Below are 134,874 nucleotides of genomic sequence, written 5' to 3' on the forward strand. Positions count from 1 at the left end.
TTCTAGAATGCTTTCTCATTAATTTCTAGGATTAGGTTGAGGCTCATCCAACACGTTTGCTTTGTACGTCTTTAATGATATTAAAATAAGGATCGTTTTTGCCTTTTATCCCTTCCATCTGAATCTGTCCTTCTTTCTCTTTTCTTTCTATCTCTCTGTTATTCTTGCTCCTTCCCCCTTCTCTATCAATAACAGTTACTTAATGATTAATTTTAACGTCCCTTTTTTGTGAACTGACAATGTATGATTGGAGGGATAATATTAATCTATTTAATAGTGGAAGGGCTATATATATATATATATATATATATCATCAATGGTTATTATATGCAATCAAAAACCAAGCAAAGTGAGAGACGCTAGCTAGCTATAGATGTAGTTATGTCGGGAAAGCAAGCAAAGTGAGTAGATTTTGTGAGACGATCATTGTAACATTTTGTCAAAACCTAGGCGAGAATATTCACGATATAGAGGCTACACCATTATTGAGCACAGGGGTATTATATTAAATAATAATGCCAACTTTTAAATAGTAAAATGGGCCCCATTACCTCATATTTGCATCATCATTACTCTTATCATTTTTGTAGAAGTCAATTGCTTGCATTTTTTTTGACCAAAAATTTCTTGCATTGATAATAACTGACAATTGATTGCTTTATTTGTTTTGTTTGTATTAGATTTTTAAAATTATTTATTTTATTAATAATTATGATTTGATTTGCCACATTAATATTTCTCATGCTTATTAAACTATATAAGTCAACTATTTAAAATACCATACAAGCAACACAACAGTTAACATTTTAGTTTTATTGAATTTTAAAATTGAACTATATACATTTTACATACACATTATGACTTGCTAAAAATGTTATATTTTACATATATATATATATAAATTTTTCTTACTATGTGACAACACTATTTTTTGCAGCTGATTGATTAGCTTTTTTCCATGACGAAAAAGGATAACAGCCTGAAAAAATGTAATTAATGTAAAAAAGATTAATTTTATAACAGAATACTTGCATATCCTATATCAAACTGGCAACTCAAAAAGTTTGAAGAAAATATATTGAGGTTTGTAGAGGAAAGTTGAAGAAAAAATTTCAAAAAAAAAAAAACTTGGAAGAGGGGGAAAAATGCATGATGTCTACTGTAGGAAGTTGCACTGATGGCAGTTTGTCAACAATACAAGTCCCTACATATTTATAAAATTTACTACCTCCGGTCCTAATTATAAAAACTAGTTAACTAATTTGAAAAGATTAAGAAAAGAAATTAAGTTAATCATTTGTAATAAATATATTTTGTCTTTTCTAAAATATTCTTATTAATCAAGTATATTGACTAAAACTATTGTTGTTAGAAATATTACTTTGGAAAAAATTATATAAATATAAGAGACAAAGTGAATTGTAGTTTTATATTTAAGATCAAAATAAAAGTCAAACAAGATCTTATATTAACAACCGGAGGTAGTATTAAAGATGATGATTTGTGCGTTGAACAAGAATATTATAATGGGATAAAACCTCCGTTTCAATGTAACCCTATGTATATATTTCAAAAACTGGTTCCGAAAGTTAAACACAAATTTCTTCAAAGTAGAGATTACATCTCCATGATATCACTAATATAATAATGCCGAGGGTTGAACTTACAATTTTATTAATAATTATATACATCCAATCCCCTCATCTTCACGCTTAAATCAATTCTGTATATATAATACTTCTTCCAGTCCTAATTATAAAAGCCAGTTGACTAATTTAAGGAGATTAAAGAAAAAAGTTAGTTAGTTATTTGTAACAAATAGGCGGTATTTTTTCTAAAATATCCTTACTAATCAAACGTATCAGTTAGAACCACCATTGTTAGAAGGACCATCTTGAAAAAAAATACATAAATATAAGAGACAAAGTGGATTGAGATCTTATGTTTAGAATCAAAATAAAAATCAAACAATATCTTATATTAAGAATCGGATCTAGTAACATTTAAAAGAAACTCAATTCATCGTTTATAAACTATAAATTAACGGTACAATTTACTTTTGACTTGACATAGTTAAATCAGGTCACATATTACGATTTGATTGGGAAAAAAAAGTCATACAATTTGGTGCTGCAAAAAACTTCAACTCTCATGATAACAACCTCAGAATCTCTGATCCACCAGGCACACATAATTGTATGACTTTCTTCGGCAATATCATTGTGTCCCTAATGGGTAAGCCATTAGAATTTTATATTATTTTGGAGAGGATGCTGGAGAAATTAAAATAATAATGATAATATTACTGTATTAAAAAGAGAAATTTCTGTTCATCATATTAATTAATGAATAAGTATGCTGATATATCCTCTGCGTGATTAAAACTCGCTTTGATAAACTCAGTTTCTCTAATTTTAATTCAATAAGTTTATTTCACCTCTAATTGTTTGGAAAATCAGAAAGTAATTGATGAGAGACAAGTATTTTGAGTTTGAGAGACGTAAACGTAACTTATAATATTCAAGCAACTTAATTTCGTTATTCTTTTTTTTTAAAAAAAAATATTCCAAGCAAGTTTCTTGATTGAAGACGTTGGATATTTGACGATCTGCTAACCCAAAACGAGAAGCTGGCGATTGCATAAGAAAAATAAGCCAAACAAGTCGTAGATCTGGAGACACAGGTAACTTATCTTTTCTACTATATTCCTCCTATACTTAATATAAGACCTAATTAACTAATTTGAATAGATTAAAAATGTTAGTTAAATTAGCTATATGATATATTGTTAATTTGAAAAAAAAAACTGATAAACATATAAAATATGTCTTATATAGAGGACTAATATTAACTTCTTAATTAACTTTTATATTGAGGATCGGAAGAGTATTATTTTTTTTAAAAAAAAGATAAAATAAAAGTAATTAATTCCGGACGTTCACGGTGGGGAAAAAAAATCCCGATAAGGTTTGATATTTGAAGATCTGCCTATCCAAAAGGAGAAGCTAGCTAGCCGCATCCTGTGTGGTGCAAATAAGCCGACCAACCATTAGTAAACTTGGAAGTGTGTGTACACTCGCGTGTATACATATACATATACATATACATATATTTATACCGAAACACGCACACACACACACCAAAAAATATACATATATATAAGTGAAAAATAATAATAATAATCTCTGAAGAATATAGAACAAAATGAAAATAATAATCTCTTCGGTTTTTCACTATAAGCACCTAATAACATAAATTAACGATATTAGTTATCAAAATTATTCTGAATAAAATCATTAGTTCGAGGAGTTTGGTTAATTAGATAGAAAATTTTATAATTAGTTAGGAATATTAAGTGAAAAATATTAATACTTTGAATAACATTATGAAATACGCTTTAAAGTTCCAATCTAATATATATATATTTTCAGAAAAATGTTTTGTCATGTTTCATGAGTCTCACCCACAAACCTGGACGGCCGAAGGAAAAAAGGGAAGACGTTCAAGATTTGCCAGGAAACACTGAATCTTAAAATGTGAATATGAGGTTTGGCATTTTTAATACATGTCCACATTGCTTGAATTCCAAGTCTAAGGCGACTAAGCACGTGGGGTGGCGAGTGGAATGATTCAAAAATCAAAATTGAGTCTCATGTGCTTATCACATTACGGTTGACTCAAATTTATATCCGAGAACAGAATGTCTGATCCTAACACAACCTCATGTTTTAATCCTAAATGGTTTGGTTTTTGACTAAAAATTACAAAGCATCCTTTTGATGATTTTATTACGATTCTGAGCATACACGTCTCGTCGTCTTGCATGCGGTTCACGATAAGTTTACGAATTATTAAGCTTCAAATTATCTAGTCAGTGCGTCGTACATTTGACGACCATTTTTCAATAGTAATTTGGTTTAAATACTAAATGATCTGAACTATTTCTGAAAAATGTAGTTAAATGAACAAAGTTTAGGAATATAACTAAAACGCCATTAGATCACTTCTCTTTAAATCAAACTTCAGCTTCACTCATTTATATCTCTCAAGTCTGAAGGCCATCTGCCCATGAACCAGAAAAACTAAGAAATATTGGAAAGCACGAAGCATGTTCTTCACAGTGATCTCATACTTGTAACGGAAGTTGAGAATTGTAGAGACAACACAGACACTTGAAATTTCATGAAACACGAGCAGCAAGACTAGTGTATGGGCGAGGGGAAGAGGAAGATGATGACCAAACTGAACTCTTATTGTCAAAACAGCCAAATATGAATACAATAGGAAACCATTCAACTCAATGCCGACCTGTAGGAGCTCAGGCGCTCTGCCTTTTCACATCCTCCGACCACAGTTTACGGCAGTAAGAGTGAATCGCCACGTTTCGGTTTCTTTCATCTTTTAATTAATCTCAGGTAACATGCAATTCCCCTACCGAAGAATTGGTGGGGCAGCCCCAAATACCTGACCCCATTTTATTGTCGGTCGAGGTGGGTGTCCTACTAGCTACTAGCTTATTGATGTGAAAGGTCCCCTTCTGACGTGACAAATTATTTTCACAAGATGAAAAAACCACCGAGTAAAAGGACAGGCCTCCTAACATTAGATACTTGGGAAGTGGGGGGGGGGCCTAAAAAAGGGGCAAGCTTGGGGGAAAACGAACATGCATCCACTGTCTCTCGTATGTAGCCAAGTGGGTCCATCCGATCTCATCAAGCAAAGAGAGCTTTAGATCATAGAGTTTCTTCTTGGGTGGCTCCGAATCATCTTGAATCATGTCCATCAATGCCTGTATCGAAGGGAGAGAAGGTTGAAATAAACTTGTTTAAGAACTTGACCTACCTAAGCAAAGTACCTTTTCCCCCAATCTCAAATCATCAAAAAAATTAAAAACAGTTCCAGAAGCAAGTAGGCAATAATAAAGACCTGCTTAATTGCTTTGCCAGAACAGATTACCTAAATATGATCTATCTTGCTGAAAGTTCTATTCAATGCAGAAATCAGAAATGATAATGCAAGGAGTTACAAAGGCATATGAATGCTGTGGCCTGTGGACACCACATATACTTGGGGTTTGAGACGCACTTCATTATATAAGTACAAGGGAATTAAATGGCAGGTTGCTGGTTTGATCTTATTCATCATCTCAAGCTGGTGGCTTGTCCTCGTAATTCAAAAAGAGAGAGAGAGAGAGAGAGAGAGAGATAACACACAAGGACTTCTCTTCCCTTTTGTTATAATTACAAAGACCTCCCTCCTATTTTTAGATCCTACGCTACAGTCAAATTTTGTTAGGCCGTTAGGAACATTCCGTTAGATATTCTAAAATACTTCAAATTTGTAAATATTCTGTTAAAGAATAATTTGCCCTTGTAATTCAAAAAAAGAAGTACAAGGGAACTTAATGGGCTAGTGCGGACAGAAAATCCAGAATATGAAGAGGGAGAAGAAATCGAAGGATACTGTTAGCAATTATAAAAATAAAAAATTGAGTGGTCATCCACAGCACGAACTTATGCAAGATCCAAGAGACTTGGTGAATCAATTCCAACTTTGCAACAAAAGGTACCTTTAATGCTGTCCCAAGCCTTTGACAACGCCTCTCACGAATAACTAGGAGGATTCCATATTTAGAGGACTTCACTTGAACCCACTTCTTCAGTTCATGAAAGTTCTCTTCAAACAAGTCTGCATGAGTTCCCTCTTCTGGTGCAGACTGCTCCTCAGTCTTATGGTCCGCAGATTTTTTTGCTCCTTCCATTCCAGATGAAGCCAAGGGCTTATCCACCTCCTTTGACAATATACACCAAGTCAACTCTGCCAACTTTTTATTTGATAAAAAAATGAATAAAATTTTACCCCTATCAGACAGGAAGGCATGATTTATTCAAAGGTTACTAACTCCTTAGCCATCTTCCACAAAGGAGTAATGCAAACTGGAGACTGGAGAATGCACGTAAAGCCGTTGATTCAAACCAGTTATGTTGTTATATAGTAGTATGAGCAAATGCAGGCAACAGTAAGCTATGGATAATGACAGCTATGAGTTCTGCCTTCAAACCCTATTATAACGCTCATCTCATCGATCAGAAATAAGGAGCAAATTTGCCGCACTATAGTCATGGTTCAGTTTATGAGAAAATATTCAGCGACTTTTCCCATTTTCAGAGTAGCACTCGCTATTCTGCTAATTTTACAAGATCAAACACAGCTTTAAACGGCTACTAGGATTGCAAAATCATCAGCACGATTTCTTGCCACAATTTGCAGCCAATCAAAAAGAGACAAAATCACTAACCTTCAAAGATTCAATCTCTGCCAGTGCAAGCCCCTTTTGGTACAGTGCCTCTGCCAATTGGTCTCGGGTTGACTCCATCTTTTTCTTCATTTTCTACAAAAATGATTAAACCATCAGTAATTGCCAACTATTCACAATATAGAATGAACTTCCAGAACACATTTAACTACAAGCAATTGCTTTTAAAAATACAAGTAAATTGCCCAGTTGTTGTTTTGGGGCTTGGCACTTCAATCATTTTACACTTTTTGACAGAACCATCGCCACGCAGTTTAGCTTCTTCCTTTCAAGGTGTGATTAATTATTAGCAATATGCATTTTCAGTTGTCTCTTAATTTTGTCCCCTTAAAAAATTTCTCTTATTGTTCCAGTTTGCCTTTTCTCTTCTATCATTTATCTACTGTTCCTCTGTACATTATTACTTTTCTTTTTTAAAATTCTGCACATGGACTGAAGCTGTCTGGGGATCGTGCCATTGTTACAATTATTTGGTAATTATCTTACTAGGTTGTAGGTGCATATACAGGAAGAAATTTTTCTACGACAGAAATTTTGTACTATACTAAATTCATATTTTATTGAACTCATTACGCAACTAATTTTTCATAAAATACTATTGCCCTCCTACAGGTGCAAAATGGACCCTGTAGAATTCTCAATGTGTGTTCAGTATAAAGAATTCCCCATATAATAACAGCTAGAATATGACTTCCCACTAAAAGCAATGAAAACCTGGCAAGTGAAGGTAAAAAGAACCTGACTTTACAGACCACTGAAGGGCCAAAAAATCAAAATTATAAGTGTCAGTTATCACTGAGTCAATATGTAAGTACTAGCTTTCTGTATAAGTAAAACTTCATGAACTCTGATTTAGAAGTGGTTGAAGGAGATAGCTAGACTGCTAGAAGCATGGGATACAACAATACCTCTGCTTCCTCATCTTCTGTGTCATTTTTCAATGCAAAAAACTTTGCTAATTCTTCCCTGTCAATACTATCAATCACCTCATTTGCTGCATCAATTATCTGCAAAGTAAAAAGTAATACGGAATTAGCCCTTTTTTATCATGGAGATAACTTACACGAAATACTTAAGTCATACATTTACCCACATAATTAGCGTTCTAGATGCATGTATCCTATTACTTAAATAAGGACACAAAAACATTGCTATGTTAAGATTGCACAACCTCTGAAAGTGAAATCCCAACAGTATAAATATTCTAAAGCTCCAGAGCCTAGTTCAGATACATTATAATTTTTAACAAGTAAAATCATCAAAATATCATTATGGAGAGAAAAATTACTAGCTACCAACAAAGTTCACCTCGTCATCATGGCAGATCTTGTCTTTGATATTGCTCCTAGAAACCAAACCATCCAAAATCTTTGCAAGTAAAGGAGTATACTTGGGATATTCAGACTGCAAGGAAACATAACAAACTTCTATATCATCTTAACGTAACAGCCTAAAGAAACAGCTGAATATAAGTTCAATTTTTTTCCTTATATGTATCAATGTATCTTATAAAAAGATAAAATATGAGTTTAGAAGAATAAATAGTAAATTGAAGGAAAGAAGTTTTAAACTGCTGACTTTAAGTGAGGCAGATAGCTTCTTCCATTCCAAGCACTCTTCTTCACTTTCTTGCTTTAAGCCTCCCAGCACTTTTATTTTTGCATCCCTCACCTGGCAAAGGGAAAAAAAAAATCACTAGAATCAACGTTGTGATGATTGAGAATGACAAGGCACAAGAGATTGTAGATCTACTTATACGCGCGCTACTCATTACAACCAATACTTGTCCCTTGTCGATCATATTATTAATCACTTTATAACACTACAATTTCTGATTTGAGTTTTAAATAGATGATGATGTGCAGAAGGTTCCACAAACACAGGTTTCCATTTTCAGAAAGTAAAAACATAATCAACGTACACAGGTACTGATACAATGTCATTGAGTTTAAACCACGATTAACTTTACTGGTAACTGAAGCAGTTATAAATTAATACAAGGCCCACAAGCGATTTTTCATCTCAACGCCATCTTCTTGCCACAATTTTTAATCACTAGTCTTTGCAGCAATTATTATTAACGTTACCATTTCACTTTTACCTTTTCTCAAGGACATATTTAGGATTACAAAAAGGACATACTTACGCAGGCAAAAATATACAAGTAAATGCAAAAAATAATAAATAAATAAATAATACGTAAGGATTCAGGCAAATCAAAATGAGATAACAAACAAATCAAATCAAACCAAAAGAAATCAGAAGGAAGCTCATTTGCTGAAGTACGATTTACATACCTCCTCTTCTAAACGCTCAGAAACCGTCTTATTTCCAGATAAGGAAGAACCTTTTCCCTTGTCCTCCTCAACCTTTCAATAGAAACCAACGTAATCAGAGAGTGTTTCGGACCTTATCACACAAACCATATGACAGCTGATACTTTGATGCAACAAAAATTGCAGCTTGGTCCTTATTCACACCTCAATGTGCATGTGCAACAAAAAAGCATGGAACAAGACCTCAAGTTAATAAGGAAGAATGGAACCTTGTTAGGGGGGACAACATAAGAAACCCGATATGATACAGGGTGCTTTTCTGGTTTTTTATTCTCTCCAGCAGATAGTTTCCCATATGATATTGCTCCTACTAGTACAGATCCTGGTGGAGAATTCTGTAAAAGATATAACAAATGTTATCACAATCTACCACTGCCAGGATCCAAACAAACAAACTAGGAGAAAAAACATACCTTGGGAAGCTTATCTTTAGGTGGTGAACCCAGATAAATTGCCTCCTTTATACTACCAGTAAACAAAAGTCAGCACCAAACAGAAGATGAAAATAAAGTTCAGGAACTAGTCACCCAGACACATACCCTGGAACTAACGCTGAGGACTTAAAGGTGCTATTTCCAATAAAAGGACCATCAGGTTGAGAGAAAAAGCACAAACGAATGGCATCCTGGAAAGAAATTCTTAAATAATTAAAGGGAAGATTAAAAAGTGAAACATCTGACAGATCTTTCAGATTAAATAGTAATAGTTAACAAAAGTATTCATGATAATGCTAAAAATTATAAAAGTGATTTACCCATGTTTGACCCAACTTTACAATAGTACAGAAGATTTAACTCTCTGTAGGTGCACTGTTCAGGACAGCAGAAGCACTGTACTAAATACGACTGTGTGAAAATGAAAACTTGTATTTTCACCCCAGAAATATAGACGCACAAAGCAACTCATACAGAAACATTTTTCTATGATTTTTACAAGCCATGAAAGTTATGATTACTTCAAATTTTTCAAAACATGTAAAATACAAATAGAGAGCAATAAGAACTACAAGTTTCAGTGAGAAGTGAAGAAAATTAGAGTAGTAACCGCAAATTAGGTTACACACGTCTCTTCTTTTTTTTCTTTTTTTTTTCACTTTTTGGGGTGGGTGGAGTTTATAAAAGATTTAGGAGCGAGGTGGGGTGCTTCAGCTCCAAGTAAGGGGGCACTGCAATTGGTGGATATCTATGAACAAACTAAAGCCAAAAACCCTGTGCATCAAAGCCACTGAATCATACCAACTGAGCTGATCCTCATTGACAAGGAGTCATTTACATACATATGCAGAATGTTCACACAATGAGTCTAAAGAATAAATAACCCTGATATGACTGATTGTTGAGTGGCGGTCTGGCAGAGAGAAGTTTTGGAGATTGAACATTAGGGACCCAAAGCTGAGGGAAGTAGTATAAGCATTCTGGTGATGAAAATCAGAGGGTGATTCTGCCCTCTGAATTAATATAATTTTTTCATTAAGATTAATAAATCTCTTGGGGACCCCAGCTTATCCACAATCAAATATGCCGCCAATTCAGAGAAATCTTCAAAAAAAATACCTTGTCTTCCAAATTTCTCTCAATGAATAACACCAACTGCTTCATCTTTTCCAAAATCTGGACATTGTCATGCCTGAAATAATATATCATCAGGAGGTTGAATTCAGTAACTTAAAAATTCTAGAAATATTCACTCGCAATCTGAGCGGCGACTTTCTTATAACAGGTATAAGTAACCAAAACAAGCTGTGTTCCTCAAATAGCAATAGGTCAACAGACTAAATACAAGCTTACAATCGTTAATTATGAATTTATAATTCTAATTAGCTTTGAAGGACAAAGGAGGAGGACTGTATTAGGCCCTTGACAACTAGCGCAAGACTCTATCTCTCACATGGATATAGACAATTAGCTTTGAAGGTTACAATGGCACAATTTCTCTAGCCCAGCAAACAGCAAGCTGCACAAGAAACAAAGTCTTTGCATTCATCAAGGATATATGCACAGAAAGTGTCCTGTACCTCAAATATAACTGTAAATTGTATTCTCCCTTGGGAAGTTTTGTTGAATGTGGGTAGGCATCACCACTTGAATATAAACGCTACAGTCAGAAAATAGGAAAAGCAAAATAAGAAGATAAAAATATGTGAAGCAAATAAGGAGCAACAAAGAATGTCAAAATCCCTAGGATAGCCGGGGACACTGAACCAGGAGGAAAAAAACCCTGGTACTGCATCTTCTACCAGTAACCAAAGGAGACCCAAGAAACACAAGATATTTCAGTTTGATGTATCGTCATTTGGAAACTTTTGAATTCCTATATTTACAATGAAATTTTAAGATATGGGATTTTAAATTTGCATATATCCCATACTCAAATGTCGTATAGATAGGTTCTAAGATACTTTGAATTTGAAATTTCAACCTTTGAAGTTTGAAATGCATCCATAGTCAAAAGGTACTTGGTAGAGTATAACTGGAAAGGTAAAAGCATAATTTGAAAATATGAGTACTAGTTCCTCTAAGCATATTTGATTTGAGAAACAGAAATCCCAATCCCCCAATCGTTAAGAAACAAATATATAGACATTAAGTACCTTGTTTGAGTCAGAAATCATGTAAAATTGAGACTCAAATTTAGTGTCATATATCCGATTATTTAGTGATTCTATTTGAGGTTTTACTTCAGCTCCATCCTCCAATTTGATCTTGTAGCTACAAAATAAAATGTTGAGAATAAGCCATATAAAAAAGCACAAACAAATGAAGTATAAAATGGAATTTATAGCAACTAACGTTAAGATCAGAGCAAGTATCTGTTTTCCAGAGGGAAGTCTATCACGATCTGTTGAAAGTGCAGTGATTTTTGCCTCTGTTGGTCGATAAGGAACCCTTATCTGCATGTTTAAACTTATATAACGTCAATAGGCATTACAGTAAGTATAACAGAAAAATACAAAAAGGGAAAGGGAGAAAACTTGTAAAAAAGAATACACATGAACCAGGCAATTAAAAAACACAACAAGCTTCACCTTGTTTAGAATTGCTACAGGTGCAAGTTTCTCAGAAGCCAGCAGCGCTTCAGCTTCAATTCTTACTGGTGCTTCACTTCCATCAAGTAATATTTCCTCTTGATTAACTTTTACACCATGAAACATGACCTAAAATTGCACACAATTCAACAAGAAGCGTCTTTAACAAAGAGCAAGAGAACATATAAATATATAATATCCGTTTTCATAATTTTTTATCAATGTTGGGCATTTGTGAATGAATTAGAATCACATAAGTTGCAAAGACAGTGTTGCAGACCATAAAAGAAATATAATAAGCTTTTCCCATCATACAGTGCAGCTTTAGCTGCAATTAGGATTCTCGTCCACAGTTCATCCAGAGACAAGACAAGACACACTTAAGATATAATCATTCAGCTCTAGCCATATCTTCCAAATTCATAAATAGACCACACATTGCCACTAAGTTACTACATCCTTCATACAGTTTTTAACATCATTTGGTTAGTAGGATATACAAGTTTTGTAAGTTGTTTATTGAAATGTTCAAAATCCCCTCTACACTAATTGTCATGCAGATGTAATAAGAACTTAACCATCAAACAAGAAAGTTAAGGTCATAAAGGAACTGAGTTCCACCTCAATATAACCCACTGAAGAGCAAGGAACAATGAGCAGATACCTTTGTAATTCAAAAACTAGGATATAGTCTATGTCACAAACAAAAATTATCCAAAATTCTGAGAGGAGACACTATTACCTCAAAATCCACACTGGTAGTCTCAGGACTACCTATGCCACTTGACCAGAACTGAGAAATGACTAGTTCCAATGTTTGACCGCCTACTACTTTAAAGGCAAAGCTTTTGGAAGCAGGAGAAGAAAATGTTGCCAAACTCTCCCATTTCAGAGGTCTTTGCAATGGACATATCTAGAGACAGAAAGCATGTTGATCACTGTCCACAAAATCGAACACAGTTTCAAGCTACATGCTATACCTGAACAGTGTCCACAAAAAATCTTCGAGCTGTATCAAAACCCGATGCTTTCATAGTTGCTTCAACCCAAGATGCGCCATGTGGGACTTCCATATATCTCCTTTCTATGTGGCCTAACAAAGCAAAAAATTTATTAAAATTAAAATATGATGGTTAGTTAGCCTTGCTTCCACAATTGAAGAAGGAAACTAGAACCAAGAAAGCAAATGCAACATAATTAAGATGCTAAAATTGTTGAGAAAATATTTAGAGATAAGAAAATGTAAATAAGCAACAGCTCAAACGTTATGCTCAGGATGCATTCAAATCCAAAACCATGGTAGGCCACAAGTAGAAACAATATAGAACAGAAAAACTTATGTCAAGTTCCTTATACCCATTATTTCGAGTTTTCCAATTACATATGGCCATTTGTCTTTTTTTATTTCATGTGGATTTATAATTAACTACTACTAAATGCTAATATTTCAAAAAAAGGACATGATCATGTGTGATGGAAGAACTGGACATAATGGATATGAGAAACATGATGTAAGTATTGTCCACATAGAAACTATTTTAAACACATGCACACCTGGCTTGAATAACATTTTGGAAAATACAACTAGCGGAGGCTGGTTTGTCACAGCCTTGGGCTTGGTTATGGTCACGGGAATTCTGAAAAGTGGACCACGCCATGGTGCTTTGCAGTCAATGCCATAGACCTCATAGTAGTGCAGACCGGCACTGAGACTAGTAGGATCAACAAATATGCTGAAAGTTGGAAGAAAGTCATGTGTAAATCACTCAAAACAAAAACGGTCAAAACAACTAGGATTATAATCATGTGTATTGATGAATATACATTCATGCATCAAAACAAGTTTCTCAGTATATATTGAGCGTATTATTCAAAAATCACTAATGTAGAATTTGTTTCATGTTGCATAACGATGGGAAATTTAGAAGTAAATCCATATGAAGAAAAATAGAATAACATCTACGGGAATAGACAGCCCATAAATGCTAAGGACAAAAGAAAGACATGAAAGAAAGCTGACTAACTTGAAGGTGCGGCCATTATGGGTGAGCAGGAGATATTCAGGAGCCTTCACAACTGTATTATCAGTAGAATGTAACTCAATGCACTCCTCAAACGGAACTAAATCCTCGAAATTGTTGGCATCTTCGTGAAATTTTGGACTGACTTGCACTATCCACTGTGAATAGAGTATTACCATAGGTTATACAGAAAACCACCAAATGAAAGCGCAAAAAAGTTGTAAAATCAAAAACCATATTTAAATGAAAGAGTTATTACAAAATTAATACATTTTTTTTTGGAAGCAGAGACAACCAAAGAAGGATCCCAGATTAGAGGTTATAACATATCCCAACATGAATAACAAATTTATTGGATGATTTTTGCATGCTAAACTTACAAATTAATAAAGATGGCAATCAATGGCTGACTTGTTCAGATTGTGATGAATCGGTGTTTGAGATTACAAAATTAAACAAAGGGGTGATAAAGAATAATGGGAGACCAAAATTACGAGAGGATTGCAAGGTAAAATTAATATGGATTAGCATGTGTAGTATCTCCATATTTGTGCATGCATGTAAGTTTCACTGTAGATATATGCATGTGCTATGGCAAGTCACTGTTTGGATTCGGTTATAACAAGTGGCAAGTGTATATCATTTGTGTGATAACAAAACCTATGATCCCGATGATTCCCCTTATTTCTAGTTGTCCAATTGCATTCTCTTGCCTTCAGCTTTATTTGTAGGAGCCGATGGGAATTAAAGATAAAAAGAAAATCTTGAGAATATAAAATAAAGTGTCATTAATTACAGTTGTTAACAAAGAAGAATCAGCCTGAAAAGGGTCCATCAAGATTCATAATATACCTCGTTACTTAACTTCTCTACCAAACAAAATTATTGGTGTAGGGATTTGCTGCACTTGTCTAACATGAAAAGACCAAATGCAAAAATATTGTCACCCTGGCAAGAAAGGTTAACTAGTCTTGTTTATCAATATTCAACTTCTTGTCATTCTAACCAACTGACTACATTGAGATAAAGTCTGGATCTTACCATCTTTCAGTTTCATCCTTTCCCACTTTTTGAATTAAGATCATTTACAAATCACATTCTTTAAAGCGAATACCTCATTTAAAAGCATACTGTTATCATCAATGCACATCAAAGTATAAAAGACCTCACCTCAGAAGGTTGCTGGCAAGCACTAGCCTCCCTAAGGTAGATGCCTCGTGATAACGGATCTGCCATCAGCAAACAAATAACGATTTAATTTTCCCATATTCAAATAAACAATCTTTGCTTCATGTATAAGTTTTTGAAAAGCGTAAGTTACAGGCATATGTAAACATTCTTATTTTAGTTTCATTATTTTTTTTCTATCCTTTATGATGCATTTACTCAGCAACAGCATCACATTATCAATAACACAGGCAATAATGAGCTCATGCACACTGTAGAATACAGAGGTGAAGTGGGCCTTTGTTAGCTTTATTCGAAAGATAAAAATTGAGCACAAAAGGTCTTAATACAAGCAGCCACCTAACACTAATCCTAGGACCTTAGATATCAAATCTTTTACTAATTCCTAATATATTAGATTTATCTTCTAAGATATAATACCATATTAACAAAAGATAATATCTAAAACTAACCTAAGATATACATAATTGATAAAATAACAAATCATAAGCATATTAAATATTTTCTTTTCCCTTAATTGGTGCCTCTCAAGTGTCAACACACACAATAGAGGATGTGGCATCCAGAAGTCAACATTATGCAATGAAAAACATTTCCAGACATGTTTAAAGAGATTATGTAGGGTTGTTTGGACATTTTACCTCAACATTTGAATTTTGTTTCTAAATCCTTCTAGTTGTCATGAGGGTTTACACTCAAATTGTAATACTAGTTCAACATTATTATCAACGGTGAACCAAATCAGAAGCTAATTTTCCAAATACAGAACTTATAATGAGTGAAGTTTGCTCAACAAACACACAAATTCACAGCTTGATGATTATTCAAATTGAGCTGATTTTGCAAATAGTGATGAAAGGTTTTCAATGCTCAAACCTTGAAGGTAGCCAATAACTATCACGATTACTCTTCTAACTATTTAACGTCCAGTTTGGATCTTATAAAAAAATTACTCCCTCTGATCTTTATTATAAGTTTTAAATAACTAATACACGGATAACGAATTGTTCGTTAAAATTAGTTAAAAATAATAAATATGTTAGAAATATAATTTTGTTTCCAAATATGTCCTCATAACAAATGAGAAAAAAGATAAAAGAGAATATGTAGGGAAATGTGATAAGAGTATGTTAGATGAGAGAGAATAAATAATTAGGGCCGAATTGGAAAAATGCATTAAATGTTAAGACAAATCCCAAATTGAAGTTTATAAAATGGATCACACCCCTTTCTAGATTTAAAGCTCATAAATAGGACCGGAGAGAGTAATTGTTTTGACAAATTAAAAAAAACTAATAATAATGTGCCATTTATTAACTTACTGTAGATAATCCAGATTGCTTGATGTTTACTTGCAATGAAAGAATATAAACTTACTTTCTTTTCCAGATTGCTTGATGTTTACTGGATAACATACACGCGGAACATTATGAGACTTCTGTAGATACTCATAAGCCCTGTCATTTAGTCAATGATTTAATACCAAATTCTTATAATGCTACCATTTACTACATATTCCCTAGAGATAAAGACTGGGAAGAATATCTAACTTGTGAACTTGCATAAGCCCCTGTCCAGTGGATAATTTTTCCTCAGCTGAATCACCTATAGGAATTGCTGTATTCTCAAGAGCCTTCCTCACAATATATGGACTTACAGGAATTCCCTCAGCCTGCAAAGTTGGTACATCCCCAAACATAAACACACTGACATTCAAATCATTCAAACTCTTTGCATGCATCTGTCCATTATTGATACTAATAGAGTGCTATTAAGGTTTCCTGTGTGACTAACAAACTAAACAATCAGCTACTTCCAATCTGACCCCATACTAACAATATAAATCTCAGATTATAGATATGGATGCGTAATAGCGTCAACTAAATCAGACAAGCTAAAACAAAATCACATCCTAGAACCTTCATTGCACTTATGAGTAATGCAATTCCCCCACAGGCTGATGGAGATGCCATTGACGTCCCATTCATTAGCATGCGCTGTTGAAGAGTCCATGTAGGAACAGGAGCAACAGCACCACCCGGAGCACTTATGCAGACACCAAGGTCTCCATCAGCTGTTGGTCCTCGGCTAGACCTGCAAAATGTTCCCATCAATTGTAAATGATACTAAGGTGAATCCAGACAAACAAAATCATAGTATAGGAACAAAGTCACCCAACGAGAAAGCATTCACGGAAAAAGAAAGCATACCAAGTGTATTCAAGTCCATCAGCTGGAGGTTCTACTACGCAATGTGCACCAGCTGCCATGGCAGGAGAGACATACGCACCAACACCTATTATGCTTGAAGATGTCCCACCAGGAGCACCAACAGTGTTCAATGCTGGGCCACTATTTCCAGCACTGCTTACAAATATCAGTCGATGCTTGTTTACAGCCTGAATATAAAATATCACAACATCCATGGCATTTTAGAAAAAGGAAACAAAGAAAACGAATGAATAGCCGGGATGGTAAACCAGGGTCTAGAACATACTTCATTCACAAGGTCAACAAAGCGTCCATAGTCAGGAAGTAAGGTTGGTTCACCATAACTCATGTTGATTAGATCACATTTATGCTGCAATAGTAAATTTAGAAAATGCTTTGAGCCCAAGATGAAATTGTTGAGATATCCAGGACAACAATGCACTCATGTAAATAGTAGAGCATATTGAAACACCTCCACAGCAGCTATTATTGCCCGTGTCAAACCAGTTCCTGTTTCCATTGAACCTAAGCGAGAGTCCCCAATTTTACAAGATATTAATTGTGCTCCAGGTGCAACTCCATTCAACAAGGGCTCCTGACAGCAGTATCATTTATCAAAAGGTATGTTGTTCATTGAAGAATAGCACTTATGAATGAGATTATATTTCAGTACCTTCGGGTGGAATGCAGTGGCTATACCAGAAACATGGGTACCATGGGGGGAGGAGTCTGTTACAATACTTAAGATGTTCCCATCATTGTAGACATTAACAACAAATGAACAAGCATCTAATTTGCTGAAGACACCATACTTCCTCTCCGTCCTGAATGAATAGGTTGGCATTTAAATGATCATGATTAAAATAATAATTACCAAATAACAATTCAAATTGTGAATCAAAGGCTATTTTTTAACCGTGAATTGTACAAAGTGTCAGATCATACAATTCAGAGTCACAATGGAAACTGGGGGAGAAAAATTAAATATGACGAAAATTATGACCATAAAAGATACTCAACAAAAAATATAAACCATGAATTCACCCCAAAAAAAAAAAAAAAAACCTGACCATAAGTCTCACGGAACAAAATCAGAAGTCGTGAACCAGTAACTGTCTAACTAACAGTTCATCTATCAGATAAAAACTTAAAAACCATAACAGCAAACAAGTCCAAACTAATTATCATCCTATTTTTCAAAACTAATGTCACCATTCATTCAGAGGAAAATTTAGAGAGAGAGAGTTCCTTGCATTGTCCATCCCGTGAAGATCCACTCATAATTTATACGGCTTAAGTGGATCATTTGATCCTACAGTGAAGTATGAAACTAAGAGAAAAAGGACGGACATTTTGATTTCCTTAACCTTGTAAACAAGGCGCATGCCTTTTTGCATACACAATTGCACTACAGTATCCAACTAGATAATTTCAAAAACGATTACTTGCAGGGAAACCAAAAATTATTTATAAAAAATATACATCTTTTACATCCCTGTGCATGGAAATAAGATAAAAAATAAAGTGTTCTATCTAGTGACTAAAAGAGTGGAGTTTAACAATGTCTTGCGTGAACAGCACATAGATACTTGAAAAGCAGGAAATTATTATCAAATTCAAGTACATCTGCTGATTCCATGAGTGACCGTGCAAAGAAGATATCAATTGAGACAAGCATTTAGAATCCATATTAGTACTGCAACCATGTACCTATAATTAGTTAATGGAATAAAGTCAGCAAGCTTCCCACAGTCTGGATCATCATCAAGACTCTGAGTATCAAGAGCCGCCCTCCACACCTCTCCATCATGCCAAACAACAGCATCTATGACAGGCCCTTTGTCATCGTAGCTCTAAAAACAACAATAGCATTGCAGCATTACAATTAGAGATTAGCCAATCGCAGTAAAAACATATAATTATCGCATAGTTTGAAAAGGTGAACACGAATTCGTGCCTCAATAATAAGAACATCAATAAAGTGCTTTTTGGTTTTAATTTTTTCATCTAATTGAAACGACATTGTTTCAGTTCCTTTAATGGAATTTTTTACTTTTCATCTCTGTCTCTTCTTGGCCAACGCTTTCATCTAATTTATTATCCACAAATATTAGATATGGATTTAATGCCATCTAACATTTTTCAAGATCGGAGATCTTATTTAAATGACTGTTATTGATCATTGATCACTATATTTTGCAAAATTGTGTACCTCTTCCATTTACATGGAATTACTCATTGAGGTCATAAAAACTTAAGTGTATACTTAATTATTTATATCTTAATTATATAATTAATCATTTTTCGGCATTATATGTTTAATAGATTGCTAAACACATATATTTATCGCCATTTCAACCACTGGCCAGTTAAGCAAGAACTTCTCACTCTACTATTTCAATGACTGCTGTAGATTTCGCGCAGCACCCATAACAATTTTGGCCAATTATGGTTTCAGGATTTAGGTATATCCAAATAGTGAAGATATGCACCTTTAGTTAATTCTGGTTACAAATTTCAGGCATTTTCTGACAAGTACAATATGCAATGCAACACCCCCCCCCAAAAAAAACATGCACACACGAACACACGCCCATGCACCTACACATCCCCCAGGGCAGCCGCACACCCACCCCTACCGGAGCACATGCATGCACCCGCACAGAGAGCTTGGTTTACAGTTAATGTAGTCAGTTTCAATATCAGGTCTTTAGTTTTTGTTATCTAGGAATAAATTATTTGGCCAACAGCAATTGGCTCTATTGGTGACGCAGCTGCTTTGTAGTTAGGCATCCGCCAAGTGTTGTGCGCCCTCGGAGGTGAAACAACCTATTGACCTCCTAAGTTTGCCTTGCCAACAGGACATGAATATGTAGATAGATAAGTTATTCAGTTTAAGTTAAATTTAGGATACGTCATATTGGTTTCAGTTTTACCCAAAATCGTGTTATGAAACAGGATTTATATGGGTAGAGAGTTGGCTTGGGTTAATGATCTTGATAGTGATTTCTATCAAATTTCTATCTTGTTGGTTTCTCGGTAATTTTGTCTGCAGAGGATTATTACCCTCCCTTGTATTCTTTCAATTTCTTCTAATAGAATTTTTATCTCATCCAAAGAAAAGACTCCCCATCATGCGGGCATTGGGCGATTCTCGCCACAAAATAAAGAACAAGTTATTCCTTTGGTGAAGCCTAGAGTACATGTATACCAAAAGAAATCACAAGAGAAACATTGTACAGAACTAACCACCATAATTCTGCCATTGTAACCCATTGATACACCTCAAACATCAAAATCATGTGGAATATGTGGTAGAGCAAACGCATCCAGAATATCATATGTATTAACTAACTGAATTATTTCCATTACCGAAGAGTAGGAAAAGCAGCTAAACTACTAAAGAGCAATAAAAGTAACGTCACCTCAGACTGCCTTCTAAGAATGTCAAGTCGATTCTGGATATCTTCACGGGCCTTTTTTAGTTTTGCATCCTCTACTTTGACGTGTTTCTAGAAAACGCATCATAATTTGTCATATACATGATTACATTGTATAGCAAATAAAAATGCAATGCAAAGAGGCACATGAAATCACAAATTTCAAAGGAGCATAATAGCTAAACGCTAACAGGATCTGTTAAAAAACCAAAAATAATAAGAAGCCAGCAAATTAAAAACTTCAAATTTTTTTCCTATTTCCTTGCTCTTTTCTTAACTTTGCTGTTTAAAGTGGGCAAGAAACAATCGTTCACTCGAGTATTTACACGAAGATTATACTACAAAGTCTTATGCCCAAATATCAGAAGCACCATTTCTATTGTCGCTCAAGAAGGGGAGAATTTTTCCTTTCCTATCTTGCCATGCAAGCAAATAGAAAGGAAGCGGCAAGGAAGAAAAAACCGAAATATAATAAAATTATGCATAAATAACAAGGTGGTTGGGTCCTGTGTATTTCAGGTGATATGAGAAATATGCCGCAGTGTTCACGAACCATAAATAGAATGGTTTGTTAGAATTTTTTACATTCCATATAAATTTACATGCATGATACATATAATTTGCCTTCACATTTATTTATCTATTCCACACAAATTGTTAGAGTTGTGAGAACATTGTATATAATTTGAAGCACTATCATATTTAAGCAGGATCAAGCAAATTTTCCAAACCTTATCAAAATCATCAAGTTCTTTCACAACCTTAGCAATTTCCTCCTGGTTTTTCTCGTCCCACTTTCTCTTTCTTTCTTTCTGCGAATGAAAATTTGAAGAATAAGGAAATGCATACCTTAACCATAGGTATAATGTCCAAAGAGTAATCGACCTATTAAAGTTAAAGTATTGCCATAAAAGTAAGACATTACCTTCAACCTAGAAGTCAACGTTTCTGTGAAGAGCTCATAAACCAATTTATGACCCACATGCCATTCACCAGAAGGATTTTTCCATGAAGTATTGATAACCAAAGATGACCCTGCACATCATATTTATGGGATTAAAGCACAAACAAGAGCTCATTAGCTCAATAATCCGATTATTCATATTAACATACGAAGGGAGAACACAGGCTGAAACATAAAGAAGAAGTGGAACAGGGGAAAACATGATTTCATGACAAAATTACGAGTATATCAGAAATAAATTAGGATTATAGGACAAAATACACTTAATACATAAGACTATCAGAGTATTAGGAAACTACAAATAGTCACTTCACTAATCCATTCAAGTATTAGTTTGAGAATAAGCAGCTAGCAGTCACCGCAAGATGAGCATGAGGAGATTTGGTTAATTCTCCATACGCAATCATTGCAATTTACTGTAGAAAGCCTGAACCATGAAATTATGAAATATCCTCCTAGCAAATTGTTTTCCTTGTAGTTACTCAAAAGTTAATTAATATTCTCTGGCACTGCCACCGTCCAAGAATTTGCAATTGCCACAAACTACTTAAGGACGTCTGAAAACTCAGAGCGTCTTCCTGGCATATTAACATGCATTGTAAATTACGGACACCTGAACATTCACAGGCACTAACCTGATGTCCCGCAGATAAGACCATCAGCATCAGCCTTCACCACCTTTGAGGTATCAATATCTCCACTCCCAGTGCTGAAGGGAAAAGCATCGGATACTTGTTGGTAAACCAGAAAAGAAACTCCCTGTTAATAATAAGTACAACAAGTAGTTTTCCACTTACCAATCTATGACGTCAAGAATTTTTGGTTTCCCATCAGGGGTAACCTGCAATCCAGCAGCTGCCGGGTCTACTCCGGAATCTGAAAACATGCAAGTATTTCGAATGAACAAGTTCCTCAAATGACACAGCATCAAACTACCAATTACAGCATAGCTTCCATAGACCAAAGACATGAGAATACAAGCAGTTTTGATATAAAATCCAAACTTTCTCAGTAGCAGCACATTGCATGGGCACAACGCCAACAGAAGTGCGACTGAATCCGCTTGTATGCAATGTTAGTTAGTAATCAGTGCAGAAGAAGCGAGAAAACCCTCAATAGAAGAACTAAAGAGAGAGAGAAGAAAGAAAAACACAAAATAAACAAAATCGCCAGTGAAAGTCAACGCAGTGAGTGACTGATAAGCTAAATGGGGTGGAGAGATACCGAAGATAGCGATGACAACACCGCGGCCATCGTACTCCGGGTGATCATCGAGGAAGCGATCAGCACCGATCTCTTTCTTGGGCATGAGAGAAGCTAAGAAGGTGGACTCGTTCAGCTTGAAACTACGAAGAGAGCCATTGTTATTGTTGCTGTTACTATTATCACTATCCTCACAGCTAGATTTAACTAGAGAAGAAGAGGCAGGCATTGGCTTGAGAGTAACCCAATTGCATCCACTCCACCTGGAAGCTCTCTGAGAGTGTTTCTTCCTCCTGGTGCTCCTGCTTGCCAGTACAGAAAACGAGGAAGAGATGTGTGAAGAAGAAGCAGGGGAGGGGGAAGAAATAGGCAGCGCAGGGAATCTGGAAGAAACGGCTGCGTTTTGATGCTGCATAGTGGGAAGGGGGTTCTAGTAATTTCAAAAGGAGGGGTGCTGGTGGTTCTGAGCTTAGGTGCCGGTGGCGCAAGAGGTTGAGGGACAGATGGTGCGGGCTCAGAGGATGAGTCTTGGGCGGATGGAAGGATGTGGTCTGAGTGGCCTGATTTCTTTATTGGGAAATTACATAATTGGTCCTTTTAAGAAACGCCGTTACTAGAGATGCTGCAGCCTCTTCTCCATTTCTTACAGCGACACGACATCTCTTTAACGTATGATCATCTGATTATCTCATTTCCAATTACATAATTGGGTCGAGCAGGCTAGAGTAGCCCTCATTTCTAATTATCTCATTCATCATATCACAGAATTAACTTTTAACCCTCAGGTATAATTATCTCATAAACAATTGATCCATGCTTCTGCATTTCCACTCTCCTCATTTCTCCCTAGGCTTCCGCTCGTTCATAGCTCTCCATCGCCAGTGTCTGTTCCATTTACCTTGATATACCCTCCCAAGTAATTTTTCTGAAATTTTTATTCTCTAATTCTTTTTCACGGCACCCTTTTTCCATTTTTTTCTCCCTCTCTATCTCCCCTTCTTGACCTTGCCTACTTCCCACTAACACACAAACGGAGATGTATATAGTGGGAATTAAAAACTGCAAAATTGAACTTCACAAAACCTCGTTTCCAACATCAGTTTTGATTGTATAGCTGCTCGCTCATGTTCTCTGTTTTAATTTTAACTTTCCTTAGTTTTTTTTTTTTCACTGGAATATTAATGCATTGTTCCACTTGTAAATTTTTCAAATTCAATGGTGTCTAATTTTGATCCAGAGATAAGAGCAGAAAACCTTAAGTAGCTCTTTTCTGGCTGGATTTTTTTAATTTTTGTTGTGATTAAGTTATTAGTCTACTCCCCTTATTCATATATCTTAAAAGATACTATCCAAAAGTCTCTGAAAAGGTTATTGGCCCCACATATTAGTTGCTTCCAACTGCTAGAAAAGTGATTACTTTGTATTGCCCTCCGTGGAGTACTCGTAGGTTGTTGGAATACAAAATCACATGTTTGAGATGGCCTAGGTAAGTGATCACAAGAACCTTCATCACTCTCACCACCTCCACCATCACCGTCATTGAGATCGGCCATATTGTTATGATGTCCCAGAAAATAGGAGTTTGCTATCTGCGGGTTTTAATTATTCATAGTCAAATGCAATTTATTACCTAGTCTTCAGGAATTTGTTTCTGAATGTTGTGTTATTTTTATGTTATTGTACTTGGACTCTATATATAGCCATTGCTATTGAGGCTTGTTCTTGCAGCATTTGGAGGATGCATTGCCATGGCTTTAAGTGTCAACGAAGAAGGGTCCTATACAAAGCAGGAGGGGTCAAAATATACATGCTACCCCCACATCCAGAAGGTGGAGAGGATAAAATGAGGTGGAAATGGTCATAAACTAATGGGCACTGTGAGGATGGGTCCTAAAACTTAAGTGATTCAACAAGAATGAGTATCTCAAGGGGAAAAAAAAAGAATGAATGAAAATTAAAAGAAAAATACTCTGCATTTCTCTCTCTTATCATAGAGTATAGTGGATCTAAATTTTGACAAGACCAGGCGATTGGTGAAGGCGACACTTCATAAACTTGCTACATGCAGGGTTTTGTATGACGATATATTTCACTCATACTACTTGGATGTATTAAAGGAGCTCAGTCTGATCGCTTAGACAAAAGCTCTAGTTCAAGAAAATTAACAGTGTAATTGGAGAAACAATAGGCAAACGATAATTTATTGAGATCGACAAAATAATAAGCAAAGAATATAATGCGTCTGATTGAATAAGAATCACTACAGCTATACTTTCCTCTCTTGCTTTTCTATCTTCTATTCCTGGTTCTGTCAAAGAATTTGCTATCTGTATCACTTTATGCTTGCATAGCTCTCTACCTAAATTCCTTCAAGATTCCCCACTTCATAGAGCATCTCTATGAGAAATAGAGAAGCGTGAAGCCAACTCTTCACTACTCCTGCAACATTTCAACTTGAATCAGATCTTCTCTGAGGTGTACAGAGAAGCATGAAGCTAAATGTTCACTCCAATATTTTCATCAACCTGCAACATTTTAATTTGAATCAGATAAGATAAATGGACATCAAGGCTCTCCAAGAAATCGCCGGAGATGAATGAGAAGAAAGAAGACTGAATTAACAGTGTGGCCTCCGGAATATGTCCATAAAGCTATTTATTGTTATTGATGATTTGACCTTTTGTCGAATAAGGTATAGATGCCGAATGGACTAAGAAACAACTTTATTCTTAGGGAGATTAAAGTTTATCTGGCTCATCAATTTAGAATCAAATTAATATTAAAATTTTAATAAAAAAATATAATTTGAAATCAAACGCTTTACCTGAGCCTGTGGTATAAGATTATGACAAGTTTTATCGCACGGATATGCACAGTCTATTTCCTTGGTTCTGTCTCTGCCAAAATACCAATCTCCAACTGCTTCCGCAATAGTCTGTAAACGAGCAGTTCAACACGTTATTAAAGAAGAAAAACTCTGCTTTCACCCAAAAATGAAGAATAGAACAGGCTTAACTAGCGATCAGAAGCCAGTTTACTTGTTATGCAATAACAGCAAATTAAAAAGCAAGTAACCTTAGAAAACCACATGCATTATCATCGTGCCTCTCTGTCGAGGATCAAGATTGGTACCTTGTCGTTTATTTTTGGGGAATCATCTCCAAACCATGTATCTTGGGATTCACTTTGGCAATGAGCAAAGCATGAATTAATGAACATTCCCCCTCTTCTTGAAGATACATAGAATGGTCTCAAAACTGCAAGCATGTGGCGCCTAAAGCCTGAACAAGGTACAATGAGTTGAGAGTCAGTAAAAATCAATTTTCTTAATCATTGGGGAGAGAAGCAGGAACTTTGAACACGTATAGAACAGACAACATACTCCTCCAATCCTAAATATAAAACTCATTTTGTAATATAATCTACACTATAAAATTGAGTCTTATTTTTAAGATCAGAGGAGTCGTTCTTTTTCTTTTTTTGGCCGGGGGGACCACCTTGCAGTACTTCAATTTGGTCTGGGGTGCATGCCGCCGGGTTTATCTTGCAGTGATTCCAGTGTCCACGCAAATCAGAAGAAGGTGGGACCAATATGTGGTGAAACTGTTGGCATTTCAAGTCATATTCTCGTAATTCGTAGGTTATAGTGATAAGATCACGTAACTACACAAGGTAAGTGTCAGAAGCACTTACTTGGAATACATCATAAGCAGAGTTCAAGATGAAATATGGTGTAGTTATGTATTTTAAGACATACTGAGGAAAGAAGCACTGCATAAGAACAGGAAACAAGTCAAAATCATGTCCTGAGAAAACTCTGAATTTTCCAAGGTAATGGTCCGAGTTCATAAAGAAAATTTACCAAGTCTGGAAAGAACAGGGACCTCGTACAATTTCTGTTTAGATTCCGCTCTATCCCCTGTCGAACAAATAGTGCCAAGTAAGATTGCAATTTGAGTTCGCAAAAAGAACAAAATGAGTGGTCCCATTTCTTCTTCATGGAATTTTGAATGTTAAGAGGAAATTACATTCACCTTTTTGAAGTTTTCCAAAACTTTCTTGCCCATCCCTTTAGGTTCAAATTACCCTAAAACGTCTACTGTATGACCTAAATTGTGCCTCCAGATCATCTACTGACCTTAAAGACGAGCATGTGGTGCTCATTGTTTAGGTGTTTTTTAATTTAATTAATATAAGTCAATATAAAATATAAAAATTTTAATAAGCCGCACTATTCACATCCCAAAATAATGTGGTTTACTCCTCAAATTTCATGCAATCCGTGGCCTCACGAATAGTCTATCAGGCACGAGATAGTTTTTATGCTTTTCAACTCCTCGCAAAACAAAAATATATATATTAAAAATATAAAAAATAAAATAAAACAAGATCTAAATCATTTAGATCTAATTTTAATGACCTAAATCAAGCACCATGACGATATAAGGTTCTAACATTGTATAAAATTATGGATGAAGTGCAATACTCTCGTGACCCTAGCTACATGCATTTTTTCATCAGAAAATTGTCAATAGCCTATTTTGAAAACTTTAAGAACTTAACCAGTTAACGTACATTTTTAAAATTATAAATAAAAGACATGCTTCTGTTTTTTATTACTTCATTAATTTCACTTAATCTTCAAAAATATCGAAGAAAAAAGGGAACAAGACCTGGCATGTCACTTGTCACACTAAATAAAATAAGATAAGATAAGATTAATGGAAAAATCAAATAATAAAAACCTTATAAATATAAAAAAAAATTTGTACTCGTATCTTTGATGAATTAAAAGTAATGATCATGAAAACATCATAAATATCATATATCTCATTTTGCATACCATGAGAAGTAAAAACCGACTCTCTCTTTTCCCCCCCCCCTTTTTTTGGTTAGCTTAACTTGATAGAAGAAATATAAATATTATTTTAAAATGATCAACTAATTAGCACACAGCAAATGAGATCCTCAAAGTGTATTATATGGTCAGTGTGAGTGATGTATCAGAAGCTTACCTGCAATAAAACAAGGCTTTTGAAGAAGTACCTCATAGTGTGGTTCAAAGCGATATCTCTCCTGCACAGACGGAAGGGAAGAAAATTGAAAATGTTAAAAACAGAATGTTGAAGTAATAATTTAATTTAATATTGGAATAATGCTTCCATGTAGAGAGAACTTACCCGTCAAGAAAGAAGCCAGCATCACTCAAGCATTTAACACTAGCATTCCTTGGCAAATAACTGGCGAATCTGTCACAGTGATGAAATGTCGCTAAACCTCCTGCCGAACAACCTGAAAGCAAAGCCTACACAAGCAGACATATTTGGTAAGTCACGAGCATAAACAAAATAGTACTCATTCGATTCTTGATATAAGATCTAATTATTTAATTTGAGTAGATTAAGAATATTAGTTTAATTAATATTATATATTTTTTGAAAACACTCTGATCATTTTCCTTAATTCCTTTTTTCTTTTTCATGCTTGCTTACCAATGGAGTTGATTTGAAAAAAAAAGCCGACAAATATATGAAACAAGTCTTACATATAGAACTAACATCTACTTTCAAATTAGGTTTTATATTAAGTATCAGAGAAATAATTTATTCTTCATATATCTTACTAATTCAGAAAAACTTGTGCAGTAGTATATTTTAAAATATATGTTGGAAAACCAAATCTAAAACTTTGCGATCCTCCCCACCAAAAGAAAACGCTTTTTTCCAATACCATCCATGATGACAACATTTTGGAGTCCAATTAAAGGATAGCTTTTTTGGGCCAAAAAAAAATTAAAGGAAAGCTTTTGAGCATTAAAATATGGTTAGATCTTGCGTTGAAGAAATGTGCGGAAAGTGAAGAGTAGACACAGTATATATACCTTGCGTGCCTTGCCCAAACCTTTAGGCAGGAGGTCGCGAATGATTGCTTCCCAAATCTTTTGTCCTTTGAAATAAAGCAGTGTTGTCTGGGGTTCATTTCACATGCATGCACCAAAAGTCATTACATCTTGTCTTAGAGCTTTCATAATTTGACGCAGAAACTAATTAAATAGTCCATCACTTTCAATTTATAAAACATTTTTTTAGAAAATTTATAAAAACCAATGAACCTCGTTAAATATAGTTAGGGGTCTTAATTTAAAACAAAATATGTAGAAAATTCTAAAAAATGCCTTTCATTTAACGCTAACCACTAATCAACTCATAATTAATGAAGGATATGTTGAAAATAAGGTGATTAATAAATCATTATTTTGCCCAAAATATTTTATGTTGTGAAACATAAAACCATTCGAAAAAAAAAATCTCGTAATAAATTTGAAAGGGAAAGAATATATGGCAAGGAAGGAAGGGGAAAGAGACAATTACCCCGTTGTTGAACAAGGCATCTCCCGTGAAAGAGCCTCCATCACAATATCGAATCTTAACACGGTTCCAATTGTAGAAATCTGTGCACACCCAAATTCAAGACAGAAAAACTTCCTAAATGCCTTAGAAAAGTTATGTGATAATGATACCATAAGATCAAATTTAAGTATCATCAGGCTTAAATAATGACATTTCGAACATGACCCTTTTGCCTCACAAACTTAACCCCCCATCTCACTTTGGTGATCTAATTCTTTCCACTTGATGTAAGTATAGTTGTTTTATATACACGTTCTTTATAACATAGTTGATTTAATTAAGAAATTAAGAAATTATACATATAAAGACCACACACTTATTTGTACTGTTATAAAAGAAACTCGGCATATACAAGATGTTTTAATTGAAATTTTATATATTTTGCATTTAATAGCCCAGAAGAACCAACAAAGAGAGGAGCAGTAGGGACAGGACAAGAGAAACAAACAAGGGCGGAGAGCTTTTTGCAGGAGGAAACACACAGCTACGTGGATCTCCTAGAGGAGCCCGTGAAAGGACACGTGGATGGGGGCAGTTGCCGGGGAACTTCAACACGGAAAACAAAATTTTTAACCCCGTCAATGTGAACGCAGAATCAGGGATATCACTTTTTGTTTATCTATCATGGATCCGTGATCGTTCTTTCTTGTGTTTTGTAGTTATTGAAAAAGAACATCAAGAAAGTTGTGCTTGTTTTGATTAATTACATTCGTGTTATCAAATTAAATTCTTCAATTGATATACTACATCCGGTTTTTAATATAAGACTCTGTTTGATTTTTATTTTGGTTCTGAATATAAGAACTCAATCCACTTTGTCTCTCATATTTATACATTTTTTTTCCAAAGTAACCTTTCTAGCAATAATAATTCTAGTCAATACACTTGATTAGTAAAGATATTTTAAGAAAGACAATACCTATTTAGGACAAATAACTAACTCAACTTACTTTCTTAATCTCCTCAAATTAATTAACTGACTCTCATAATTAAGATCGGAAGTAGTATAATATAGACGCATTTTAGTTCAATTCGTGCTTCGTTCTTTTTTCTAACTTTTATTGTCTCTTAAAGCAGCCTTATGCCTCTCTCAAAAGCCCTTTTAAGGTCAATTCTCTCGGAAAGCTTTTTAAGTGGTGACGGATCTCTGTTATCCCTACAACACGAGAGTCGTCGCATGAATTTCGAGGTAAGAAATTACATCTTATTTCTTTTACACTAATAATCTCAATTATTTGAATAAACTGTTAAATTAAAAATGAATTCACATTTTTAGTAAGAAAATAAACTAGAAGTGTGCGTACCCGGGTTCAGGGAGGCATTGTTGCTTAAGATGCCAGAGAAGACCTCCAACTTGGTCATGTAGCGAGTTGAACCCCGGCGAGTCTTTGCTCTCTCTGCGCATGATTCCACGTCATTGCACCACCCACCTCCCTGGCATGCACCATAAATTGACCATCGTCACTGTCAAAGATTATTCAATGCACAACTTTTTGTCCTACCTTTCAATTTTTTCCCCTTACGGCTAAACAGAAATACATACTCATATATAGAGGAGTATATTAAAAAGAGAATAATGCAATAAATGTAGATTCTCACAACTAAATTTACCCAAATTTATCCTGTATATCACTTTTTTTTTTTGTATAAATGTGTTGCAAATGCAAGGCCTCTATTAATGTGCAAAATAAAAAGAAATAATAAAGGCAAAATAATTATAATATTATAATACATTTTAATTAAAGAGGGTAAAATAATTTTTCTTTATATTATTAATAGGAAACGTGCCTAAATATTCTGGACTGGTCCTATCCACATTTGTTTTCTTCAAGTAGAATCAATGACCCACAAGACCAAACTAAATGTATCTGAATATATATGATATAATGTCCCTTCTGTCACCACATTTCATCATTTGGTGTCTTCAATTTGCTTCTATTTAAAGCTTGGCATGAATAGACCTCATTCTCCATCGCCACACTTCATTGGTCCATCTATCCTTGTTCTATCTTCAAGCGCACGTTACGTTAAAGTGGTACGCAATGAAAAATGACAAGACGAAAGTTCCGAATGATCATAATAAACTAAATTAAGAGATTTTTTTAGCTAAATTTTTTATGCAGAAGTGCAATTTTAGATTAAAAACATATTTGAAATATCCGTTTATTATTTTAAAAACGAAAAGGCATGTGATTATCAATATAAATATAATCTAGAAGAAGCTATACTCCTGCTTGTAATTAGCAGTTAGAGTTAATTTGTCGTCGGGAATCTTGGTTAGTTAAAGAGAGGACACGGTGGCGTCACATGTTGCCAGTTTGTACTTTTAGTTTTATGCAAGATGACTGATCGACTGAATAATAAACTCTATAAAGTGCACCCGTGCCTTAAAAAAACTTAAATTCGAAAAATTTTATTACACCACATTCAGTTTTTTAATATAAAATCTTATTTAATTTTTATTTTAATTCTAAATATAAGACCCTAATTCATTTTTTTTTATATTTATGTATTTTTTCTCACAATAATCCTTTTAATAATAATAGTTCTAACCAATACACTTGATTAATAAAAATATTTTAAGAAAGACAACATATATTTATTACAAATAACTAACTTAACTTCTTTTTTTAAATTAGTAAACTAGCTCTTATAAATAGGATCGGATGTAATATTATTTTCTACATAAATGTTAACAAATAACACATCCGTGGCAGCATTAGAAAGAATCCGGTCATTACCACCATACAAGAAATTATCACGAGTTGAGAATGGACCAAAATTGTGCTTTTTTTAAAATAAAAAAAAATTAACATTATGCGGAATATAAAATATATGAAAATTGCGCTTATGTTTTTAGACGTCGATTAAAACAGAGACACCATATCTAATTTAATATGCCGAGGAGCTTAGGTTATCAAACATCCTTTGGTGATTTGACGTGGGGATCAATTGTAGGCATATGGAACAAGCATTCCAACATTAAATATGTTTACTATTTTTTTTAAACCAAAATAAATGAAGAAAATTACGACTCAACGGCCAAACCAATTAAAAGTCGCTACGTCATCAGGATTTGGGTCGGCCGCGCGGAAATGAAACACCAAATTCCATTAATGAAAATAGTGCGCGCGCTAACCTCCAGATAGACGACATAAAAGTATTGTCGTATGGAATTTCGAAACCAACCAATCATCATTCTTCGCCCCAAAAATTAAAGACACCGCCGTTACTTTTTCGCGCAAGAGGGAACGCTAAGGCGCCAATAATTCCTTCCCCACTCCTCCCTCCGACGCCAAACTGTTACTCCTATTAATTTCGCCGCAATTTAGCTTATAGGATAGTATGAATATCTGTGGGGCTAGTATGTTCAATTTTTATAAAAAATTCTAACTTAATTCATTTAAATATTCTAATCTTACAAATTTGTAAATTCAATATTATTTCCAAAGATGCGATCAACTAGTGTGATTTGTTTGTTTTTCTTGTTAACTTAAACTGTGTGACCTGTTAAAAATTTGTTACAACATCTCCTACATTTTCTCCTAAGTTGGCGCTAATAATCTATTTATTAATGTAATCTAAATTCTATAAAAAAGGAAGGAAAAAAGGGGAATTTTTTTTGGCCTGAGACCAACAAAAAAAGAGAGAGAGAGAGAGAAAACTTCGGCGTACCTCGAATTGTAAAAGCCAGTTGTTGGCTCCGGCGCCGAAGCCTCTGTGAAAATGATACGCCGGTAAACTCCCATCCAAACAAACTACAAATTTCATTTTAAAACAAATAATCGGTGTATGTCGATTCATATCATAAAATAAAATTTCAGGAGTTAAATAAATTTAAAACAAACGGGTTCAGAGCTTACGAGCACCAAGAGCTCTGGCGCTTCGAACCATAGTCATATTCACCAGAAGCCTCTCTTCCGAGAGTACGCGCCACGGCGCAAATGCAAGAAAAGCAAACAATGCCAAAACGACGACGGATTCCATTTCGGAAATCAGTATTCCCTGGAATCGCGAGTCTTTCGGGAATGAGAGAAAGTGAAGGAAAAGTGAGAGCTCCGTTTTTTCAGAATTGGTATACAAAGATGGAAAAGAAGAGATCCACTTGAACTAAACTTGAACAAATGTTTAGCCGGCTTATTGGTTGCGAAACGGATAGAATTCAATTCCGATAAGGAATCAGTGATGTCGCCATCGGATAACAGCGAAGGGAGAGTCTATGGTTATCTGAAGGAGCGAGACGAAAGATTCCGCGAAGTTCCGAGGAAACTTTGAGGGAAACGGAATCAGAGTAGGATCCGGGTTATTCCACCGTCGCGTGAAGAAGAAAAAGAGAAAGGTGATGGGGGAGGGAATGAGGGAACGTGAAGAAAATTAAGGAGCTCGTTGTCGTATTGAGAAGAAGGGGCCGGAGAGAGAAGAGAAATTTAAATAGGAGAAAACAGATCAGAAAGAGATAGACGGAAGCTTTGGGTTAGTTCATCAAAATTTTTGGTGGACTTGTTCCTCACTGATGACCCGAAAAATCCTTTGTGGTAGATTTTCAAAGGATAGTTTTTGAAAATTCACGCGTCGTTTCCGCCTCTCTACAGTATTCAGTGTTAAACAGAAAAATCCATGACAGCCACTCCTACCCTTTTAACACTGATTCTAGTCAATAATTTCGAGATTCTCTGTATATTTAAAGAAAACAAAGATAGAGGGAAAAAAGATGAATGACCAAAAGTAATACTACTATACGATAGTGTTATTTGTAATTCATTTGCTTTAAAGTATAAACGCAATCACATATCTGAAATTCCAGGCTAAAAATCACGCTTTTATAATTACATTTTGCAAGTGTCACAGAAAAAAAATTAAAAAATGGTGGAATATTGCAGTTAGAGATTGCATTATAACTAAAATTGGAAGCTAGCTAACACAAAGACATGTCCTGTTGCTTCCTGACCAGACCAAGCCTAGCTAGCGGGAAGGTTATATTTGGTGAGGTGCTGAATAATTAAGGTTTTTTCGTTTGACTTTATTTTCTAGTTAGAGATTAGAGATTCCCAGCTAATAATTGTCGATTCCGTTAAAATGTAGATGAGGTTTTTTTTAAAAAAAATTATGCGAGTCTTAATAATGTTTTTGAAGTTAGGTGGATACTGAACTTCCAAGGCAACTTAAAGGTGCATTCATGATTGCATTAAAAAAAAAAAAAAAGATGAATTGATGAATTGATAAGTTACAAACATACTATTTCTGAGCTAGCTTAGGAAAAAAAACACCTAATAACGGTGAGAACTGAATTCCCAATCTTTGATATCAAATATAACATCTTAATTATTTGTTTCCCATTTTTTTAACCTAAATTAACTGAATACATAATCCAATGTTGTGCAAAAATATATTAACAAGATTATGTCACATTTATTATAAATAACTAATTTTTTGGCTTCTTTAATCTATTGAAATTAACAAAGTAGTTGGCGAAAAAACAAAATAAAGGAGAGACTCGGAAGGAAGGAAGGAAGGAAGGTGTGTGTTTGGTCTGTGAGTGGAGCCTATGCGTGGATAGGGCACTTGACGAGTGGTAAGGGATTAGGCTTGATTTAGGCGGTTAACCACTGAGTCACTGACTGATGATGCAGACGAAGACTTTGAAAAGAGAACGAAGTGCAAGGTGGTGTTGGCCTGTCAGGCTCAGATAAGCATGGGCGAGGGAGAGAGAGAATTTGGGGGTTGTGGAAGAAACGTAGCCATGGGGATAGTAGGTCCATTTGGTTGCCCGACTTACTCGTGACTGCTGGCTTCTTCCAACTCTCCATGTTCTTTTCACATCCAGTATTATCACATTACATTTATATTTATCCGTTCTAAATATAAAACATATTTTGTAATATAAACCGGATGAATAGGAATATAATAAATATAAAACATATTTTATAGTGTAAACCGGACGAATATAAATATAAGACCTATTAAATAGGTTTTATGTTTAAAACTGAATGAGTATATTGTTTGTTTAATTATAAGCATCTCTCTTGAAATCTTTTTTTTTTTCTCATACAGCTTATTTTAAAAGAATTAAGTGCCATTTTTTGCTCGACTTATTAGTTACTCTTTTCCAGTAAGCTTATTTAATTATATATCATTCCACCAATCCTTTTTTTATAAATGGACAAAATTATAAAAATCTCATAAAAAATTACAAAGACTTAATTAAAAATTAGTTGGATTATTTTTCTTGCCCAAGCTGGTTATGATTGGGAACTATCAAATATGTCATGCTTACCTCCAAAAGCGATGTACATGTCGTGAGGGTTGATGGGAAGTGGGAACTGCGCCGTGGTGCAAGAGACGCAATCTAGACCCCACGTGAGAATACACTTAAACAGATGCTTGGATGAAAACTAAACTATAATTTAAAAATGATTTTACAATATACAAAATAAATATATAAAAGAGTTTGTTTTGATTTTAAAAAAATATTTTTAAAAAGTATTTTACACACGTCCAAACACCTACTAAAACATATGTGGAGGGAGAGGTCGAAAAACCACGGGAACGGAAAAAAGATCAATGGGCGACGAGAGTCCATGTTAAGGCTATCAGCTTTTACAAATCACTTTCCTCCAAATTATTCTTCAATGAACATGATCCTGTTTCAGATCCAATCAATAATACTCGGCGGAATGGATTTTGGTGGAAAATGTTACTCAAGAGCTATTTATAACACCAGGAAACTGGTTCATTCTATTGATGGTTGAATTTATAAGACCTTCTAAAAGAGAAAAATGTCGAGTGTGAATGAATATGGGGACGTAAATTCAGTCCTTATCGGAGAGTTTAAGGAAGAAAATAAAACATAAGACCACGATGGCCATGTTTGGCGACAGCTTGATGGAGATGGTATTATATGGGGGGAACAGGGGAGAGGAGCGACATTAATGAGATGAAGGGAAGAAAATGAGAAGAATTACAATCAAGTCCTAAAAAAAAATTAATTATTAAAAAGTCTTAATAATAATTTATAAGGCTTATTTTGTAATTATATTTTTTTAGGACTTTATTTTAATTTTTCTAAGAAAATAATGTGGGGACAAAAACAGGGCCCTGAATGGCAATGACAAGCCTGCCTTACCAAATTATCAAGTCGGCAATCTGAATGGTCCCGTCGGCCATGAACATCCCCAGTTCATCATGTGGGCTAATTTTCCTGCTTATAACTCCATACCCAATTGGGCCTCCTGAAAAAAGACAAAACGTTTGTCATTGTCCATTTTTGTGTGATAAATTCCCTTTGTTTTTTTAACTTCACAGTAACAGGGCCATAGAACCAGATAAAGGTTGGGCCCAAATTAGATTCACTGGCGTTAATTTTGAAACCCCTGGTTGGAAATGGTCCCAACTCCCTGGTGACTCTAAGAGGTATTGATTCTGGGTTTTGGACGCTGCCTCTTGCTTTGGACACATTCTTGGCCCAAAACCCACTGATTCTCCGAAACCAAATCACATCATCATCAAAAAGACTAAAAAAAAAAAAAACCACCGTTTATATCGTACCTTTTTTTAAAAAAAATTTTATTTACAAGTCAGATGGCACGTGTATTTTTTGTCCTGTTTACTTACAAGTTACTCTTCCAGTCTTTAATATAGGACCCAATTTTTGAGTTGGTTTTGGTCATAAATATAAGACCCATTTATCATATTTATTAATTTTCTCTAAATTACCCCTATGGATACTCTCTCAACCATAATCAAATAGAAGAGGGAGATGTGGTATTAAGAAAGATGATTATGGTGTTTTAGGAAAAATGTGTCACTTTTCTTATAATTAACCAACTTACATAACTTCCTTAATCTAATCAAATTAGTTAAATGGGTCTTATATTAAGGACTGGAGGAGTATCTTATAAAAACTGTCATATAAACGTACAACTTTATTAAAAAACTGCATTAAATATTACTGTTAACAGTGCCTTGAAAAGAAGTTAAATATTAGAAGTTTAAGAATGGCCACATGGCTTAAGGTCAAAATGAGATAATCTATTAAGCATTAGGCGATATTGAGTACATCACATTAGTAAGTGTTCAAATAAGTGGTTTTGTATTGGGAAAAAAGGGTTGACCAAAAAAAAAAAAGTATTGGGAAAAAAGGGATTTTTATTTCTAGAAAAATTGATCTACACATATTTTTTGTCTTAATTTTTAATTTGACACTTTTACTGTTTTTTTAATTAAATATTTTAATTTTATTTTGTTAATACTGTTAATTCTTGTATAAGGACTAACAAATAAAGATTACAGATGTTAACAGTGCTACTAAAGTAAAGTTGAAGTATTTAATTGAAAAAAATGCAAACTTCAAGTTTAAAATTAAAATAATATAAATAAATGCATTATTGTTTTTCTTTTACTTTTTACTAGCTTTTGTGTGTGTATATATGTTTCGAATTTTGATGATTAAAACGTGTTAAAAAAATAATTGTTCTATTTAAAATAATATTAACATTACAATAATTCTGATGCTTTGTTGAGGACAATTAAATTTAAATTAGATAATGAACCGAGGCATTATTTTTATGTCAGTAAATTCTATTTCTCACAGACCTTGAGTGCGGGATACTTCTTAAAAAAATATTAAGAAATCAAAATTAAAACAACTCGAGATCGAAAATGAAAATATCACCAATTGGAAAGCAAGTTGGGGGCCGGACGGGAAAATCCGACGAGTTACTTTGCTTCTCCATATGTTATGCTGTTCGAGAAAAGGTCATCGTTGAGCACATAGAAAGTGAAATAGGTCTCTGAAGCTCTGCAGAAGTCCAAGGTCTGTCATTCCGAAAACTCGTCATCCATGATTGTGGATAACCTTAATTTTCTTAAATTTTGGTTCTTTTTCCGTCCGGATCATAGCTTGATTAATGGGGCATGGTGGGTTTTGACCGAATTTTGGAGGCTTCCTCTCTGATTTGAAAATTTCAACTTTTAGGTTGTTCTGGGTTCTTTTGCTAGTCTTGGTTGTTCCAGTTAACAGATGCTGTCATTAGCAAGAGAAGATAATTGTCATTTTGAGTATCATGCTCTTTGGTTGCTTTATAGTCTCACGAGAGAACAAAGATCGCCGAACATCGATTAAATTACGTAGATGGAAAATAAAACTTTTTCATAAGCTTGTTCTTGGGTTTGTTCAAGCGTCATATGCTTGTTGATTTTGGCTAGGTTGGGTCCTGAAATGAATGCTTTTACTCCTGTTCCTTTTTTTCCCTTTTAATTTGAGAATTTGTGCTTGACAACCCATGGAAGCTTAAAACTTGCAGGCTTGATGTTATTGTGGGATCGATTGCTTTCGTTTTATAATTTCTTGTCTGCGACTGCTTGCCTGGAAAAAGTTACTCTGAGAAGTTTACTTAAATTTCGACCATGTCTTTTTCAATTGGTCATATGTGCATGTTTTCTCGGAAAATTTATAGAACTGGTCACGGGCATGTCTAACTTGCATATTGGCAATCTACTAGTATTTCTAGAGTGAAGAACATGGGTAACAACTCTTTTCATCGATGATAGTATTCCTTTAAGGCTTTTCGGGAAAACAGTAACAACCCTATTTATGGGACTATCGATTGGTTTTGTTTTTCTGCGTTTCAGCATCTGCATTTTCATGTAAAGTAATACAGTAATGGACGCATGAGAAGCTTTCTATCACAACGCCTTGACAATCCCTCTTTTTAACTCCGCTGACATGCCTTTAGCCTCCACTTTTTTCTGGAAAAATATGAGAAGTCTCTGTTCCAGTTTGGTTATCTAGGCCACCTTCTACTTTTAAGTGACCAGTTTTCCTGTTAAAATGTTTACATGCGCTTACAATCTTCTTTTGATGTCTGCAGGTTGCATGGTTTTCTCTGTTCTGAAGTTTGGCAAAACTATGCAACTTTGGCTGCTAATTAATAAGAATTAGAATTGTTCTTCTATGCATGAGAGCGGATTTTAATATATTTTGTCCCTGGTAAGATGGAATCCCTTTGGAAACTTCTATACTTGCTGGAGCCTGCTCCTGTCACTCTTATCATTACAGCTGTAGCAGTGACATTTGGCTCCGCATTCCGAGCTTTAAACTATGGTAAAGAAATGGAGCGTAACCGTGACATGTCAGAAGCATCCATTACACTGGATAGGTCTCAAGCGTTAATGATCCCAGTGATGAGCTCTTTCAGCCTGCTTTTGATGTTCTACTTGTTCTCATCCGTCTCCCAGCTTCTCACAGCATTCACAGCCATTGCTTCTGCGTCATCACTTTTCTTCTGTCTGTCTCCATGTGTTGTCCACTTGAAGGCGCAGTATGGATTGGCTGACCCATTTGTTTCACGCTGTTGCTCAAAATCATTTACTCGACTCCAAGGACTTCTGTTGTTGTCATGCATTGGAACAGTGGTGGCTTGGCTTGTTTCAGGTCATTGGATATTGAACAATATACTAGGCATATCTATATGTATTGCATTTGTAAGCCATGTGCGTCTTCCAAACATCAAAATATGTGCAATGCTCCTTCTTTGTCTATTTGTATATGACATTTTCTGGGTTTTCTTCTCTGAAAGATTTTTTGGGGCAAATGTCATGGTGTCAGTGGCAACACAACAAGCATCGAATCCTGTTCACACTGTTGCTAATAGTTTAAGTCTTCCTGGTTTGCAACTGATAACAAAGAAATTGGAGCTGCCTGTGAAGATTGTTTTCCCAAGAAATTTATTGGGTGGAGTACTCCCAGGGGAGAATGCAACTGACTTCATGATGCTTGGTTTGGGAGACATGGTATGGCATCATTATTCTGTTGAGTGGTATCATTGCTAGTTCTTAACTGTTTCCATCCATGGAAGATCCGTGCTATCATAAATAAATAGTACTCCTCTGGCTCTTGATGTTGGAACTATTTAACTAATTTGATTAGATTAAGGAAGTTAGGTAAGTTAATTAATTGTAAAAAATATAACATGTTTTTCCTAAAATATCATAATCATCTTCTTTAATATTTTCCCTTCTTCTCTTACTTGATCATGGTTGACAGAGTATCAATAGGGATAATTTAGGAAAAATTGATAAATATAAGAAATAGGTCTTACTCAACTCAACAATTAGGTTTTATATCAAGGACTAGAGGAGTATATACCATATTTCATTGGGTTTATAGCATGCAGAGTCATTGAGAACCATGTTAGGGTACTGCAATGGTGACCCTCTGTTCCTTTGTTCCTTTGATTGCTAACTAATGCTTGTAGGAGCAGGGTGAGATCGAACCTGCAATCAGTCACTTCTAGGGGTGAAGTCGATGCCTCTAAGCCAACAAGGCTATGGTGCCCTTACCTTTGATTGTTCATTTTTTATGACTTACCAGTTGTGTTAGAACTGATAACCTGGTCCGTTGGTTTTCTGTGGGATCATACCCTCACATTTTTTATGCGGGTTGCACTTGCAATTACTTATTGCTCTGTATCCTTTTAAGGGTAAACCTTGGCCATTTCATGTTGGGATCTGAATTTTTTTTTTTTTTTTAAGTTGTGCCTCAGGTGGTTTTCTTAGGAAAGGTCAACTGGTCTATGTACTCAGATTTAAATCAAGTGCACACCAAGCCCTGAGGCATAGCAATATAATTACATAGTGCTTTTATGCTAAGCTTGGGGTGCATGCAATCAGGAAATGAGGTAGGAACCTCACTTGAAGACTTAGGGTGTGTTTAGATTAGCGGTAGAGAAGTAACTTTTTTTTCAATCTGACTTTTACAGAAGTTAGATTGGATAAAAGCAACTTCTTTGAGCTTACTGTATAAGTCCGTTTCAGTGACAGAAGTCAAATTGCAAAAATATGATTCCAAACACATCCCAAATCAAAAAAGCTTCTTTTGCCGGTAGAGAAGTCAGTTTGCAGGTTTAGATGTGATTCCAAACACACCCTTAGGCTCATAAGGCTCATGTCTTGAGGATTGCTTCAAGTTTCACTGAAAATTTTCTGTAAAGGACAATTTCCCCCCTCTTACTGGGAAAGAGCGGATTGAATGAGCTGAACTTTTTTTAATTAACATGCATAAATATGCTTGGAACGCATAACTTTTGGCTATGGTGTGTACATGCTATTCTATGGTTTTACCATAGAATCCATGGTGCTTTATTTTGAATACTTTGATAGGATCAATCAAAATCATGCTTTGGGGGGGTTTTTTTAGGAAAGCAAACTTGAAAATCTCGGAATTCGATTTGGGTCACATATCACTGAGAATTCTCCTTGTAGTTTTGACCGACGTTATAAAATTTTTTATGATATGATGCCCATTTTTGCCTAATCATCATTTCAGACTTCTGATTTAGTTAAACACCCTGGTTAAAATAACTTCATAATATTCATGATCATATGATTCGTGTTATTGCAGGCTATCCCATCAATGCTTCTGGCATTGGTGCTCTGCTTTGATCATCGAAAAAGCAACAACACAGTAAATCTTTTTGAGTTATATTCTTCAAAGGGACAAAAATACATATGGTATGCGCTACCTGGTTATGCAATTGGTCTGGTAACAGCTTTGGCTGCCGGTGTCTTAACTCACTCTCCTCAACCTGCTCTGCTCTATCTGGTACTTCTGTTTTTGCTATTTTTTTCCTGTCATCTTACTACTCAGTCTTGCGTCCATCTCTTCATTAATGAATTTAAAAGTTATCCAGTATCCCCTGGGGGGGGGGGGACCCCAGCACGAATTGGTTTTATGAACTCAAGTGATGTATTCTAATAATGGTAAAAACGTGATATTCATATGCACGGGTATCATCAAGACTGGTTTGCCAGCACTATTTTATCTGATATGTTAAGCAATTTCTTGTTGCTGTCTGGCTGTCTTGCATTTTCTATTTTTCTTATGAAATCAATTTGATTGACCCCCTTAATCTAAGCTATCCCTTCTGGTTTCCCTTATTATTCATTTGTCAGCCTCGATGGTTATCATTCTCCCCATGTGCCACCGTTCATAGGGCAAAAGAGGGGAGAGCAAACGTGACTGGGATGAAAACTGATTATGATTCTAGACATGATGCATATATGTATACGTGTTTCTTTTCTGGATTAATCATATATTTCTACTTTTCATTTATTCTTCTCCTGCCCTCCTTAAAAAAAAAAAATCTAAAGGCTATTATGTTGGTATATTTAGCGCCGATAGCCTGAGCCATGACCGGTATTTTGGCATTGGCATGATATATAAATTAGATAGACTAAAGGTTATCACCCGCCATTGAGGCTGTATTAGACTGTTTCACCTTCTTTTGACTTGGTTGGTTGTTCAATATGGCAAATGCAGGTGCCTTCTACTTTGGGGCCTGTGATTTTCGTCTCCTGGTTAAGGAAGGAATTGATGGAATTGTGGGAAGGAAGCGTGCCAATTATTGGCGATAAAGCTCGCCAAATAGAAGTTTAATAATTTACCTTGGAGGCCAAAGGCAAACGCCTAATGACTGGTGCTTGCTTGCTTTTTATTTATAATCAATTTCGAAAAGCTGTATATTCACTGAGATTATTCTATCATTATGGAGACTCATCAAAGCTTATTACATTATCTTTTTGGTTTAAGTGGAAAAAAACTTTCATATGAGATGTTTCTTCCTTATCCATATCTTCCTTAAAAGCTAAAGAATTTTACATGAAGCTTGTGTGCACGGGTGAGCATAGGGCCTTTTGCGGGATCAACTTGGTCCGGCCCAACTTGCGTTGGGCTCAATTAGGGTTTCTAGTTATTGATCTTGGGCCTGAAATTTATCAACTAATAATCTCTGTATCTATGTGATGTTTGCTGTCTTTTTCTTCTTGTTTTTGTCCCAAATTGCTCGAGCAAAGGAAGAAGGGAGGGGCATGATTAAGATATCCTACTGCATGATGGCAGAAGATGCGAGATTCTGAATTTCGGACCCATTCAAGTGGTTTCTTTGAAGGAAATCCGATGTTGGGAATGTTTGGTTGATTAAAGCGACATTAAAGACAAACGGCTTTATTTTTTTTTTTTTAGTACCATATCGATTGCAAATGCCATGTGGCTAAAACATAAGAGTGTTAGCAAAAAAATAATTAAAATTGGATTTTAATGGATAAATTATACTATTCATAATTTGTAAATAATACCATTCATTGGACTTTTTATATTTTATAAGGACAATATTAATATATTGATTTAAATATAACTTGTATTACAAAAGCTGATTGATTGATTTGTTATAGTTTCTGTTGAAAACTAGTTTTCAATTTTAAATGTAAAACTGATTTTGTAGTGTAAATTATATTGTAAAATGCTCGGCTACCAGTGTTGAATGTCAATTAGTTTATATATTACTAATTACTAATTGAAGTTGCCAAAAAGTTTGTTCATAACTCATAAGATTGTGAATTCAAATCTGGATGTTGATATGATAACGTTATTGTTGGCTGATCTATAAATACTTTTGTAAGTGCTTTTTAAGTCTAGAGGCATGTTCTGACCTTGGTGAATTATTAAGATCCAACTCATTTCACCTCTTTTGAGACCACAGAAGAAGAGGGAAAAAATTGAAGTTTATTACAACTGTTCAGATTTTATTTGATGATAACAGCGACAATAATCAGCTGATTAATCTTATGATCCTAACCAATCAATCAACCTCACGTGCGCCTTTTTCATATTAAAACAATCTCAATGGGGTAGGAAATGTGGGTAATTAATTAAGCCACATAATTGAAAGCAGAAATAGATAATGAGTCATTAATTATGGATAAAGAAATCATTATGTGTCCTAATCAAACAAACAACTAAGTGTGCGTTATATGTTTTAATAGACGCACTCTCTTTTCATTGTGTTTCTTTTGAGTCTGTGTGTGTGTTTTTGTTTTTTTAACTTTTAACCTTTGAAAAAACAAGGCCACGTTAATGCTGTTTCTTTGGTAAGCATCACCTTAGTATCGTCATCAAAACATTAACATTTAAGATAATTAATTGGTGCCACGAAAGGGATGTTTTGGATGTTTTTGTGATCACTACCACATTGACTTTAATTTAATATGTCTATAGAATTTTATTATTATTTCTTCTGCGTCGGAGTTCACTCCACAACTAGCTAACAATATTTCGGAGGCTAAATGAAATTGACAAAAAAGGTAATTATGGCATTAATATTTTTTTTTGCCACGATACTGTAGCATTAATTGTATGCTTTTTGCTGCAAGCTGTGATATATATTCTGACTTCCAAGCTTTGATATTAACAATGTCATTATACTATAAAAATATCAATGGGTTGCATAGACAGGACAAGCAATACTTTTTAATCAGAGCCATTTCAACTCTTATAGATTAAAAAAATTATATTGAGAGAATTATATCAATTTAGGTATAAAAATTCCGATAAGATTCATAATGAGTACATATGAGAAAGAATTGGAGTGGCATGTACCTCTGGGAAAAAAAAATTATAGCAAATCATTTGAGGTGGTTCAAGTATAAAGAAGATTGTTAGAGGCACTGGTAATGAGGGTTATGAAGTCCTCTAAAAAAGAGTAGAAAATCGAAAAGAATATTTAGTAAAATTATCGAGTATGACCTTTTGCCTAACAATTTATCAGAAGATTTAGTTTTTTTTTTTGCGTAATAGAGAAAGACTAAGTTCAAAAATTGATAGAGTATAATAATATCATACTCCTCCGATCCTAAATATAAGACTTATATACACACTAGTATAAGGATCTTATATTTAGAACTAGAAGAGTATAATTTATGTAGCTAACTCAACCTTATATGCCTTATTATTGTTATTATTTATTGTTGTAATACTTGAATTTGATAGGTATTACAAATTAATTATGCCCAAATAAAACAATGACGTTATATATACTGTATGGATTGAATAATAACAAATTTAAAAAAGAGCAATTATCTCTTTCATTTATGCGTGAGCTGTGGAAAATAACAATTTCTTTTGCTAATGTCGTTATAATGTTGATAATATCATGAAAGGATGATATCGTTTATTACTTTAAAAAGCATATATTTGATGATCATGATAATATAATGTTGATGAGAATAATTCTAAATTCAGTGGCATATCAACAAAATGAATCTGGCTCAACATATCGATAAGTAATGTGCAGATCATGTCTGAGGCATATCTGATATATAGGATATAAAGTAACAAATTAAAGTACATAGTGGTGAATCTAAATAACCAAGATCAGGCAAATAAGTGAGCGAGAATCATCTATCCTTTCTGCTAATAGATTTTTTATTGTAGGAAATCCTGAATGTTAATATAAAAATTAAAAAAAAAGGAGCTAGCAAAAACTTTCAACTTAATCATTGATTTAATCTATTAGGGATGAGGTTTTAAGAAGAATTAGTGATTTAATGGGGTGATGTGGCAAACACTGGCATGTTAAAAGTGGCAGACACATGCCCAATTCACAGGGCAGTTTAAACTGAAGAAGCTGCATAAACAATTGTTTCAAGGAAGCAGAGGGCTGGGGTTTTGTTTTATAATACTACCTCCTGTTTTTAATATATCATCTCATTTGATTTTTATTTTAATTCTAAATATAACATTCTAATCTATTTTGTTTTTTATATTTATTCATTTTTTCTTAAGATAGTCTCTATAATAATAATAATTTTAGCTAATAAACTTGATTAATAAGGATATTTTGAAAAAGATGATACCTATTTGTTACAACTAACTAACTTAACTTATTTTCTTAATTTACTCAAATTAGTCAGCTAGCTCTTATATTTAGGATCGGAGGTAATACATATGTTTGTTTCCCTCAATTGCCAATTCAACTCTGATTTTTTTTATCAAATAAAAAGAATATTCTTTTAGTTATATTTTCAAATTAGATTATTATTTTTGTACATTAATATATAATTATATTTTTTTGTTAAAAAATTGCACCCTTCATTATTATATATAGAAATAAACATTAAATTATAAAGTAAATATTAAATAACAAAGAAGATAAATTAGAAAAATTATTAAATTTTAAGATAGAGTTAATAAAAATTAATATTTTTCTTAGTTGGAAGCGCCTACTAAATATGATAAAAAGAAGTAATTTCATAACTATTAGAGGCAAAGTTATCCACATTTTAATTAAAATCAATGTAAAATCGAATATACTCTTAATTAATTTGTTTTGATTGATATTTAGGGGAATATAATCAATCATGGTTGCCTTCAATTCAGCAATACATACAAGAGAACTGCTCTATTAATGGCAGTTGCCATGTGATGCAGAAAATTAAAAACAGAGAAGCCATGTTAGTCACTGAGCCTATTATCCCCACCAATTATTTAATAAACATATGATTTCGAATTCCTTAATTATTTTGAGCATCTCTTCCTTTAAAAAACAGTGGGTTAAGGTGAAATACATATACATATATGTATATCTTCCAATTTCTTTAATTGTGAATTTTATTATTCACAGAAAGTCGAAGATGCAGTTGGAAATATTCAAAGATTCTGGGTCGTCGTCATCATCATACAGCTCCCTGGCTAAGGTGATGGATGATGAAGGATTTTTAATGGATCGTTGACTCCTTACAATCTCTGTATATTTTTAATGCGCCATGCTATTACTATCCTGATGACGACTCCATTTAATTTGTTTCTGCATGCTTGGTTTTGTCCCTTTTTTTGCCATCAAAGCATGTTTGGTTTCGTATTTATTTAGGGATCTAATATCTCCTTTGAAACAAGAAAATGAGATTTTTTTTTAAAGAAAAAGATATTATTTGGTTTTGCGTTTATGATTGTTTACAGCCAAATTTCATTCTTAAAATCCCGTTTGAATAGAAGATTTTTTTGTTTTTTGGGTAGATGAATGGAAGAAATTTTGCTTTGCTTATCATTCCTCTCTTATTTTTGTTAATAGATCCTCTAAATACCAGCAGTTTGCCTTTTTATGGAAAACAAAAGAGATTATACTTTATGAAAAATAAATAAATGCATGAAAATATCAAAACAGAAAATTTCATAGAAATTCAAGCATAAAAACTTCGAGAAGTTTTTCTTCCCTTACATTAATATTTTCATTAAACATTACATCCAATTGTTAATACTCCTCATGTCCTAAATATAAGACCTATTTTATAGTGTAACTTATACTATAAAATGGGTCTTATATTTAGAATTGGAGGAAGTATATGAGTTGCTCAATTAAGTACAGCAAATTAAGGAAGTCAAATACATCTGTTGATTATAACAAATATGATATGATTTTTTTAAAATATTCTTATACTTCCTCTAATAAAAGTTAGATCATATTATGATATAAAAGTAGTACTCATCTGGTCTTAAATATAAGACTCATTTTGTAGTCTACACTACAAAATGGGTTTTATATTTAACACCGGAAAAATATAATATTAGATCATATATCAATTTATAAGTTACAAAAATTAGTTTAAAAAATAAATTAAAGTGTCTTATATTTGTAACCAAATCCAACATCTAATTGTGAGGAAGAACTAATTCTCCTTCTTGATCGCAAGGAAAAAATGCAACTCTTTTTAATTTTTATTGATTTTTTCCGTCATTTTTCACCTAACAAAAAAAATCACGCACCAACCTTAAATTTTAGTATCGTGGGGTCCAGCAACAACCCTTCGTACTGATGTTTATCCGCTACAGCTCCTCGATCTCTCGTGTGTTGCCCTAAATGGGTCTCCCAAATTTTTTTATTTCAATTACTTCAATTTTCTTTCATTTTTTTCCTCTTTTGGGTTAGTGGGGTCTCCACCGTTAGTTATCACCTCCCTCACTTGTCTTCATCTCAGTTCGTACCCTAGAAATTAATAAATTTTGCCATTTTATTTTTATTTCTGATTTTATGCTATTTGTGGTAAAATTCAGTTCAGCATTTCATTTCTTTTCATGGACATTATGCACAAACCAGAAAACGCAAAATAATAGTAGCAGTGATTAATAAGATACAAATTCAGTCAATTTTGCTGGTCAAAAAAAAAAATTCAATCAATTTTAATTTTTTTTCCAATGACAACTGAGTCAGTTTTAAATAAGGATTAATAATAAGCAACTGGAAAACCCCCCACTAACCCCCTTTAATTTTTTTTAACATTTTCGGATTAATAATAAGCAACTGGAAAACCCCCACTAACCCCCTTTAATTTTTTTCTAATTTTTATTTTGTTTTAACTTATTTGTCGTATCCCTTACTTAAAAAAATATGTAATTATAATAAGATTTTAGAGACTTTGCATAAATTTTAAACATAAAATAATCTCTTACTATAAAATTAACCCAGTTGGAAAGCCCACTGATTGCTTAGCTTTTTAAGTTTTATTTTTCAATATTGTATTACTGAGTTGGCTGTATCCGGTAAAAAGCGGCGGAAACAAGTGGAGTTAAGATTCAGATTCAACCCACCTCTTAATTTTGGTGACAACGAATTAAGAGGTGTTTGGATAAAACTATCTTGATTTGAAAAATAATATTATGATTTGAAAAATAGTTTCTGAAGAATAAATTTTTAAGAGAATAGATTTTATAAAGAATATATTTTGTGAAAAAGTGATTCTGATAAAGTGAGAATGTTTAGATAGATGTTATTAGAAACGTTTTTTATATGTGCAAATTACTAAAAAAGCATAGGTTAATATGATCATTATATAAAAGATAGATTTTATAATATATTTTAATTTGAAGAAATAAAATTGTTAATAATATATTTTTTACTAACATAATTAATAATATATAAGATAATGTAATTAATAAATAATTAATATATGTACATATATTTATAAAATACAAGATTAAATATGTTTATAAAAAAAATAATTGAGGAGTGTTAAAATCATATTATCATTGAGATCTACTTTGACAGAAACAATTATACTTTCCAATTTGAACCAAAAGGAGAATGGATTTATTTTTTCTGAAACCATGGTTTTGAATCCAAAACCATGATTTATTAATTTTTCTTTATATTTGGTAAATTTGGGACCCAAACCATGATTTCCTTGTGTTACCCAAACATGCCCTTAATTTATTTATAAATTCTAATTGCATTTTCTTTTTTTAGAACAAATAATCATTGGTGGCAGTGGCACTATGAGAGGCTGCCAGATAAAGCAACTAAGAAAAGGCATTGATTGAGAAGTTTTTCCTATTTTTGTTTTGAGAAAAATGAAATGTTTCTTATTTTTTTAAATAAGAAGTTATCTGAAATTTTCTACGTGTATGATCTTGGGGAGACCGGAGCCCCGCAAGCCATCAGAACACTGTTAACTTTTAAGGAACCAAAATGATAATACTACTTATTTTTTAGATTTTTTAAAATTGAATAATTTATTTAGAAAAAGTTCAGGTGGTTTTTTAATTGCAAACCGGGAGAACATTTGTATGATTTTTATATAATTCCAAATCATCTACAATAATTTGAAAATGAATGAGAGATTTCTACAATTAGAGTAAGATCCACTAACAATTGATATAATTTTTTTAATCTCCAAGACACAAAAATGTGTCATAATTAATATATATTCTCCAACAAAAAAATATTTATAATATTTAAATCTAAATATCATCATAAAGACGCAACTTGATCTTAAGATTAAGTCAATTCTATTTTAGTTGGTGAAATTAATAATCCTCTGTTGCGATCATATGAAATAAAAAATTGATGGAGATTTAATTAAAAAGCGATTTGTCCTATTCTATACTTTTCTAACTAAGTTATTAAAAAAAAAAAAAGATCCAGAGAGATGTTATACATTGACGTAATTGATTGTTAATTGTTATGTAAGAAAACATTGCTAAATAAAATTCCTCATCAAAGAGTATTATTTGTAAACAATAAATTAAACAATTTTGAAGAATATACTGTATTATTATTTACAATTTATAAATAATATGATTCGTTAGAGTTTTTAAATTTTATGTTTAATTATTGACATTGATCACAAGTTAATGGAGAAGCGAGTTGCTTGGGTTGTTAAACTTTTTTAGGGAAGGATTATGCAGGAATTTTGATTGATACCTGATAACATTGTGTTCTTGGTCCTTGATGTTGTATTTATTTTGTTGTATTTTTATTTTATTTCTTTTCAGTTGTCTTTGGACCTTGTTCTAAAGTGTAGAGCGATATAGAATTTATGAATCTTTTTTTGGTACAAACTTATTTTAAATTTGAGACTAATTTCTATGGTATCGGAAATGTTAAATATGAAAGTCTTTTTACTATGTGCTTTTCCTAAATGTCGGACTTATATTCTTTTTACCAACTCAAATCAATAATACAAACTTTTGATGGCACAACTGCTCCCACATTATGATTTTTTTACCCTTTATTTGGATAAAAAAAATTAAAAAAAATAATACTAGCAGAAAAATCTCTCCAAATAGTTTTATTTTTTTACTATTTTCAAAAGTTTTATTTTTCAGTATTCCTCCTATTTTTCTCTCACTTTTTCCTCCATCAAATTTATTATTGAATATTTAGGAAAATGAAATTTAAATTTATACCAATGTATGGTTATGAAATTTTAAGTAGGATGCCTCATGACTTAGTTGGGACCAAAAATTTGCTTAAGACATTGTTTTGAGAATAATAAACTTTTTACCTAAAAAGTTACTTAAAGTTGAACTAATTTTTTTTGACTTTGAACTTCTAGGATTTTCTTGACATTTAAACATTTTGAATTTGGCTTTTTAATATATTATACCATTTTGATCTATAAGTCACTTGTAGAAAAAAATATTTGATCTTACATATAAGTTACTTATAAAATTATTAATATGAATTTTTTTAATTTTATTTATATTTAATTTTTATTGGGAAGAGAGAAAGATGAGAGAGAAGTGAAATTGATTTATATATATAGAAAGAAAAAATTAATAGAGACAAAATTATAAAATGTACTAATTTAATGTGTTTCTTAATATTAAAAAATAAATTACAAATAAATTGTAATAGAGATAAGAGAATACACACAAGTTTCTAATAAACTGATTTTTTTTATAAAAACCAAAACCAATATTGCTCATATTATATTAGTTGATTTTTTTAATATATTAATTTACTTTTACTTCAATTTCAATTTGCAAGTTGAAATAAAAGTCATTTTTTTAATCGAAAGAAGCTGCGATAGAAAATGTCATTATCTTCTTTTTTTTTTCAGGTTCTTTTCTGTTTTCTTTTCAATCAAACAATTTCTCAGGCCAAAAAAAAAGAGTAACAATAACGATAGAAATCAAATATTTTCTTCTCCGGAGTCTGGATAAGCCACCGGCGTCCTTCGATTGTGCTTGGGATTCACCAGCTTTACTAGTGGCTTGAAAATGTTGCGATCAAAAAGACAAATCATTGATGGCCCCGCATTTTCAATATTTTAATCTTCCTTGTCACAACTTGCAAGTGGCACTGGAGCTGTTGTAATTTTTAACAATGGAATCATCCTCTTTCTCTCTGCAATTTAGCGATTTTACCCATCCAGTCTCTACCACTCCCAGCTTTCTCTTCTTCACAGCACCCAATTTTTCCCCGGAACATCGAGGCTCCAGAAAATGTCAGATTCCGAGGACGAAAAATCCGAACATACTCCCCAATCAAAGCCCACCGCGGAGGAACCTGGGTCTGTAATGGATTTCGACCTCGACCTCGAGAGTTCTTGGCCTTTAGATCAGATAGCTTTCGCCTCTAACCCTATGTCCCCGTTTCTGATTTCCGCCACATCGGAGCAACCTTGTTCTCCTCTCTGGCTTTTCTCAGACGTGGACGACGATAGGCAAGCTAAAGTTGCCGCGTCATCCCTCTCCGATGTCCATCGATTGCTCTCCTGTACGGTTCTTGTTCGTTTTGGATTCGTTGTTGAATGGATTTTGCAGTTTTCATCCATCTTTTGGAGATTTTTTTAATTTTTAGTATTCATCTTTTCAAGTTGGTTGCAAATTGAAAAGCTACCAATGAACGGGCTTTAGTTGACCTTAAAATATTAGAGGGTCAATGATTCTATTTTTGCAACGTGTTTTGTTGATAAGGGATTTTCTTTGTCTCTATATTTATGGAAGTTTCGTATTTTCTTTCGATCCCTGCTGCCTTGAAGCTTGAATTATTTTTTGAAACTAAGAGCCTTGACTAAAAGTCAGAAATGAGACAACAATTAGCACTTCTCAATTCAATGAAGTTTGTTGCTTGCCTTTGCAATCAAAGCGGGATTTTCGTTTACTAAACCACATATCTGACTTTACTTGATAGATTCATATTTTTATTCTCCTGTCTTATAATTCCTTTCTTCAGCGTTCGAGCAAGCTGTTATTTACTGAACAGACTATTGTTTATACTTTTTTGTTCGTTGGGCTTTAAATTTTGCCCATATTTTTTAGATGTTACTACGACGATTGCAGTATATATGCATATAGAAATTTAGAATTTATACTGTGTCTGTAAACTGTGATATTGAGTTCGTTCGATGCGGTACCAAAACTTTAAACTTTTCCGGAAAGCTGCATTTCTTCTGACTGAAGTTACTGTTTTCAGGCAATTCGAATTCAGTGGCTGAAAAACCAGCGGAGAATGAGGAGACTGAAAAAACCCGTTCGCGCTTTGTTGCCCTGCCACCAATGCCATTAGAAACCCCAGATGGGTATTGTTTGATTAAAGAAAGGATGACACAAGCATTAAGGTACTTCAAAGAGTTGGCTGACCAGAATGTGCTGGCTCAGGTTTGGGCACCTGTAAGGATGGGGAACCAGTATGTCCTTACAACTTCAGGGCAACCTTTTGTTCTTGATCCACATAGTAATGGACTCTATCAGTATAGAACAGTCTCTCTGATGTACATGTTTTCAGTAAATGGGGAGAATAATGGAATCCTGGGGCTTCCTGGTCGTGTTTTTCATCAGAAGTTGCCAGAATGGTCTCCCAATGTTCAATATTACTCTAACAAAGAGTATCCCCGCCGAAATCATGCTCAAAATTACAACGTTCGAGGAACCTTGGCTTTGCCTGTGTTTGAACCTTCAGGGCAGTCATGTATTGGTGTGCTGGAGTTGATAATGACTTCTCAGAAGATTAACTATGCCCCTGAGGTTGATAAAGTCTGCAAAGCTCTTGAGGTTGGGTTGCTTCCACCCTTGTTGTCCATATTAAGTTTTGTGCTTTGGTCATGTAGTCATGTCAGTTTCATGTAAACTGTGTATGATGGTCATACGTTTTCACGGTTGATTTCCAAAACATCCATGACTTTTTATAGTCATGATGCTAGCATGTCGGAAAATATTCTGTGATTATAAACATCTATGAGATTCATTAGTCACCTGCTGTCAGTTTTCCTGCAGGCAGTAAATTTGAAGAGTTCAGAAATTTTGGAACATCCATTCACCCAGGTGATTTTTTAACTATTAATATTCACATCTGATGTATACTCAAACATGTATGTATATTTTATGGTGTTGTATATCTTACCCCTCTATTCTCACAGATATAACTTGGCAATGCTTTTGAACCAGATTTGTAATGAAAGCCGTCAGAATGCATTAGCAGAGATCTTGGAGATATTGACGGTGGTCTGTGAAGCTCATAAATTACCTCTGGCCCAAACATGGGTTCCTTGTAGGCATCGGAGTGTTCTGGCTAATGGTGGTGGCCTGAAGAAGAGCTGCTGCAGTTTTGATGGTAGTTGCATGGGGCAAGTTTGCATGTCTACTACTGATGTTGCATTCTATGTCATTGATGCTCATATGTGGGGCTTCCATGAAGCCTGTGCTGAGCATCACTTACAACAAGGTCAAGGAGTTGCTGGGAAGGCATTTTTGTCTGGCAATATGTGCTTCTGTGGAAACATTACCCAGTTCTGCAAAACTGAGTACCCTTTGGTACATTATGCTCTCATGTTTGGCTTAACCAGCTGTTTCGCTGTCTGTTTGCAAAGCTCTCATACCGGACATGATGATTATATATTGGAATTTTTTCTGCCTCCTAAGGTCACAGACTTCAACGAACAAATGACCATGTTGGGATCTATAGTAGCAACAATGAAACAGCATTTCCATAGTCTTAAGATAGCTGCTGGTCTTGAGCTCGAGGAGGAATGTTCAGTTGAAATCATTGAAGCAACGAGTGAAAGAGTTTATTCAAGACTCGAATGTATTATGATTGCCCAACCTACTAAATTGCCACATGGGCCTGATGCCTTGCCAAATATGAGGGAGATTTTACCGCTGGATACATCAGAGCAGCAAATGGTATTCTTAGATGATCAAAATGGTGGAGGGAGTCTTGGTGATAGAGCTGGTGGAATCTCTGATCAGATACCCCCCTTGGAGACTAAAAACATAAAGAAACCCTCAGAGAGAAAACGGGGAAAAACTGAGAAATCAATCAGTCTTGAAGTTTTGCAAAACTATTTCGCTGGGAGCCTTAAAGATGCTGCAAAGAGTCTTGGTGGTATGTTCATGATCTAAATCATTGTTGTTAGCAATTTTTTGTTATATCTCTTCATTTCTATGAATCTGCTGCCAATGGAGATATATATTTATTAAAGAATATGCATCCACAGCATATAAACACTTGCTGTTTTTCATTATCAATAGGTGTTCATATTTTCATATATAATAGACCTTTCTTTTGGGCTGAGAATATGTTGACACGACTTTTTTGTGGCCACCGTGTGGGTTTCAGCAAATGGTCTTTTCAGTGGGGTTTCCCTTGTAGATTTTACTAATGTATTTGAAACGAGTCTGTGAACTCACTTTTTGTTTTTCGGATAGGAAAGCTCTTCTCTTTGGAAAATCCTCTTTTATAAATTTCTGTCTTCTTATATACATTCTTGCTGTGCAGTTTGCCCCACGACAATGAAGCGCATATGTAGGCAGCATGGGATATCCCGTTGGCCATCTCGGAAGATTAACAAGGTTAATCGTTCCCTGTCCAAGCTTAAGCGGGTCATTGAATCTGTCCAAGGTGCTGAAGGAGCATTTGGTTTAAATTCCCTCAGCACCAGTCCACTTCCTACGGCTGTTGGTTCCTTTCCTGAGCCTTCAAACAAGTTCGGCCAACAAGCCTCGCTAAGCGTTCAACTGGGAGAACCACAGATGAAAGAGAGCGAGTTGGATGCCTCCAAAGTATCAGAAACGAACACACAAACTGAGGTAGAACATCAGTTGGTAGGAGGAAGGGTGCGAAGTCCTGAAACTCACGAGAAAAGTGGGTCCAGTCAGGAGTTTGGTAAAGGCCCTGGAGGACCTAGAACGGGGAGTGCCTCAAGTGAAGATAGGGCAAACCCAACTTCTCATGGCTCGTGCCAGGGTAGTCCCCCAATCGAAAGTTCACCTCCAAAAGATATATTCATTACAACCAATACTGATCAGTGTGTTGTGGCTGGGGGATTGCCGGATTTGCAGCCAACAAGTAAACTGAATGGCCCGCCTGGGTATGCCATGCCCAACCTTGTGCCCACAGAACTTCAGGAGTCATTTGGAGGAATGCTGATAGAGGATGCAGGTAGTTCCAAGGACTTGAGAAATTTGTGTCCTGCAGAAGCAGATGCCAATGTGGAGGATCAGTTGCCAGAAGCTTGTGCTGCTAATCCTCCAGGCTCTGACTTGGGTCCTAAGCAATGCACCAATACACTTGGTGACACGATGACGCTTTTCGCAGCTCGGAGAGAAATGAAGACTGTGACTATAAAAGCAACATACAGAGAAGATATCATCCGGTTTCGTATCTCCTCAACATCAGGCATTGTGGAACTGAAAGAAGAAGTTGCCAAAAGACTGAAACTAGAGGTGGGTACTTTTGATATCAAGTACCTTGATGATGATCAAGAATGGGTTTTGATAGTATGTGATGCAGACCTTCAGGAGTGCATGGATATCTCTAGATCTTCCGGTACTAACATAATCAGGCTTTTGGTACATGATATAACTTCCAATCTCGGAAGTTCCTGTGAGAGTTCCGGGGAGTGAGGAGTGGCTGTATATAGGTTTTGTTTGTAGTCAGTTATTTAAAATTCTTGTAGCCATAGGACATGATAAATGCTAGATTTTGGTTTCAGATTTGTTGAAGTTGTAAGAAACTTGACATTTTTATCTCCCAAAACTGATAAATTGACTATGATTAAGTATTCTTCGATAATACATCTAATGCGATCGGCTTACAAAGTAAGATCTCCCATTTTCAAGTTTTTGGGATACTTTTGCGAAAAGGGAAAGTAAATACTGAAAGATGGTAGAATTATTTAGGAACAAAAATTATACTACGTGCTTAATATAATAGTTAATTTGTCATTTAATTTTATTATAAATATAATATTTTAATTTACTTTGTTTCTCATATTTATTCAGTTTCAAAATTAATTAATTAGGTTTTGTAATAAGAACCGGATTAGTACTTAACTAACCATGTATTTCAGAACCACAACGTGTTGTCTTAAAAAAAAGAGAGAAATGACAACAAAACCATGATCGTAATTCCGAGCTGAACTCTCTTTCAGCACATTGTGATGTTCTGAAATGTAATTTGCCATTTCATGCCGTGCCTTTTAAAATGTCATCGTCGACTTTGTTAGAGTCGTTTATATTCAATAACAAAATTGTATGCAAGAACTGATTTTATATATAAGACGGAACCCTTGTCATTTTGACTTCATCCTTCTTCTTCTTTTTTTTTTTAATATGTAGAGTAAGAAATCCCAAATAACAATTATATTCATGATTGTGATTTGGGTGGGGAGTCAAACAAACACGCGCAGTTAAGTTACATTAAAGTTCTTGTTTACTCCTACACCATAATTTTTCTTACTCTGACGAAATAAAGATCGTGTGCTGTTCAAGTTGCCAGCTTGCCATTTCCCTTGCGCATGTATGACTTTGAAAATTAGACATAAAAAATTAGTTTAACTTAACTAGCTTGAGTTTCTTTTTATTAAATGATCAAACATAATTTTTTTTTGAAAAAATTAATTTGACAATCCTTATTATAGTTTGACTCAGTTTTAAATTGGATCCCTATAATTTTTTTCCCCTTTTTATCAAGTTTTTATTGTTTGATCGGTTTTAATGAAAGTCCTCCATTACAAAAACTGTTAGTTTAAGCAGAGAGGGCTTATGTGGCGGGCATTGTCTTCTTCTTCCTCAGCTTCTCTCCCTCCCTCTTCCCCTCAATCTCCTTTAAATCATGCGATGCTTTCTCTAAATCATCATCATCCTGCTTACCGACCTTTCCAACGAACAACCCCTACTTCCCTTCCTCACTCCCTCTCTCCTTCTTTCTCTCTCTCTCTCTCTCTCCACTTTCTACGAATGAAGACTATACAATATGCTCCCCAACATTCATAGTGTCAAAATTCTTGCAAGAGTTTCTCATGGCAGTGAAGATAGTAGAAAGAGAGAGAAAGGAAGGAAGGAGAGAGAGAGAGAGTGAGAGTGAGAATGGGAGGGGAGTGAGGAAGGAGAGTGGGGGTTGCTCGTTGGAAAGGTTGGCAAGCAGGATGATGATGATGTAGAGAAAGCATTGCATGGTTTAAAGGAGATTGAGGGAAAGAGGGAGAGAAAGAAGCCAATGCCTTTACATCACTCCAAAAGTGCAATTCACCCAAACATATTTATTTTGTATATTATAAAATCCACCCAAACACTCCTTTAGACTAACAACGTTAGTAACAGAAAGACCTTCATTAAAACTGATCAAACAGTAAGAACTTGATAAAAAAAATGATAAAAATTAATCTCTACTAGTGACAGAAGATCCTTCAAGTGAAGCAGAAAAACAAAAGGTTGCAAAGAAGATAACTAATCAAAATTCCTCCCTACTCAAGATCAAGACACATGACTCATGCAGAATGAACTTGGCTTGCTTCTTTGAGGAAACAAGTATCGGAACGATAACGAGAGTACAAGTTTGATTTATCCAATGTTTTTCCCCCGATCCATGAGGTGTGATTTCCATACTGAAGAACCCAGAATGAAGGGTAAGAGCATGTCTGGAGCAGCGTTTGAGCCTCTGAAAGGTGACTTGAAAAATGTACGACGAACTTATTGTGTTATTTGCAACTAAAGGGATGTTTGGATTTAAGATGGAAGTAAATGGACCTCTAGGAAAAAGTCACTTTGAAGTGGAAGTTAGAAGTTTGAGCTTCTGTTCATAACATGGAGAGAGAACACAGAAAATAGAAAAGAAAGATAAGGATACTAAGTGGGCCATATACTAATCCAATAATTTGATTTTTTTTCCTAAAAAAAAAAAAACTAATTGAATACCTATGATGTACTATAAAACATCAATATACTAATTTGAACAGATTAAAAAAACTAAATCAATTACTTGATTATATACGTTATATGATCTCTCTAAAATGTTTATACATATTGTTAGATTACATATTAATTTATAAATCGTTTTACAACTCATTTCTTTTTTAATTTTTATCATCTTTTCCAATAACTTTCAATTTATTAAACCGACTTTTATAAAGATCAACCTCCACATAAAACATATTACACTAGCCAACTTTTATCCCAATTTATATTTGCAAAATTCAAATAAAATAAGTCACTTTTACCGTCACCAGCCCAAACACCCCCCCTTAATCTTAAATCACAATAAAACGCTGGCTGAATTGGACTGAAGAATGAAGCTGACGCAAGAAGTCTAACTTGATCTGTAATAAAACACGAGACCTGCACTTAATCGATAGATAACTGGCTGCCTTTGCAGGAGAATTAAAAAAGAGGTGAGAAATGGATTTCAAATATGTTACTCGAGTTCGACGGTAGAGATGGCAGAGGCCACGCATTGTCTCATCTCGTTAATGATATCTTGCACCTCAGAAAAAGTTTGCTCACCGCATACTTGGCTCCTGAATCTACAGCTCATGCTAACAAACATGCCTCTTACATAAAAAGAAATTCTCAAGAACTTGAACTCTAAATTTGAATATGAACCTTTAGCTCAGATAGTGTTGTAATGGCTCTCAAATATGAAATATATTGCTCACTAGTAAGATGAAGTTTATCCACCATCCCTCTGACGACATTTTTTCCTTCAGGTATATAAATGGTTGAGGAAACAAATTGATATTAACTTCCCCAATACGGTTCCATATCCAATTCACTTTTATATAGTGACAATTACTCTACTAAAAACAAGGAGTACATCCTATTATAGCGGATTTCACTTTCACACAGCAGGTGGTCAAATAATCGACGCTAGGAATATTGAGGAACTTCGGATGCAATAGAATTTGACCAGAAAATCAATGATGGGTAGATGCAGAGACGAAAAAATACATTCCAAGTGAACCACGCTCACAAATATTAGATTGAAATAAACAAAACTAGACAAGGGTACCTGCCATTCTTCATTTATCAAAACACATGCTTCTAAAAGTAATTAGTCTTCAATTATGAAAATTGAATTACACAAATACTAAGATATCAGTGCTATTACGCTTCCCGTGAAAATGGAAAATTAAGCCTTCTTCTTCTCTCCACCTCCACCAGCCCTGTCACCATAACAGAGAAAATGAGCAAATTAATTATTACAAACAAGTCAACCTACAAAACAAACGAGCCTGTTTGTGAACCTATGGTGGATATTAACACAAGCACATAAACATTAAAAGGTCGTGGGATCACCTCATCTTCCGGAGAACATTGGACATCTCCTCACGCTTCTTCTTAGCCCTCTTGTGAGTGCCTAACCTTCTCTTGGCCACCTTCAATGCTCTTTTATCTTTACCAACCTTGAGAAGCTCAGTAATACGCTTCTCATATGGAGCAAGTCCTGCAACCTCTCGTATCACTGACCTCACGAAATGGACACGCTTGCTTGTTTTCTGCATATACCACTAGAAATTTCAAACCAGCCATACATGGTGTTCGTTGCACAAGATAAACCTCAAAGAAATACAATTGAACAGTAACATTACAAAATTTAAAGATGCAACATGATCCAAAGCCCTCTCAAGCTAGGTCACAATAAACGCCACATAAAAAACATAAATAAAATTGATATATAACATTCTTCTGGACCATCACATGCCTCTAGATGTGAAATATTACGCAACCAGCATGATATCAGTTAATAACACCAAAGTGAAAGAAGCAGTAGTTACGCAAGACTCAACTATCTATATAGAATTTGTGATATTCATATTGGCGTTACAATTGGTAACTCGTTGCAAGTACCAGTACACTTCGACAGAATTAATACTGCTTTCGATAAGCAGAGCAGGAAATTTCATCTAATAACGGAAACATATCATGTCAGTAACAATTAGAGGACCCCAGTGCGATGCTGTATTATTCGCAGGCAATTGCTACGAAAGATAATTATTATCATTTAACATACTTCAAATTTGAGCAGAAAAGTAATGAACACCTGAGGCATCAAAAATAGCTTACCCCCTTGCGATCTGATGGGCGTGGAGCCAATTCCTTCTTGGTCACCACATGGCCCTTGTTCAGCCCGACGAAAAGGCCCGTGCTTGGCTGCTTAGGAGCCATTCCCTGAGCCAAAAACGCGAAGCTTTATTTACAATAACACAAGCCTTCACGGTATAAAAGAGAACAAAAGAGAACACAATAACATTGGTTCTTCAGCTCGACTGATCCCATCAAACATTACTTAATCATAGTTTTACCAAAGAATATTGCAAGCATAAACCATACGCAGACGGAAGTTATTGTGTTTGTATGATGAAAAATCAACAAAATCGGGCCAAACCCAGAATAAAGTGATGTTCTACATCGAATATTTCCAATACATATGAGCTATTCATTACATCATGAGCTTCTTTGGCTTTCCGGAGGATTATAAGCAACTAAACACCAAATTAGGGAACCAAGGCGAGAAGAGCTACGGTGGAAATCTTTACCTTGTGGCTTCTGAGAGGGGAAAGAGCGACGACGGTGCAGAGGGTCCGAGCCGAACTAGGGTTTTTCGGAATCAGTATCGATTTTATAGCGAAGCTCTTAGGTTAGCGATGCAAGTCTTTTTTGTGTGTTTTTGACGGGGTTATGGTCTAATGGACCCAATTTTGAATTTAGGCTTATTATTGATCCACTTTTAAGGTGTTACTCATTGTGGATCTACTTTGTACCCTGCAAAAAGATTGTGGATCTACTTATTGATGACTGGGCTTTTCATGCTCACCACAAAAGTAATCCATTTCCGTTGTCCAAACCCAAGTAAGAGATAAGGTGGTTGGCCCAAAAATAAACGCGAAAAGCAAGGTAAATGTTGTGAGGTTAGTTAATTTGGAATTTTGGTTTTTCATAATCTGAATATTGCACTGAGAACTGGCAATTTGCGTGCGCACTGAGAACTTACCACGGGCATGGCATCAAAAATTCAAAATCGAAATACGAGGACCATACGAGAATTGGATAATTAATATTTTAAATCGGACAAGATGAGTTTTCAACAGGAAAATTATATTCTAATCGGGGCTTTCAATTTGGTTTAGTAACTAGAATAACAGATTATGTTTGCCAACCAAATTAAAAACCAAACAAATTATTATATTAAAAATATTAAAAATCAGAGGTAGTATTAAACACAATAAGAGTATCAATTAATTGATACTATCTTCGGCTCTTAATATAAGAGCTCATTGATTAATTTGAATATATTAAGAAAATTAATTTAGTTATTTATAATAAATATGTATTGTTTTTTCTAAAATATTATTACTAATGAACCGGATTAATTATAATTATTATTATTATACGAACTATTTTTAAAAAATAAATAAATATAAAACAAAAAATAGATTAGGTTTTATATTTAAGATTAAAATAAAAATTTAAAATAGTAAATAAAAATAAGTTGATCTACTCTCAAGATTCTCATCAGTTATCGCAAGGGAAACTTGGAAATAAAGTGAGGAACTTTCCTTTTTCGCCAACAAAGTGACAGACTTTCGAGATGTCAATTAATTTGGCAGAGGCAATTGAAATCCATCGCTAAACAAAAGTCGTGTTTCGGCCTTTCTGGTTTGGAGATAGACTAGCATTATTTCTCTGGGGTTGATCTTGTCTGGGCTTCTTCCCTGTCCATAATGGCGTCCCTCGTCACTGTGTTCTTGCTTTCGCTCTTTGCCTGCTGCCTTGGAAGCTATTTTACGGAAAGGTGAAATGCCCGTCCATTTCTCTCCTGCATCAATTTTGTCTGAGAATTCGAATGCGGAACCTTCCTTTATTCTTTTCCATTAAATTACGTGATCAACTAACCATCTAAATGGGAAGTATGGGTTCCTTAGTTATCTGATTTAAGCTAGATCGTTGTTGATGTTTGTTGGATATGAGAATAGTCCTGGTATGAAGGTGGAGTTTATGTTTCGAAAAAGATTATATACCTCTTTCAACGTGAGAATTTCACATTTTTCCAAAATTATACCTTTTTTTTTAAAAAAAAAAAAAACCACAATACTGTCTTGATCACTCTAATTTATAATGTAGGTAAGAATGTCGTTGAAACAAATGTACTTGTTGAATTCTAATCATCGTCATAATAACGTTAACTTTGAAATCCTTGGTATGGAAATTCCATCAGCTTAATCACGACGGGCATCGAGGGTCGGATCAACCCATTTGTTGATATCCTACAGGAAGCTACGTTGCTCATTGATAGAACATGGTCTACATTTAGACTTTGCGTATCGGGATTACGTTAGGAAGGCTGATAGATTAGCTTAGTTTGTTCAGAGTATGTCCAGTCATAGCTGCATCTTTAGTCACCCCTTCCCCTTGGTTCATCGAGGAGGAGGAAGATGAAAGAAGTTTGCGTTTTGTAGAAGATCTTTTGCAAATCGGCGTTGATTGAATGAATCATCTTCACTCGGGGGGGGGGGGGGATCCTTGGTATGGATGTAGATCTGGAGATGCCTGCATGATTCAGAGCACTCTTTCGTAAATTTGTTCGTTATGGTTATTCCTTTTCTGATTTTCTGTTTGGTTAAATTCTTATATTATTAAGCGAAAAAGATGGAGTAAATGTATAGGAGATAAGAATGGCTGGCTAAGGTGTTTTTCTTTTTTGTGTGTGTATGTAACTAACTTGCAACTTGTAATATGTAAATATGCCTATATGTGTTGTGGAATCTTTGGTTTGGTGATATGTTGTCCAAATAGGTGCACCGTGAACCCTTGCCCTGTAAGTTCCCAAGTCAAAGAAAGATTTCTTCCTCTGGCCAATCGTGAACATATTTCCTTCCATTCGGTTATCAGTCACTATTACTAATATACAATGTTATATTGCTTTGTTTCCTTTTGTAGCCGGAAGGAATTGAGGAATAAGGAATTGAGCCAGAAAACTTCCTTACTATTGGACCACTCAATTCATTCCAACCAAATTGACCCAACACATGTTCACCAACTCTCTTGGCGACCAAGGTCAGGTACTTTTGAAAACTTTTCTCTAATAGTTATTCTCTGATAGGTCATCACTTTGGAGGGCTCTACAGGTTTAAATATACAATATTCTATTTTCTTTAACCTGTTTGTTTATTCCTCCTTGTTGTGCCTTTAAACTTTGCTGTTGCCCCTTGTGCTATAGGGTCTTTCTCTACGAGGGTTTTTTGTCAGATAAGGAGTGTGACTATCTTATTTCTTTGGTATTATTCCCTTCTGTTAGTTAGCATGTTGGTTCCTGACGCTTAGGCGAGACTTTGGATTTAATTATTTATTTTTCTTAGGCACAAACTGTGAAAGAAAAATCCTCAGAGAAGGATCATCATTTAGAGGGAGATGCGACAAACAAGAAGCTTACCTCAGAAACTTTGTTGACTATGGAAGTGAGTGTGAACTTTTGTTTATTTAGCTGGATGGATGACCTTGGAAGATGCTTGTTTTAAAATTGTCAAATTAGGTTCTATTTGTAGTTATATTTTGGGTTGTGCTTTTCATGACTTCAAGGCTTTGAAGATTTTGCATACGAATGGATAGTTTGGTGGTTTTTGTATGTTTTTGAATTGTTTTATCGATGGCAAAGTGTTTTTATATGTGTTTAAGGTAAGCCACTATAAATTCAAAATGGATTCTCTTGTTTTAAGAATCTATCAACTGGATTACCCCTGTGTGAACCATTGCAATAAGTGTTCTTTTTGAACGTTCTACTATGTAGATCTCTTGTATAATTAGTCTTATTCTTTTCATTTTATCATCTGTGGATACTCTTCATTTTTCTTATGCTTTCCATTGTTTTCTTTTCCATCTATTTGCAAATATGGCACCTTTCTAACTTTAATAATCACTTCTAGTTTCCAAAGTGGAGCATGTATCAAATATTCATTGCACCCGAGTTTCTGTTTTAAAATCTGTATACCATCTCTTATAGTGTGTAGTGTATTCTCCTTACAACTTTCCGTCCTTTTCCTTCCCCATCTTTTCCCATTGTTATTCTTTTTTTCACTGTAGGTTACATACGTTAAATAATGAGACAAAAGTCAATTTCTATTTGGATAAGAACCTTGTTTTGGTTCCTGGCCTATGGAAAACTTAAGAAAGAATGTATGCATGGATATGTATATAAACATTTGGCTTTCAGGGATAACAGCAACCAAAAGTGGTGCTATCTATTGACTTTAATTTTATGAGGTTTCCAAGATATCAGCGAGGGGAACTTTCAATATCAAACTTCCAGGAACCAGCTTGAAGATTCCTGTTTTAAATATGCAAACTCGTTACCTAGGACAATTTAAATGCAAACTGGGAAATGAAAAGCAGGCATTGTAAAGTGCGTACATGCATGTATGTTTCTTTCACAGGCTAGCAGTCCTGCTGCCTTTCATAACTACTATTAGAAGTTCTCTTGTTCTCTTATTATGATATTTTATGGGCTTTGATCTTTTACATCATGTATTTTGAATTACTGCAATAGAAAGCTTGAAATGTTGTTTTTTTTTTAAAAAAAAAAAAAAGGAGGAAAAGTGTCTTTCCTTTTTGCTGCACTTGCCAATACCAAAATTGCTTGTTGTTTTAAGCTTATTTTCTCAGCCACCTATCGTCAGAGACACAATTTTCTGGATATTGTTGTGGTAATGTTTTACATTGTTTTTAGGATGATATTGTTGCAAGGATTGAAGAAAGAATTTCGCTCTGGACTTTCCTTCCTAAAGGTATCACTCTCAATATTGTCATTCCTGGCCAGAATTTATCTGCCCGTGACTTGTGTGATGCACATTCTAATGTATAGTTTCACTTGATTTCATGATAATAATTTTTACCAGAGAACAGCAAGCGTATGCGGGTCATGTATTATGGACTTGAAAAGGCTGGACAAAACTACAGCTTTTTTAACAAATCTGAGTTGGAATTGAGTGGATCCTTGATGGCTACAGTTGTTTTATTTCTCTCGAATGTCACTCAAGGGGGCCAAATTCTCTTCCCTGAGTCAGAGGTGAGCTAGCACATTCCGTAGCCTTTTTTCACATGTGCTTTATCTTTCTGTTCATCTGGTTCTGAGCCTGTCTTTACTACTAAATCATACCGAACACGTTGACAGCCCAAGATTGCAAGCTGGTATGACTGTAGTAAAAGTGATAATTATCTCAAACCAATCAAAGGGAATGCAATTCTGTTTTTCTCTCTTCACCTTAGTGCATCTCCTGACAAAAGCAGCTCACATGCTAGATGCCCTGTTCTTGAGGGTGAAATGTGGTCTGCAACCAAATCCTTCTATGCAAGACCAATTGATGGGGAAAAGATCTCACCCTCATTATATGGCGGGGATGAATGTACTGATGAGGATGATAATTGTGCCACCTGGGCTGCCATGGGAGAATGTCAAAGAAATCCTGTGTACATGATTGGCTCTCCTGATTACTTTGGTACATGCAGGAAAAGCTGCAATGCGTGTTGATCAGAATTTGAGTTTTCACCCTCTGCTAATAGACTCATCACGGTCTACAATTTCTGCATTCACCTTCCTCTACCCAAGGTTTTGAGGAGTACACGTGGAGTTATGTATGTTATATATCATATCAAGAAATGTTAAGCTGCATAGGAATAGAGTCAATGAAACTCACAAAGAATTGTTGTTTTTCAAATGATGGGGTTTGCTTTCAGTTTTGATAAACTTCTTGCGTCTTCCTTTGGTACAAGGCATGCAATTTTAGAATTTCTCGTGTCGTATGGCAATGTCAGTTCAAATTTTGGAAGCACCCACTGATGTTGAAGTCAGATCCTCAGCGATTATGCGTTTCCAGATATTTTTGATACAACATAATGAGATTGTTCGTTTGTTTATTGTATCTCTCCATTAGTTTTTTTTTATATAATTATTCTTGTAACTTTGGAGGATACCATTGATTAGATGAGTCAGATGGGGGACTGCTTTCATTTAATTTCATAATTTGCATGCATGTGTAACTGTGTATACATGCATATGTGATATTTAGACAGTGGTAAGATGGAAACCAATAATAAACGTAGTGATAAGATATGGCGTCACACATGTTTACATATTTTATTACTTTTCTAAATATACGATATCCCTTCCATGGGGTTGAATTTAGTTCAATTTAATTTGTCTTGCATATTTATTATTAGGGTGAATATAATTTGTCTGTGAAATTTGGATTCATTTTGATTTTAGTCTTTCAAATTTTAAACTCATAGTTTTAATTCTTAGAATTTAGTTTGTTTTATAACAGTAATTCCTAAAGATATACCAGTGTTAAAATTTACTGAAATGACATAAATGGTGTTACCAAATGACATCTAACTAGATCTTGTGGATAACCCAAAAAAAAAAAGGTCTTCAAAACACAACACAAAGAACAATTGTACAAAGGAGCGATGAGTTTTCAAAACTTTGTGTGGCAAACAACTCCTTAAGCAAACAGTGAGAAAAAAAAAAAGAAGACTAAACAAATTGCGATTTGAGGATTTTTTTTTTTTATTCTTTGTTATTCATACAAGATTCAAATATGTGTTATCGGGTGGTTTATATCACCATTTTAACATTATTTATAATACTTCAACATATTTTAACACCATAAACCTTATATTTTCACAAAAACTGATATTTTAAGACGAATTAAATTTCAAGAATCAAATGTTTTAAATTTGAGGAACTAAAATAAAATTGGCCCAAATTTTAGGGGCAAAAAGTTATGTTAACTCTTATTATTTTTCTTTGAACTAATTATTTGGTCACATTTGTTATAATCAATAAATTTATCTAAATTAATTAAGTAGTTGTTATAATTAAAGATTGGAGATTTGGAGGCAGTAGTGCCCTAGTAGGAATTTAATTTATAAGAATGTTTTATGTTGAGTAATAATTTAATCGAAATTCATTCTAAAAAGAAAATTAATCGAAATAATTTTAAAAGGTTTTTTAAAGTTTAAAAAAAAAACAAACAAAAACAGCTGAAGGAGAGTATTGCCGGCCAGAAAGATGCTATTATGAGTTAAACGACAGAAAGAGACAAAAGGAAAGATGCTATTAGTGATGCTATGTGATTTGCTATTTTATGAGATATGGTCATATGGTCATTAGATGCGAGTCTTGTGCTATGAATATTTATTATCAAAATAAATCTCTTATCTAGCTTTTATATTAAGAATTCAAAATAATACTTTTGTCAATCAAATTAGAATAAACAAACTGTAGTAGTAATATTATTAGTAACATTTGCCAAAAACTTTGCAGCATAGCTGGCCTTGATGTTCCTTGTAAGTGAAAAGGTGTTTACATTCTTTACGCTAAAAATGAGTAGTTTAATTGTTATCACAAACAAAAATCACCCTAGGAATAAATTGTACATGGAATATCGCCTTTTTGGAAGATTGAACTGCCTCTGCCCATATTCTGTATATAAAATAGACCTCACCACCAAGATCATGACAAACCAATCCAGATAAACATGTTCTCTTGGACTTTGGATATCCTCCTAGCCCTCCTCCCCTTCCTACTCACATCCATCGTTGCCGCCGCCTTAAAGGGCCGCCGCCGTAAACATGGGCTGAAACAACCGCCCGGCCCACCTGGCTTCCCGGTGCTCGGCCATCTCCTCCTGCTAGGCGAACTCCCACATCGTTCCCTCCAAGCCCTAGCCACAACTTACGGACCCATCATGAGCCTAAGGTTTGGACATGTCACGACCATAGTACTGTCCTCAGCGGAAGCCGCCGAGCTCTTCATCAAGTCCAACGACGTCGTGTTCGCCAACCGGCCTCTGCTCGAAGCCGTCGAGTACTTCTCCTATGGATGCAAAGGGTTAGTGTTCTCAGAGTACGGTCCTTACTGGCGGAGCATGAGAAGGCTATGCAAGCTGAACCTTCTTAGCGCGTCAAAGGTGGAGTCCTTCGCTCCTTTGAGGATGAAGGAAGTTGAAAAAATGGTGAAAGAGGTTGAGAAGGCTGCTATGGCGGGTCAAATTGTAAACCTTAGTGAAGTTGTTAATGATGTTCTGGAAAGTATAGTTTATAAGACGATACTGGGGTGTGATACGAAGAAGGAAGATGGACATGATTTGAAGGGGATTGTTCAAGAAGTTATGCATCTTTCTGGTGCTTTTAATCTTGCTGATTATGTTCCTTGGCTTGGAGTGTTTGATTTTCAGGTATGATTAACTGTGTTTCTTGTTTTAAATTAAATTTTCAAAGGGCCGAAATTAAAGTTGGAAACTTGTAACATGTATAAAGTATCGGGAATTTACATTTTTGGGCACATATCAGGGAATGAGAAGACGATTCAAGAGAACTAGCAAAGCATTGGATGGAGTGTTGGAGGAGATATTAAAGGAACACGAGCAAGCTTTCAGTTCCAAAGCACACCACGACGACTTCGTCGACATACTACTCTCGCTGATGCACGAAAACGGCGACGTCGATCGAACCAATATCAAGGCCATCGCAGTCGACATGATCGGCGCCGCCCTAGAGACCTCCGCCACCATCATCGTGTGGGCCCTATCGGAGCTTCTGAGAAACCCCAGAGTCATGAAAATCCTCCAACACGAGCTTGATGCTGTAATCGGAGCAGACAACCTCGTAGGAGAGAAAGACATCGGGAAATTGAACTACTTAGAAATGGTGATTAAAGAGGCCTTCAGATTACACCCGGCAGGGTCCTTACTACCTCGAGAGACGCTGGAGGATGTCGAGGTTGGTGGTTATTACGTAGAGAAGAAGACGAGAATTATAGTGAACATGTGGTCGTTGGGGCGAGATCCTAAGGCTTGGCCGGAGAAGACGGAGGAGTTTTGGCCGGAAAGGTTTTTGGAGACGAAGGTGGATTTCCGAGGACGAGATAGTCTGATGTTTATGCCTTTCGGGACTGGTCGGAGGGGGTGTCCGGGGATACAGTTGGGGCTGTGCACGGTAAAGCTGGTGGTGGCTCAGCTGATCCATTGTTTCCGGTGGGAGCTTCCGCCTGGGATGACACCGGAAGATCTGGATATGAAGGAGAAGTTTGGTCTTTCAATGCCGAAAGCTGAGCATCTGCTTGCTGAACCAAGTTGTCGTTTTCCTACCAAATCTTAAGAACGGATAAAAATAGGTTAATGTAAACTTCAAAATTAATTTTATAATCAATGTTAAAGCTATGCTGATGTAAAGCTGATTTGCTCCGTTGAACAGGCTTGAGCCGGACTTTTGTGTGGTCGTGTAAATTATAGAATATGCGTATACTTCAATATCTATATATTTTATGGAGAGAATTACAACAAGCTCTTAAGCAAGGGAAATAATTAAAAAATAAGTATCATAGGTTATCATTTTTACAGTTGGGAAATAGGTCCACCTTTGGTGGATTGGGCTTAAACCCATTTACATTAGGGTACTTGTGTGAATAACAGAATTATTGGGTCATTGTTCAAATTAACAATTTTGAGGGTAATGGTCACGCAACTTCAGTTTATTTTTTTGGCTGGAGTTCCTCATTTTGGTAGAACGTGAAAAATAGCTAGATAACCGCTTCCATTTCCTCTGCTCTTTTTTGGTGCATTTGTTGTGTAACTCGTCTGTCTGAGTTCATCGGTAACCAGACTGTCGCGTGGCTACCTGTAAGAACACGAGTTTTCTTCAGGTATGCTCGAAAACCATTATTCACTATAGGACTTGTCATTATAGGCTGTAGAGGTTGTTATTGGGATTTTTTAGTAATTATTTTTTTCTGTGGGATTTGATTGTAATTCTCCCTGTTTTATATTACAACTGCTACTTAATATATGAGCTTGTTTAATTTTTATTTTGATCTTAAATATAAGATCTCAACCTACTTTATCTTTCTCATATTTATTTATTTTTTAATATAGTGTTTGCAATAATGATAGTTGTAGTGAATATATTTGATTAGTAAGAATATTTTAAAAAAGACAAACATATTTATTACAAATAATTAATTTAACTAATTTTTTTAGTTTATTTAAATGAGTTAACCAATTTTTATATTTAATACCGGAGTCACTACCATGCTTAACCTCATCGTTTGAGCGAACCAGTGATACTTTTGGAGGGAGATTGCCTCAAGGGAGCAGGTCAAATCATAAAAACTATACAGTGCCTATTTAGAATAACTTATAAGTAGTTTTAGGGGTGTTCAAAGCCGGCCCGTCCCGGTCGGCCCGTTCCGGTCCCGGTCTTATTGGGACGGGACGGATCCGTCCCGAAATTTTTCGGGACGGGACAAAAAAGGGACTGGGACGGGACGGGACACGGGACGGGGTCGTCCCGGTCCCTTTTTTAAAAAAAAAAATTTAATTTTTTTAACTTTTTATATAATATCATTTTTTTCATATTTTTTTAAGATTTGAGACTATTGTATGGAACTATGGATATATTTATTTAGAGTTTTTATATTTGTTAATGATTTGAGATTATTGATGATTAGATTTTTTAGCAAGTTTTTATTGTGTTAAAAGCTTTTGTTTAGAGTTTTTAATAACTATTATATGTAATATTTTGAGCTTTTGTTTAAGAGTGCCCAAACAAATAAAAAAGATGTTTTTATAAGATTTAAGGTCAAAAAAATATAATTAAAAAAATCAGATTTTTTTAAAAAAATTTAAAAAAAATTTAAAAAAATTAAAAAAATTAAAAAAAATATTTCGGGACGTCCCGGTCCCGTCCCGGATCCGTCCCGTCCCGACCGGGACCGGGACAACCCCGGGACGGGCCGGGACACGGGACAGATTTTCTGTCCCGTTACTGTTCATCGGGACGGAACCGGGACGGGCCTGTCCCGGTCCCGATCCGTCCCGTGAACACCCCTAAGTAGTTTTTTAACCGTGATTTACAAAATACAAAATAAATATATAAAAAGAGTTTTATCTCGGCTTATATAAAACGTGTTTACAAATGATTTTAATCATAATAACAAATAAACAAAGTCTCGATTAATCTTGACTCTGCGGACTTCATCCTCGATTATATATCTTCTCAAATAAAGTATCGATTGTAAAGCTCATCAATGATTTAAAGGAGGGATATTAAGCACGTGCGGCTTGGTTTTGTTGCTCTTAGTTATTGTCATGGTGAAGGAGAGACCTATGCTAATTAAGGTGCATAGTACTGCTTTCGGATCTCAATATAAAAATTTGTTTGACTTTTATTTTGGTCTTATATATAAAATTATAATTCACTTTATCTCTCATGTTTATCTATTTTTTTTAAAATAGTCCTTGTAATAATAGTAGTTTTAACCAATATGCTTGATTAATAAGGATATAAGAATATTTCAGGAAAGACAATACATGTTTATTACAAATAATTAACTTAACTAGTTTTCTTAATCTACTTAAATTAGTCAACTAGCTCTTATATAAAGGACCAGGAGTAGTATGTATGAATATGATATCATCTCATTTATACTAACCTCCTTAATATAAGAACTAATTAAGAGCTAGTTTAATCTTTAATTTAGTTCTAAATATAACACGCTAATATACTTTGTCTTTTATATTTTTTCATGTTTTTCAAAATAGTCTTTGTATTAATTGCACGTACCAAATGGTAGTTCTGAGTAATACACATTAATAACAAACGTATTCTAAGAAAGACAGTGCCCATTTATTATAGATAACTAACTTAACACACTTCCCTAATTTATTTAAATTAGTCAATTAGCTCTTATATTAAAGATCATAAGTAGTATGTATTAATACGATACCCTCTCCTTTATACTAACCTTTTTAATATAAGAACTAATTAAGAGTCATATGTGATATCTTAAATATAAAACTTTAATACCCCTCGTCCGTGGGTTCAGCTGGCGAAGGGGTCGAACTCTCTCACCAAAAGGAGGGGGTTCGATCTTGGGGAGTGCCACTTTTTTGTGGCTCCAGTCGCGGCGCTGGGAGAGGCATCTCCACAAGCGTAGTGAAGCTGGGTGATTCCTACCTTTGGGCCAGAAAAAAAAAGGGCTTGCTTGTCATGCTCCCGTGCCCATAGGGACAGGCCCCAGTGGATCAAGCGTTAGGGGCCCTGCCCTTGGATCGTGGGTGAGCCCGACCCCTTTCCTAAAATTTCATAATAAAAAAAAAAATAAAACTTTAATCTATTTTATTTTTTAAATTTATATTTTTTCTCTAAAATATCCCTATTAATTATAAGGAATTTTTATCAACATAATTAAAATGAATATTTTAAGAAGGGAAAATTAATTTGATAGTCCTTCTAGTTATCCTGTGTTTTGAATCAGGTCCCTGCATTTATTTTCTTTTTTATCATATCCTTCAAGTTCACTCTGTCAAATGCGTTAATCCTTAACGTCAAAAACCGTTTAATCAGAGCTAACAATGTTAAAGAATCCGTTAGCCTATAAATGTGAAAATTAAAGGTACCTGCAAAATAATTTTTTTCTCATACTCTTTCTTTCTCCTCCCTTTACTATCTCTCTCTCAAACGTTCTTTTCCTTCGCAAGGCATCAACTCTTCAGTCTTGAATATGAATTTTTGCTGTGATTACTTAAATGAAAGGCTTATGCTTTGGTGATGTCGTCGGCGGATAACTTGATGCTATCCTGTTGCCCCAACTCACTCACCCTTTTTTATACTCAGTCCTCACTCAAGTTGGTCCTTTTGAATTCACTTCAAATCCATAATGTTAAATATATTACTAAGAAGCTGTGATACCATAATGGGAAATGTTGAAGAAGCTAGATAGAAGGAGATGAATGTGAGAGAAGGTAGGCGGCAAGTGACGGTGAGGAAGGGTCCTGAAGCTTGGTCTCTTGAAGGAATTAAGATAGTCTAACGGATTTTTTTTTAACACTGTTACTTCTTATTATACAATTTTTGATGTTAAGGACTAACACATTTGACTGAATAAAGTTGAAGGATATGCTAAAAAGGAAAATAAATATAGGAACCTAATTCAAAACTCAAGATAACTATAAGGACTACCAAATTAGTTTTTCTTTTTAAGAAACTCAATACTTATTTTTTACAAATAACTAATTTAACTAATTTTTTAAATATAATTAATTACACAGAGTAACTCTTATATCGGAAGTAAATTTATAAGGCCTTTTTTGTGTGATATCATGTTTCAAAATGTTTCATAATATTATGTAATCTTTAACTTTTAAATTTATATTTTAAAAATATAAAAGTCAGAAAATAATCTCTATTTTAGAATCTACATTTATCGAAATGAAAGGTTATCTGAATTCTGAAATATATGAAAAAAGAATTATTAAATGCAAGAACATTTAGGAGAAAAAGGGATCGTTTATCCCCGACCCCGAGCGTATTTCGACGGATTGATCATCTACTCAATAGCCATACACGCACATTAATAAAACGCACAGTTTCATTGGCGTTTCAGGGAAGCGTTTGGCAAGCAGCGTAGCCGTTGAGACACCCAAATCCGCTTCGTCCAATAACTCAATAATTTGAAATCCCCAACGGCTACCTCTACTTCGGATAATAAATATATTTCGGATAACAAAATAAATAAAAAAAATCGAGAAAAGCAAGCGCAGAACAAATCCGGTCCTCACTGTGCATAATTCAGAGCACGCTCTCTTCCTTCTTTTGCTGTTTTACACAGAATCAATATTTTTACGGGGTTCGAGTTTCTGTAAATCTTGACCGATTGAGGAAGCCTAGTCTTCATTTCGATGGATTCGATTAATGCGAAGCAATTCGATCCTTCCAAGGCTGACAGCGCAGGACCGAACCCAGGTCGAAAGGTTCGGGTCGTGACCAAGGTTAGGGGCTCTGCGTTTCAGGAGGGTGAGGCTCAGGCTGGATCTTTGAGATCCGTGGACTGGATTTCGGTGAACAAGCCTCCCGGAGAGAGTTCAGAGGGAATCGCAATCTCCTTCAGGGACCATTCCTCCAGGTACTTCTTCAGTGAGCTTTGGGCATTGTTGAACTGTAAAACCTTTTCCATCTTTTTGGGTACTGGGCGAACGTCGAAATGAAATTTGGAGTTGAATTTGGCTTTTGTTACTTTTAGTTGACCACGTTGTGGTAAACAGACTTCAACACTTTACTTGTTCAGTAATATAACCTCTTTTCACCTGTTTGGTTAATGGGCTAATGTTGAAATTGAGATTTGGTGTTTAATTTGGGGTTTGTTATTTTTATATCGTCCAATTCTTGAAAATTGGAACTGCAGGTTTTAATATTACCCATTATACTCCTTAATCATCCATTCAGTTGTACAATTCCTTTTCACTGCTTGGGGTACTGGATGAACGTTGATATTGTCATTTGAAGTTTTGAGGCTCATAATTTTGCCATGTGCAATTTGTGGGAATTGGAACCTAAACGTATAAATTAAAGAAAAACACTTAATAGCCTTTCATCATCCACCACCCCCACGCAACAAGATGAGGGTTGAAGGTTGATCAAATGGGCAGAATATATCGGAGTTTCTGTGAGCTAATCTAGCTAATTGGTGCGCACTTTGGTTGGCCTAACATGGTAGATTTTTAATAATTATTTTATGACCAATTATTTTTGGCACAACAACGGCCTCCATCTAATTGGGGGGAAGAAAAAACCCATGCCATCTTGCTGTAGGCAAGCCATTCTGTCCCTGTCATTGTTTTCAGTGATATGTATGGTCATCCCTGAACTCTTAACAAACACTAATCTCGTAGTGGTTAATCTTTATGGCCGCAGTCGGAAAGAATCTTACTGGGTGGACTATTGTTATGGGGACAACGAAGAAAATGAAATAATCTATTCAAGAGATGTGAAGCCTCTTATATCTACAGTTTTTGAAGGCCATAACAGCTCTATTATTGCGTATGGGGCAAGAGGTAGTGGAAAGACTCATGTGATTCAGGTTTGACACTGTTATTCATCCTATATCTTTTCCTGAACAAATTATGATCTTCAGTTTCGGTTAAATTCTTTTGTGCATGTATATTGACGATTAACAATAAGCCATTAATTAATAATCTTTTGCTTTCCAAGGGTTCTGCCAAGATACCTGGCTTGTCTGTGCTTGCTGTCGCTGAGTTTCTTTCACTGGCCGAACAAAATGGCAAATCTATTGCTATATCACTCTATGAGGTTGATCATTTGGATCATGCTGTTGATTTATTAAATCCAGAACAACCAGCCATTTCAGTTCTGGATGACCGAGGCCGTATTCAATTTAAGGGGCTTTCGCAGGTAATTATCTGGTAACTGGTACTTGCTAGTTCATCGTCATTGGACACTAAAGAAAGAAACCTAAAACAATGGCACTGTATAAGTAATGTACTAATGTAGGAGGGTTTGTTAACATTTATGTTTTGCAGATTCCAGTGAAATCCATTTCAGAGTTTCAGAAAGCATACTTCACTGCTTGTGCTACTCGAAAAGCAGCCATGAAAAAGGGAATGACCATGCTCGTAGGACCCATGTGGGATTAATGGTGTATGTCTTTTCTGATGCTAAGGGCGCAGAAACTGGCTTTGTGGGCAAAATGAATTTTGTTGACTTGGCAGGTTATAATCTTTTATATATGGTATTTTTTTGGCTATGATTATATGTTTTAAGTTGACCCATGCTCCACAATTTTCTTATTAGGTTATGAAGATGGCAGGAAGAAGAGTTGTGATAGTTCTTGTCTAACTGAAACCAATAAAATTAACAAGTCCATATATGCTTTACTAAATGTCTGTCATGCTTTGAGCACCAATGAAAGTCGTGTCCCCTATCGTGAGAGTAAACTTACGCGCATGCTGCAGGACTCTATGAGAGGGACAAGCCGAATTTTGATGGTTGTCTGCATGGTAATTCTCATGATCATGCATTTTTTTCAAATTTCCGACTCTTGGGTATTTGCATTCTTTTCAATTACTAATTTATTTTTGGTGTTGGTCCTTATCTATTTTGTATATATAGAACCCGTCTTTTTGCCAAGACACTATCTACATGTTAAGCTTAGTATCCCGGTCATGTCAAGTGATTCGCCGAGTGACTGTAGACGCCACAAAGAAAAGTGAAAGCTGTTCTGCAAGACAGATGATGCTTACATCTCATAAGGGCAAGGCACCTAAGAGTGTGTCTTCTACTGCAAAACAAATAACTGGCTCTAAATCACATATGCGTGAAAAGAAAGCTGATGCGATGACATCTGCCATAAAAGGAAGGTTTGTGGTTAAGTTTCATGCAGATTTGGTTAAAATCTAGGTTTACTCTTTCTTAATATGCATATCTGGAAATTAATTTTCTTCCCTGTTAATTTGAAGGAAATTATTTGATGATGCAAGTCATTATGCTAAAGCTGAGAAGGTATCTCTCACTCTCTACCCTCTAAGAATGTGATACTCTTAAATTTCCAAATACTTGCTATAGAGGTGGGCATACATGAAGCAAAACTGGCACAACATTACTGCTAAGGCAACTATAGGAAATAGAGTAAAAAAAGAGAAGGAAAGGATAAAAACATAATATGAAAAAGAAAACTGATGAAAATGTCCCTAGCCGCAGGGGGTCTAGTCTTGTGCTGAAACTTGGGAGCCATGTTTCATCTAGAGGTTTACATCATCTGTTATGGTTATCTTCATTTCATAAAGCAACTATAAGAAAAAAGATAGTTATCAGTTTTATCCGAGCACAAGATTCATGTTCAAGGAAGGAAGTATGCTTGGGCATTTCACTTTAAATGATTCTTTTCTTTTCTTCTTTTGTTTTTTTCCTTCCTGTGGTAAGTGAGTTAGTCTACTAGATACAACTGCAAAGTAAACATGCATAACTCAGTTTCATTAAGTCTTGATTTGATTGATTTTAATGCAGGCAAGATTGTCTGATACCAGTTCTACTGTAGAAACCTCAGTGCAAGAAGAGGTAAATAAGGACTTTTGATGTTGGCAAGAAATATGTATGATATATGATTGTTGATGATTCGGGACTTTGTAAGTGGTGTGGGACTTTGTAAGTGGTGTTGTTCTACTGTGTAAAACTATTCTCTTCTGTGCAGGAAAAATCAATTGTAATTGTTAACGAAGCATTATTGCCTTCATCATTGGTAATATCTGTTATTTCGGATTACTTCATATTATAGATCCCAGTCTTAGCTTGCTATGTTCTAGTTGAAATCTGACATCATATGTTGATGAGGAACTGTTTCATGTAGATGCTGGGCATGACATGAAATGATCTATAGAGAAAAATATTATTGAGTAATCTCTGGGAATCTAAATTTAATCTGAGCATCTTATTACAAAGTTTAAGGAAATTGATGAGAATATTCTATGCAGGATGACTCAGTTCTAGATGCGAGGCATCAAGAAGAACTCATGGTAAAAAATATAATTAACTAATCTCCTAAAGTCTAAATTTGTTCCAGACATTATTTACAAAGTTTATTCAAGCACCTCTTCATTCTGAAAAATGATAAGAATATTGTATGCAGGATGACTCAGTTTCAGATGCTAGGTGTAAAGCAGAACTCATGATGGAAAAGGTATTAAACTAACTCTATGGCTTATGGGAACCTTCTTTAATAGTTCCTTGTTAAAACCATCAGGACAATTGACAAGGAAAATTTATATGGCTTAATTGATGTAAGATTTTACGTCTTGCTTTGTTTTAAAATGGAAAACGAGGAATAATCCTCATGTGTTTTTATATAGGCCGCCCCTGAGAAAACTGTGGATCACCAAAAGGAGCATGCTCCTGATTCTGGCAAGTACAAGAAAGCTTTATCCACAGACTTAGTTCAGGAAGGTAGGCAGAACTTAATGGGTGACTAGCTTAACAAAACATGCTGATCCTAATTGCCTCTCTTATGGATTTTTTTCATCATTACAGGTCATTATATGGATAAGGAAAATGACAGTTTCATTGCCAATAAAAATGAATCACCACCAATTAGTGCTCAACTACGTGAACTGTCAAACAATTTGAAGCTTCTCTTATCTTCAACCCCAATAAGCGTGAAGATACCAGAACAGGACTGCATCATGTCACTTGAAAATCAGGTGTCTTCTGCAGATATTGTGGAACCCAAAACTCCTGTCATGGAACAAACTGTGGGTAGGCGGAATGTCGTGAATGCTAAAAGTCCTTGGGAAGCATACAGTGCGCGCAGTTCTGGAATGAAGGTTTGAATTTTGATAACTTAATGATTATACTGATTGATCTTTTTCTCAATTGCTTGCTTTAAAATTTAAACATTCTAATTCTTGAATTTTGCTTTATTTGTAGAACTCTCTTGTTCAAGAGTATCTCAGGTTCTTAAACACTGCTAACAAGTAAGTTAACAAGAATTTATTCAAGGATTTAACGTACTTTTCTTTGTTTATGTCTTTATGAGGTGCTAATTAAATGACCATTGTTCATCCTTCAGTAATGATTATCATAAGAATATGTTTCAGCCTCATTTTACATCTCATATGACTAAACTAAGATATTCCTTTCTTATTTTGTCAAAATTAACAGGGAAGAATTAAAAAGATTAAAGGTCAGGAATGCTTCCCTTTTCTAGCGCTAGGATTAATTTCCATGATACCTCATAAACTGACTCTTCTTCCTTATAGGGGATTGGTGAGAAAAGAGCAACGTACATAGTGGAGCTTCGCGAAGAATCTCCTGAACCTTTCAAGAGTGTAAGTTTCTTGAATTAGTTTATTACTGGAAGAAACCTTACGTCGCTTATTTCCCTGGTTAATAATTTCTTGGCGGTAAAATTGATATAAAAGAGACGTAATTTTGAGATAGTAAACTAACCCTTTATTTCTAACAGCTTGAGGATTTACAGGACATTGGACTTTCAGCAAAGCAGGTGTCTTTCTTCTCTTGAAATATTTCTTGATAATTAGTAGTAATAAGAAGAAAATTCAAACGGAAATAGATACTGATATCTAGCTGTGGTTATATCTATTCTTTCCCAGATTAAGGGGATGATGAAAAGGGAAGTTGGAGAACTCTTCAATTAGCCATGACAGCCATTTTCCTGCGATTTATTATTTGATATATGTATCATCATCGTCTTTGTGATGTTTGTTTGTTTCTATTGGATTTGTACTGGCAACCTTAAGTTGCCCATATGTTGTGTAAAATTTAACTTGAATGATGCTCAATTCGGTCCAGAAGAAATTTGAATGAATCTCAGAGGTCTATGTCCTCATTACTTTGCCTTATGTTAGAGACAAAAACGTAAAATACAAGGCCCAATACTTTCCGTGATAAAATGTTCGTTGGCACTTTAGTTAAAATTAACTAACTTGTCTTTAATGCGTTCCCTACAAAAATGTTGTAAAATATTTAAATGATTTTCCTGATTTAAAATGCAAAGTTACCGGTAGTGTCAAAAAAAAAAAAACACAAAGTTACCTAATTTCGCAACGTAAGAATTAAAATCCGTTTTCAATCCTCTTCTGCGAAAGAAATTAATCTACATGAAAGAGGGTGACTAGGGGGAAATCCACCCTGAAAATATTAGTAGAGATGATGCGACTTTTTTTTTTGGCAAAACTTAAAAAAAAAAAACTTCGAATATCTGCCCGAAAGAAGGGAGCATAAATTTTTTTTTTTTGTGCCAGTAGAGTAGGGTTGGTAAAACAAGCCAACCTGTGAGTTACGGGTTGGCTCATGACAGGCTGTAGGTTACATGGTGCGGGCTCAAAAGACCCATTTTTTAGTGGGTTGGCAGAAACACCAAAGGCACACCAACCCATCAGAATTTTAAAGTTTTTTTTTTTTTTGTTTTTTTTTAATTTTTTTTATTTTGCCTATGTTTTTTTAAAATGTTAGTAGTTATTATAATCAAAAATAAAAATACTAGAAATGATATAAAATATTACAAACATTCAAATAAAAATTACAATATAATAAAATACAAATAGTATATGATTGTCCAATTTCTCAACATGACAACACACAAGTTCACAAATTTTTTTCCAATAAAACCAACAAACAATACTGAATAAGCTCTTTATCTAATTATTTCTAATGACAATAAAGTTTGAAGTGGAAGTCTGTCTTACTTTTGCCTTCATTATTTTTTTTTAAAAAAAATAGGTTGCGGGCTAACCCGCCACGGGTTCAAATTATGACGGTGCAGGTTATATTTTTTAAAGTAGTAACGGGTTGGCTTTTGGCCAACCATAACCCACCATTTTTAACTAGTTGGCGGGTTGGACCTGCGGGTATAACCCATATTACCGGCTCTACAATGGAATATAAAAATTGTTACAATAAAATTTTGACAAGTATGGGTTGGGCCTAGAGCAATAAGAGAGAAGAGAATGTATACACATTGATTATAATTTAAAATTTCATATCGTGCAACTTTTATTTTCCATACCAATAAGGATTAGGTCGTAGAATGGGTTAGTTCCTCATAATGTAATGAATCAAGGTTTGAATTCCCATTAAAAAAAGTAATCACATTTAGTACCGAACAGTATCTCGAATAGAATTGTTTTTCTATGTCTTAATAAAAAAACTTATTTTTCATGAAAACACATTTTTTTTCAACCAAATTCCTTGACAAGTCAGCCACGCTTGACGTGAGCGCGTGTACGAGTTTTCGCAATCGTGAACACAACTCCAGAGGCGAGAGGCTTCTTCCTCTTCTGCATTGGCCAGCCTTCGTATTTTGTAACAACTCATCTCTGCGTCCCCCATTTTCGTGAACATTTGTATAAGCTTCTCTATCTTTTCTTCCCGAACCTTCTTGGTTGATCACTCTCTTGCTCGCATTTTCTCGTCCATTTTCCATCCATCAAAACACCCTGAATCTCGTTGCCGCCGCTTGTGATTCCCTCAGCGTCGAGAATCTCCTCTGGCTGGAGGAGATCTTTTTCTCGTCTTTCCTTTTTGGTGCGTGATCTGCTATCACACTCTCTAGTTTCTCCAGAGCATTGTTCTATTGGTTATCGTATTGGATTGCCGATCATGTTTTTCGGATTCCTTTGTTTTTGGTTTGTTTTTAATAATGTTTTCCTAGGAGTTAAACTTTTACTGTAGTCGAGGAGGAAGAGAGGTGTGTATATGTGATGTTCGTTTTTAATTCCTTTTTTGGATGGCAAGGGAATTGTGAAAGATCGTGTTTAGTTGTTTACTGTGTTCGATGCTTGTGTCATTACTTATTATGGCCTGCAGGATTCTATCGGCGAGATAGCTATGAGAATCATTTGGGTATGCTATTCTTTTGTGATATTTAGATTGGCATCAAACTAATCTAGTTTCTAGATCTAAAATTACCAATTTGCCAGAATTTCAGAAAGCCAAGCCTGTCTGAAGGGTTTGGTGCTTAGAATGGATGAACGATTCAGTTCTCGTTTCCTTTCCCATTGTGATGCCACCTTAGTTGATGTACCGAGATATCTTGGGCATCCATGCTATCTGGGTGTGGGCATTAGTTTTTAGGTCCGCATTTCTGCATTCAAGTAAAGCGAGAAAGGGAAGGCGACTGGCATTGTTCTGTTTCCTTGCTTCTGTAAGATCATTGATTATTCATTCAGGGATCATTTTGAGATTCTGACATTAGTCTTGTTGTTTATGGCATGTTGGCTCTGTTTGCTCTACTTTGTCTATTGTGTCTATACCTCACTTGGTCACTTGTATTTCGATTTATCAGATATGAAAATGTTCATATTTGTTCACTTTTGGTTTTTGTTCTGTGTGTTATATTTAGGGGCAGTCTCATTTTCACATGTTCTGTTTTTTATTCTATGTGCAGTGGGAAGTGGGATCTTGTCGAGGTGCTTGGATTAGCTCTGGTGCAGGCAGATGCCAGTTGAAAAAAACAAGGTTTTTGGTACTCCAGATGTCATGAAAGCAGAGGATGGAAATGACTCCTTAGATACCATCATCAGAAAGGCAATTGGCAGAGAACCTTTTCTTTCTTTTCCAAGGGCTAGTGACAGTCCAGTCCAGTGGATGCAATTACTTCATGCGTTAGATCAGCAAGGTATTAGCTAATAGTACTATCTTACAGGTTCAAAAAGTAATCATTTTTGGAGGTCACAATTTCGAAAGGGTACAAATGAGCTTAATTTGTATGCATTTAATGTACATTGCATCGAGGAATGTGTCAACCTTGTCTATGTAATGTTTTTGCAAAGAATTGCAACAGTTTATACTCTTGAGGCTATCCCCGTCTTTGCACTTGCTTCTTCCAGGCTGGCATAGAGTGATATGTGAAATGCGTTATAATTAGTTCTGGCCCTGTACTGGGGCATTTATTTCTAAATTTACTTATTCTAATTTTACTGCTCGCTTATTTGACAGAATTGCCAGGCTGGCCTCTGCTCTCTCCTCTGAAGGTTCAGTTGCTGAAGTGTGAAAAGTGTTCCCGAGAATTCTGTTCTTCAATTAATTACAGAAGGCATATACGTGTTCACCATCGGTTGAAAAATATTGATAAGGTTTCCTTTATATGTTATGAATACAAAAGCCTATACGTATACCTAGTCCAGTTGTTAGTTTTTGTTAGTTTTGTATATTCTTTCAAGTTAACTGGATGACAGAACAGCATATCTATGATCCTTATTTTTGTGTTGTTTGCGTATTGTAGGATTCTACAAAAAATAGAGATCTGTTAGGGGCATATTGGGATAAGGTAATTTTTTTTAATCCCTGTGATGTTTCCTCTAAAGGTAAAGAACTTGTTTTGATGGGCTTATATGTACATAATTTGTGTAGTTATCTGTAGAAGAGGCAAAACAAGTTGTATCATTCAAGAATGTGACGCTGGAGGTAACATATCTGTGCTCTTTAAGTAATACTTTATTTTGTCACAAAAAAAGGAATATTTTATTAGTTATTTAAATATGAGTATGTCAAATATATGGAATGAAAATGAATACATATCTGTGTTCAAACAGTACACTACTGCGCATATTTTTTACTCCGTCCTATCTTTATGTTATAGTTTTGTGTGCTGTATTTGTTTACAGTTCTTTTTAATTGCTATATTGGATCAAAAACTGTTCTTGTTTGTTTGGAGGCCATGGCTTCCTTCAGTTGTGAAAGTGATTCTAAAACGCCTTGTCCAAACCTTCTTAGTCATTTTTTTTTAAGAGATCAATACGTTCCCACTAGTAAATGAAGAAGAGCTCCAGATGCAGATATACAGTACTTTAATGGCAAAAAATAAAAGATAGACATGTATTCCATTTTCTTTAGTTTTTGTATCTTGCTTTTCCTTATTGACAATGCTTTCTAGGAAGTTCCGGGGTCTTCTATTTTGAAAGCACTGACGACTCATGTTCGGAAACAAGGAATTCCTTCACTTCCACAGAATTATCTGAAGGCTGGTTCTGCCCTTTTGGTATGAAGCATTATATTTTTATATGCAATTTGAGAAAGGAGTTGAACTTTTAATAGTTTATGCAGAGTGTGGTTTATTAAAGTTTTTATATCATAAATTACACTTTATGCTCTTGTATAATTTGACATGAGAATATAAACTTGGTGTATGAGGAGGCTTGCACAGAGCCAGGACTCTCTCACACTATGGTAGCCCCTCTTTTAATTTATAATATGACAGCTCAAATGTAAACTCCTAAAGATGATAAATGACAATTAAGATTCCTGAACACTTAATGCATATTTACGTGCATATGCAACAGCAACAATAACAAACAACCTTATCCCTCTATGGGGGGCCGGCAACTCATTTCCAGCACACATATACGTATGTATTTTCTAATTTTAACTTCTTTGTTCATTAATACTTTATGACTGAATTGTTGGCAGGATATTGTTCAAGCTAGATCTTCCGTACTTTCTATATCTTCTAAGGAGTTGTTCGGCATCCTTGATAGTGCCAGTGAAAAAACATTTTTATGCGGGCCAGCAGTGTCAATGCAAAGATATATTTTTGATGGAGAACCGGGAAAGATTGGCCTTGAACTGAAAAACCTAGTTGCTTGTACTAGTTTCTTGCTAGAACAGAAATTGGTAATTCTGTTAGCTCTCTGTTTGCATATAACTTCTCTATCCCTGCTTCTTCCCTCACTCTCACTTGCCTACAGGGTGCTTTCTGTATTTAGCTTCAAAAGATGCACTTTTAATGGAAGGCCTTATAGGGTCGACCAACTTTTCATCCAGATGTGCATATGAGATGTAGATGATTCTTGAATAATTAATAATTAATAGATAGTAGTTCATAAATGATATTAGACAAGAAATTTTTTTTTTTAAATATAATATTTGCTTTCAGCTGTTGCTAGATATCATCCCCAGGGTTGATGGGGATTTAGTGAAGCATTTATGATTGAAAAGACATGCATTTTCTCAATCTCACTCCATCATTGTAATTAATTACTCTATGAAGCTTCTGAATTTTTCAAGTTATTATTATGATTGAATATGAATTTCCTTTCACTTAGGTAAAGGCATGGCTTGCTGACAAGGAAGCTGAAGCATTAAGATGCCAGAAACTGCTGGTGGAGGAGGAAGAAGCTGCTCAGAAAAGGTACCTGAAGTGTTTTAAGTTTTTAACTAGTTCTCTCTTTGATTTTCGCCTGTTATGTTGTGTATGTGTGTTTATTACTTGATATTAGTTCTTAATGTTCAGCCATTCGTGGGGCTTGATGCTCAGTTTAATTTTTAGGTTCTGGAGCAAATATTGTACGGAATTGACCCATTACGCTAGGGCTATGAAGAAACTATTAGTAAAAGATTTTTTCTACCAGTGGTTAGTGGTTACACTTACAGGCCCTAGCTTCAGGAGAGAAATAAATCCGTTTGTGAGTCGGTAAAAAATAGATGACTAAAAGATAGGGACGTCACCTAGCAGAAGAGAATTACCATGATATTGTTTGCAAATATCACCAGTCCGTCTCTGTAAACTGAACTTCACATAGCAGCAGATCAACTTAGATGATGATAAATTTATCCTTTGTTAATAGATTTGTTTGTTTTCCAAATATATTAAGAGATGAATAAAAGAAGTATATTTTCTTGAAAACCTGTCATTTATGTATTATAGGACACTTTATTTAATAATGTATTAGCTGGTTTGTAGACAAGCTGAGATTTTGGAGAGAAAACGCCAGAAAAAACTTAGGCAAAAAGAACAAAAGGCTAGGGAAAAGCTTGAGGATGAGGCTGAAATGAAAAAGAGTGGCAGCAGCACAGCAGCTGACAGTTCATTAGCAGAAGCATTTTCAGATACATCTGACTCTGAAGAACATAGTCCAGATGCATTTGCCGGCCATGGTCCTTCACTACTTGTTCCCTCCCATTGCACAAACATTAATGAAGGTGTGGATGGGGGTTCTTTGTTAGTGTATGATTGTGGCACTGATCAGAACATTGAGCAAGAGACATCCCTAGGACATGTTTGTCAACATGTGGTTGCTCAACCAAAATCACAATGGGTTGTAGCCAATGGTTTTCATGCAAATCATAACTCTCAAATTTTCAAGCCTGGAGTCATTCAGAAGTATGGGAGCCATTGTAATCAAAAGGCTGCTCCCATGCTTAATGGCAACAAAGTATGGAGCAGAAAGCCTAAGCAAAAAATTATTGGGGTACATTCAAAAGCCGGACTAGAGAAAGAACCAGATGAGGGTAAAAACCATGAAGTTTTAATAGGGTCTATATCTGTTACTTTGGGAAATTGCAGCCAATCAGAGGATAATCTAGTGGCATCTGGAGAGGACTGCATGGTAGGAAAGTCAAACCATCGTATTAACACTCAGGAGAAGCCAGTCAAACCTGATTCTGTACAGATTGTTAACAATCGTTTAATAGTTAAGGCAGTTAAGCTTTGGAGGCCAGTTACTCAGCATGGAAGTAAATATCCATTACCACTTCACCGTGGTCCAGAACCTGATGCAATAGACGGAAAAATGGATGATCAAAATTCTTTAAGGCTGTGTGACTTAGGTAATAGCGATAATAGTGTTGAGAATAATTCCTCTCATCTAGAGGACCAAGTGGGTACAGGAAACTTGCAGTTTTCTAGTCAAGCTGCCAAAGCCTTTCTTGCAGAAAGTAAGCTTTGTTACTTGCACGATTTTCTTTGTTTTTGACCTAATAATTGGTCTGATCTTCACATTCTTTGATTTAATTAAATGCGCTTGTCATGCAGGATGGAAAAAAGCTATCTCGTCAAACCATGTGAAATTGGTTCTTTCTCCTGATTCTAAACTTCCTAGGTGTATGGAGGCACAAGATTGTGAACTAGTTGCATGCCAATCTTCAGATATTGACAAATGCTCCATTTTTGCAAGTGCAGAGCCTCGGCTGCCTGCAACCTTGTCTAAATCCAGAATCAGAATGAAGCCTGAAAAGGGTGTCAAGATAAAGTACATTCCTAAACAAAGAACAGCTACTTAAATAGGCAGGAGGAAGGAAGAAATTGGATTAGTTTACTATACAGATAAAAATTTGCAGTTTAGTTTCTCGCCATTAATTTCCTCGCAGAGGTTCCAATTTTACTGATGGTCTTCTGTCAGAAAATTGAAGGTAAGTTTTGCCGGAAAGTCTTTTTACATTCCCTCCTTTCCCTTCAGAAAAAGATGGCAATATAGTGACATAGGAGATTGTTTCAAGCTCCCTTTCCCTGAGGGTTTACTGTTATGGCATAAGAGATTGAGAAAGCAAGCTCTTTTATCTCGCAGTGTTATTACCTTTTTTTTTTTTTTTGGGTGTAATAAGTCTGTCCAGTTACTAGGGTTCTTTCTTTTTTTATATAGGCATTACCTTTTCGACATAGTTATCAAATTTAATTTATTCCTTTGTTTTGGTAAAATTGTCTAAATTCATGTAATAATTCTATTTTTGAGATAATGGAGAGGTCCCTAGTTTCTATTCTTTTCTTTTTTTTATTTGGCTAGATCTCATTTTTATGATTTATCATTTTCCTCATATAATTACAATGTAGATTATTCATACGGCTCCAATTTTTGGGAGGGATAAAGATGATATTTTATGTATAACATTTTATATATGAGCTCTGACTGTTAACGTGGATTTTATACATATTGTTCCAACTTACCACCGTTTTTGAAGTTTACGTATTAAATTGAAATAATCTATTTCTGCTTGCAAGGTATTGTTCTTATTTTTTTCAGAGGGGCATATAGTGTTTTTTTTCCGGGAATATATGATAGGACATCCCAGAGAATTAAATTATTGGGCAGAAATGGGGTATTATTTAGTTTCTGTATTAATCATCTAAACTGATGCTTATATCTAATCTGTTTCGGTAATGGTTTGTTTGGTCACAAACTAGGCGTGAATGGCTATTCTTACTCGCAGAATTTCCTATATTATGCTCAATCCAGGTCAGGATTAAGAGCACAAGTGTCTCATCCATAGGAGCATGGGTTTTTCATTCAGCAGTATTTACTAGATTATATCTTCAGTCATTTATTACTTGTGGGAAAAAGATGACCAACAGTCAAATGCGTGGATACTCATTTTTCTCGGTGAGATTAGAAAAGAATCACTCTGCTGTTTCTTGTACGAATAAAACGAGAAATAGGATATCCGAATTCAGGGCATTACTTCCGACTTTTAAAATATAAGATTTTTTAATTAATAATTTTTTTGTAAAATACTTAAGCAGGTTATTTGTAATTAACATGGTAAGAGTTTGTAACAATTGTTTCAAAAATAGCCGTATAATGATTGAAATTTAAAATTTAATGAACATATATATAAAAAAATGTTAATAAAAAAAGATAAGAGGGGAATGAGAAATGTATTTAGAACCATATTAAAAATCTTAAATGAGCTTTATATTTAGAATTAGCTCCACTGTGACAAAATATCTCTTTTTCATGATTTAAAGTAAGTGTCATTTTACAGATTGGGCGCATGGGAATTTAGGAAGTCGAAACAGCAACCCCCAATGGCGCATCACGTTCGGCACCCTTTGCTGGAAACTGTGGAATGCTAGGAATCATATGCTATTTAATGATGAAAGGGTCCCCGCTCACCGTCTAGTTAATGAGGTTCTTGCCTACACGGACTACGCCATGAAAGCCAATGATCTCCGCCTTCAAATGCGATTAGCCTAGGCGTTTAATTGCTTTTGTCGTGTTCCTTTGTACTCTCCTGTTGTAAATATCTTCTGTTTAATGAATTATTCTTTTACTCAAAAAAATAAGTGTCATTTTTTATAAAGTATTAAATGATTTGTTTCCTTTTTTTTTTTGGCCAGCGACTTGTTTCTTGTTTTGCCTCTTATTATTACACCAGTTAGTGGTTAAATGTATTTATTAAAAGAGCATTAAAAATATTTAAGAGAGTGATGAATTGAATTTAAAAAATTTCAATCAATTAACAATTTTTGGATTAATATAATTTTTGGTTTCTCAAATTTGCATTCATTTTAATTTTCGCTATTTATGTTCTAAACCGTGAATTTTTTCTTTTGATAGACTGAAATTTATTATTTAAAATTTAAGTTAAAAATAAAATGATGGCAAATTGGAAAATATATTACTTCATAATTTTTTTGGCCTAAATAAAATTGTTATGAAACTAGGGAGGTTTTTTTTTTTTTTTGCCAAGATAAAACAAGAGTATATTTTAAGGATTATCCCACCGAATGCATATCTATATTTGAGTTGAGGCTGATGAGCCTTACGTAGTATAAGACTCTTATATAAGCGTGGATAAAATTTTATATTTAATTAAGAAGAGTACTAAAAACCAAAATTAGGCCGATCTTGATAAAAATATCGAACAAGGTGATACAAAACGCTGAACACGTAGCAGGCCATGTAAGAAGACAAATGTCATGACGAAACCCTCCGACCTCAGGCACGTGTCACATTTAAGTCGCACCACGTAACCCATCCTCTTCACCACGTATCGGAGCTTATAACCTTATCTCCCTTCATTTTGTTTTTCTCGCCATCCTTTGCTTTCCTGGACACTCCTCTATCTTCCATCATTTTGATCATCCTTCAAAGCAAGAGCCAAGTTTGTTCAACCTCGCCTTCCGGTTGAACGTTCATTAGCCCTTCACCGTAGTCTCAATTTTCTTAGTATCATCAAAAAATGTCAGGCGGGGTCGGTCCGATTGGGTCCGATATCACCATCCCGAAAGAGCAGGAAGTTATCCACAAAGAACAGCAAGACCCAAATCATTCCCTTAAAATCCCTAAAATCAAGTCCACTTTCCTCTCTTTTCCTCATCTCAATTCCCTAGCAGTCATAGTAATCCTAGCCTCAAGTGGAATGGTAAGCCTTGAGGACTTCTCCTTCCTTATCTTCTCCTTCATATACCTCGTCTTCATCTCCAGAGTTGCCTTCCCTTCAAAACCCAACACCATTTACCCCCCAGTCTTTGACCCTAAGAGCAAGCTTCTTCGTCTGTATGTCAACATAGGGGCAGTTATAGGACTCTACGGCCCAATAGCCTACATATTGCAGGGCACTTATGAGGGTGATAAGGAGGGCATAAAGGCAGCTTCACCCCATTTGTTTCTTCTGGCAAGTCAGATCTTCATGGAAGGGATTGCTTTCACAGGGAAATTCTCACCTCCAAGTAGGGCTTTTGTGCCTGTGTTCTATAACTCTAGGAGGATCTTCACCATTGTGGATTGGCTCAGGACTGAGATTTACAAGATTGAAGCACAGCAAAGTGGGTCTGGTAAGAGAGTGATGGCAGGCAGGGTTCTTGCTGTGGCTAATATGGCGTTCTGGTGTTACAATCTGTTTGGGTTTCTCTTGCCTGTTTATCTTCCTAAAGTCTTCAAGATGTACTACTCTGGGAATAAGGAAAAGGAGTGACTGCTTTGGCCTTTGAGTTCTTGTATTTTTTTTTTTTTTTGAATTCTTGTATAAATAGAGTTTAAAATTTTAAGTTTTTAAATTTACATGAGAGTTAATAAATTTAAAATTTATTTATAAATAAGTCCGTATTATTTCTGCAACGCATTTGCTGGAGTACGACCATGAAATCTGTGTTTCCCAATTACAAAGTTATGAATATTCTTTGATCCGCTGATGCCCTTTAATACGGAAGGGTTTACTCGACTTGGTTGGCATAAATGTGCCAGTAAACAGAATGAAGATCTTTTTGAATTCTCTGTTCTCATATTTGTTATGATGAGTGGATATGTGATAGCTTGATGCATGATATTTCCTTCTGGAAATCAGAATCCACAGCGTGAACTTTGCATCGGCCGTAAAGAAAAGAAGAGAGAGAGAAAAGAACTCTAGTTGGTTTTTCACTTGTCTGGTCCAATCCAACGGGTGCCTAGATAACTGAATTCCTGTTAAAAGGAGGGACTTTCTTTTTCTTTTTATGAGAATGAGAATGATGATTCATAAGGGTTATTATGAGCTAGAATTAATGCTTATAGGAAGGGAGGTTCGAAATAATTAATTGAATACGAGCATGCGCACGAGTTTTACAATAAAAATGAAGTTAGCATTAGATTTTACCAAAAAAAAAAAATCAGACTGGACACTAAACCGAGATAGTGGTTTAAAGATTAGTTGGTTGGATCGAGATCAACTCAAAATCAAACCAGTCATATTAAAATAATATAATTTAATTAAAAATAATAAAATAGAACAACATTAATAATCACTAATAATAAAATACAAAGAAATATGGCAATAGTTTAATTATAATAATAGCAAATGACAATAACATTAAGAATTTTGATCTATAAAATTCATCAATAACTATAAATAATAATTATTGATATCAAAATTATTATTAAAATTTATTTAAATCTATGTTGACAAAGATATTAAGAGTTGAATGAGAAAAAATGCAGTCAATAGCAATATAATCATTCAAACTGATTTATTATTGGTTCACACCCGTTTTTGCTGGTTTTCACCAATTCACATGGATTCGACTGGTTTAACTCCTACCCAGTTCAATAACAAAACCAAATCAGACCACTGGTCGGTTTAGCAGTTTTTCGGTTAACCCAGCTAGTTCCAGCTAGTTTCTAGTTTTTATTTCTCCCAAGTGGTGGGCGTCTATATAGAGTAATATATATTTTGTATAGGGTAATACTTCTCCTGCCCTTATGTAGGAATTAATTGACGAGTTGATATTGGTGTTATACATAAGATTTATTTTATATTTTTATTAATTTTTCTCAAATTAACCTTATTGTTATTTCTTCAATAATAATCAAATATGAGGGAGAGAAATATAGAATTAAGAAAGATGTTTAGGATGTTTTAAAAAACATATCATATTAACTAATTGAATTCATATCTTTAATCTACTCAAATTAATTAATTATATCATTAGGTCTTATATTAAATACTGTAGGAGTATAATCTTTTTGTGCAACTGCAATTATAAATTTTTACTATAAATATCAGGTGTGGTAATTTTTTACAGCTTAACATTATATTTTTTTGGGGAAAAGAAAAGAGATTATCTTTACCTTATAATCTTTCGGTCCTTAATATATAACTTAAGGTTATATTTGGTACACAGCAATGAATTTGAGGGCTTGGGATTGGTAATAAGACAAGGAATGGGACTGGTAATATAACTGGGAATGATGCTATAGACTTACGTTTGGCACAGGGTAATATTTGAAGGGATTGGCTCCATTAATCAGATCCAAGTTATGGAAAGACAATAATGCCCCTTCCAAATATTAAAAGAAAAAAACACACATCTAATCTTCTCCCTTTCGCATCGTCCTCCCTCCCACTTTGCACATCAAATCTTATATTAGCGTAAATGATTTGTGGGATTGATTTTGAAAAATAACTGAGGAACACACACAAATTCAATTCCTTGTTATTATTAAAGGGAGTCCATTTGTTATTAAAAAAACACTAGAATGAATTTTGAGAGCCCAAATCCAACAGTGACGGAATAAAAATAAACAAGGGAGTAGAAATATAAGAAGAGACTTCCAAATTTGCGTATATTTATCCGGACAAAAGAAACACGTTAATGGAGAAGTAAAGTCTAGAATCAAGCGCCAGAGAAGAATGTGTATATGTTCGTGACAAATAATGTAGAGTGGGAGTGAAAATTACTGGCGGTGTTGCGTTGAACACACAGTGGCAGAGAGAGCGAGGAGGGAGAAAGTGAGCAGCAAGTTCAGAGAAGAGAAAATAAACTAGGACAAAATTGAAAAGGTCAAACTTGTCTGAAAATTATTATAAATGAGGATGTTTTTGTCCTAAAAATATTCAATTATAAGATTGAAAATGCAATACCAGGGGATTGCGAGCTTGTCCAATTCCACCTATGTGGCACTGTACTGTGCAACCCCAGGCCTTACTTAATGCCATGTATCAAACGCTATAAATTGTCTCATTCCCTAATCCAGTCCCTGTCCCTCGCTCTCGATGTCATGCACCAAACATGACTTAATTGTTAAGTTAATTTTGATTTTAAATTTTAAATTTATTTTTATATTTATTAATTTTTTCTAAATAGTTTTTATGGATACTCTCTCAATCATAATCAAGTAGAAAATAGAGAGAAGATATTAAGAAAAATAATTATAATGTTTTAAGAAAAACATGTTATATTTCTTATAATTAACTAATTTATCTAACTTTATTAATTTAATCAAATTAATAAAATAAGTTTTATATCAAGGATAAAATAATAAACATAAAAAGACTTCCTTTGTAATTTGTTTCGGGAACAAGACGACGTGGAATAATCGCAATCCAGTACCCTGAAAAATGTTTATTCACTTGACTGAATCAGAATGAGCCGAAGAGAAGGGGGTAAACAGGATGTGGTTGTTCAGCAAAAAGGGACCGTCTGGGTTCACAGCTTCTTCTACGGCCGAGGAAGTCACTCGAGGGATTGATGGCTCTGGCCTCACTGCCATTGTTACAGGTCAATATTAACCTCATTTTTCTGTGGTTACAATTGTTGCTTTATTTGGTTATTGAATCAATATCAGGTATCAACACGGGTATGAGCACACTCTAAACTTTTTATTAGCGTAACTGTTCTTGAAGTGTCGAGTATAGTCTAGAAGGAAACCTTATGGTTCTTGGATTGACAGAAAGACATGGTAAGTGAAGGGAGAAATTCCCTTCTTCCACTTCATTCGTTTTATTGTACTTATGATGGGTACTTTGTTCTCATGGTGTGTGACATGATGAAGATTAATGAATATGATTGATTAAGGCTGAAAAATGTTTTCGAAGTCAATGATGACAATAGGAATGATAACAAAAGTGTGGTAGTTATGAGTGGCCGGGTGGTTTTTTTTTTTTTTTTCTGTTCTTCCATTTTGGCCCCTTCGGAGCATCTGATATGGATGACTCCTTTGCCTGAGCGGGTTGTGTTGCTGCAGGAGCAACTAGTGGAATTGGTGCTGAAACTGCACGGGTGCTTGCATTACGTGGTGTCCATGTAGTTATGGCCATCAGAGATGTTAAAGCTGGTAGACAAATCAAGGAGGCAATGGTAAGAGACAACTCCAAAGCGAAAATAGAGGTCATGGAGCTGGACCTGAGCTCAATGGAATCAGTCAGAAATTTTGCCAGGCAATTCAATTCTTGTGGTCTTCCCTTGAATATACTAGTGTAAGGCACTGCACATACGTTGGCAGTGGTAATAGATGCTAGTGTCTTGTGGTTTAATACATTCATCAATATCATTTGGGTTCTCTTTCTGTCATTGAGAAAATTATGCTTTCTGGTTTCATACATTCATCAATATCAGTTGGGTTCTTGTTCTGTCATTGAGATAATTATGCTTTCTTCCTGTTGTTTCTTGTTCTAAGTAATAACGCAGGAATCATGGCAACACCATTCAAGCTTTCCAAAGATAATATAGAACTACAATTTGGGACAAACCACATAGGTGAGGTTTCTTTGACAATGAATTGGGTTCATCTATGTATGTAAAATATGGCATGTCACATATAAGCATCTGATGGCTTGTAAGTTATTCTTTAGAATTATTTTGATATTCAGATCATCTCTCCCTGAATCCGACATACCATTCAAATCCCTCTTAGGTTCAGGATTGGAGTCTCCCAGCAATGGTGGGCTCTAATACCATGTCGATATACTACAGGATTTTGGATATGAGAATGTATTCAATCAAGTTAAACTATCAAGTATGACACTGGTCAGCATAAATAGTTCAGAGTGTTAGCGTAAGTGTGAACTGAACTCGTGTACTTGGGCTAGGGCTAAGCCCACTTGCTTTTGTTATACATATATATATACACCAACAAGTACGTCTGTGTATACATGTTATGATTATTATAGTTTCCATTTTTAATATACAAATGTATGGCCATTATTACTGTCATTGCAATACATGCAGAAGCATTAAGCCTACTGCTTTATGAGAAAATTTGAGATATAAGGATCTCTCCTTGCAGGTCATTTTCTTTTGACGAACTTATTGTTGGACACAATGAAACGAACTTCCACTGAACATAGGAAAGAGGGGAGGATTGTAAATGTCTCATCAAGACGTCATCGTTTCTCATATCCTGAAGGGATTCGATTTAATAAAATCAATGAAAAATCAGGGTAACTCTATTAGGTGGTCCAAACTACTGTTCAGTCCATTTTCTAGATGCTATCTTTTTCAACATATTTTAGACTATGAATTCTTCTCTTTCCCTCACCCTCCTTAGGAAAGTTCTAGATGAATTGGAACTATTGCTGATATCAATGATCTTCACTTGTGCAGGTATAACAGCTTGTCTGCGTATGGGCAATCAAAGCTTGCTAATGTTCTTCACGCTAATGAGCTTGCAAGACTTCTAAAGGTGACTGACTTATTTGAGGATACTGTCAATGGGTAAAATCTGCTAGCTGTTTGTCTGTGTAAGAGAATAATACAAAAGATCTTGGGTAGGGTGCTCTTCCTTTGCACCTTGAATGAGTCTCTTCCTGCTTTCCTCTTTTTACTTCTGGAAAGTTTCTCTTAGGGGAGGCAGTAGATGAATGCATGATTCTCCCCCAAATATCATTAAGTATTGGATTCAGGCCAAGTAGAGGTTTATGGACCTTATCCTGCTCCACTAGCGTTCCACAACATGTTGTCTCACTGCTGCATCTTCATTTGTGTCTCAAACATGTCTAGCTGCTGCCAAAAATAAACAAAGGTGTTATAAATCCACTTGCTTTAATTTAGGAAGTTGACTTTTTAATCTCAAATAGTACATCACTATTCTTCAAAGAACAATATGTTTATTGCTCAGAAGGAAATTCGTCCCAATTCCATTCGTCATTGAGGTCATCAATCTAGACATGATTTGATTGCTTTTGGACATCTAGATTTTTGTATTTGGGATTGCTGAACCTTGGAGGGGCGGCATCATCTGTGATATAATCCTCCTTGTTTCGTGCTATTATAAGTTTAAACATGCTTTAGGACCAATAGAGGTAATTGCTATCATCCAATAGGTGGCCAGTTGTCATGACTGTAGAGCTTTGATAGATCAAATGAAAATCCAAGGTAATTTTCCAGGATGAAGTTACTTGTTTCTCTATATTCAGGTCTTTTAGGCTCTGATGCCATGAAAAAATTCCGAGATTCCATACTCTTGTTCTTATCATTCCAAATATTCAAGACAAACATAAATAGATGGGTTGGATGTAAAAAAATTAGATAACTTAACTAGCTTGCAAAGGTGACATATAGCATGCTTTCATAAGAGAAAGATAAGATCGACCTGAACAAGTTAACTCACTGTAAAATAAGATGAATACAAGACTGATATTAAAAGGAACTACTAAGTGACGTAATGTCAAGGTCTTCTTCAATGTGAGTTGTTCTCCAACAAATATGGATGAATGATGCGCTGCCAAAAATTTTGGGTTTTCGGGTAGGTTTGATGGAGTTTAAGATATGTGAAAGTCTAGGGTCCAAGATGGCATTTGGTTTTATGAGACTTGAATTGTGAGAATGTCTTTCCCCTAAAATATTTTAGGCACAACTGAAGTAAGCATGAAGGACCTTGCCACTTCTAACTCCGTAAGAGATGCTTGTTATCTCTTTCATATTTGTTACGGGTATGGACACCAGTTCTGGTGGATTGTCCTTTGGTTGGTGAGGTAAATTCCAGTGGCATAAGAAGAGTATTATGATTTGCTTCTCCTCGTGAATGAATCAATATCAGGAACATATATAATATATGGATGACCTTGCTTCATTATGACTGGAACTTTCATATGGTTGTTGCTGTTATCTATACTGATACACGCACCACACAAGAAATTTAAGCTCATTGCGCAACTTCCTCAGTCAGAACCAGTCACGGATGGTCAGAAAAGCCATTTTGTCTTCAACCTTATTTGACTGTGTAACTCCAATCACATAGGTAGGGTGCGTCATGCCTAAAAGGTTTATCCTTCATATCATGAATTGCAATTTATTTCCTCTAATGTTAAATTTGAACTTCTTTTTTTCTGAGAGTTCCCCCCATCAAATGGGATTTACCACAGTTCAACAGCTTTCCAACTATATGATGTTAACCTGTAACAGGAGGAGCGAGTGGATATCACTGCAAACTCACTTCACCCAGGAGCAATTGCCACCAATCTGTTCCGTCATCACAGCTTGATTGATGGTGAGTCCTTTTTGGTCGTGCCCTTTGCTTTCATGCTTTTCTGTGAGAAAATATTCAAGACCACCCCTTGTACATCAATCTTATATACATGTTAGATATGAAATTTTCTCTTGTTTTCTCATTCTTTTTTCTAAAGATGTGACCTAATTAAATTATGGTTTTCGTCTTATTTTATGCAGGCTTAGTTGGTCTCCTTGGAAAATATGTGATGAAAAATATACAACAGGTAACTATGTTTATCGGGAACAAAAGTAAGGAAGGATAGAGGTCTAAACAGGCTAAAGGAAGGATAGAGGTCTAAATGGGTTAAGTTATTTATAAACTACATGGATTTTGGTTCCACTTGTTGCTTGAATGAGTAAGTTCGGGTGGACATATAGAGCTTGTATGTGCATTTTGAATGAAAGAAGAAAAATTGTATGAAGACAGAAAAAGAGTACAGAACGTTTGAGGTAAGCAATCATCAAATAAAGAAAGCAAGTAAATACTCAAACAGAAAGACCAAATAAAAGCTCTAATTAAAAAACCAGTGAGTAAAGAAAAGCTGAGCAGTTTCTTTGCTTGCTGAAAATCAGTCAAGCATGGTTTTTTCCATCCCTGAAAGAACCATTCGCATTAAGCTTGTATAGCTAAATGAATCAAGCTTCAGAATTTTGATGAACAAAATAAAAGTTATTTTTTTTATAAGCAAGTAGAGGTTGAGCACGAATATATATGCATTAATGTGAACTTGAGTTTGTTTCTCCGCGTTATATAGGGGGCAGCCACCACATGCTACGTAGCTTTGCATCCGCGGGTTAAAGGGATGACTGGATGTTACTTTGCAGACTGTAATGTAGCTGAAACAAGCTTCCAAGCATCAGATCCTGGTTTGGCAAGGAAACTCTGGGATTATAGCTCAGATTTGGTTCAAAGTCGATGTCAGGTTCCCAAATGCTAATATGGAATTTTAGCTTCGATCATTTGTACGAAGATTAAACATTCCTACTCATTGGCATCTCACTTGTATCTCGTTATCTCGTTATCTTTGATGCTGTGTTGTTTGAGATATAACACGGGTTAATTATGAGTTAATTGGATAACAGATTCTAAATTAGATAAGTTAGTTAGAACTTAATCACAGGTTGATCGAGCTTTGTACCCAGATGCATTCAGTATGTAAATACTTGTCGCGGGTCTGTGGTCATCATTCACAGAGCCCAATTCTTTCATTCTCCATATTCTGCATTTCTCACTTGGTATCACGAGCCTTCTCGTTTTTTTCCCCAATGGCCTCTCGCAGATCCTGAGTACTGCATCATCTTCCGCTGTTTCCTTTAACAAACTTTCCTCTTTTCTTCCTTCCACCTCTTCCACTTCGTCTTCTGCCTTTGTTACTCAGCCGTCTCTAATCATGCTGGATAGGAACAACTACGTTGCCGAAGTATTTTGACGCTGTGTCGCATATTTGAACGCAAATGTATGTATAATGTTCCCGAAGAAACTCGAGCGACTGGACGCTGTCGTTTTAGTAGGTATATAGTGGCGTGTTGTGAACAGAAGTAACGTGTCAGGAACCTGTCAATTTGATTCCGCAAAGAATAGCCTCCAACAGCTAACAATTTCAATTGAATAATTTGTTCAGGTAGATTCAAACTCACCTAATAGCAGTGTTAAAGGAACCTTAGATAAGCATATAAACACGGGAAAAAAATGAATTTCATTACAAAAAATATACTAACATATTTCATTTCCACCATGATTGGTTATAGTCTACCGATTTTTGGTAGATCAATTCTATCTAAAATTTTCATGTCAAGGAAATTGCCAGCAGATTAGTCTTGTATCATACATGCAAAGACTTAAAACGAAGACAAAAGGTTCACCCATCAGATAAGCCCTGTACAAACCAGATGAGAGGATCACAATATCAACTTCATCCATTTTACTTCAATTAACAATGTACATAATTGATCCTTTAATAAAGTCTTCAATGACAGTAATACACCTGAACCCGCATTACACACAGCAACAGATGAACGGGTTCTTCAAGTCTTTGACTTCAACAAATGCGGGATCCCAATCCAGCTTCCCATCTTTATGTACCAATATCTGACCTCCCAAAATAGTCCAAAAGGTAATGTTTTTACCAATTCAATTTTCTTCACTTCTAAACCATCCAAGTCCTCAACTTTTCATGAGTTGATGGTGCATCCTAAACATCCTACATATAACTGCAATCTTCTTTTTCCAGAACGACTATGTGTAAGCTGATATAGACGAATCATGTGAGAAAGTTTCATAACGTGGTTTAGTTTGCTCAACAAGTAAAGATCTGAACTCCACATGCCTGAGCTTGAGGCCAAACAAAATGGACTGTGTGGTCCCAGCAAGTCTATTCCCAGATCCAAATTTATTACATAAATTCTCCTTATTGTGCAATTACTTCCTCAGTAATTAGAACAATTAACCGACCTGTGCAACCAGATGATCTTCACTCAAACTTGAAGGCTTGATTGGACAAAGTCCAGGAAAATGACTCAAGTCATAGACCATTTGACCGGTTGAGCAAAGGAGAGTTGGGACTAAGATCCAGCGACGGTTTGATCTTAACATGATCTCCCAGTAGCTGTCTAGAAACACGATCAGCCAAGACTGACTGAACATCATAAGGCTCGACAGGAGGCCTCGCAAAATGCTTCCCCATAACATCATTTTCACTCAGAATCAATTCTGTTTGAGAACCCATTTGCAGATTGCGAAAGATGTCAATGCCAGAGTCATGATGAGCAGGGGCATTAATGTAGATGCTATTTGAGTGCTTTGGCAAGTTTGCAAGACCGTCTTGATAATAAGCTGACTGTTTCAGGTGATTGCCAAATGGAATGGCACCACTACCACCAGTAAGAGGCGTGGATGCACCAGAAACAGTACGGGGGCTAGATATAGGAGAAGGAGACATTCTCCCATTCATGTGCTGTGGTGATCTTGACCGCAAAAGTGGGCTTCCAATGGGAGAGACAGGGCAAGAAATATTCCTTGGAATATGGATTTCATTACTGGAGATCAACAAAATTATTTCAGAACACCAAATATCAGCAACATTATGCGTGCATTTGTGGGAGTGGGTGACAGTGTGGGTGTGGTGAGTGAGAGAGAGAGAGAGAGAGACCTAGCATGCGGATTGGTTTTCAACACCCTAGAAGAATGAACAGAAACTCTGTCATTATCCAGGGCAGAGAGGTTTCTGCCTTGTCCAGCGCCCTGAATATTCATCAAAGATGGATGCAATTAATAACAAGAAACAAAAGGACATATGTTCTCGATTATTACAATTTAAATTTGGCAAGTCATGATTCTCTTAAGTTATGACACCTGCACAATGCACAGAAAGATATTCTAGTTGCATAAAAAACTCTAAACAGATCGTGTCCTCAGAGTCTTAACTGGATGAAGTTCGAAGCCTCAGATAGGCATACCAGACATTAAAACACAATTACAAACATTTGTCTCACAGCTGAAATAATAATCCCCAGTCGCCCAATAGTCTTATGACAACTTTTTTAGCTTTTTCTCTTTTCCCCAAACCATATACGTGATTTTTACTCCAACGTCCAAGACTACATTCCAGCTTCATCTGATAGAGAAGTAGCCCAGTCTAATTCCTACCTTAGCCTTTATCACTTTTAAAAATTACATCTGACGGAGAAGTAAGGAACTACTTCGTATACTTTGTCTTGCTGCCTTTATTGCGGACATCAAGCCTTGACTGAATTATCTATGCAAACACAAAAAGAGAGAGGTAGGGAGGGAGGCCAAGAATCCTTTCTGCTTCACACAAATGCAAAAGAATAAGGACTCTAAATTTGGAGGGAATGGGGATAAAGGTCTATCATAGATCTACACACCAAGACCACTCACATCCTAAGGAACGTAAAAGGATAAAGTGCAACGAAGTATAAATATTATACTTTCCTGCGGCGAAGTAAATAGTTCTTATTCATTTCTATCATGCATAGGAACAAGATAGAGGGATAACGTGAAACAAAAACATGACGCGTAGTGAAAGACAAGCAGGCAACCACGCATCCCCACTTTTCAATAGAATATGGAGATAGCTTACAGGGATACAGGAGAAAGAGATATTATACATTATATGTTGGAGACAGAATATAGAATACAATAGTACCAGAGGTTTTGCTCCTTGCGCAATACCAGAGACCTGATCTGACGCTTCACCAACCAGAATAGGTCTTTCCAAAGGTGCAGCACACTTTACAAAAGGGTGTTCCAATAGTTGCTGGGCCGAAGGACGATCATGTGGGTTACGTTGTAGACATTTCCGAACGAAATCCTTTCCTTCATTTGAGAGGTGATCTGGGATTGTTGGGAGTTCCTTGCTATTACCAATCTTAAACATGGCAGCAACCTGTTGCCAAGAATAATCTATTAGCATCCTTGCAATAGCAACAACTTGAGCGTATTTAGCTGGTGTGCAGACGTGATCCCAGATTAGCAATATTACTATAGCTTTTTCTCTCTTTTTTTTTGGGAGAGTGAAATACTATAGCTTTATTTTACTTACGAATACTCCTCCATCTGCCACTAGATTGCTACATACGTTAATGCCATGAATTCCCACCGTTTCCAGCATACCATATTATGATTTAAAAAATTAAAAATGCTACTGTATTTCTAGAACCCAAAAAAAAAAAAAGGAACGCATAAGCGCAAGCATTCAAGTGAAAAGGGGAAAATGTAAGAGATGCAGTTAACTGACAAAAATAATTACCCCTTCATACTGACTCCAAGGAGGCTTAGTTGTAGCCATTTCTAAAACTGTGCAACCAAGACTCCATATATCCACAGCAAGGCTGCAGCCACTAGAGTTCTTTATGACCTAGGTAAACAGAAAGTGTAGACAATGATTAACAATACTAAAATATAATTATAAGTACAGAGAATAGAACCTAAAAGAAGAGATATATATAACCTCAGGAGCCATCCAATAAGGACTTCCCTTGAATGATAATGGACATGACTGCCCTGTTATCTGCACACCATACAAGGTATAAGATGGACAAAATAAATCAAGCAATTTCACACTGATTGTACCATAAGCAGGAAATGATTAAAAAACAAAAACAAAACAAAAAAGATGTATTATTTCCAACTTCAATACAATAGGCAATAATTGCAGTCATGTGGGTCACTTTTTGAGCTATAAAAAACATAAATATATAATTTTGATTTTCTAAAAAGTAAGATTAAAGAATATTAAACAATAAGAAAATCAGCTAACTGCTTATTCTTTACAACATGGAATGTGGACATCATGGTTAATGATACAGTTGCGAAAGAATGGCGATTCTAGGCAGTTCTTGAATTGCCCTTTTTATTCTCACTTCTACATCAGTTCTGGTATCTACCATTCTCTTTTCTAGGTAGAATTTTTTTTCCCTGTTCCTGTGTTTTGCCTTTTATCAGCTACCGTCAGTATACTTGCCAAGCTGCAGCAGCACCTTGGCATCTTCATGGAAATTGCAAATAACCCTAGCGGGAAGCCAGAATCATCAAAAAAATTGGACTGTATTAACGAGTTTCATCCTTAATTCAAGATATGAGTAAGCACCGGGATGAAACTTACATATCTATTTGATTTAGCTTCAATACAGATGTTAAGGATAGTAAGTATCTCATAACTTACATGTTTTGCCATGCCAAAGTCCGCCAGCTTGATTACCCGGCCATTTTGATCTACAAGTATATTTGCTCCCTTGATGTCCCTTTACAAGTAAATACAATTATAGAGATAGACGTATTAATCTTTCAGAAAAATAAAATTATACAGCAAATCACACGTAAAACCATCCAGAGCATGAATAGACAACATATTTCACCTGTGGACAGTATTTTTAGCATGTAAATAAGCAAGTCCCGACAAAATTTGTTGGGTATAATTGCGGATGGCTAGTTCACCAAATTGCCCATATTCTTGAAGAAGTTTATATATGGAACCTCCAGATACATATTCCAGGTATATGTAAAGCTTGTCATCTACCTGTTCAAGAATATTATTTGCAGCTTCTATAAGTATGGTACACAACCCATATTGTTAACAGATTTTTACTGCTGTGCTTTTAGTTTAACCACCTGTAATTAATAACTTTCAACCAGACATCTCTTAGCCAATTGGATTTAATAAGCATACATGAAAGATCAAACTTACCGTTTCAGAACCATAATACCGCACAATATTGGGATGCCGTAATCGACTTAATAGAGCAATTTCCTGCCAGAAAGTTCAGAATAAAATCTCTATAACTACGTAAATTTTAAAACAAACTAGAAGCTGTTATGCTCCTCACGAAGATAAGGCATTATTCACCCACTTGAAAATTTCCAACATCTAAAAGGGAATCAAATCACCTGCATTAATTGCTTAGCACTTTCCTTGGACTTGGCATCATCTGAAAACAACGTCACCTCCTTCATTGCACACATCTCACCATTTTCACTTTAAAAGACAAACCTTTTCATTTCAGTATATATAATATAATGCATACATAAGGAAAATGGAATATCTTTCATCTGATTTGTAATAAATTAATGACGTATTGTCCAAAGTGCATACCTATTGAAGCCAACATAGACATGTCCAAATGTGCCTCTTCCAAGCAGCTTTCCCTTTTTCCATCGAAAGCCAGGGCTCAAAGGATTATCTGCTCTTCCTGGACTTCTTGGCATAGATGGAGATGTTGCTGCTGAATTTGAGTGAGAGAAAGGTGAGGAGTTTGTAACTGTTAGGGGTGGAAGAGGCAGACGATGACTCTGTTGTTTCCCATCATCAACCCATCCAGTCTGTGATTCAGTGGGTGTTGCCCCAGATCTAGGATGAATGGGTGTGACCGCTCCACTCTGAATCCTAGAGCTCGGACCAGGACTAGTCATTCTGGGGCTAACAACAGGAGAATACTCAGGGCTACCCCTACTTGGTTGCCAAAATATCTGTCCTGTCATGTCCCCTCCCATTGAATTATGCCCAGAGTTCTGACCAGAACCTGGACTGGAGCAGTGCCCAGATCCAATAAAATTGACCTCTGAATATTGCTTTCCAGCCCAAAAAGCAGAGCTCGGCACTTGTTCTGGGCCAAACGCTCTCAGTGGACTTCTTGATGGACTTGACTTGGAGCTGTCAGGAGCACTATAGAAAGCACCATGGGGAGGAACCTGCAGATTTGGCACGTGATTGCTTAAAGGTCTCCGTTTGGGGGACGGAGGAGATACATGATTACTCAGAATGTTTGCTGGCTTTTTGAACTCTCTTGAATTTAGTTGCAAACCAGTAGATGATTGATCCTTGAGCATTGAACTTCAGAAATAGAGCAATACTTTTGTCAGGGATGACTAAAAAAGAAAAAAATTTTAAAAGCAACCATATCACGTGTCACAAATAAGCTAGATACCCATATCTAACAAAATATTCAATACAGTAACACTATGGTGATTGTTGTACCTGGAAGGGCTGCCAGCAGCAGTTCTAGTCCCAGTCTCTGAGTCAATTGCCAGTGGACTGCGTTGACATGAATCAGCTGGCTCATCACTGTCAGCAGAGCTGTCACTACATACAGAGGCAGTGATAGGGTCTCCATCTAAATCTGCAGTCTTTCGCCTACTACGTATGCATGCAGGTCTTGGAAGTGGCAGATACAACGATGTCTTGGAACCCTTCTCCCCTCTTGACTTTGATGATAGGCAAATTTCAGAATCTGTTCGTCCTATACATGCAGGATTCCTGCCAGGAAGTGGTAGTGGCTGGGCAAGAGGCCTTTCAGCAAAACTTTGACACCGTGCTACTTTGGATGGTGAAGGAGACCTTGATTCAACTGGAGACTGAGCCCCCTTCTCTGAAACTGTGTCATTGCAGTTTCTCCGAGGTCCTCCACACCTGCCACTTACCTTACCTTCAGATGGGATTTTAAGTTTTCTTTGTAATGCATCAATGAAACTTTCTTTACTTCCTTTCTTCTTGGGTTCTTTTGATGATGATTTCCCCCACCATGGAGGCATATTTGTCTTTGATATATTGAGGTGTGGCAAGCAAATTTCTTAAGATATTCCCATTAATATCAGGAGACGAAACAATCAATATTATGATCCAATCATAAGCTTAACCAGTAAGGGATTCAATATTAACAAAAGAAGTAGCTCAACAGTGAAACACTAGACCTGCAAAAGAGGAAAATGTGCATTCCCAATCAGTTCATGAGTCTTTTGCCTATGAGTTTAGTATATGCATGCTATATATTTAATTCATAATTCAAAAATTGCAAGATATCAGAATAGATAAATTGCATTCATATCTTAGAATACTAAATTCTCAAAACTTAAAAATTCATTACATTCACAACCTTTCATCAACATAAATTTATTACAGTCCAACTTAAATATGCTCCACATCCTAGGCATGAAAATAGGATGAGAAACCATACGAACTTCTAGCTTGAACCATCATTAGATTATATTAGATCGTCAAAGAAAAAGTGTGCTGGCCCTCGATTAAACTAATCTGCAACATGGGTTCCCCTTACGCGGGTGCTCCAGTACTCAGATTGCCAACGACCCAAAAGGTTTGGAATGAAACTTCAAGCTTCCAAATTCACTCTTTTACTTCACCGAATTTCTCGAAATCCCAAGAAAGTTTACCATCCCCAACTGCTTAAAAGAATCGCCTCAAAACACAGATCCACTAATCCACTACTAACATATTATTGAGCAAAGAAACAGCTAAATCTACTAAACCTATTGATCATACACTAAAATTGGACACGATAGGAACTGAAAATGCACAAAAGAACGGGACTTACTCTCAACACTCAACGGTGTGAATCTGACCTCAACCCACTGAATAATTTTAGCTCAAATCTGAGTAAGAACATCCCTGAGTGGTTCGGAACTCCGCAAGAGCCCAAACCAGACAAATAAAATCTACAATACAAGAAATGGAGAGGGATTTTGCAGTGATGTATGGAGAAATTTCCGAATTGAAAGGCAGTGAAAGAGATCGCGTATACAAAGAGAAAGAGAGAGCGAGATAGGAGAGAGAAAGAGTGTCTCCGAGCTAAGACAACTTGGTCTCTATGCGCTGATTCTTAATAATTGGAAAAAAAAATACTAATAGGAAGTATAAAAACTTATTATCACATTGGAAAAAAAGGATGACTTCTTATATTAATATTATAAATAGTGACAATTATAATAAAAAGTTTAAGTTAAAAAATTATTTTGCACCATCGAAATTATTGTCAATTTGCAAGGTCAAAAATTTTTTTTGTCAATTTGTTAAGGGCTTGTAAAATTTTGAAAAATATTGTTGTTTGACCAACTTTTAAAAAAAAAATGTTAAGCTGATATAAAAATATGATCGATCTCAAATCTGACAATATTTTTTTAAAAATAAGATACTCCCACGAGTAATAAGTCTTCAAAATTTGATAATAACTTTTAAAATAACTATAATTTTTTTAAAAAAATAATTTAAATTTAAAATCGTAGACATAATTTCTTGGCATATTTTATCTCCCTTCATCATTACGAGGCCCTTTAAACCCCTTTTTATTTTGTTGTTATTATTTTATGGGTGGCTCGTATTTTATTTATTTTTAAGAGGAATCAAGTTATGTGTCACTACGCTGCACCATCATGGAATTGGCATTTGGATTTGATTCCTGCAACCAACGCTGCTAATTTTACAGATCATTCCAATAAATAAAATCTGAGGGCTTTTACCTTATAATAGTTTTCCATTTTAAATTGGCATTTTTATTTAAATAATAAAAAGAGTTCTTTTATGATATTATAGCATTTGCTGATAATTTTTTAATTGAAAAAACTTTATATTGGTATACAAAGTGAATCAGAATGCAATACCAATAAAATAAAACAAGTCATTTTGAGAGTAAAAGTATTTATAATTAATTATGATATTTATATTTATATTTTTGTTAATATAAATATTTGTAAACAATAAATTATGCAGGGTTTTGGAATGTTATGGGAAGTTTTCAAATGAGCTTCAATTCCGAAATTATCAAAGAATTTTTTTCACAATTTTTTATTTGGTTTGCTTGCTCTTTAATTGTCAATGTTTGCTCGTGAAACAAAAATACATGACATCGTGTTTAGAGCAGCATCATTTGGGGGAGATTTTATCTAGAAAGAGAAGAAGAATAAATGGTTAATCAATGGCAATGTTATTTAAAAACGTCGCAAATGGTTTAGTCAAGTTGTTTAAATGCAAATATGTTTTATTGAAGTTATACTGATTCAGTCAGTATTTTATGTTATTTCTGGAAAAAAAAAATAATGTTATTAATTTTTGTCAAAGTCCCTTTGGGACATAAATATGATACATTACAACTCATAAAATTAAATCCGAATTAGTAAGACAATAACATAGCGGACCAAAATATTTTTAAGCCAATTATTATTAATCTAATTTAATCATGTTGGCTTTAAATATTGCTAGGTATAATGGAAAGTAACTCTTCCAATATTACTTCTTTTCAACTTGTAAAGTTAGAGTTCTAAATATCATTTAGGTTGACGTATTTACATCATATAATGTAAAATTATTATTTCTCCGCAACTAATCCAAACAAGTAGAGCTCATTTTATTTTTTATTTTTTTTCCAAACAACTTGTTATGGGATCAGAGCATCTTTCAACGACAACGAGAGGTAATCTCTTTTCAAATGCGGAGAGCCCATGACATGTTCTTGCTGATTTTATTTGTTCTATCCACAAGAATTAGGATTCAAATCACTGTTGTCATCTTCTGTGCTAACACAAGTTAGTAATTCAATTATTAGTTTTAATCTACTGATGTACATCTAAAAACGAACAATCTGATTTGTTAAACACAGTTAAAGTCTTTGCTTGTCCATCATCCTATTACTCAACACCCTCTTCTTACTGCTAGCATTCACCATTAAATTAAGAGATAGGTATCTCTGCATCATATATATTAAATAAGAATAAAATTGAAAAGTTATTGAATTTTAAAAGAAATAATGAAGTTTAAGTTTTTTTTTATTTATATAAAACATGTTGAAAATGACTTATAAATAAGAGTATCATTAATTTAAATAACAAATAAATTATAATCCACTCAAATTCAGTCTAAATAAATCCAATTCCAAGACTAATGGAATGCATCTATAATCGTCATACGAGCGAAAAATGCAGTCCAAAAACTACACATGACCGCATGAGGGAAGAGTGGCCAAGGGAAAGAGAGGCGTATGGAGCCGTTGAGCGGGGCCGCTGGGGTCCACACAGACCATTGCACGTGCCATGGTCCCACAATTCATTCGTTATCTTGTCTGCTGCTGGCGACTAGCCACTCGTCGCCCTCTAAATCTCCCCCTTAATCATGCACGTGCTCTCATCCTTTCACGTTTTTTAATTACTCATGTTTTTCTGGGGGAAAATAGCGTAATTCTAATTCCTAAAGTCAACTAGGATTTAATTTAAGCTTGTTCTTGGTAAAAAATCATTAAGCCTGTATTTAAAATTCATTAATAGTATTATATAAAGTTTTTATCTGATAGTTTACAAATTTAATCAATATGACTTTGACGAAGGAAATAAAGATGAGGGAAGATTGCAGATTAGTGATTATTATTACCATGAAAGATGCCTCGATAAGGGGTGGCACAATGGGCTTGTGTGTTATCAAGCCCAAGTTTCATATGGGCTCGTTCGGTAGGGAAAAATAACCCATTTACTAATTTCTGGGCCATCAAAGCCCAATAATATTATGAAGAATGTCCAAAATTTCCCCCCCCTTTTTTCCATGCATTGCATTGTTCATAATTTATGAAGAATATTATTTACTACAATTTTTTTTATTTATTGATAATTTATTATTGATTGGTATTTAGTGCTTATATAAAATTAAAAAAATGTGTTAGTTATTTTATCTTAGATTTTATGCAAATTACAAAATTCCAATCCAATCATACTAATTTTAAATACTATCTATGGTTTTTAATATAAAAACTAGTTAATTAATTTGACTAATTAAAAAAATTATTTAAATTAGATATTTATAATAAATAGATATTATTTTTTTTAAAATATCCTTACTAATTATGGGTAATAACTAGAACAAGAGGTAGTAATATGTATTGTATTATTTATGAGCTACAATAGTATGATTCATTCTTTCGAATTTTGTCTCGTATGTCTATTTATCAAGTGATGGAGGGAAGCTTCAAGAATAACAGGCATCCACTAAACCGAGTTAAGAATTGCTTGCGGTTATAGAAATATAAAGCATCATTGACAGAGACACAATAATTAACACTATTATTAAAAAAGAAAAAATTAAAAAAAAAAGAGAGAAATACTTTTCACTACATAAACTAAATTCTTTTGGCAAAATTCAATTAATTATTACTCTGGCTGCCCCCGATGGGAGCATATGTTGAGAATGCCATCACATCCTTTCCACTTGCAAATTAATTATAAATACCATAATTACAGATTAAAGAAAAAGTAAACAAGGATAGAAAAATCATATGCACGCCATCATTTCTCTACGTCATACTAAAATTTGATTAATATTTAATTATTTATTTCTTACTTTATTTTGAATGGGAGACTCTATTTCATATCCGCAGTATACGACATTAATCATCACAAAGATTTAGATGACAATTTGCGGATATCATTTTTTTTTTTGCCAGATTTGTGTGTGTCATTTAAGAAAATTATAACAAGTTTTTTCAATAAAGATTAAACCATATGGTATCAACGTATAATAGATCTTTACAACATCTTTATTTAATACTTCCTCCGATCCTAATTATAAGAGTTAGTTAACTAATTTAAGAGATTAAAAAATAAGTTAAGTTAGTTTTTGTAATAAATAGATATTGTCTTTTCTAAAATATCCTTGCTAATCAAGTTTATTGGGTAGAACTACTACCATTATTAGATGAACTATTTTGGGAAAAAATAATAAATATGAGAGACAATGTATTGAGATCTTATAATTGGGACCAAAATAAAAGTTAAACAAGATCTTATATTAAGAATCGAAGGTAGTAACACAGTAACAAACTTTTGAAAGTTATACTTCAATCACGTGCCCTGTTCTTCTCCATCCTCTGAAGTTAAATGGATGTGGATGTCTAATGCAAGTTTCTGTGATATAGTTTGATGCAGCTAAAATAACACACATCATTTTATTAATCGTGGGAAGATTAAACTATCTGTTATGCTTATTAATCAATTCAAATATTGAAAGGTTTATATGTCTTTCACAATTAATAAAGACACACTGTTTTTTTTTGTTGCATTAGATCAAAGAGAATTATTACGAGGTCTCAAAAAAAATTTAATAATACAAAAAATTTTAATGACAAATCCTGAACCTGTTGTTATTCTCTACTCTAAAATTGTTATTGTTTACTTTTCACTTATTAATAGACTTTAAGATAATTAAATCTCTTTTTGAGACCTGATTGCAATTCTCTTATTGATCAATCCGTAGAATAAAAATTTATATTAGACATTCAGATTATGTTACTACCTCCGGTCCTTAATATAAGACCTTGTTTGATTTTTATTTTGGTCCTAAATAAAGATCTCAATCTACTTTGTCTCTCATATTATAAATTTTTTTTCAAAGTAGCCCTTTTAACAATAATAGTTCTAGTTAATACACTTGATTAGCAGGATATTTTAAGAAAGACAACACCTATTTAGGACAATAATTAATTTAACTTACTTCCTTAATCTTTCAAATTAGTCAACTGTCTTATAATTAGGATCGGAAGTATTATAAAAGCGAATGCTGTGAAAAGTAAAGTTGCCCACTCACGTTAATGGACCATCAATCAATTTCCAATGCATTTCTGTACGATGAAATCACTTTATAACAAAAGTTTTATATGATCTTCCTTGTACTTTTACTCACCAAACCTTCAAACTTATCCACCTTTAACATTTCTCAACTCAGGTAGACTAATTTTTTCATTCTTCTTACCTTTCTGCCAAAGTATACTCTGTATTAATGTTTTCCAAAGGATGTACTCTAACCATAGGAAATTCCTTGTACTATGATGTACTTACCATCTGAAACTAATCCCATGCTCAATGTTCCTGAACCCACCCACATAGATATATACACATTTCATGCTTCTGATTTCTATAACCAAAGAGAGACAAAGTCGTGTGTGTGTGAACCGACTGTGGTTGGATCAGTCAGGAAGGATTTAATTTCTTTCAAACGAGGTGGATTATGGTTAAAAGCTTGTCCATAATAAAAAACCACTTAAAAGAGTTACCCTCATTCAGAACCCGATAATATTGAATCTAATTCAATAACACCAAATCCCAGATAAATGTGTAAACTAACTTTTTTCCCCAAAAAAAAAAGAAAAGAAGGTGCGTGTATACATGCATCATCTGATAAGGATCAAACCGATGGCGGTGACCACGAGAGTAGAAGGGAGTCCAAACTTGAGATGGTTCCAGAAGGTCAGATTATAAGCAAGGTCAGGTAATCTGCGAGCTTGCTCACACACTATCAAGTTCGCTGCTGATCCCAAGAGGGACAGATTTCCTGCGACTGTGCTCACCCATGCTAAGATGAGCCATGCCTTCTTCTCTTTTTCACTTGAGATTGCAGCCGAGGCTGCAATCCTCGCCCCCAGCAACAGAACTATTCATATGAAATCACAGCACAACAATATTCATCTCAGATATGCATATGACGCACAAGATCAAACTGGCTTTTTACATCACAGCTTATACCTATGAGGTCTGGCCTAGCTAAGTTAGGTGGATTCAAATTATTCAACTTAAATATCTTTCACAAAGTGATAAGCTAGATCACATTATATATAGCACAATCATCCATAATGTTATTATCAGGCTTTCATTAGGTGAAATCAATTATGTTCTTTTCTGCATATCAAGTAACTACATGAGCAAAGGGTAATCTGAACATTAGTTCTTGATCTGTGCAAGTAACCTCAAGAGTGAATGCAGGCTCAAGCTCAAAGACTATCTACAGTTGCACATAAGCTGATGAGTTAGGATCCTAGACTCCCCAACCAATGACACAGAATCACTGAATTTTAGTGTTATAGATCATGTTTCGATGATTTGCAAATTTTCGCTATGCGCACAGCTTCTATTGGTTTAGAGGGTGGGTCAAACTACATATCAGAACAATTTACTGGCTTGCATTTCCAAGAAATTGTCAAAAGCTGAACTTTTGGCTAATTTTTTCTTCAATTTGTAACAGGTTATCACTGCCACAAAAGGCCGCTGTCCTTTATGAAATTATAGCTTGTGGCAGCTCAAAATCACTCAGTCAATTACATTGGGAATGAAAGCCATCCAACAGAAGTGAGCTTTGCCTTTTACAATGTTAAAAGTCTAGCTCCTTCTCAATGTTTTGCAGCAAGCACTTGACTTCCTGCATGCGAAAAATTTTGGCAGAAATGATAGGGCTTGCCATTTTGACAATGTCCAAGCCTACATTCGACTTAAAAAAAACCTTAGCATAGAATTTCAAATGCTTTATTAATTTGTATAAAAAAAAGATTTGACTACCTGGACATGATGAACACAGAAACTACCAGTCAGATTACCAAACTAAAATGTTGAAGGCATTCAATTTTGACACAAAAGTAATATGATATAAGTCACATGACATGAAGAATCAAAATAGAGGAAATAAATAAAACATATGGTATAATTATAATGGAAGGAAATTTGTCAACGTACCTGTTGGTACATTTGAAGCCAAATTTGACAGGACAAGGATGACTATGGCGAGCACTGCTATTCCACTGGCACTATCTACTTTAGAATAGGGCTCCATCAAGTCCCAAAAAGCACTTGGAATTCCAGTTTTATTGAAGCCATCTACCGTTATAAACATTCCACAGAAGAATACCAAAGTGAATATGAAACCTGTTCCAAGGGGAAAATCAGTCCTAAGCAGTTGCATAATATTCATGGGGCAACAGAATAAGCGTATCTGGCGTTTCTTGCTAGTTACAGCCTTTACCTCTCCAAGCATGGCCTACCGTCTTTGAAATCAAGAACCACCAAAGCCAGCGCAGCCGTAATTGCAGTCCATGACATATTCATTCCCACTAGCAAAGCAACTAGCATTCCTAATGTGATCGTGCAAACACAAGCTTTCCAGATTATGCGTTTCCATTGTGGGTTGAAAAAGTCATTTCCTTCGAAGAAGTTTGTATCACTTGGTCTATCTGCAACTGCGAATTCCTCTGAATGGCTGTTCTCATCCCTTGTGTGGGAAGTCATGCCATTTATCTCATCCTTTAATGCATTTGAGTTTCTTGCAGAATCCACTGAGTTGTTGGATGCCAAATGAACTTCACCTGAGTTTCCACGGTTTCTCAGACTCTGAACCTGCGGAGAGTTTTGAATACTGCTGACAGATTCTAAATTGTTCGATTCTCGAGAATTGTGGGATGACAAGTGAGACATTGTGGCCGGAGAAAACCTATGACAATTGACCTCTTCTTCTGCTACAGCTTCTACGGCAGCATCTTCTTCATCCTTATGAGTAGACAATAACTTCCAATACATGGACAGAAGAATCAAGGCATTCACAACAATCCCCGCAAGCATAGCAAGAAGAATCCCAATCAAGAATTGACCAAATGATATGCCACTTGAACGGCTATTACCAGATTTTGGGGTTGCCTATTGGTGTTGCGGAGGAGCCAATATTAGCACTTGAAGCAAGAGCAAGGAGCAATGGATGGGGAGGCAAATTATGCTGCCTTGCAACTTTCAATACAAATTCAGTCAAAACCACACAAGAAGTGTCATTAGTGAAGAGAGCACTTGAGATAGCAGAAATCAGACAGATTCGACAAAGCTGCCTTGCAACTTTCAATACAAATTCAGTCAAAACAACACAAGAAGTGTCATTAGTGAAGAGAGCACTTGAGATAGCAGAAATCAGACAGATTCGACAAAGCAAGTCCTTTGCCCCTTTACTTTTCCAAGACAGTAACTTCCCCAAGTACTTGAACATGTCTGCTCTCTCAAGATATACACTCACGACCATTGTCCCAAAAAGAAGACCCAGAGAATTTCTAGATCAATGGCAGCATAAGCTTGATTTGGAGATAGAACTTGGAAGATGACCATAAGCATGGCACCTAAAAGGGACCCTGCAGTTCTCCCCTATGGGAAGGAAAGGCACAGCGGGAAAACTGCTAACACCCAGAAGATTGCAAAGGCAAATGAACCTAGAATCACTTTTGGAAGAGGAGCTAGTGCCATTATTGAAGCCAAACAAGCCGAAAACTAAGTTTTTCAACTTCTCAAAGATCAAATTAAGCATGTTATTGAAATTCAGTGTGGGAGAATGAAATTCGATTCCCCTAACTCCTATGAGAATTAATCCTTCAACCTCCCCACAAGATGAGTGGGGCCGGGTTATGCCATTTGAGCCGAGGCTCATTTGGACCGGATGAAATTTGAACGTACGGTTCATTTTCATTTATAACTAAATTTCAATATTATACAATGTTGAGGTACTACTCCATTCTTTATTATACTAGATCTCCATTCTTTAAATTATAAGATTTTTTAATTAAAAGAAGTTAAAAAATACTGTTAGTTAGCAACTGTAGTTTTTTTTTTCAAATATACCCCTATACATAAATGGATAAATGTGAGAATAATAATAGTGAGATAAATGAAAAAAATATATTAATACTTTAAATTAGGGATAAAATAAGTAATACTGTATTAAATGCTCAAACAAACTTAAAGATAATCTTATAAAAAGAAGCAAACCCATTCAAAAAATTGAATCTCATAATAGAAAACGGAAGGAGTACAAAATAATGTCAAGCTTGTAAAAACTATTAGCTCATAAAATAAATAAGATGTTAACTTAAAAAATATAAAATAAAATAACAATACTTAAATAGTGTTGCTCGGAAATAGCTGCGCTGTATCCTGAACTGGCCCTTGAGGTCAAGGTCCATTCTAATGGGGAGGGTAATGTAACACCGGAACATATGGGCTTAGGAAATGGAGGCCCATCAGATATGCATAGGCCCGAAGCATTACGTAGAAGCATGAGGATGCGGAAGAAAACGTGGAAGTTGCGTGCGTTGGAAGGTGCAGAGTAGTATATGGAGGTCAGAAATGGTTAGACGTGCATGGAATGATTTGGGTGGCCTTCTCTCTCTCTCACAAGCGTTCTGTACTCCCTCTCCCTCCATCACTCTCTCTTTCCTCTCCTGTCTAGTTTCTGTGTTGTTGCACCTTCGTACCTTTCGTTCTCTCATATATACGCTCTGTAATCTTCATATGAACTCTTAATAATACATTCAGAGCAAGAACAGATTATTGTGATTGTTGTTGAAGCGTTAACGTTACAGCAGCCCACTTGGGATCAATATCTTTTGGAATTTCCAGCCGCTGGTTCATGAACCCAACAGCTCCATTAATTATCCTAGAATTTCGATATGGGTTACTTCAACAATCTTATATAATCTTGTATGTCACATTATTATTTACATTCGGCGTTGTAGGAAATTCAAGGTTCATGAAAACTACTATGCATCGAGTTGAGACTCTTCCAAGGGCTGTCCTCAGTTGTAAGGTCCCACAATATCACTTCAAAGTTGTGTACATCAGAAAATATAAAGTGCTCAAAACACAAAAGTTCTACTTGAGGATGTAGATCAAACATACTTGTCACTAATTAGTGGGCTGATCATGCCGAAAGAACTTCCAGTGCTATCCATTGAGGCTGACAAGTGAAAAATGCTAGAATCAACAAACCACAATAAAAGCAAAGGAAAAACAACCAACTCAAAGAATGAAAAAGCCCTTTACGTGATTGGGCATGAGAATAAAATTGAAAGACTTAGGGAGTGTTTGGATAAAAACAAAACCATGGTTTCAGAAGTGTTTTTACGAATTACGAAATAAATATGTGGAGGAGGTTACCTCGTTTTGCGGAAAAGTGCTTCTGAAACCGTGGTTTCCGAAGCATCCAAACAGGCCCTTAATTAACCCACTGACCATGTAACCAACCATACAATTAAATACACGGACAATAGACACACAGAGATGTTTATCATGGCATGCACCCTCCCAAACAAATCTCACTAGACTTCACTCCCTAGAACAAAGAAGAAAGAAAACAGTCAACACCAAAAACCAAAAACCAAAAAAGAAAATGCGCGCACACACACTCACACTCACACTCACACTCACAGGTATTCCCACAACATGAAGGAAAGAAAGCTACAAAAAAAAACATTGGAAGAACAATCACAAAACAGTAGACCCAGACCCATGCATATATATAGTACCCAAAATTACTATAAACAATGGATACAGGAACGTCGAGATAAGCACTCTCCAAAAACAAAAGAAAACGCAACAGCCAACAATGAATGGAAACAAAACAATTAAAACAGATGCATGCATCAAGAATGATGGAATGACATGGATAGAACACCCAACCAAACGCGGTGACATTACTAACCAAGACCAATAAAACTCAAAAGAAATCACCGGCTAACCGAACAAGATGACATGACTAACCAAAGACCAATAAAACTCAAAAGAAAACACCACCTGTGTGGACCAATCACAAATGAGTCACAAGGTTTATAGGTTATATGGATAGATAAGCTACCTTAAGAAACATAAAAATAAAACAATAGGATTTAGTTTTTGGTGCATATGGAATATGCAATAAGCACATTATGTGAACCAAATGTAAAAACGCGAAGTAGAGTTAAGGATTCAACCAAAAAAATCATGAGAAAAAAAATAATTCATCATTCTGATAATAATTATGCGAGCGCGTTTCATGAACAGAGACACAAAATGACTTTGAAGTATCATAAAATTAAAATAAAAACTACAAAATATCTTGATTTAATTTACATTGGTAATGATATAACTAGCTAGAAATTAACGTATTTGTAGAAGAATCAAAGTGCATATGTATGAAAGTGATAAAAATGTTGAACTCCCAGCATTCTTGCACTCCAAGTTTTCTGAAACTTCACCTTAACCAAACTGACTTGCGCTTCACTTAGTCAATTAAAGCAAAGTTAGGTCCACTTCAATTGCATATGCTATCCTAATAATCACAAAATATAAAGCATTTTAATTAATTTAGTTAGTTATTTATCTTTTTTTAAAATAACGAGCTATTAAATGCAGGGCAAAACGGATTATAAAAACTTTAAAATCAACAAGGATAATATGGAAAAATATACTATCTCCAGTCCTTAATATAAGACCTCTTTTGATTTTTATTTTGGTTCTAAATATAACATCTTAATCCACTTTATCTTTCATATTTGTACATTTTTTCTCAAGGTAGTCCTTCTAATAATAGTAGTTTTAACCAATACATTTGATTAGCAAAAATATTTTAGGAAAGACAACACCTATTTATTATAAATAACTAACTTAACTTATTTTCTTAATCTTTCCAAATTAGTCAACTAGCTCTTATATTTAGGATCGGAAGTAGTATTAAACAAGAGGCCAGCACATCAATTAAGTCTTATACTACACCAGGTTCTTAATATAAGACATAGCTAACTAATTTGAGGAGATTAAGAAAATTAGTTAAGTTAGTTATCTATTATAAATAGTTATTATCTTTTTTAAAATACCCTTACTAATTATATATGTTAGTTAGAATTACTATTTGACGAAACTTTTAACATATATAACTATCGCAAGTTTTTAAAAAAAATGGACAAATATGAAAGATAAAGTAGATTGGGGTCTTATATTTAGAACCAAATTGAAAGTCAAGCAAGCTCTTATGTTAAAGACCAGAGATAGTGTTTAAGTTGAACGGAGTATCTTGATGTTGAATTATAATGTGTTAATTGATAATCCCTTAGAATGAGTTCAAAAGTAAAACGACAGATATACAACAACCAAATTTTGTTGCATCTGGACGAAAAGAACATATTCAATTAACAACAATAATTGGATCAAGTTGGCTTTATTTTTTTTTTAAAAAAAAATAACGACTTCAAGTCGTGGAAATACTATAGTTCGATAAATTAAAATATAGTTTGAGAGAGAACTTGAGGAAGGAACGTTGTTTTGAGAATATCTCGTTGGGGTTTGCACGTTGCTATGCGTCGAAATCTGAACACGTAATTGGATCAAGTTGGCATTAAATATTATCACATTCTTCACCACGCGAGAGTACGGAACTTGATTGCTTTTAAATATGCGTATAGTCCTATTGGTGCCTGATTAGTTTTGCGACAATTCGATTCATCCGTCACGACTTTTAACAATTTGTTCCAACCGTTAATAATTAAATTAAAATGGTGATTATATGTGTTGAACAGTACATATGGTTACATCAATCAGTCTAATCACATACAATTGTAAAAATAAATAAATCTCCAGGTTAATTTAGTACCTCCACACACACGCACTTGATGAATTATACGAACGATTCTGGCTTGAGTAGTTCATTATGTACGTACCATTTATATGAAGGACCAACAACTTAATTATGTGCGCATGATCAATTATTCTCACATGTACTGGTAGCTACGTTCTATCAGATATATGCTCTCAAGTTAAGATTCCAACAAGCTCCGATATTTTAAATGAATTAATCAACTAAGAAAGCCCCAGCCATTGAAGGATTTTAAGTACTCAATTCGCTGCATTGTACTAATTAGAGCATGTTTTTCTGGGGGAAAATAGCGTAATTCTAACTCCTAAAGTCAACTAGGATTCAATTTAAGCCTGTATTTAAAAATTCATTAGTAGTATTATATAAAAGATTTTATCTGAATAGTTTACAAATTTAATCAATATGACTTTGACGAAGGTAATAAAGATGCAGGGAAGATTGCAGATTAGTGATTATTATTGCCATGAAAGATGCCCCGATAAGGGGTGGCACAATGGGCTTGTGTGTTATCAAGCCCAAGTTTCATATGGGCTCGTTCGGTAGGGAAAAAACCCATTTACTTATTTCTGGGCCATCAAAGCCCAATAATATTATGAAGAATGTCCAAAATTTCCTCATTTTTTTTTCCCTGCATTGCATTGTTCATAATTATGAAGAATATTATTTACTTTAATTTTTTTATTGATCGATAATTTATTATTGATTGGTATTTAGTGCTTATATAAAATTAAAAAAAACGTTTTAGTTATTTTATCTTAGATTTTATGCAAATTACGAAATTCCAATCCAATTAGTACTAATTTTAAATACTGCTTCTGGTTTTTAATATAAAAACTAGTTAATTAATTTGAATAAATTTAAAAAAATTATTTAAATTAGATTTTTGTAATAAATAGATATTATTTTTTCTAAAATATCCTTATAGAACAAGAGGTAGTATAATATATATTGTATTATTTATGAGCTACAATAGCATGATTCATTTTTTCAAATTTTGTCTCATGTTTATTTATCAAGTGATGGAGGGAAGCTTCAAGAATAACAGGCATCCACTAAACCGTGTTAAGAATTGCTTGCGGTTATAGAAACATAAAGCATCATTGACAGAGACACAATAATTAACACTATTATTAAAAAAAGAAAAAATTTTAAAAAAAAGAGACAACATAATATTTTTCACTACATAAACTAAATTCTTTTGGCAACAATTCAATTAATTATTACTCTGGCTGCCCCCGATGGGAGCATATGTTGAGAATGCCATCACATCCTTTCCACTTGCAAATTAATTATAAATATCATAATTACAGATTGAAGAAAAAGTAAACAAGGATAGAAAAATCATATGCACGCCATCATTTCTCTACGTCATACTAAAATTTGATTAATATTTAATTATTTCTTACTTTATTTTTGAATTATTCTTTTCATAACATTTCATGGGGAGACTCTATTTCATATGGGCAGTATACGAGATTAATCATTACACAAGATTTAGATGATAATTTACGTGTATCAATTTTTTTTTTTGCCAGATTTGTGTGTGTCATTTAAGAAAATTATAACAAGTTTTTTTAATAAAAGATTAAACCATATAGTATCAACCTATAATACATCTTTACACTCTGTTTTATTTAATAACACAGTAACAAACTTTTGAAAATTATACTTCAATCACGTGCCTTGTTCTTCTCCATCCTCTGCAGTTAAACGGATTGTGGATGTCTAATGCAAGTTTCTGTGATACACGTTTGATGCAGCTAAAATAACACACATCATTTTATTAATCGTGGGAAGATTAAACCATCTGTTATGCTTATTAATCAATTCAAATATTGAAAGGTTTATATGTCTTTCACAATTAATGAAGACACACTGTTTTTTTGTTGCATTAGATCAAAGAGAATTACTATGAGGTCTCCAAAAACAATTTAATTACAAAAAAATTTTAATGACAAAGCCTGAACCTGTTGTTATTCTCTACTCTAAAACTTGCTATTATTTACTTTTCACTTACTAATAGACTTTAAGATAATTAAATCTCTTTTTCGAGACCTAATTGCAATTCTCTTATTGATCAATGTGTAGAATAAAAATTTATATTAGACATTCAGATAATGTTACTACCTCCAGTCCTTAATATAAGACCCTATTTGACTTTAATCTTAGCCCTAAATATAAGATCCCAATCCATTTTGTCTCTCATATTTATACATTTTTTTTTCTAAAATAGTCCTTCTAACAATAATAGTTATAGTTAATACACTTGATTAGCAATGATATTTTAGGAAAGACAACACATATTTAGGACAAATAACTAACTTAATTTACTTCTTTAATCTCTTCAAATTAGTGAACTGACTCTTATAATTAGAATCGGAGGTAATATTTAAAAGCGAAGGCTGTGAAAAGTAAAGTTGGCCCACTCACGTTGATGGACCATCGATCAATTTCCAATACATTTCTGTACGATGAAATCACTTTATAACAAAAGTTTTATATGATCTTCCTTGTACTTTTACTCACCAAACCTTCAAACTTATCCACCTTTAACATTTCTCAACTCAGGTAGACTAATTTTTGCATTCTTCTTTCCTTTCTGCCAAAGAATCCTCTGTATTAATGCTTTCCAAAGGATGTACTCTAACCATAGGAAATTCCTTGTACTATGAAAATGTACTTACCATCTGAAACTAATCCCATGCTCAATGTTCCTGAACCCACCCACATAGATATATACACATTTCATGCTTCTGATTTCTATTGAAACCAAAGAGAGACAAAGTCGTGTGTGTGTGAACCGACTGTGGTTGGATCAGTCAGGAAGGATTTAATTTCTTTCAAACGAGGTGGATTATGGTTAAAAGCTTGTCCATAATTAAAAAACCACTTAAAAGAGTTACCCTCATTCAGAACCCGATAATATTGAATCTAATTCAATAACACCAAATCCCAGATAAATGTGTAAACTAACTTTTTTCCCCAAAAAAAAAAAAAGAAGGTGCGTGTATGATACATGCATCATCTGATAAGGATCAAACCGATGGCGGTGACCACGAGAGTAGAAGGGAGTCCAAACTTGAGATGGTTCCAGAAGGTCAGATTATAAGCAAGGTCAGGTACTCTGCGAGCTTGCTCACACACTATCAAGTTCGCTGCTGATCCCAAGAGGGACAGATTTCCTGCGACTGTGCTCACCCATGCTAAGATGAGCCATGCCTTCTTCTCTTTTTCACTTGAGATTGCAGCAGCCGAGGCTGCAATCCTCGCCCCCAGCAACAGAACTATTCATATGAAATCACAGCACAACAATATTCATCTCAGATATGCATATGACGCACAAGATCAAACTGGCTTTTTACATCACAGCTTATACCTATGAGGCCTGGCCTAGCTAAGTTAGGTGGATTCAAATTATTCAACTTAAATATCTTTCACAAAATGATAAGCTAGATCACATTTTATATAGCACAATCATCCATAATGTTATTATCAGGCTTTCATTAGGTGAAATCAATTATGTTCTTTTCTGCATATCAAGTAACTACATGAGCAAAGGGTAATCGGAACATTAGTTCTTGATCTGTGCAAGTAACCTCAAGAGTGAATGCAGGCTCAAGCTCAAAGACTATCTACAGTTGCACATAAGCTGATGAGTTAGGACCCTAGACTCCCCAACCAATGACACAGAATCACTGAATTTTAGTGTTATAGATCATGTTTCGATGATTTGCAAATTTTCGCTGAGCGCACAGCTTCTATTGGTTTAGAGGGTGGGTCAAACTACATATCAGAACAATTTACTGGCTTGCATTTCCAAGAAATTGTCAAAAGCTGAACTTTTGGCTAATTTTTTCTTCAATTTGTAACAGGTTATCACTGCCACAAAAGGCCGCTGTCCTTTATGAAATTATAGCTTGTGGCAGCTCAAAATCACTCAGTCAATTACATTGGGAATGAAAGCCATCCAACAGAAGTGAGCTTTGCCTTTTACAATGTTTAAAAGTCTAGCTCCTTCTCAATGTTTTGCAGCAAGCACTTGACTTCCTGCATGCGAAAAATTTTGGCAGAAATGATAGGACTTGCCATTTTGACAATGTCCAAGCCTACATTCGACTTAAAAAAAAAAACTTAGCATAGAATTTCAAATGCTTTATTAATTTGTATAAAAAAAGATTTGACTACCTGGACATGGTGAACACAGAAACTACCAGTCAGATTACCAAACTAAAATGTTGAAGGCATTCAATTTTGACACAAAAGTAATATGATATAAGTCATATGACATGAAGAATCAAAACAGAAGAAATAAATAAAACATATGGTATAATTATAATGGAAGGAAATTTGTCAACGTACCTGTTGGTACATTTGAAGCCAAATTTGACAGGACAAGGATGACTATGGCGAGCACTGCTATTCCACTGGCACTATCTACTTTAGAATAGGGCTCCATCAAGTCCCAAAAAGCACTTGGAATTCCAGTTTTATTGAAGCCATCTACCGTTATAAACATTCCACAGAAGAATACCAGAAGTGAATATGAAACCTGTTCCAAGGGGAAAATCAGTCCTAAGCAGTTGCATAATATTCATGGGGCAACAGAATAAGCGTATCTGGCGTTTCTTGCTAGTTACAGCCTTTACCTTCTCCAAGCATGGCCTACCGTCTTTGAAATCAAGAACCACCAAAGCCAGCGCAGCCGTAATTGCAGTCCATGACATATTCATTCCCACTAGCAAAGCAACTAGCATTCCTAATGTGATCGTGCAAACACAAGCTTTCCAGATTATGCGTTTCCATTGTGGGTTGAAAAGGTCATTTCCTTCGAAGAAGTTTGTATCACTTGGTCTATCTGCAACTGCGAATTCCTCTGAATGGCTGTTCTCATCCCTTGTGTGGGAAGTCATGCCATTTATCTCATCCTTTAATGCGTTTGAGTTTCTTGCAGAATCCACTGAGTTGTTGGATGCCAAATGAACTTCACCTGAGTTTCCACGGTTTCTCAGACTCTGAACCTGCGGAGAGTTTTGAATACTGCTGACAGATTCTAAATTGTTCGATTCTCGAGAATTGTGGGATGACAAGTGAGACATTGTGGCCGGAGAAAACCTATGACAATTGACCTCCTCTTCTGCTACAGCTTCTACGGCAGCATCTTCTTCATCCTTATGAGTAGACAATAACTTCCAATACATGGACAGAAGAATCAAGGCATTCACAACAATCCCCGCAAGCATAGCAAGAAGAATCCCAATCAAGAATTGACCAAATGATATGCCACTCTGAACGGCTATTACCAGATTTTGGGGGTTGCCTATTGGTGTTGCGGAGGAGCCAATATTAGCACTTGAAGCAAGAGCAAGGAGCAATGGATGGGGAGGCAAATTATGCTGCCTTGCAACTTTCAATACAAATTCAGTCAAAACAACACAAGAAGTGTCATTAGTGAAGAGAGCACTTGAGATAGCAGAAATCAGACAGATTCGACAAAGCAAGTCCTTTGCCCCTTTACTTTTCCAAGACAGTAACTTCCCCAAGTACTTGAACATGTCTGCTCTCTCAAGATATACACTCACGACCATTGTCCCAAAAAGAAGACCCAGAATTTCTAGATCAATGGCAGCATAAGCTTGATTTGGAGATAGAACTTGGAAGATGACCATAAGCATGGCACCTAAAAGGGACCCTGCAGTTCTCCCAATGGGAAGGAAAGGCACAGCAGGGAAAACTGCCAACACCCAGAAGATTGCAAAGGCAAATGAACCTAGAATCACTTTTGGAAGAGGAGCTAGTGCCATTATTGAAGCCAAACAAGCCGAAAACTAAATTTCAACTTCTCAAAAGATCAAATTCAAGCATGTTAATTGAAATTCAGTGTGGGAGAATGAAATTCGATTCCCAGAACATAAAAAGCCAGTATTGCAAAGTTAGCATGCATTTCCATCAAGTGAGGCGAGTCTCTGCTCTTTTTGAGGGCGGGGGTTCGAATCCTCACTTGTTAAAAAGGGTACCGGAGAGGGCTTTACTTGTCGTCCGGCCCGAATCCGGACTAGTCGATCGCTCGGGTACAACTGGCCCAAAGAGGCTGGGGCCCAGAAAAAGCGCGTTTGGATACCGGATGGTTTTATATAAAAAAAAAGAATGAATTCCCTGAAGTCCTCCTCCCTCATTTTCAGGAGATGTGGGTTGGTGACTCAAGATGCTAGACAATTCTTCAGCATCTCAGGACGTGGAGAGAACATAATTTGAAGATTGAGGAGAGAGGAGGAAGATTAATACTGTGAGATTGATACGGTGTGGTATAGGACTGATAATATAAAGGGATTGGAAAGTGGGAGTGGAATTTGAATATTGAAAGTGAAGTCTTTGCTGAGGGATCAAGGAGAAGTAGGCGAATATAACTGAAAACAGAAAGGAGAGGGCCGAAAAGGCGCAAGGGGATAGGAATTGGATTGAACAAGGAAGAAATTAAAATATGATTTTTTTTCTAAATACAATTCTGTACGATTTTCTTTTTTTAGCCGAAATTTTGGATTATAACGAATCATGGATATCGGATGCCGGATGGGCGGTGCACGGGGAAATTGTATGCTTATTTCTTTTATTCTGTATAAAAGCATGCAATTTTTTTTTTAATAGACCTATCCTAACTCTCCCCTGAGAATTAATCCTTCAACCTCCCCAACAAGATGAGTGGGGCCGGGTTATGCCATTTGAGCCGAGGCTCATTTGGACCGGATGAAATTTGAACGTACGGTTCATTTTCATTTATAACTAAATTTCAATATTATACAATGTTGAGGTACTACTCCATTCTTTATTATAAGATCTTTTTAATTAAATTAGGCAGTTTAAAAAAACAGTTAAAATTAGTTAAAAGCAATTAATATGTAGCAACTGCAGTTTTTTTGAAATATACCCCTATACATAAATGGATAAGTGTGAGAAAGTAATAGTGAGATAAATGAAGAAAAAATATATTAAATACATTAAATTATGGGTAAAATAGGAAATACTATATTAAATGCTCAGATAAACTTAAAGATGATCTTATAAAAAGGAATAAACCTGTTCAAAAAATTAGATTTTATAATAAAAAGCGGAAGGAGTACAAAATAATGTCAAGCTTGTAAAAACTATTAGCTCATAAAATAAATAATATGTTAACTTAAAAAATATAAAATAAAATAACAGTACTTAAATAGTGTTGCGTATGAAATATGCAATAAGCACATTATGTGAACCAAATTTAAACACGTGAAGTAGAGTTATGGAAAAGTTGGACCAAAAAATCATGAGGAAAAATATTTTCCCGTTCTAATAATCATGCGAGTACCATGATAAAGGCACAAAATCACTTTGATGTATCATAAAATTAAAATATAAAAACTACACAATATCTAACTTACAATCAATAATGATGGAACTAGCAAGAAATTGACATATTTGTAGAAGAGTCAAAGTGTGTATGTATGAAAGCGATAAATGTTGAATCCGCAACATTCTTGCACTCCAAGTTTTCTGAAACTTCACCTTAGCCAAACTGACTTGTGCTTCACGTAGTTAGTTAATGCTACTGGCACAATCACTATATATCTCCAAGAGATGTATATACTTGATTGAGATTTAATCATTAACGTAATTATTCTCTCCCATCTTAACTATAAAACTTATTTAATTAATTTACAAAATTACTAAAACCAATTAAGTTAGTTATTTATCATTATTCTTTTTTAAAATATCCATCTTTTAACAAGGTTATTAAATGTGGGAGAAAAGAGATGAAGAAAAACCTTTGAAATTAACGAGGATAATTAACATGAAAAAGTATATTACATACGGTCTTTAATATAAAAGCTGCCTGATTAATTTGAGTAGATTAAAAACGTTTGTTAAGTTAGATATTTCTAATAAATATATATTATCTTTCCTAAAATATCTTTATTAATCATATGTATTAGTTAGAACTATTATTTGATGGACATTTAACGTGTGCAACTACTAGAATGACTACTTTAAAAAAAATAGATAAATATGATAGACAAAGTATATTTGAGTAATATATTTATGATCAAATTGAAAGTTCAACTAGTACTTATACTAAGGATGGGAAGTAGTATTAAGTGAGGAAGACAAAATTGATATTTAGAACTAAACCATATCCATTAAATAAGTCTCATGTTTAAGAGTACCAACATTGACTTTAATGTGTTAATTGATTTAATCCCTTCGAATGAGTTCAGGAGAAACGACAAATATGCAACAACCAAATTTTGTTGCATCTGAATGAAAAGAACACATTCAATTAACAATTACTTAATTACTAGCTAATTGACCAACAGTTTCCTTTCCATAAGTATAGATGGTGACAACTAATACTGATACTACCTCCGGTTCTTAATATAAGACCTTGTATGACTTTTATTTTAGTCCTAAATATAAGACTTCAATCCACTTTGTCTCTCATATTTATACATTTTTTTTCAAGGTAGTCTTTTTAACAATAGTAGTTATAGCCAATACACTTGATTAGCAAGGATATTTTAGGAAAGACAACACATATTTATTACAAATAACTAACTTAACTTTTTTTTCCTTAATTTCTTCAAATTAGTCAACTAGCTCTTATAATGAGGACCGGAGGTAGTAATTATTAATATGACCAAAATATGGGATTAATATATTTGGTGTCTATTTTGTCCATGTATTGCTGGATATTTATATACTACCTTTGGTCCTTAATATAAGAATTCGTTTAATTTTTATTTTGGTCGTAAATATAAAACCCTAATCCATCTTGTCTCTCATATTCATCCTTTTTTTTTTCAAAGTAGTTCTTGTAATAATGGTAGTTCTAGCTAATACACTTGTTTAATAAGAATATTTTAGGAAAAACAACATCTATTTATTACAAATAACTAATTTAACTAATTTTTTTAATCTATTCAAATTAGTCAACTAGCTTTTTATATTAAGGATCAGATGTAGTAGTAGCGCACATCCAAAGCAGACATTCAATTTTTTTTTTTCCCACTTACTCATCGTGAATGGACCTATATATAAATTTAACTAGAACTCTACAGGTAGTTTTATTTTTTAACAAATAATAGAAGATTTTCCGTAGTTTCATAAATGAATTCGCGTTTGTCAACTTGGGGAAATACTATAGTTTGATAAAATATAGTTTAAGAGATACGGAATTACAATAATGGATATATATTCTATGAAAAGAGAACTTGATGAGGAAGGAACGTTGTTTATTTGAGAATAAGTTGTTGAGGTTTGCATGTGGCTATGTGTGACCAAATGTCTTCATACGTAATACGTCCAAATCTGAACACGTATTGGATCGAGTGGGCACTATTGTCATATTCTCCGCCACAAAGCTTGATTGGTTTTAATTATATATATATAGTCTTATTAGTACCTGATTAATTTTGCCACAATTCAGTTTATCCGCACTACGATATCACAATGTATTCCCACCGTTAATAATTAAATTAATTGAATTAAATTGGTGCATGCGGTTACATCAATTAGTCTAATCATAATTATAAAAATTAATTAATTTTTATATATATTGTGTCATCCAGGCTAAACACTCTAAATCAGATGGACTAAGGTGACTAAGCAGGTTAAAATATATGTAGTTGGACGTTATAGGACATATCACAATAATGTACAAATGGGAAAATAATAATAAGAACTCTAAATTCCATGAAAGAGTGACAAGCATCATGATAAAGGGGGGAAGCATTTTTTTGACATAACCAAAGGCAAAACTATGAATGTGAGGAGGAATTAATTGGTCTTCAACCTGTATTATTAGATTTTCCCAGACACTTTTGGATAATTTTTTAAGACACAAGGTCCCAGTCATTCATATGCAAACCTCATCTGGCCTTTTTCGCGGGACATGAATAATACAGTTTAGTTGATAATATATTATATACGGTTCAAGAGATATACATTGATTTTATTGTGTATTTTACGCAAATAATAAAACCTAATGAAGGGAACAGCACTGGAGAGGGTATAGTGACGGCTATATAAGTCCAAATTTGAACATATATTCAAGCTGGCATTTATCGTATCATGTAATATTTGTGAGTGTGCGCGTCAGAGAGATATATGAAAGAGTATTAAAAATATCCGAATTATTGTTTGGTATTTTGGATTGTTTTGAGCGAATTTTTGCCAAGCTCACAGCAGACAGATTGGATCAATTACAGCTGGTCTGTCGGTGTGTGTTTGCTTAATTACGTGACATGATTAAAAATATGCACATATTATTCCACGGTCCACGATTTTTTTCAATCAAACTTACATCTAATTTACTCACACTAAGACAGAAATGCATCTATAATAATTTTTATTTTGTTTTTAATTATTTCGCCACAGTTAAACCTGTAAAAGGTTGTTTACTCCATAATTTTGTTCGGGACACTACTGGACGTTTAACATAGGTATTTCTCCTAACAAGAATTTTAATATTGATTTGTAGTATGTTTAGTTCTCATTATCATTTAGTTCATTTGTCACTTATTATAAGAAATGACTATTAAAATCATGTGATTCAAAATGTTAGTTAAATTTAATTAAAAGCAATAAATGTGCCAGATATATACATATTTTTCAATTATATTCAAATTTGTAAAGAGAGTATATGAGAGAAATGAGTGAAAATTTAATGCAAAGAGATCATAAATAGCATATTTAACTGGGTAAAAGTAGAGAGACTGGTTTAAATTTTTCAAACTTGTTTTTGTATATTTAGAGACAACACCGTAGAGAAATTGTTTCTTATAAAAAAGATGTAAGAACTAACATTTATTCTTAAAATCCAAAAGTAGTCATCTCAAAAAAAAAATCTATATTGAAAAATGAAGTGACTTTGAATCACTTTCTAGAACAATAAAACGAAGATACCTTGAATCATTTTATGGACTGATTTGGAAAAATACATAATTATAAAGACTTGCACCCTTTTCAATATCTTAAAAAATGAAGAGGACATAAATCACTTTTTAGTATAATGAAAACAAAGAGACTTTGAATTACTTTATGGAATAATAATTCTCAAAACTATATACTCCTTCCGATTTTAAATATAACACTCATCTTGTAGTGTAAATTACACTACAAAATGAACCTTGTATTTAGAACTGGAGGAGTAATACACAACTCGCATCCTTCTCAATAGCTTCAAAAATGAACAGACCACAAATAACTTTTTAGAATAAAGAAAACGAAGATATTTTGAGTTGAATCACTTTGTGGAATAATTCAAACAACTTTATGATTGTACAAACTTTCACCCCTCATCATTCCATTTCCTTACTGGCAAGAAAATTACGGAAAGCAAAGCTAATATATTTAATAAATAAATAAATTTCTTGACTGAGTATTTTTTTTTTTTATACAACTTGATTGAGTAATTTAATATTTTAAAAATTGAACTTTAATCATTTAAAAGCTCGAGCAGTCACTATCTTTTATTTTTTCGGAAGACAGACTGATAGTTATTGTACCAGTTAATAATTAATAATTAATGAATAGGAATAAAAAGCCAACAATTTGAAGCTGTCAGAGTATTCCATATGGAAGCTACTTCCATGAGCAGACATTTCTCCCACCAAGTTCGATTCCATTACTATACTCAAATTCCATATCATACCAAATGAGGTGATTAGTTCTCTGAATTACTCTACAAAGTGATTCACAACCTCTTCGTTTTTTTTTTCAGATATTAAAAATGGTGCATGTTTGTGTAATTATATAGTTCTCTGAATTATCCCCAAATTGATTTAGGGTCTTTTCATTTTTCAAGATATTGAAAATAATGTATGTAATTATATATTTCTCTTAATTATTCCACAAAGTGATTCACCTGCGGTCTCATCATTTTCTAAGATACAAATTTTTTAAGATGACTTTTGGATTTGAAGAGTTAATGTTATAGAAAACGGACCTTCATCCGCCTAATATGATTGAACTTTTATTATGGAATTTCTTCCCTTCCAACTACCTAAGAATTTGACAACAAAAATGTACACGGGATTCATATCCTCGTTCACTAGATAAGGACTTGGTTTTTCTATTATATTGGATAAGAAGATATCATTGTTGATTTATTCATTATTTTGCTATTTCATTTATTAAAACTGATTAATTATTGTGCTTTAATATTACTTGAGAGGGTAGTTATTTGAAATGCATAAAAAAGGAGCCCTACCATAGACAATGTAAAATAGAAACTAAAAAAAAAAAATGAATCTACAATCAAGAAAAGATGATGTGGATGTTGCTTCAAAATCTTTCTTGTGACATATACGCTTCCGCTTGACATTCATCCTACACAGATTAATGCATTGATGGTTCAAGTCATATATAACAGTGTTGATATTACGAAAGCTCTTAAAAATGGTGCAGCCAATATTAAAAAGAAAATATATAAAAAATGTGTAGGTAACGATAAATAAATTCATACCATTGAGATATGCAGCACAACTTTTTGGTCTACACATGCAGCAGAATAAATTCCCAGGGGAACAACAACAAAAATTTGAGATAATATGATCATTTACTTTGCAAATGCATAAGATTTATGCTTTGAGCTGCAAAAAAAAAAAATCAAAATTAGTACTCCCTCCGTTCCTTATTATAAGAGACATTTGATGCTTATGGTATGTTCCTATATATAAGAGACACTTAAAAGTTGTCTCTACTTTTTTGTGTTGATTTCCTATTTTACCCATATTTATTGTCTCCAACTCACACTCTCTCTCCTTCCCATTTCTCTTTCTTTTAAAAATTTACCATTGTTCTCTCTCATGCTCTCTCTCCTTATTAATGAGGGCATTTTTGGGAAAAAATTATACTTTTTACATATTAATTGTTCTTAACTAATTTTAACTGTTTTTTTGATCGACGTAATTCGATTATTCGTCTCTTATAATAAGGAACGGAGGGAGTATAACAGAACAAACAGAAAACACACCTATGCTAGAAGCTTTCAATCTTAGCAGCCCATTTGGGATCAACATCTCTTGGAATTTCTAGCCGCTGGTTTATGAACCCAACAGCTCCAATAATTATCCTAGAATTTCGATATGGGTTACTTCAATAATCTTATATAATCTTGTACGTCACCTTATTATTTAGATTCGGCGTTGTAGGAAATTCAAGGTTCATGAAAACTATGCATCGAGTTGAGACTCTTCCAAGGGCTCTCCTCAGTTGTAAGTTCCCACAATATACATCACTTCAAAGTTGTATACATCAGAAAAATACTCATCTGATCCTTAATATAAGACCTATTTAACTAATTTGATTAGATTAAGAAAATTAGGTAAATTAGTTAATTATAAGAAATATGATACGTTTGTCCTAAAATACCATAATCATTTTCTTTAATATCTCCCTTTCCTCTTCTACTTGATTATGGTTGAGGAAGTATCCATAGGGATAATTTAGAAAAAATTAATAAATATGAGAAATTGATCTTATATTTAGAACCAAAATCAATTTAATAATTAGGCCTTATATTAAGAATAGAAGGAGTATAAAATATTCAAAACACAAAAGTTCTACTTGAGGATGCAGATAAAACATACTTGTCACTAATTAGTGGGCTCACGACGAAAGAACTTTTAGTGCCGTCCATTGAGGCTGAAAAGTGAAAAATGCTAGAATCAACAAACCATAATAAAAGCAAAGGAAAAACAATCAACTCAGAGAATGAAAAAGCCCTTTGCCTGATTGGGCATGAGAATAAAATTGAAGGACCTAATTAACCCACTGACCGATGCCATTAAATACACGGACAATAGAGACACAGAGACGTTTATCATGGCATGCACTCTCCCAAATAAATCTCACTAGACTTCACTCCTTAGAACAAAGAAGAAAGAAAACAGTCAACACCAAAAACCAACAACCAAAAAAGAAAACACACACACACACACTCACTCACGGATATTCCCACAACACGAAGGAAAGAAAGCTCCAACAAACACTGGAAGACCAATCACAAAAAAGTAGACCAAGACCCATGCATTTACATGGTACCCAAAATTACTATAAAAAATGGATACAGGAATGTCGAGGTAAGCACTCTCCAAAAACAAAAGAAAACGCAACAGCCAACAATAAATGAAAGCAAAACAATTAAAACAGATGCATGCATCAAGAATGATGGAATGACATGGATAGAACACCCAACCAAACACGATAACATTACTAACCAAAGACCAATAAAACTCAAAAGAAATCACCGCCTAACCGAACAAGATGACGTGACTAACCAAAGACCAATAAAAATCAAAAGAAAACACCACCTGTGTGGACCAATCACAAATGAGTCACAAGGTTTATAGGTTATATAGATAGATATGCTACCTTAAGAAACATAAAAATAAAATAATAGGATTTAGTTTTTGGTGCATATGGAATATGCAATAAGCACATTATGTGAACCAAATGTAAACACGCGAAGTAGAGTTAAGGATTCAACCAAAAAATTCATGAGAAAAAAAAATAATTCATCATTCTAATAATAATTATGCGAGCGTGTTTCATGAACAGAGACACAAAATCACTTGAAGTATCATAAATTAAAATTAAAATAAAAAATACAAAATATCTTGATTTAATTTACATTGTCAATGATATAACTAGCTAGAAATTAAGGTATTTGTAGAAGAATCAAAGTGTATATGTATGAAAGTGATAAAAATGTTGAACTCCCAGCATTATTGCACTCCAAGTTTTCTGAAACTTCACCTTAACCAAACTGACTTGTGCTTCACTTAGTCAATTAAAGCAAAGTTAGGTCCACTTCAATTGCATATGCTATCCTAATAATCACAAAATATAAAGCATTGTAATTAATTTAGTCAGTTATTTCTTTTTCTTTTTTTTTTGAAATAACGAGGCTATTAAATGTAGGGGAAAACGGATTATAAAAACTTTAAAATCAACAAGGATAATATGGAAAAATATACTACCTCCAGTCCTTAATATAAGACCTCTTTTGACTTTTATTTTAGTCTTAAATATAAGATCTTAATCCACTTTATCTCTCATATTTATGCATTTTTTTCTCAAGATAGTCCTTCTAATAATAGTTGTTTTAACCAATACATTTGATTAGCAAAGATATTTTAGGAAAGACAATACCTACTTATTACAAATAACTAACTTAGCTTATTTCCGTAATCTTCTCAAATTAGTTAATTAGCTTTTATATTTAGGATCGGAAGTAGTATTAAACAAGAGGTCAGCACATCAATTTAAGTCTTATACTATATCGGGTCCTTAATATAAGACATAGTTAACTAATTTGAGAAGATTAAGAAAATTAGTTAAGTTAGTTATTTATTACAAATAGGTATTGTCTTTCCTAAAATACCCTTGCTACTCATATATATTAGTTAAAATTACAATTTGATGAAACTTTTAACAGGTATAACTATGGCAAGAACTACTTTGAAAAAAATAGATAAATATGAAAGATAAAGTAGATTGGAGTCTTACATTTAGGACCAAATTAAAAGTTAAACAACTCTTATATTAAAGACTAGAGATAGTATTAAGTTGAAGGGAGTATCTCGATGTTGAATTGTAATGTGTTAATTGATAATCCCTTGGAATGAGTTCACAAGTAAAACGACAGATATACAACAACCAAATTTTGTTGCATCTGGATGAAATGAACATATTCAATTAACAACAATTAATTAATTACTAATTGATTAACACTCTCCTTTTCATATATATAGACAGTGACAAGTAATAATAATTATTAGTATAATTATAACAATCATACTAACAATAAGACCAAAATATGGGATTAATACTAGCGGTGTCTATTTGCCCATGAATTGCTGGACGTTTATGGAGCACACAAGCAAAGCAGACATTCAATTATTGTCACTTACTCATCGTGAATGGACCTATAAATTACATTAAACTATAATTCATTATATAGGCTTTATTTTTATTTTTCTTTTTTTAAATAACGACTTCAAGTCGTGGAAATACTATATAGTTCGATAAATTAAAATATAGTTTGAGAGAGAACTTGAGGAAGGAACGTTGTTTTGAGAATATCTCGTTGAGGTTTGCATGTTGCTATGCGTCGAAATCTGAACACGTAATTGGATCAAGTTGGCATTAAATATTATCATATTCTCCACCACACGAAAGTGCGGAACTTGATTGCTTTTAATTATGTGTATAGTCCTATTAGTACCTGATTAGTTTTGTGACAATTCGATTTATCCTTCACGACTTTTAACAATTTGTTCCAACCGTTAATAATTAAATTAAAATGGTGATTAGATGAGTTGAAAAGTACACGTGGTTACATCAATTAGTCTAATCACATACAATTGTAAAAATA

General features: G+C 34.6%; 13 protein-coding genes, 1 long non-coding RNA gene and 1 pseudogene across 22 annotated transcripts; 9 read left to right on the forward strand and 6 right to left on the reverse strand.

Moving 5' to 3' along the window:
- Positions 1–4,009: 4,009 nt before the first annotated feature.
- On the reverse strand, positions 4,010–23,133 carry LOC114730331 (tripeptidyl-peptidase 2). 2 transcript variants are annotated; one of them, XM_028917385.1, is made up of 34 exons: positions 22,725–23,133; positions 22,298–22,376; positions 22,136–22,209; positions 21,462–21,571; positions 21,268–21,348; positions 20,522–20,608; positions 18,807–18,949; positions 17,770–17,920; positions 17,569–17,691; positions 17,383–17,466; positions 17,097–17,284; positions 16,806–16,980; positions 16,437–16,558; positions 16,264–16,343; positions 14,869–14,927; positions 13,702–13,856; positions 13,232–13,410; positions 12,658–12,770; positions 12,420–12,590; positions 11,678–11,806; positions 11,442–11,542; positions 11,243–11,360; positions 10,667–10,746; positions 10,206–10,278; positions 9,192–9,277; positions 9,066–9,117; positions 8,862–8,987; positions 8,614–8,685; positions 7,895–7,987; positions 7,625–7,720; positions 7,225–7,323; positions 6,299–6,391; positions 5,570–5,788; positions 4,010–4,789 (listed from the first exon to the last, which is right to left on the reverse strand). In XM_028917385.1, exons 1-34 carry the CDS (start codon positions 23,116–23,118, stop codon positions 4,631–4,633), a joined length of 4,164 nt encoding a protein of 1,387 aa, XP_028773218.1. In that variant the 5' UTR covers positions 23,119–23,133; the 3' UTR covers positions 4,010–4,630. The 2 variants fall into 2 exon arrangements, with proteins under 2 accessions (XP_028773218.1, XP_028773217.1); XM_028917384.1 differs by having other exon boundaries at positions 5,570–5,791.
- LOC114730332 (uncharacterized) lies at positions 16,486–21,990 on the forward strand. Its single transcript, XR_003738827.1, has 3 exons — positions 16,486–16,569; positions 17,699–17,700; positions 21,979–21,990. It is a non-coding gene; the product is annotated as an uncharacterized LOC114730332 (long non-coding RNA).
- A 1,743-nt stretch (positions 23,134–24,876) lies between the features above and the next one.
- LOC114730261 (pectin acetylesterase 9) lies at positions 24,877–33,683 on the reverse strand. Its single transcript, XM_028917305.1, has 13 exons — positions 32,977–33,683; positions 32,789–32,871; positions 30,418–30,547; positions 29,075–29,154; positions 28,585–28,671; positions 27,884–28,008; positions 27,719–27,779; positions 26,566–26,622; positions 26,397–26,474; positions 26,201–26,306; positions 25,836–25,984; positions 25,528–25,638; positions 24,877–25,228 (listed from the first exon to the last, which is right to left on the reverse strand). Exons 1-13 carry the CDS (start codon positions 33,098–33,100, stop codon positions 25,199–25,201), a joined length of 1,221 nt encoding a protein of 406 aa, XP_028773138.1. The 5' UTR covers positions 33,101–33,683; the 3' UTR covers positions 24,877–25,198.
- Positions 33,684–37,792: 4,109 nt separating this feature from the next.
- LOC114730359 (signal peptide peptidase-like 1) lies at positions 37,793–42,726 on the forward strand. Of its 3 annotated transcripts, none has more exons than XM_028917419.1 (4): positions 37,793–37,925; positions 38,983–39,904; positions 41,514–41,714; positions 42,432–42,548. In XM_028917419.1, exons 2-4 carry the CDS (start codon positions 39,107–39,109, stop codon positions 42,546–42,548), a joined length of 1,116 nt encoding a protein of 371 aa, XP_028773252.1. In that variant the 5' UTR covers positions 37,793–37,925; positions 38,983–39,106. The 3 variants fall into 3 exon arrangements, with proteins under 3 accessions (XP_028773252.1, XP_028773253.1, XP_028773251.1); XM_028917420.1 differs by lacking the exon at positions 37,793–37,925 and adding an exon at positions 38,012–38,029; XM_028917418.1 differs by lacking the exon at positions 37,793–37,925 and having other exon boundaries at positions 39,107–39,904; positions 42,432–42,726.
- An 8,942-nt stretch (positions 42,727–51,668) lies between these two features.
- Positions 51,669–56,240, forward strand: LOC114730347 (protein NLP6). The gene is made up of 5 exons (XM_028917403.1): positions 51,669–51,942; positions 52,642–53,219; positions 53,442–53,489; positions 53,613–54,549; positions 54,943–56,240. Exons 1-5 carry the CDS (start codon positions 51,669–51,671, stop codon positions 56,067–56,069), a joined length of 2,964 nt encoding a protein of 987 aa, XP_028773236.1. The 3' UTR covers positions 56,070–56,240.
- Positions 56,241–59,381: 3,141 nt separating this feature from the next.
- On the reverse strand, positions 59,382–61,088 carry LOC114730269 (60S ribosomal protein L36-2-like). Its single transcript, XM_028917314.1, has 4 exons — positions 60,980–61,088; positions 60,507–60,611; positions 59,739–59,938; positions 59,382–59,605 (listed from the first exon to the last, which is right to left on the reverse strand). The coding sequence occupies exons 2-4, from the start codon at positions 60,606–60,608 to the stop codon at positions 59,572–59,574; spliced, it is 336 nt and encodes a 111-aa protein (XP_028773147.1). The 5' UTR covers positions 60,609–60,611; positions 60,980–61,088; the 3' UTR covers positions 59,382–59,571.
- A 940-nt stretch (positions 61,089–62,028) lies between these two features.
- Positions 62,029–66,456, forward strand: LOC114730268 (probable prolyl 4-hydroxylase 12). Its single transcript, XM_028917313.1, has 7 exons — positions 62,029–62,235; positions 63,381–63,497; positions 63,661–63,718; positions 63,800–63,898; positions 65,164–65,221; positions 65,333–65,502; positions 65,608–66,456. Exons 1-7 carry the CDS (start codon positions 62,165–62,167, stop codon positions 65,962–65,964), a joined length of 930 nt encoding a protein of 309 aa, XP_028773146.1. The 5' UTR covers positions 62,029–62,164; the 3' UTR covers positions 65,965–66,456.
- Positions 66,457–67,952: 1,496 nt separating this feature from the next.
- On the forward strand, positions 67,953–69,669 carry LOC114730256 (cytochrome P450 CYP736A12). Its single transcript, XM_028917299.1, has 2 exons — positions 67,953–68,674; positions 68,790–69,669. Exons 1-2 carry the CDS (start codon positions 67,976–67,978, stop codon positions 69,594–69,596), a joined length of 1,506 nt encoding a protein of 501 aa, XP_028773132.1. The 5' UTR covers positions 67,953–67,975; the 3' UTR covers positions 69,597–69,669.
- Positions 69,670–73,964: 4,295 nt separating this feature from the next.
- On the forward strand, positions 73,965–79,645 carry LOC114730339 (kinesin-like protein KIN-10C). Its single transcript, XM_028917394.1, is given in 19 exon segments — positions 73,965–74,400; positions 75,189–75,354; positions 75,486–75,686; positions 75,815–75,919; positions 75,922–76,003; positions 76,086–76,291; positions 76,404–76,651; positions 76,751–76,793; positions 77,298–77,348; positions 77,482–77,529; positions 77,762–77,803; positions 77,917–77,967; positions 78,137–78,230; positions 78,315–78,607; positions 78,711–78,757; positions 78,945–78,966; positions 79,043–79,111; positions 79,249–79,287; positions 79,397–79,645. Coding segments are annotated over 19 exon segments (2,076 nt in total). The 5' UTR covers positions 73,965–74,176; the 3' UTR covers positions 79,442–79,645.
- On the forward strand, positions 74,907–90,239 carry LOC114730337 (uncharacterized). The gene is made up of 2 exons (XM_028917393.1): positions 74,907–74,916; positions 89,478–90,239. Exon 2 carries the CDS (start codon positions 89,481–89,483, stop codon positions 90,213–90,215), a length of 735 nt encoding a protein of 244 aa, XP_028773226.1. The 5' UTR covers positions 74,907–74,916; positions 89,478–89,480; the 3' UTR covers positions 90,216–90,239.
- On the forward strand, positions 81,111–87,281 carry LOC114730336 (uncharacterized). 4 transcript variants are annotated; one of them, XM_028917390.1, is made up of 11 exons: positions 81,111–81,329; positions 81,612–81,647; positions 82,192–82,422; positions 82,743–82,879; positions 83,029–83,073; positions 83,157–83,210; positions 83,680–83,784; positions 84,213–84,416; positions 84,848–84,933; positions 85,486–86,459; positions 86,557–87,281. In XM_028917390.1, exons 3-11 carry the CDS (start codon positions 82,242–82,244, stop codon positions 86,802–86,804), a joined length of 2,034 nt encoding a protein of 677 aa, XP_028773223.1. In that variant the 5' UTR covers positions 81,111–81,329; positions 81,612–81,647; positions 82,192–82,241; the 3' UTR covers positions 86,805–87,281. The 4 variants fall into 4 exon arrangements, with proteins under 4 accessions (XP_028773223.1, XP_028773222.1, XP_028773225.1 ...); XM_028917389.1 differs by lacking the exon at positions 81,612–81,647; XM_028917392.1 differs by lacking the exon at positions 81,612–81,647 and having other exon boundaries at positions 82,199–82,422.
- Positions 90,240–93,085: 2,846 nt separating the features above from the next.
- LOC114730365 (short-chain dehydrogenase TIC 32, chloroplastic) lies at positions 93,086–98,193 on the forward strand. Of its 3 annotated transcripts, none has more exons than XM_028917427.1 (8): positions 93,086–93,273; positions 93,740–93,971; positions 94,172–94,251; positions 94,781–94,934; positions 95,098–95,176; positions 96,898–96,982; positions 97,162–97,208; positions 97,740–98,193. In XM_028917427.1, exons 1-8 carry the CDS (start codon positions 93,168–93,170, stop codon positions 97,920–97,922), a joined length of 966 nt encoding a protein of 321 aa, XP_028773260.1. In that variant the 5' UTR covers positions 93,086–93,167; the 3' UTR covers positions 97,923–98,193. The 3 variants fall into 3 exon arrangements, with proteins under 3 accessions (XP_028773260.1, XP_028773262.1, XP_028773261.1); XM_028917429.1 differs by having other exon boundaries at positions 96,898–96,986; positions 97,740–97,910; XM_028917428.1 differs by lacking the exon at positions 97,740–98,193 and adding an exon at positions 97,278–97,707 and having other exon boundaries at positions 97,162–97,249.
- Positions 98,194–98,658: 465 nt separating this feature from the next.
- On the reverse strand, positions 98,659–106,088 carry LOC114730333 (mitogen-activated protein kinase kinase kinase YODA). Its single transcript, XM_028917387.1, has 12 exons — positions 105,829–106,088; positions 104,478–105,190; positions 103,596–104,333; positions 103,391–103,478; positions 103,191–103,253; positions 102,862–103,022; positions 102,669–102,747; positions 101,955–102,014; positions 101,754–101,861; positions 101,151–101,390; positions 100,134–100,225; positions 98,659–100,020 (listed from the first exon to the last, which is right to left on the reverse strand). Exons 2-12 carry the CDS (start codon positions 105,029–105,031, stop codon positions 99,507–99,509), a joined length of 2,697 nt encoding a protein of 898 aa, XP_028773220.1. The 5' UTR covers positions 105,032–105,190; positions 105,829–106,088; the 3' UTR covers positions 98,659–99,506.
- Positions 106,089–111,212: 5,124 nt separating this feature from the next.
- Positions 111,213–114,330, reverse strand: LOC114730356 (silicon efflux transporter LSI2-like; annotated as a pseudogene).
- Positions 114,331–121,295: 6,965 nt separating this feature from the next.
- LOC114730270 (silicon efflux transporter LSI2-like) lies at positions 121,296–124,410 on the reverse strand. The gene is made up of 3 exons (XM_028917315.1): positions 123,113–124,410; positions 122,826–123,015; positions 121,296–121,750 (listed from the first exon to the last, which is right to left on the reverse strand). Exons 1-3 carry the CDS (start codon positions 124,265–124,267, stop codon positions 121,488–121,490), a joined length of 1,608 nt encoding a protein of 535 aa, XP_028773148.1. The 5' UTR covers positions 124,268–124,410; the 3' UTR covers positions 121,296–121,487.
- Between the last annotated feature and the right edge of the window lie 10,464 nt (positions 124,411–134,874).

Source organism: Neltuma alba, unplaced genomic scaffold, assembly GCF_004799145.2.
Source record: "Neltuma alba isolate B1F8T4 unplaced genomic scaffold, ASM479914v2 tig00012727_pilon, whole genome shotgun sequence".
NCBI lineage: Eukaryota > Viridiplantae > Streptophyta > Magnoliopsida > Fabales > Fabaceae > Neltuma > Neltuma alba.

What these genes read in the sequence shown, in the direction of transcription:
- LOC114730337 (XM_028917393.1), top strand. Translation starts at nt 89,481, where the DNA reads ATGTCAGGCGGGGTCGGTCCGATTGGGTCCGATATCACCATCCCGAAA.
- LOC114730347 (XM_028917403.1), top strand. Translation starts at nt 51,669, where the DNA reads ATGTCAGATTCCGAGGACGAAAAATCCGAACATACTCCCCAATCAAAG. An exon ending in AAGTCTGCAAAGCTCTTGAG is followed by an intron (nt 53,220 to 53,441) that starts GTTGGGTTGCTT and finishes GTTTTCCTGCAG; the next exon opens with GCAGTAAATTTGAAGAGTTC. An exon ending in TGCTGCAAAGAGTCTTGGTG is followed by an intron (nt 54,550 to 54,942) that starts GTATGTTCATGA and finishes CTTGCTGTGCAG; the next exon opens with TTTGCCCCACGACAATGAAG.
- LOC114730269 (XM_028917314.1), bottom strand. Translation starts at nt 60,608, where the DNA reads ATGGCTCCTAAGCAGCCAAGCACGGGCCTTTTCGTCGGGCTGAACAAG. An exon ending in GCCCATCAGATCGCAAGGGG is followed by an intron (nt 59,939 to 60,506) that starts GTAAGCTATTTT and finishes TGGTATATGCAG; the next exon opens with AAAACAAGCAAGCGTGTCCA. An exon ending in AATGTTCTCCGGAAGATGAG is followed by an intron (nt 59,606 to 59,738) that starts GTGATCCCACGA and finishes TTATGGTGACAG; the next exon opens with GGCTGGTGGAGGTGGAGAGA.
- LOC114730336 (XM_028917390.1), top strand. Translation starts at nt 82,242, where the DNA reads ATGCCAGTTGAAAAAAACAAGGTTTTTGGTACTCCAGATGTCATGAAA. An exon ending in TAGGGGCATATTGGGATAAG is followed by an intron (nt 83,074 to 83,156) that starts GTAATTTTTTTT and finishes TAATTTGTGTAG; the next exon opens with TTATCTGTAGAAGAGGCAAA. An exon ending in AGGCTGGTTCTGCCCTTTTG is followed by an intron (nt 83,785 to 84,212) that starts GTATGAAGCATT and finishes AATTGTTGGCAG; the next exon opens with GATATTGTTCAAGCTAGATC.
- LOC114730331 (XM_028917384.1), bottom strand. Translation starts at nt 23,118, where the DNA reads ATGCAGCATCAAAACGCAGCCGTTTCTTCCAGATTCCCTGCGCTGCCT. An exon ending in CTTGCCAGCAACCTTCTGAG is followed by an intron (nt 13,857 to 14,868) that starts GTGAGGTCTTTT and finishes CTCTATTCACAG; the next exon opens with TGGATAGTGCAAGTCAGTCC. An exon ending in ATACTTGCTCTGATCTTAAC is followed by an intron (nt 11,361 to 11,441) that starts GTTAGTTGCTAT and finishes TTTATTTTGTAG; the next exon opens with CTACAAGATCAAATTGGAGG.
- LOC114730333 (XM_028917387.1), bottom strand. Translation starts at nt 105,031, where the DNA reads ATGCCTCCATGGTGGGGGAAATCATCATCAAAAGAACCCAAGAAGAAA. An exon ending in GGTATTATGGTTCTGAAACG is followed by an intron (nt 103,023 to 103,190) that starts GTAAGTTTGATC and finishes ATTCTTGAACAG; the next exon opens with GTAGATGACAAGCTTTACAT. An exon ending in CGCAAGGAGCAAAACCTCTG is followed by an intron (nt 100,226 to 101,150) that starts GTACTATTGTAT and finishes ATGAATATTCAG; the next exon opens with GGCGCTGGACAAGGCAGAAA.
- LOC114730270 (XM_028917315.1), bottom strand. Translation starts at nt 124,267, where the DNA reads ATGGCACTAGCTCCTCTTCCAAAAGTGATTCTAGGTTCATTTGCCTTT. An exon ending in GTAGGCCATGCTTGGAGAAG is followed by an intron (nt 123,016 to 123,112) that starts GTAAAGGCTGTA and finishes CCCTTGGAACAG; the next exon opens with GTTTCATATTCACTTCTGGT. An exon ending in GGCTTCAAATGTACCAACAG is followed by an intron (nt 121,751 to 122,825) that starts GTACGTTGACAA and finishes TCATATGAATAG; the next exon opens with TTCTGTTGCTGGGGGCGAGG.
- LOC114730268 (XM_028917313.1), top strand. Translation starts at nt 62,165, where the DNA reads ATGGCGTCCCTCGTCACTGTGTTCTTGCTTTCGCTCTTTGCCTGCTGC. An exon ending in CAACTCTCTTGGCGACCAAG is followed by an intron (nt 63,498 to 63,660) that starts GTCAGGTACTTT and finishes CTTGTGCTATAG; the next exon opens with GGTCTTTCTCTACGAGGGTT. An exon ending in CTGGACTTTCCTTCCTAAAG is followed by an intron (nt 65,222 to 65,332) that starts GTATCACTCTCA and finishes AATTTTTACCAG; the next exon opens with AGAACAGCAAGCGTATGCGG.
- LOC114730365 (XM_028917427.1), top strand. Translation starts at nt 93,168, where the DNA reads ATGTGGTTGTTCAGCAAAAAGGGACCGTCTGGGTTCACAGCTTCTTCT. An exon ending in CCTCACTGCCATTGTTACAG is followed by an intron (nt 93,274 to 93,739) that starts GTCAATATTAAC and finishes GTGTTGCTGCAG; the next exon opens with GAGCAACTAGTGGAATTGGT. An exon ending in AAAATCAATGAAAAATCAGG is followed by an intron (nt 94,935 to 95,097) that starts GTAACTCTATTA and finishes TCACTTGTGCAG; the next exon opens with GTATAACAGCTTGTCTGCGT.
- LOC114730359 (XM_028917419.1), top strand. Translation starts at nt 39,107, where the DNA reads ATGGAATCCCTTTGGAAACTTCTATACTTGCTGGAGCCTGCTCCTGTC. An exon ending in TGCTTGGTTTGGGAGACATG is followed by an intron (nt 39,905 to 41,513) that starts GTATGGCATCAT and finishes GTGTTATTGCAG; the next exon opens with GCTATCCCATCAATGCTTCT. An exon ending in AACCTGCTCTGCTCTATCTG is followed by an intron (nt 41,715 to 42,431) that starts GTACTTCTGTTT and finishes TGGCAAATGCAG; the next exon opens with GTGCCTTCTACTTTGGGGCC.
- LOC114730256 (XM_028917299.1), top strand. Translation starts at nt 67,976, where the DNA reads ATGTTCTCTTGGACTTTGGATATCCTCCTAGCCCTCCTCCCCTTCCTA. An exon ending in TTGGAGTGTTTGATTTTCAG is followed by an intron (nt 68,675 to 68,789) that starts GTATGATTAACT and finishes GGCACATATCAG; the next exon opens with GGAATGAGAAGACGATTCAA.
- LOC114730261 (XM_028917305.1), bottom strand. Translation starts at nt 33,100, where the DNA reads ATGGAATCCGTCGTCGTTTTGGCATTGTTTGCTTTTCTTGCATTTGCG. An exon ending in GCTGGCTTCTTTCTTGACGG is followed by an intron (nt 27,780 to 27,883) that starts GTAAGTTCTCTC and finishes CCGTCTGTGCAG; the next exon opens with GAGAGATATCGCTTTGAACC. An exon ending in ATCTTATACCACAGGCTCAG is followed by an intron (nt 25,229 to 25,527) that starts GTAAAGCGTTTG and finishes AAAATGTTGCAG; the next exon opens with GTTGATGAAAATATTGGAGT.